This window comes from Agelaius phoeniceus, chromosome 31 (genome assembly GCF_051311805.1).
Source record: "Agelaius phoeniceus isolate bAgePho1 chromosome 31, bAgePho1.hap1, whole genome shotgun sequence".
NCBI lineage: Eukaryota > Metazoa > Chordata > Aves > Passeriformes > Icteridae > Agelaius > Agelaius phoeniceus.
Window position 1 is genome coordinate 3110954 of NC_135295.1, and position 139255 is coordinate 3250208.

General features: G+C 47.7%; 8 protein-coding genes, 1 long non-coding RNA gene and 2 other non-coding genes across 28 annotated transcripts in view; 5 read left to right on the top strand and 6 right to left on the bottom strand.

Moving 5' to 3' along the window:
- Nucleotides 1–1370, top strand: part of SYT11 (synaptotagmin 11) — a 23399-nt gene extending 22029 nt beyond the window's left edge. For all 4 annotated transcript variants that reach the window (XM_077191872.1, XM_077191871.1, XM_077191843.1 and 1 more), the window contains one exon: nt 1–1370. This exon is cut by the window's left edge. The gene's annotated coding sequence lies outside the window, so the exon portion shown is untranslated.
- A 12367-nt stretch (nt 1371–13737) lies between these two features.
- Nucleotides 13738–25264, bottom strand: RIT1 (Ras like without CAAX 1). The gene is made up of 5 exons (XM_054653241.2): nt 25071–25264; nt 24521–24577; nt 22948–23021; nt 19170–19361; nt 13738–16655 (listed from the first exon to the last, which is right to left on the bottom strand). Exons 1-5 carry the CDS (start codon nt 25165–25167, stop codon nt 16425–16427), a joined length of 651 nt encoding a protein of 216 aa, XP_054509216.1. The 5' UTR covers nt 25168–25264; the 3' UTR covers nt 13738–16424.
- A 1128-nt stretch (nt 25265–26392) lies between these two features.
- Nucleotides 26393–47737, bottom strand: KHDC4 (KH domain containing 4, pre-mRNA splicing factor). Of its 5 annotated transcripts, none has more exons than XM_054653234.2 (14): nt 47624–47737; nt 47305–47545; nt 42640–42762; nt 40614–40693; nt 40074–40126; nt 38114–38277; nt 37331–37542; nt 34960–35020; nt 33332–33389; nt 32968–33221; nt 31688–31846; nt 30461–30573; nt 28916–29007; nt 26393–27653 (listed from the first exon to the last, which is right to left on the bottom strand). In XM_054653234.2, the coding sequence occupies exons 1-14, from the start codon at nt 47668–47670 to the stop codon at nt 27454–27456; spliced, it is 1857 nt and encodes a 618-aa protein (XP_054509209.1). In that variant the 5' UTR covers nt 47671–47737; the 3' UTR covers nt 26393–27453. The 5 variants fall into 5 exon arrangements, 4 of the variants coding, with proteins under 4 accessions (XP_054509209.1, XP_054509212.1, XP_054509208.1 ...); XM_054653237.2 differs by having other exon boundaries at nt 31688–31843; nt 42640–42768; XM_054653233.2 differs by having other exon boundaries at nt 42640–42768.
- On the bottom strand, nt 37823–37951 carry LOC129133606 (small Cajal body-specific RNA 4). Its single transcript, XR_008536017.2, has one exon.
- Nucleotides 47738–50265: 2528 nt separating the features above from the next.
- Nucleotides 50266–69903, top strand: HORMAD1 (HORMA domain containing 1). Of its 10 annotated transcripts, none has more exons than XM_077192092.1 (15): nt 50266–50357; nt 50982–51074; nt 51187–51238; nt 51536–51680; nt 51963–52026; nt 53682–53718; nt 54224–54244; nt 54343–54369; nt 54937–55004; nt 57287–57438; nt 58926–59182; nt 59603–59666; nt 63882–63949; nt 64630–64713; nt 67840–69903. In XM_077192092.1, the coding sequence occupies exons 3-15, from the start codon at nt 51206–51208 to the stop codon at nt 67918–67920; spliced, it is 1101 nt and encodes a 366-aa protein (XP_077048207.1). In that variant the 5' UTR covers nt 50266–50357; nt 50982–51074; nt 51187–51205; the 3' UTR covers nt 67921–69903. The 10 variants fall into 10 exon arrangements, 9 of the variants coding, with proteins under 9 accessions (XP_077048207.1, XP_077048209.1, XP_077048208.1 ...); XM_077192093.1 differs by lacking the exon at nt 50266–50357 and adding an exon at nt 50368–50560; XM_077192097.1 differs by lacking the exon at nt 50266–50357 and having other exon boundaries at nt 50856–51074; nt 67840–67920; nt 67965–69903.
- Nucleotides 69904–70814: 911 nt separating this feature from the next.
- GOLPH3L (golgi phosphoprotein 3 like) lies at nt 70815–84776 on the top strand. The gene is made up of 5 exons (XM_077192100.1): nt 70815–70974; nt 71953–72135; nt 78581–78712; nt 79858–79972; nt 83244–84776. The coding sequence occupies exons 2-5, from the start codon at nt 71959–71961 to the stop codon at nt 83669–83671; spliced, it is 852 nt and encodes a 283-aa protein (XP_077048215.1). The 5' UTR covers nt 70815–70974; nt 71953–71958; the 3' UTR covers nt 83672–84776.
- A 437-nt stretch (nt 84777–85213) lies between these two features.
- ENSA (endosulfine alpha) lies at nt 85214–96912 on the top strand. 2 transcript variants are annotated; one of them, XM_077192101.1, is made up of 3 exons: nt 85214–85392; nt 87249–87377; nt 93075–96912. In XM_077192101.1, exons 1-3 carry the CDS (start codon nt 85336–85338, stop codon nt 93243–93245), a joined length of 357 nt encoding a protein of 118 aa, XP_077048216.1. In that variant the 5' UTR covers nt 85214–85335; the 3' UTR covers nt 93246–96912. The 2 variants fall into 2 exon arrangements, with proteins under 2 accessions (XP_077048216.1, XP_077048217.1); XM_077192102.1 differs by lacking the exon at nt 85214–85392 and adding an exon at nt 85448–85583.
- Nucleotides 96913–101094: 4182 nt separating this feature from the next.
- Nucleotides 101095–109447, top strand: MCL1 (MCL1 apoptosis regulator, BCL2 family member). Its single transcript, XM_077192042.1, has 3 exons — nt 101095–101676; nt 106725–106972; nt 108001–109447. Exons 1-3 carry the CDS (start codon nt 101136–101138, stop codon nt 108115–108117), a joined length of 906 nt encoding a protein of 301 aa, XP_077048157.1. The 5' UTR covers nt 101095–101135; the 3' UTR covers nt 108118–109447.
- A 7480-nt stretch (nt 109448–116927) lies between these two features.
- On the bottom strand, nt 116928–124461 carry GLMP (glycosylated lysosomal membrane protein). The gene is made up of 6 exons (XM_077192090.1): nt 124310–124461; nt 122764–123021; nt 122368–122550; nt 120652–120870; nt 119231–119508; nt 116928–117915 (listed from the first exon to the last, which is right to left on the bottom strand). The coding sequence occupies exons 1-6, from the start codon at nt 124376–124378 to the stop codon at nt 117747–117749; spliced, it is 1176 nt and encodes a 391-aa protein (XP_077048205.1). The 5' UTR covers nt 124379–124461; the 3' UTR covers nt 116928–117746.
- Nucleotides 124462–129924: 5463 nt separating this feature from the next.
- On the bottom strand, nt 129925–138154 carry LOC143696249 (uncharacterized). Its single transcript, XR_013185677.1, has 2 exons — nt 137639–138154; nt 129925–130623 (listed from the first exon to the last, which is right to left on the bottom strand). It is a non-coding gene; the product is annotated as an uncharacterized LOC143696249 (long non-coding RNA).
- Nucleotides 132621–132694, bottom strand: TRNAR-UCU (transfer RNA arginine (anticodon UCU)). Its single transcript has one exon. It is a non-coding gene; the product is annotated as a tRNA-Arg (tRNA).
- Nucleotides 138155–139255: the final 1101 nt, after the last annotated feature.

Below are 139255 nucleotides of genomic sequence, written 5' to 3' on the forward strand. Positions count from 1 at the left end.
GTTTGGACCCTGCAGGAATTTGGAGCAGGAGTTTGTAAAGTTTGGCTGTGCTCCCACAGCCCTGGATTTGGGAATTCTGCTCCCAGCCCAGCCAGGGCACACATCAAGGTGATACCTGGCAGCAAATCACTCATGGTAAGCAGTGTTGGTGAATTAGAAATAATTAGCATTCAAATTATACAAATAATTAGCATTGAAGTTCTTCCTGGGCTCTGGAGAAGCAGAATTGGGTTTACAGAGAGGCTCTTGACAGCCCCAGGTTTTCAGGAAAAGGAAATTCAAACATTTTCAAATCTTTGGTTGCTCCCGGGCAGCCAGACTGCTCTGAGCCCTCTGGGATGCAAATAGAAATGCACAGAACAAATTAATTGTTTAAAAATGAAGATAATTTAACTCCTTACAGGACTCAGCTGCTGAATTTGAGATCCCTGTTGGGAAAGGATCTTTTTCACCTTCTGTGCCCTGAGATGGGAATAGGTGAGCCAGGCTCACCTGTGGCAGTGCCACCACTTTGGGATCCCTCCCTCATGATTCTTTTTGGAAAGCTGATTTTCCTCATTTTGTGAGCCTCTCTCCCAGGCTGTGGCTCCATTTCCCAGCAGCCACGAGCGTGGATTTTCCCCCTTCACCATCCCCATGGCCAGGATTTCTGCCTGAGGTTGTAGTGGATTTTATCAGGGTCTTCAAATCTTCTCTGGCTCGAGCTCTGTGGCTCAGAGAACGAGTTCCCCCCTTTGGAAATTGCTGTAAATCTCTTTCCATGCTGATTTTTTTGCACTAAGCAATTGTGTTGCTGCAATTCAAGCAACTTTTCACCACTTCTCCTCATGCTTTCCAACACCACTCCAAAGATCTGACCAGGACTAAAAGCAGCAACAAAATTCCCTTCTCCCTTTGGTGTGAAAAGCATGACTAAGCCTAGATGATCTTAAGATTCCTTTAGTTGAAAGGAAAAATGAATTTCTTGTCAAGGAAACATGCTCAGGGTAAATAGACTTAGGCTGTCGGGCAGGTAGGAGTAGCTCCAACACTCTTCTGGAATAATAGGAAACTGAAAATGTGCAGATATATATTTTTTAAAACATAAAATAGACAGTAAGTGACAGCAGACTCACTGTAAAATCTCCCAGGTGTGGTTATTCTTTACCTTGTGTCTTCTATTGTAAAATGAACTTGGACAGTTACAACTTTGTGTGGAAAAAAAAAAATAAAAATAAAATAAAAAAAAAAGAATAAAAGGCAAAAAAACCTAACTCAACCTGTGTGAAACTGCATAATGCTATAAGCTAACCTACATTCTGTAATGCTACCTTGTATGTTGAATTTGTTAAGGCACATTGAGCGTGCAAATAAAAATTAAATCACTTTAATTTTGCTGCCTTTGCCTTGTGTGACCGTGGGCAACGACCAACACTGAACACTCCCAGGGGTTGCTTCTATAAATATGCATTTCTGCTGGAAAAGTGCATTTAATTCACAGGAAAAGCACACACAAAATAAACCTCAGTGGAATAAAGAAGTTCCTATTTTATTAAATATTGAATTAAAGCAGGTGTGGAAGAGAAAGGGTTCAGGGTGAGCTCACTGTGGCCATCAGCACCTGAAGGAGCCAACCAGGAGGATGGACAGCGATTATTTATAAAAAGAAATCATTTTTTAAATTTATTTATTTATTATGGAGAGGCAGGACAAAGGGGGAACAGCTTCAAAGTGACAGAGGGGAGGGCAGGGTTGGATTTTGGGCAGGAATTCCCGCCTGGAGGGTGGGGATGCCCTGGCACAGGTGCCCAGGATCCCTGGAAATGCCCAAGGCCAGGCTTGGAGCACCCTGGGATGGTGGAAGGGTCCCTGCCATGGCACTGGAGGAGATTTTGGGTCTATTCCAACCCAAACCATTCCATGGTTCCATGAGAACATTGCCCAAAAATCCCCTTGCACCTGAACTGGGGGTGAGGAGCTGCAAATGGAGCTGAAACTCCTGAGCTCACTGTGGATGAGCTGACATTGGGATTAAAGACATTAAACAGATTGCCCAGAGGAGCTGTGGCTGCTCCTGGATCCCTGGGAGTGCCCAAGGCCAGGCTGGACAGGGCTTGGATCAACCTGGGATGGTGGAAAATGTCCTTGCTTGTGGGATTGGATGAGGTTTTGGGTCTGTTTTAACCCCAACCATTCCATGGTTCATTCATTGGTCAGAATTCCCCCCACCAAAAATCCCCTTGTACTAAACTGGGGGTGAGGAGCTGAAACTCCTGAGCTCCCCAATCTTTGAACATTTGGGATTAAACACATGAAAAGAGATTGCCCAGAGCAGCTGGGGCTGCCCCTGGATCCCTGGCAGTGCCCAAGGCCAGCTTGGACAGGGCTGGGATGGTGGAAAGGGTCCCTGCCATGGCACTGGAGGAGTTTTTGGGTCTATTCCAACCCAAACCATTCCATGGTTCCATGAGAACATTGCCCAAAAATCCCCTTGCACTAAACTGGGGGGGGTGAGGATCTGAACCTCCTGAGCTCCCCAGTCTTTGGGGAGATGCTTGGATTAAACACATGAAAATTTATTGTTTATTTATTGTTTTTAATAAGATTTATTGTGTTTGATCTGTGGCTGTGGCTGCCCCTGGCAGTGCCCAGGGCCAGGCTGGGCAGGGCTGGGATGGTGGGAGGGGTCCCTGCCATGGCACTGGAGGAGTTTTGGGGTCTATTTTAACACAAAGCTTTCCATGGTTCTATGAGAACATTGCCCAAAAATCCCCTTGCACCTGAACTGGGTGGGCTGAGAATCTGAACCTCCTGAGCTCCCCAGTCTTTGGATGCTTGGATTAAACACATGAAAATTTATTGTTTATTTATTGTTTTTAATAAGATTTATTGTGTTTAATCTGTGGCTGTGGCTGCCCCTGGCAGTGCCCAGGGCCAGGTTGGACACTTGGGAGCCCCCTGGGATGGTGGAAGGGGTCCCTGCCATGGGGCTGGATGAGTTTTAAACCCAAACCATTCCATGGTTCCATGAGAACATTGCTCAGGAGAATTCTCCCCCCATAAATCCCCTTGCACCTAAACTGGGGGGAAGAGGAGCTGAAACTCCTGAGCTCCCCAATCTTTGAACATTTGGGATTAAACTCATGAAAAGAGATTGCCCAGAGCAACTGGGGCTGCCCCTGCATCCCTGGGATGCCCAAGGCCAGGCTGGACAGGGCTGGGATGGTGGAAAGGGTCCCTGCCCATGGCACTGGAGGAGTTTTTGGGTCTATTCCAACCCAAACCATTCCATGGTTCTATGAGAACATTGCCCAAAAATCCCCTTGCACCTGAACTGGGGGGATGAAGATCTGAACCTCCCGATCTCCCCAATCTTTGGATGTTTGGGATTAAACACATGAAAATTTATTGTTTATTTATTGTGTTTAAACAGATGTATTGTGTTTAATCTGTGGCTGTGGCTGCCCCTGGCAGTGCCCAAGGCCAGGCTGGACAGGGCTGGGATGGTGGGAGGTGGCACTGGAGGAGTTTTTGGGTCCATTTCAACCCAAACCATTCCATAATTCTGTGATTACACTTTTTTACTTAGGCCTTGCTTTACTTTTTACTTAAGGCTTAGCCCATCCCAAAACACTCAGCAACCCAAGCATTATAATTTGGTATCATCTGGTATAATTTGGTTTGATTTGCTATAATTTGGGTTTAATTTGGTACTGTTTGGTATAATCTGGTATCATTTGGTTTAATTTGGTACAATTTGGTATAATTTGGTTTATTTTGGTACAATCTGGTACAACCTGATATAATTTGGTCTGATTTGGTATAATGTGGTTTGATTTTGTACAATTTGGTGTGATGTGGTATAACTTGGTTTTATTTGGTACAATTTGCTCTAATTTGATTTGATTTGGTTTAATTTGCTTTGATTTGCTCTAATTTTGGTTTGATTTTCTACAGTTTGGTACAATTTGGTTTGATTTGGTACAGTTTGGTATAATCTGGTATAATTTGGTTTGATTTGCTCTAACTTGGTTTGATTTGGTTTGATTTGGTATAATTTGGTTTTATTTGGTACAATTTGGTTTGATTTGGTACAATTTGATTTGATTTGGTTTAATTTGGTTTGATTTGATTTGCTCTAATTTGGTTTGACTTGGTTTGATTTGGTAAAATTTGGTTTAATTTGGTACAATTTGGTATAATTTGGTATAATTTGGTCTGATTTGGTATAATTTGGTTTTATTTGGTACAATTTGGTTTGATTTGCTCTAATTTGATTTGATTTGCTTTAATTTGATTTGATCTGCTCTAATTTGGTTTGATTTGGTATAATTTGGTTTGATTTGGAACAATTTGGTTTGATTTGGAACAATTTGGTTTGATTTGCTCTAATTTGGTTTGATTTGGTACAATTTGGTTTGATTTGCTCTAATTTGGTTTGATTTGGAACAATTTGGTTTGAATTGCTCTAATTTGGTTTGAATTGCTCTAATTTGGTTTGATTTGGAACAATTTGGTTTGATTTGCTCTAATTTGGTTTGATTTGGTATAATTTGAATTGATTTGCTCTAATTTGGTTTGATTTGGTTTAATTTGGTTTGATTTGGAATAATTTGGTTTGATTTGCTCTAATTTGATTTTATTTGCTCTAATTTGGTTTGAATTGCTCTAATTTGGTTTGATTTGCTCTAATTTGGTTTGATTTGCTCTAATTTGGTTTGATTTGGAGCAATTTGCCATGAACAGACATCACGAAGTGAATCCCATGGGCATCAAGGTCACTCCATGGGCAGCTACAGCCGCAATTCCCCCGCAGGTTTGGAGCCCGGAGCTCCTGAATTCTCCAGGGATGTTCTCACCCAGCATTTCCCCTCCAGAGCAGAGATTTGGGCTTGGTTTTCCTGCAGCTGCCCAGAGCACCCCAGAACAGCTTTGCTGCCTCACAAAACCCCAAAGAGCCCCAGGTTGGGCTTTGCCAGCAGCGAATCCCGGCTGGAGCCGGAGCTCGAAGCTCTTCGCTCTCCTGGAGACCTCCCCGAGCTCCGACTCAGCCCCGGGGGCTCCGGGGGAGCTCCGGGCCCTTCCCAGGGAGCCGGGGGAGGTTTCAGCCCTGAGGGGGGGGGAAGAGCCGGGCTGGGAACCCGGGGAAGCTCCGGGAAGGATTTTCCGGCTGCTCCGAGGGGTCCTGGAGCTCCTCCCGTGCCTGCAGCCATGGAGGAGCTTCCAGGAGTTGGGATGGATTGGGGTCCACAAGAGTGGGAAATGAATAGAAAATAGAAAATAGGGGAGATCTTCAAGGGGTTTGCGAGTTTGGGAATTGTTTTTTTACAGTTTTGGGATTTTTTTAGGGTTTTGGGGATTTTTTTTAGAGTTTTGGGATTTTTTTTAGAGTTTTGGGATTTTTTTATTAGAGTTTTGGGATTTATTTTTTAGGGTTTTGGGAATTTTTTTAGAGTTTTGGGATTTTTTTAGAGTTTTGGGATTTATTTTTTAGGGTTTTGGGGATTTTTTTTAGAGTTTTGGGATTTTTTTAGAATGTTGGGATTTTTTTTAGGGTTTTGGAATTTTTTTAGAGTTTAGGGATTTTTTTTTAGAGTTTTGGAATTTTTTTAGGGTTTGGAATTTTTTTAGAGTTTTGGGATTTTTTTTTAGAGTTTTCGGATTTTTTTTAGAGTTTTGGGATTTTTTTTAGGGTTTTGGGAATTTTTGTAGGGTTTTGGAATTTTTTTTAGAGTTTTGGGATTTTTTTTAGAGTTTTGGAATTTTTTTAGAGTTTTGGGATTTTTTTTAGAGTTTTCGGATTTTTTTTAGAGTTTAGGGATTTTTTTTTAAAGCTTTGGGTTTTTTTTTTTGACTTTTGGGATTTTTTATTTAGGGTTTTGTAATTTTCTTTTAGAGTTTTGGAATTTTTTTTAGAGTTTTGGGATTTTTTTTTTAAAGCTCAGGGATTTTTTCTTTAATTTTGGGATTTTTTAAAAAGAATTTTGGTATTTTTTTCTTTAGAGTTTTGGGATTTATTTTTAGAGCTTTGGGATTTTTTTAGAGTTTTGGGATATTTTTTTAGAGTTTTGCGATTTTTTTTTAGGGTTTTGGAATTTTTTTTTTTTTTAGAGTTTTGATTTTTTTTAGACTTCTGGGAAATTTTTTTTTAGAGTTTTGGGATTTTTTTTTAGAGTTTGGGGGGGGTTTAATTTTGGGATTTTTTAAAAAGAATTTTGGTATTTTTTCTTTAGAGTTCAGGGATTTATTTTTAGAGTTTTGGGATTTATTTTTAGAGCTTTGGGATTTTTTTTTTTAGACTTTTGGGATATTTTTTTTTAGAGTTTTGAGATTTTTTTTAGAATTTTGGGAATTTTTTTAAAGAGTTTTGGTCTTTTTTCTTTAGAGATTTGGGATTTATTTTTAGAGTTTTGGGGTTTTTTTTGGTTTTTTTTGGAGTTTCGGGATATTTTTTTAGAGCTTTGTGATTTTGGTGTGGAAGCAGATGGGGGGCAGGATGGAGGATCCTGGGCGTTGTCCGAGCTTCTCCTGCAGGTGATGAATGAGGACCCAGAGTGACCAAAGTTCCACCTGCCAGGCCCTGAAGGAACCCACAGAAAAGATGGAGCGAGGTTTTTGTCAGGGCCCGAGTGACACAGGACAAAGGGGGGATGGCTCCAAATGCCAGGGGCGAGGCTGCGATGGGATTTGGGGCAGGAATTCCTGCCGGGCAGGGTGGGGCGGCCCTGGCACGGAGAATTCACCCCCGGGATCTCGGGAATTGCCCAAAGCCGGGTTGGACACCGGGGTTTGACCGCCTGGGACAGGGGGGGTGGCCCTGCCGTGGCCGGGATTTGAGGCCCTTCCCACCCAAACCATTCCGGGATTTTGGAGCAGATTTTCCAATTGATGCCCGGTCAAACACAGAGGTTTATTCAATGCTGGTATTTCCCCTTATATCACCAGGACTGATCAGGATTCTCCATCCCTTTCAGTGATTTATAAACACATTTAATGTGTTTATCAGGGGAATAATCAGAGTTATGGAGCAGTTGGCTGAAGCTATTCAATCGCTGATTATCTGCTGCTTCTTGTGCAGAATGTGAAAGGGAATTTCTCTTCACCCTTCTCTGCTGGACTCCTGCATGCAGCCTTTCAAAACCGGCGCGTTTCAGGTTCTTACCCCATTCAGCCTGAGGGAAACAAAAGGATTTGCATCATAAAAGGAGGGAAAAAAGAAAGAAAAAAAGCGTGAACAGAATGGGTTCCTCAAGTCATGAAAAGAGAAATGGTTTTGTGGAGAGCATGGAAGCTCAGCCCCAGCTCTCTTCCCACTGTTGGGAGGGATGAAAGTTTGACAGGAAAATCTCACAGATGCGTGTGCTTGGCAGAAAGATTTTAAATGTAGAGTCTAAAGAAGGAATAGAGATGGAAGCAAGTTCTGATACAGAAGAAAAGAATTGCAGAGCCAGTCTGACTGGATAAGCAAGGAGGCCAAGGGTATTTTATGTTAGTTAGAAGGGTTTGTATGGCTTAGAGCAAAGGATAAACCCACCCCAGACAAGAAGATGTTTTTACCAAGCACAAAGAGAGCACAGGCAAACAAGGCAGGAAAGTTGCAAATGTTTCAGTAAAAAGGTCTCAGAATTTTCCCCTGCAAGAAAACTGAAAAACAACTTCTGGCTTAAACTGTAATGTACTGACTTGGAGTGATTGGAGAGCAGTAACATGAATATGGTAATTATAGCAGTTATGATGGGCTAGAGATAAAAGTTAAGGTAGAGATTGGTTCTAATGTGTGAAGATGCTCAGCAAAGAAAAGTTTATAATGCATTGTGAGCAAAAGAAAAGTTTATAATGCAATGTAACCAAAAGGAAAGTTTATAATGCATTGTGAGCAAAAGGAAAGTTTATAAAGCATTGTAACTAAAAGGAAAGTTTATAATGCATTGTAACTAAAAGGAAAGTTTATAATGCAGTGTAACCAAAAGGAAAGTTTATAATTCAATTTAACCTAAACCAAAGGGTGTCCAGGCCTGCCTGCAGCTGGAGCTGGCAGCTGTGGGCACGGCTCTGTCACCCAGGACCCTGCACTGCTGGCACTCCTGGATCCAATAAATTTTCCAATAAATTTTCCAATAAATTCTCCAATAAATTCATTTCGAGTCTCCCATTGGGGCTCTGTCCCCGCCCTCCCCGGCTCCGGGTCCCTCCTCCTCCGGCCCCGCTCCCGCCCCGTTTCCAGGGCGGTGTCACAGCCGCGGCCCCGCCCGCGCCTCCTCCCTGCTATAAACAGCCCTGATCTGGCGGCTCTTGGCAAAGATCAGGATTCATTTTATATAGAAATAGAAATATAAACCGATAAATAAATAGATAATGTTACAGTAATAATGTGTATATATATATTAAAAAATGTGTGTGTATATAATGTATGATTATAATTTTAAACTAATGTGTATATATAATGTATGTATATAAATAAAAATAAATATATATAATGTTACAGTAATAATGTGTGTATAGATATTCAAAATGTATATATAAAATGTATACATATAATGTTAAAATACAAATGCATATTTATGTGCATATATATAAAATATTAACATGTACATATAATGCATATATAATATATGTTAAATAATGTGCGTGTATATATATAATGTGCATATATATAATATTAAAATGTATATATAAAATATATATAGTTTTAAAATAATGTATATTTATGTGCATATATATAAAATATTAACATGTACATATAATGCATATATAATGTAAAAATAATGTTTAAAAATAATGTGTGGATACATAATGTGTGTGTATACACAAAGATACAAAAATGTATATATATAATATATAATTTATATATAATATATATATAACGTTAAAATAATAAAATATATAATGTGTGTATATCTATAAAAATATTAAAATGGATATGTATATAATGTGTATGTATATAATGTGTATATGATGTTAAAATAATAATGTGTGTATATATAGTGTATATATAATGTCCATATATATATAAAGTCCATATATATAATGTGCATATATATATAATGTGCATATATATAGAGTGTATGTGTGTGTGCGTATATATATATATCTATATATATCTATATCTATCTATATATATCTATATCTATATCTATATCTATATCTATCTATCTATCTATCTATATATATATATATATCTATATATATATATATATATATATATATATATATATATAATGTGTGTATATATATAACTTTGCTTTTATTTCTGCTATTACCAAAAGCTCAGGCCCAGCAGCAGTGAGGGCTGATTTGGCTCTGATCCGAGAGAATTCCTTGGTCCCCCAGGACAACACCCACTGGCCATGAGATGAGGACCCTGCTACAGATCTGGACATTAAAAAATGTACAAAATGTACAAATGTACAAAAAGTGTATATATATAATTTATATAATTTATATATAATGTATATATAACGGGAAAATAATAAAATATATAATGTGTGTATATCTATAAACATATTAAAATGGATATGTATATAATGTGTATGTATATAATGTGTATATGATGTTAAAATAATAATGTGTGTATATATAGTGTATATATATCATGTGCATATATATAATATAATATAATGTAGTGTAGTGTAATATAATATAACATAATATAATATATAATATTATATTACACTACACTACATTATATTATATTTTTTATATATATACATATATATATATGTATAATGTGTGTATATCTATATAACTTTGCTTTTATTTCTGCTATTGCCAACACCTCATCCCCAGCAGCAGTGTGGCTGATTTGGCTCTGATCTGAGAGAATTCTTTGGTCCCCCAGGACAACACCAGTGGCCATGAGAGGAGGGCCCTGCTCCAGATCTGGACATTAAAAAATGTATATATATAATTTATACATAATGTCTATATAACATTAAAATAATAAAATATATAATGTGTGTATATCTGTAAAAATATTAAAATGGATATGTATATAATGTGTATGTATATAATGTGTATATATATATAATGTGCATATATATATAATGTCCATATATATATATATATATATATAGTGTATGTGTATATATATATAGAGTATATAGTATATAGTATATATATAGTGTATATATATAATGTGTGTGTATCTACATAACTTTGCTTTTATTTCTGCTATTACCAAAAGCTCAGGCCCAGCAGCAGTGGGGCTGATTTGGCTCTGAGAGAATTCCTTGGTCACCCAGGACAACACCCAGTGACCATGAGATGAGGACCCTGCTACAGATCTGGACATTAAAAAATGTACAAAATGCACAAATGTACAAAAAATGTATATATATAATTTATATAATTTATATATAATGTATATATAACGTGAAAATAATAAAATATATAATGTGTGTATATCTATAAACATATTAAAATGGATATGTATATAATGTGTATGTATATAATGTGTATATGATGTTAAAATAATAATGTGTGTATATATAGTGTATATATATAATGTGCATATATATAATATAATGTAGTGTAGTGTAATATAATATAATATAATATAATATAATATAATATAATATAATATAATATAATATAATATAATATAATATAATATAATATAATATAATATTATATTACATTACATTATATTATATTTTATATATATATATATATATATATATATAATGTGTATATATATATATATAACTTTGCTTTTATTTCTGCTATTGCCAACACCTCAGCCCCAGCAGCAGTGGGGACAGATTTGGCTCTGATCTGAGAGAATTCCTTGGTCCCCCAGGACAACCCCAGGGGCCATGAGAGGAGGGCCCTGCCCCAGGTCTCCGGCCCTCAGCAGCAGCTGCAGAAGGTGTGGGCAAGAAAAGAAGAAAATGTGGAGCAAGGCCCAGGCTGGAGGCCATAAAGAGGAGCCAAAAGCACAGCCCAGAAACAGGAACGCTCTAAAAGGGCTTTCCCCAAAGAGGGGCCATGTAAAACAGCTCCTGGAACATGTGAATTAGTTCATGAATATGCATAAGGGGCCATGAATATGCGAAATGATGTCATGGAGAAGGTATTTAAGGGGTATCCCTGAGGGTGATGTGTGCTCCTGGCCGAGTGCTTTATAGAAATCTCTGCTTTATTGTCTTTGTCTCCTACTGTCCTCTATTAAACTTTCCCAATTGTTTACCTGGGTTAAATTCACCTGTGTAAATGCTCACAGCTGTGTGGGGGCCGCTCACTGGCCACAAACTGCCCAGGGATTCTTCTGGAAAGGCTAAAGAAACTCAGAGAACAGGATTGGAAACAATTCTTATAAACATTCTTATTGTTCATCGTTAGAAACAATTCTTAGAATTGGAAACAATTCTTAACTCGCTGCACTTGGTGTTATGAACACGAGGAATGTGTCATGGAAATATATTCACCAAAATTATATTATATTATATTATATTATATTATATTATATTATATTATATTATATTATATTATATTATATTATATTATATTATATTATATTATATTATATTATATTATATTATATTATATTATATTATATTATATTATATTATATTATATTATATTATATTATTTCATTATAGATAATATATCTATTATATAATTCTATAATTATATATAATAATAATATACAACTGTATAATATATTATATATAACATATATAATTTTAAACATATTATATTACCTTACATTATATTATATATATTATATTATATACATTACATATATTTCATTATATATAATATATTATCATATATTATTCTATAATTAGATATTATTATAATACTGTATATGTTTAATATATTATATATCATTATATATATAATTATAAACTTATATTACATTACATTGCATTATATTATATTATTTCATGATATATATTATATTATATTGTATTATTCTATAATTAGATATAATAATAATATATAATTGTATATTATACATAATATATAGAATTATAAATGTATATTATATTATATTATAGTATAGTATATTACATTACATTATATTATATTATTTCATTATATATATATTATATTGTATTATTCTATAATTCTATAATTAGATATAATAATAATATATAATTGTATATTATACATAATATATAGAATTATAAATGTATATTATATTATAGTATAGTATAGTATATTACATTACATTATATTATATTATTTCATTATATATATTATATTGTATTATTCTATAATTAGATATAATAATAATATATAATTGTATATTATACATAATATATAGAATTATAAATGTATATTATATTATAGTATAGTATATTACATTACATTATATTATATTATCATATTACATTATATTATATTATATTACATTATATTATATTTAGCCAATGGTGATGGTGTTTTAATTAAAGCACCAATCAGGTCCACCTGTAATGAACTAGAGTATAAAAATTCGTGGGTTTTTAATAAAGTTTTTAAAATAAAATGGTTTTTTTCCTTATTAAGTCTTTTGAGAATGCAAGGAGTGTGCCACTCATTTATTTATCTGTGCCATTTCTGACTCGATGGTGACAAATGTTATTTTGGGGCTCCAAAAGATGAAAACCACAGGAACACAGTGTTTGTGTTTGTGGATGTGGTTTTCACATTCCAGAGCCCCAAAGCCTCGAGTGTCCCCTCCCTTTTCCACCCTCACCAAGCTGGATCTGGGTTCTGACCACAATTCCAGCAGGAGCCCCTGTGGACCAAAAAATTTAAGAAATAAATTTATTAGATAGAAATTCTGTCTCACCCATCACATGAGATTAAAAATAGAATAAAAGTTTTTTTTTTTAAATGCCTCTCATTAAGATTAAGCCATCTCTAGATCAGAAAAAGACCTAATCCAACAGTCAGGAATTGGGAAAAAATCCAAAAACTAAAGCCAAGAAAGACCCTCCAGAGCATGCAGGAGCTGCTTTTTTTAAAATAATTTCTGATACTTTTTGCAGAGAATATCTGTGTTTCTAAATAACTCAAACACTGTGCCCACATGAGGATTCTAGAGGAGAATTATTTCAGAGAGAGAGGATTTTTCAAGCCTGATAGAAGGTTTCTAAATTTGGGATTTCTATGTAAACTTGGAGATAAGGAATGTTGATTTAGAAATGTTATAGAATGAGACAGACATTGAGAGAGACATGGAATTAGAAATAAGTTTTAAAGGGTAGTTTTGTAAATGAGATTAAGATCATTTTGGAAAAATGGAATTAGGAAAGATGTAATTGGATTTACCAGAGGTAATTTTAGATTATTGGTTTTAAGGGATTTTTAGTATAATGTAGTTAAAGGTGATCAATTAATGAACACTTATAATGTATTCTAATTAAGAAGTAGTTGGGGTTTGATTGTGAGGGTGTAAATGATAATATTTGTATATATATTGTATAATATTTGTATTGTCTCACCTTTCACATGAAACTAAAAATGGAACCAAAGTTTTGAAAATTCCTCTCAGCTCCCAGCCCCATCTCTGGGTCAGCAAAAGGCAAAATCTGAGAAATGACCTCAGGCAGCTCCTGCTGCCCTCCCTGGACAATCACCACAGAGGAAACAAAGGTGGAAAATGTTCTTATTTCAACAAATCAGCACCAGACTCACAGAAATTTTAGGTTTTGCACCATTTGAATGCCATTTTCCCCCAAATTTACAATCCCACAATGAACTTTCCTCCTTCAGCACCCTCAGGCTGAGCAACTCCACCACAGACTGAGACATCCAAAGCAAAGGTTTGTATTAAAAATTATATATATTGTGTCAAATAAAGCCATTGTTCTGTGTACAAATTTATACATGACAAAAAATAAAACTCTTTGAATAACACTGTGTGAAAAATAAACCAAAAAAACCAAAAAGTGCTGGCTGCTGTTCTGCTCTATGAATTCTAGAAGCAACAGGCATTAATTAGTAAACACCTAAACTGCACTGCAGGACTCAGGTAAGGCACAAAATTCGATTTTTAGGGGTGAAAATAATTCTCTTTTCCTCTGCCAGGCTCCTTTAGCTGCTGGGGATTTTAAGGAAAAGCACTGGAAATGCAGCATCAGGCTCTGAACCACCTGGCAGAGCCAGAAATGCTCCAGAGCCGCTTCTCAGCTCCTTCCTCCTCCTCTTCCTCCAGTTTTTGGCCTTTGATCTGAGTTTAGACAGCTTTGAATCCAAAAATGAGAACAGCACTGATGGCTGCTCACACAGCAAGCTGGGAGAGTCTGGAATTCTGAACAATCTGAATTCTCCTCAGGCATTTTCTGGATTCAATCTCAATTCTCCAAACCATTTTTTGACTCTGTGACTGAATTCTCCTCAGCCATTTCTGGATTCAATCTCAATTCTCCATTTCTTGATTCTGTGACTGAATTCTCCTCAGGCATTTTTGGATTCAATCTCAATTCTCCAAACCATTTCTTGACTCTGTGACTGAATTCTCCTCAGTCATTTTCTGGATTCAATCTCAATTCTCCATTTCTTGACTCTGTGACTGAATTCTCCTCAGTCATTTTCTGGATTCAATCTCAATTCTCCATTTCTTGACTCTGTGACTGAATTCTCCTCAGGCATTTTTTGGATTCAATCTCAATTCTCCATTTCTTGATTCTGTGACTGAATTCTCCTCAGTCATTTTCTGGATTCAATCTCAATTCTCCATTTCTTGATTCTGTGACTGAATTCTCCTCAGGCATTTTCTGGATTCAATCTCAATTCTCCAAACCATTTTTTGACTCTGTGACTGCTGCCAGAGCACTGGGAGGAGATGAGAAATGGAAACAAATTGAAATGTTCAGCTCATCACAAAGCAAATGTAAAATGCAGCCACATTTCTCTTCTGTTTAAGTTTTCCACAAAGAAAATATTCTTCAAAGCAACAGGCACAGGATTTCTTAGGTAACAAGGAGGTTTTTTACATATAGATGTATTTTTTTAATCCTCACTTCCTTTTCCACACTTTCACACCTGGGTTTTCAGTCTGGATGGCACTGACAGTGCAGCAGAGCTGATCAGGAAGAGAGCACTGAAGTCTCATCAGCTCTTTCATTCACCCAATGAAGCATCCCAGAGAATTTTCTGGAATTTTTTCTCTGAACTTGGCTCAGAGAAACTGCTTTGAACCATGTCTGAGTGACCCAGCTGTGGCTGTGCTCTTGTTAAAATCCAGAGGAGCAGCAAGGACCTGCTCCCAAAACTGCTGTAAAATCCAGCAGCTCCAGGGCACAGGGTCCATCCACGTGCCTCACCTCAAAATTCTTCTTTGTGAGCATCAAAATCCTTCTTTAGAGCATCAAAATCCTTCTTCAGAGCATCAAATTCCTTCTTTAGAGCATCAAAATCCTTCCTTAGAGCATCCCAGAGTGCCTGGCTGCCCTGCACAGGGGAGGAGCTGCTGGGCCTCCCTGCTCTGCTCCAGCAATGCTCAGGGAGAGCCTCAGCAGGGTTAGGAAGGGCAGTTCTGGGCCCAGAGCCTCAGGATGAGCCATTTTCTCTGCAAAACACCTCCCCAAAGTCGCTGTTTCCTTTAGGATGGCACAGAACTGACCAAAGAAGGCAGTGCCCCATTGCCAGCAGGATTTGGAACAGGGAGGCAGCTCCAAGCTGTGCTTTCTCCAGCTCATCCCACTCCAGGTGCTGTTTGCAGCAGGAAAATCCCATCCCAGGTGTTCCTGCCCTGCTGCCAGGTCCCAGCTGCCTTCAGGACAAAGGGGGATGGAGTTTGGAAGGGGCTGCTCAGGAGGTGGTGCAGTCACTGTCCCTGGAGGTGTTTGAAGGACTGGATGTGGCCCTGGATGCTCTGCTCTGGGGGTGCTGGGTCTCTGATCCCAGAGATCTTTCCAGTTAAATGATCCTGTGATTCTGGCTCGTTTACATCCCTCCTACAGCACTGATCTCTTGGGTAAAGCTGCACACAAGGATTCCATGTTCATTTTCCTGGAAAGAAATCTGTCCCACGAGGGCACAAGAAATTCGGTGACCTCCAAGGCCATGACACTTTGTTCAGCCTCTCACACTGTGGGCTGTCATTGTGGAGAGCAGCAAAATCCCCTTTTCCAACTGGGAAAACCACAGATTCAGTGAGGCTGGGTCCAACTCCAGGAATGTTTTGCACAGTTCAGCTCCCAGGGCGCTGTGACCAAGGACAAACACTCCAAAGTGCAGGGCCACCAACCCATGGGCCTTGCTGGCCAACACCTGCTGGGTCCAGTACAAACAAATGACAACAAACAAAGTACAACTGTCCCTGGGTGTGAAGTTCAACACCCAGAATCAAGGCAACAGGGTTCTAAAGAAAGACAACAGGCAGGGTTAGGCATTCCCTCCCTCACAAAATCCCCTCAGGTGTCACACGTCCCCTCAGCGTCATCACCGAGCTCCTCTGCCTACAAAAGGTCACAGCTTTTGTCCTGTTCTGCAGAGGAAGTTGCTGTTCAAGTGACTGAATCCTTCTTCCTCCTAAAGGGGGACTTGAGTCTTTTCCAGACGCTGCTTTTGGGCTTGGATTTCTTCTCCATGGCCATCACGGCCTCCTTCTCCTTGCGGCGGATCTCGCGCACCAGCGCGTGGAACACGTCGTCGATGTAGTAGCGGAACGCGGCCGACGTCTCAAAGAAGGGGCAGCTGAACTCCCTGGCCAGGGCAGAGCCTTCCTCCTTGGACACCTGCAAAACAACAGCACAGCCTGCTGAGGGAGTGAAAGCCCAGGGTTTGTTCCTGTGCCTTGCCCTGGTTTGTGCTCAGAGCACAGAGCGTTTCCACCCAGCTCCAAAGGTGTCCCATGCTAAAGCAGAGCCTTCCTCCTTGGACACCTGCAAAATAACAGCACAGCCTGCTCAGGGAGTCAAACCCCAGAGTTTATTCCTGTGCCTTGCCCTGGTTTGTGCTCCAAGCTCCAAAGGTTTCCCATGCTAAGGCAGAGCCTTTCTCCTCAGACACCTGGAAAATGAGTGCACACCCTGGTCAGGGAAGCCAAACCCCAGCAATTTATTTCTTCTCCTGTCCCTGTTTTGCTCTCTGTCCCTTGCTCCAAGCCCAGATCATTTCCACGCATCTCCAAAGGTTTCCCATGCTAAGGCAGAACCTTCCTCCTCAGACACCTGGAAAATGAGTGCACAGCCTGCTCAGGGAAGCCAAACCCCAGGAGTTTATTCTTTTGTGTTTTGCTCAGTGTCCCTGTTTCTACCCAGTTCCAAAGGATTCCAAAGGATGGATTCCACCCATGCTAAGGCAGAGCCTCCCTCCTTGGACACCTGGAAATGAGTGCACATGCTGCTTAGGGAAGCCAAACCCCTCATGCCTTTGCCTTTCCCTGTTGTGCTCTCTGTCCCTCTGTATGAACACTCCAAACCCTAACACAGATCATTCCCAGCCAGCTCCAAAGGTTTCCCAGGCTAAAGCAGAGCCTTCCTCCTCAGACACCTGGAAAATGAGGGCACACCCTGCTCAGGGTTCCAACAGATTTTGTTTCTCTTAAACTTCAAGGTCTTGAGCATGTGATGTTACACACTTCTATTCAAACTCCACACCCATATTCCCAGTTCTATCCTTCATTTTTGGAAGCCTTCTCCATGGCCTCAGGTGAAGTGCAGTGCTCTCTTGCAGATATTTTTTCTCTTAAACTCTAAGTTTTCCACCATGGGATATTACACACTTCTATTACAACTACACACTCCTAATCTCAGCTTTATCATTCAATTTTGGAAGGCTTCAGGTCAAATGCAATGCTCTCTTGGGAGTCAGTGCCTGGCAGCACAGAGAGTTTAAAATTCTCAGTCACCAGGGTTATGACAGACTTTGTTTCTCTTAAACTCGGAGTTTTTACCATGTGATATGGTAAAAACTTCAAACTGCACACTCATACTAGTTCTACCATTCAATTTTGGAAGCCTTCTCCAGGGCCTCAGGTCAAATGCAGCATTCTCTTGTTCTGTCAGCACAGAAAGTCGAAAATTCTCACTAACCAGGGTTCCACCCCACTTTGTTTCTCTTAAACTCTAAGTTCTTTACCATGTGATATCACCTCCTCACCCATAATACAGCTCTATCACCCAATTTTGGAAGGCTTCAGGTCAAATGCAGTGTTCTCTTGTTCTGTCAGCACAGAAAGTTGAAAATTCTCAGTAACCAGGCTTCCACCCCACTTTGTTTCTCTTAAACTCTAAGTTCTTTACCATGTGATATCACATACTTCTCATCAACTCCTCACCCATGATACAGCTCTATCACCCAATTTTGGAAGGCTTCAGGTCAAATGCAGTGTTCTCTTGTTCTGTCAGCAAAAAAAGTCTAAAATTCTCACTAACCAGGCTTCCACCCCACTTTGTTTCTCTTAAACTCTAAGTTCCTTACCATGTGGTATCACATACTTCTAACCAACTCCTCACCCATAATACAGCTTTATCACCCAATGTTGGAAGGCTTCAGGTCAAATGCAGCATTCTCTTGTTCTGTCATCACAGAAAGTTGAAAATTCTCACTAACCAGGGTTCCACCAGACCTTGTTTCTCTTAAACTCTAAGTTCTTTACCATGTGATATCACCTCCTCACCCATGATACAGCTCTATCACCCAATTTTGGAAGGCTTCAGGTCAAATGCAGTGTTCTCTTGTTCTGTCAGCACAGAAAGTCGAAAATTCTCAGTAACCAGGCTTTGTTTCTCTTAAACTCTTAAGTTCTTTACCATGTGGTATCACATACTTCTCATCAACTCCTCCCCCATAATACAGCTCTATCACTCAAGTTTGGAAGGCTTCAGGTCAAATACAGCATTCTCTTGTTCTGTCAGCACAGAAAGTCTAAAATTCTCAGTAACCAGGCTTTGTTTCTCTTAAACTCTTAAGTTCTCTACCATGTGATATCACATACTTCTCATCAACTCCTCCCCCATAATACAGCTCTATCACTCAAGTTTGGAAGGCTTCAGGTCAAATGCAGCATTCTCTTGTTCTGTCAGCACAGAAAGTCAAAAATTCTCACTAACCAGGGTTCCAACAAGGAACATTTTGTTTCTGTGGCTGCCACAGGCACCTGTTTACCACCACACTCTGCGTAAAACCAACACCGCTCTCAGCGCTGAAACAACCCAACAAAACACCAAGGAAAGGCCAAACCCCTCTGGTTCCAGTGCCCTTCCCAGGAGCAGCAGCTGCTGAGGAGGGGCTCCCCTGGGCCTCACCTGGCGCAGCTGGGTCAGGTCAGACTTGTTGCCCACCAGCACCACGGGGGTGTCGTCGGTGCGGCGCACGCGGTAAATGAGCTGCTTGAACTCGCGCACCTCGTGGAAGCTGCGCCGGTCCGTGATGGAGTAGCAGATGATGAAACCTTCTCCTGCCCTCATGTACTGGTCCCTCATGGCTGTGAACTCTGCCTGCAAACACAAAATGGCATTTGAGCTCCACACAGATCCAGGGGTGTTTGAGCTCCATGCAGATCCAGGGGTGTTTTAGTTCGTATTTTCAAATTTTCAATGATAAATGGAATTGTGGGCATGTGCTCTCTGTTGATGGAGTGACTTCAATTCTTCTTTGTCCAGAAGCCCAGAAGTTTCTCTCCTCAATTTGGTACAAAGACACCTCTTAGGACCTTTGGAGTTATTTCAATTATTCTTTGTTTGCTTTAAAAAGGCAAAAAGCCCAGAAGTTTCTCTCTCAATTTGATACAAAGACACCTCATGGGATGTTTGGGACTTCACCTCAGACCTGGAGGTGCCTGACTGGAGGTCCCACCTGGGTAACTCAGGAGAAGAAGAAGAGAACAAAGGAAATAATCCCTTTTGGGGGGTGTTTCGTGGTGTGAACTCTGCCTACAAAATGGCATTTGAGCTCCATACAGATCCAGGGGTGTTTGAGCTCCATGCAGATCCAGGGGTATTTTAGTTCGTATTTTCAAATTTTTAATTATAAATGGAATTGTGGGCATGTGCTCTCTATTGATGGAGTGACTTCAGTTATTCTTTGTCCTTTCCCTTAAAGGGGCAAAAAGCCCAGAAATTTCTCTCCTCAATTTGATACAAAGACACCTCTTAGGACCTTTGGAATTACTTCAATTATTCTTTGTTTGCTTTAAAAAGGCAAAAAGCCCAGAAGTTTCTCTCTCAATTTGATACAAAGACACTCATGGGACATTTGGGACTTCACCTCAGACCTGGAGCTGCCTGACTGGAAGTCCCACCTGGGTAACTCACAAAAAGAAGAGAACAAAGGAAATAATCCCTTTTGGGGGGGGGGGTTGTAGTGTGAACTCTGCCTACAAACACAAAATGGCATTTTAGTTCCATACAGCTCCAGTGGCATTTTAGTTCGTATTTCCAAATTTTCAAATTTTCAAATTTTCAATTACAAATAGAATTGTAGGGATGTGCCCCCTACAATTTTACATCCCACCTACAGCACTGATCTCTTGGATGAAGTTGCACACAAGGATTCCACGTCCATTCTCCTGGAGAGAAATGGGTCCCATGAGGGCATGAGAAATTCCAGCCAAGAAATTCATTGACATCCAAGGCCATGGGACTGGGTCAGGTCACACTGGATGGAGTGACTTCAGTTATTCTGTGCTTAAAAGGGCAAAAAGCCCAGAAGTTTCTCTCCTCAATTTGATACAAAGACACCTCTTAGGACCTTTGGAATTACTTCAATTATTCTTTGTCTGCTTAAAAGGGCAAAAAGCCCAGAAGTTTCTCTCTCAGTTTGATAAAAGGACACCTCATAGGACCTTTGGGACTACACCTCAGACCTGGGGCTGCCCAACTGGGGGTCCCACCTGGGTAATTCACTCAAAAAAGAAGAGAACAAAGGAAATAATCCCTTCTGGGGGGTGTTTCAGCAGGAGCAAGGACCCCTTGCCCCCGGCTCGGTTTTTCTCTGTAAGAGCTTTTTTATTTTACCTCTTATTAAACTTTTTTCTGTTTCCAACACTACCTCAGAAGCCATCCTGGTAGTTTTAGGCCATTTGGGGTAGCTGGGATATCTCAGGTGTGAGGAGAGGAGAGGAGAGGAGAGGGGAGGGGAGGGGAGGGGAGGGAAGAGAAGAGAAGAGAAGAGAAGAGAAGAGAAGAGAAGAGAAGAGAAGAGAAGAGAAGAGAAGAGAAGAGAAGAGAAGAGAAGAGAAGAGAAGAGAAGAGAAGAGAAGAGAAGAGAAGAGAAGAGAAGAGAAGAGAAGAGAAGAGAAGAGAAGAGAAGAGAAGACCTATCACATCATGACTTCCTGGTTTTCTCACCAAAGCTGGTTTTTTCTCCAAACCCAGCTGTGTGAACACCTGGGTGTCAGTGCCCCCACCCCAAAAAGCAGGACATGTTTGGGATGGTCCCCAAATCTGCCCTGACCCAGAAACCCCACTGACACACGATTTACCAGCAGCTGGTGGTTGGCTGGTTTGGGTTTAGGTGTTTTCTCTGATTTATTAAGTGAAGAGATGTGGATGGTCAGAGAAGAAAGATAAACTTTCCTCTGTGAAGTTTTGGGAAAGTTCAGAGAAGGAATTCAAACAATTCTCAATCTTTGCAGCTGCTGCTGTTTACTTGTGAGAGGTGCAAGAAGGGGCTGCTCCTGATGAGACAATGGTGTCAGGGGTGTTGACTGAGGACTCACCAGCTCCACCTGAATCACAACTGTCTATAAAATTATCTGGTTTTTAATCAAATTGCATTTTACCCTCTGAGACCCAGGAGCCTTTGTGCCACTTTATTCATCCATCCTCAATACAACAGCAACAAAGAGAGTTACAGTACTTTGAGGTTTCACTTAATATAGGTTTTTAAATTTTGTTTGCAATAATCTGTGACTTAGATAATGAAGAGAATAAAGACTTGAATAATTTGCTAATGTATTCTGTAAATATTTTTAATTTTGTAGAGCTTTTGTAGAGCTTGACTTAAAGGTTTTACTTAGTATAGGTCTTTAAAACTTAATCTTGTTTGCAATAATTTGTGACTTAGATAATGAATAAACACTTGAATAATTTAATAAATAAAATAAATTATATATAATCATATTATTCTATATTATATATAATATAGAATATATTAATACATTTATATTAATATATTTATATTAATATGATTATATTATATATTAATATTAACGCATTACTATTAATATATTAATATCAATATAGTAATATATTATAATATATGATAATTATATTATTATGAATAATTTCATAAATAAAATAAATAATATATAATTATATTATTATATTATATATAATATATTAATATATTTATATTAATGTTATTATATTATATATTAATATTAATGCATTAATATTAGTATATTAATATCAGTATATTAATATACTGTATTGTATAATATATTATATATTATATATTATATGATATATTAATATTAATGCATTAATATTAATATATTAATATTAGTATATTAATATATTATATTATATATATGATTATATTATTATGAATAATTTCATAAATAAAATAAAGTATTCTGTAAATCTTTTGAATTTCGTAAAGCTTAATTAAGGTAATCTTTTTTAAAAGGTAAATAGATAATTCCAAAGTTTTGGTTTGTTATAGTTAGCAATCTCATTCTGGCTGTAATTATAATTTGTTATTTTGATAGTTGTAAAACTTGGTTCTTTTTTATTGATGGTTGGAACTGAAAAGGTAAATTGAGGAGTATTTTTTGAATGTTGAAAAAACCCTTTTTAAAGTTGATGATAACAAGAGTTTAGTTTCTTGGAATTACTGAAAGAGAAGGAAGTTTAGCCTGTAGATGTTTCATGTTTTTTATGATTTTGTTGATCTTCTTGAGGTCTTTAGGTGAAGCAGGTGCTGCTGGTTCAGCAGAGCCACAGCTCCAGTGCTGGGTTTGCAATAAACCCAAGCCAATAAAATACAACATAACCATTCCTCAAGCAGGATTTCTGTCCCTCCAGCTGATCACTGGAGGCTGTTTCACTGCTCTCAATGCTCCTGGCATTGCTCACATACCTGTCCTGCTGTGTCCAAAATATCCAGGTTGGCAGGCTCGTCGTCGATGCGGATCCGGATTTTATAGGCATCCTCTGCATCCCCAGGACAGCAAAAAGTTGGGATATAAGGACAACATTCATCAGAAAATGCTACCCCAGGAGCACCCAGCCTGCCAGGAGCACTGCACTACCTTTGTTTCAATTAAATCAAGTTAAATTTCTAACTGTTCTGCTGTGATTTAACATTCCACGTGCAAAACTCGTGTGCCCACAGCACAGAAATTCATTTTGGTCACCTTGGTGGAAAACACAGAGGAATAACACTTTGTTTTCCTCAAAGCCAGAAAAGATCTGTGATTCAAGGGAAGAACTTGTCACCAATGAATGCTGATTTCTTAGAATATATAATTTCTTAAAATTATAATGCATATCAGCAAAACATATGAAACATTACATATGCAAATGTTATATATTATTTATAAACACCATATAAAAATGATCTGCCTACAAATATATAAATACAAAAATATTCTGTCCCTCTCAACACTGCCACACTTTAAGAACCCATTCTCAGCAAGAATTTGGCTTTTTTCCCTCCACTTTTCCTTCCACTGGTTTGGTTCAGGTTTCTCCTGGAGAGAAACCTGAGGTTCTACAGCACCAGAGTGAGCTGTTGAGCACTTTCACCCCTCTCAATTTCTCAAACACAGAGAACAATTTGGCCTGACAAGTGAACAGCAAAGAGCTGACCACAGCACAGAGCCTGGAATTTGTGAATAGAGAACTAAAATGGCTGAGCAGCAGTTTCAGACCCTGGCTGCCAACACAGACAGACACAGGGCATGCCCTGAATGGATGGATGGAAAACGATTAAAGGGCTAAAACTCAGGATTCACACCCCACTCTCAGAACTCTCAAATCACAGAAACACAGAGAGGGCTCAGGTTGGAAGGGACCACAGCAGATCAGCTGCAGGGACACCCCAGGGCTGTTGCAGGTGGCTCTGGGACCCCCAGGCAGGGACATCCCAGGGCTGTTGCAGGTGGCTCTGGATCCCCAGGCAGGGACATCCCAGGGCTGTTGCAGGTGGCTCTGGGATCCCCAGGCACGGAGGCTCCACAGCCTCTCTGGGCTCTGCTCAGCGCTGGGCACTGCCCAGGGCAGCAGCTCTGCCTCCTGGCCAGGGGCAGCTCCTGGGCTCAGGCCCTGCCCGTGGCTCTGGGGCCATTGCTGGGCCTGGAGCAGAGCCTGGGGCTGCTCTGACCTCTGCACACAGGGACAGACTGGGACAGACAGACACACAGGGACAGACTGGGACAGACAGACAGGGACAGACAGACTGGGACAGACAGAGACACCCATGGAAACCCAGAGACACCCAGGCCCTTCAGCATCTTTGTCACCCTGCAGGAGCTCCCTGGCCCTGCTGTGCTGAGGGTGCCAGAGCTGGGCACAGCCCTGCAGAGGTTCAGAATGCTCCGGCTGATGAGTGATCAGAGATCAACCTACAGCCAGATATACAGATATCTTTGAATACTTGAAAGCAATGGACTGTTACAGCTTGGGAGTGAATGAAAAGAGATTTTCCTCACCGATGGTGGGATCATGATCCTCTGGGAAGCGGTGACTGATGAACTGCATGGTCATGGCTAGAAGCAGAAACCAGGGAACAATGAGCAGCTCGGCTCCCCTGATCGTTACCCCAGAGCCCCGGCACAGACCCAAACCGAGCACGGCCCGCACCGAGCGGGGGCTGCCCTCGGCCCGGGGATGCTCCGCCCGTGTCCGAAGGCGGGACCAGCTCCGGGACGCGGCCAGAGGCGGAAAGCGATGAGCGGGACATCTCGGGAGGGGCCGGGACAGCCCGGGATGGGCAGGGACACCTCGGGACGGAGGAGCCGTGATGTCCCAAGAGGGGTCCGGACACCTCGGGAGGGGCCGGGACAGCCCAGCGGGGATACCCCGGGATGGGCCGGGACATCTCGGGAGGGGTCAGGACAGACCGGCAGGGACACCCCGGGAGGGTCGGGACACCTCGGGAGCGGCGGCACCGCGCCCAGAACGGGGCTCCGGTCAGGGAACGCGGCTCCCCCCGGCCCTGCGGGGTCCCGGGGCCGGCGGCGGCCGCAGCCCCGCACTCACCGCTCTTGCCGACGCCTCCCGCGCCCAGCATCACCAGTTTGTACTCGCGGGACTGCCCCGGGGCGCCGCCGCCGCCCGGGCGGGCTCCGGGATCCATCGCCGCCCCCTCAGCGCTGCCCCGGCCCCGCTCACAGCGACACCGAAATGGCGGCGGCTCCTCCGCCTCAGCGCCCGCCCGGGCCCGCCCCGGCCGGGGAGCGCAGCGGGCGGGGCCCGACGGCGGCTCGGCGGGGACAGGACGGGACAGGACGGGACATAGCGGGGACAGGACGGGACGGGAACACAACGGGACGCGGCAGGGACACAACGGGACAGGACGGGACATAGCGGGGACAGGACGAGACGGGAACACAACGGGACACGGCAGGGACACAACGGGACAGGACGGGACATAGCGGGGACAGGACGAGACGGGAACACAACGGGATACGGCAGGGACACAACGGGACAGGACGGGACATAGCGGGGATAGGACGGGACGGGAACACAACGGGATACGGCGGGGACACAACGGGACAGGACGGGACATAGCGGGGACAGGACGGGACATAGCGGGGACAGGACGAGACGGGAACACAACGGGATACGGCGGGGACAGGACGGGACAGGACGGGACATAGCGGGGATAGGACGGGACGGGAACACAACGGGATACGGCGGGGACATAGCGGGATCAGGACCGGACACGGCGGGGACACAACGGGACATAGCGGGGACACGGCGGGGACCCAAGGGGGACAGGACGGGACACGGTGGGGACACGATGGGACACGACGGGACATAGCGGGACATGGCACTGCCCTCGGGACCCCCAGCCCCGGGACTCCTGTCCGGATCTCGGGGTCTCTGTCAGCTCCCGGCTCCCCTCCCAGCCTGCACTCCCTGCCCCATCCCCAGCACCCAGGGACTCGCCCCAGCTCCGAACCCCCTCTCCAGCCCCAGATCCCCCCAGCCCCTCGGTTCCCCCCAGCCCGAACCCCTCTCCCAACCCCTCCGCCTCCGGGGATCCCCCGATCCTTGGGGACCCCCAATCCCGGACCCCCTCCCATCCCTGAGGGCTCCTCCAGCCCCAGAACTTCCCCACAGCTCCTTGGCCCCAGGGCTCCCCCCAGCCCTGCATCCCCCCCACCCTTATCACAGGCTCCAAAGCTCGGGGATCCCCTGATCCTTGGGGACCCCCAATCCCGGACCCCCTCCCATCCCTGAGGGCTCCTCCAGCCCCACAATTTCCCCACAGCTCCTTGGCCCCAGGACTTCCCCAGCCCTGCATCCCTCCCACCCTTATCACAGGCTCCAAACCTCGCCCAAAGCAGCAGCAGGAAGCAGAATATTTATACATTTATTTATAATGAAAGTATGGTTCTAATTATTTACAACACATGGGGAAGCCGAGGTTTGTACAGGTGAGGCATCCCTGGCTGCAGCAGTGACACAGCCCCTTCTCAAAACCACAGCTCCTGTCCCAAAAGCTGCCCAGTGCCCTGGAGCAGTCCCTGTGTCACTGCTCAATGCAGGAGTTCTGGCTGCAGCAGCCCACCCCACTCAGCCCCCAGTGCAGTTCACGTCCAAAAACAACAGTCCAAAAACTCATTCCCAGCTTCTGCATGTGAGGCAGGAGCTGCTGCCCTTTGGGAAACCACTGTGGAACCTTCTGGCTCTGGTGGAATCCAGTGAGTGAGGGAGGAGATGGGGGTGAGCCTCTGGAAAAGGAATTCCTGCTGAGTTGGAGTCCCGGGGTGACTGGAAACAATTCAGCACTAGGGCTACAGTGCCAAGTCCACCTGGAGCAAAGTGAACCTATCCAAAAACCTGAGCATCCCCCACCCCAACATCTGGCCAGAATGAGAACTTGTGGGACTGGTAAAATCACATTTCAAAAATAAAACCAAGCTGAGTTACAGGAGATGTCTGAAATAAAACCAAGAGTTTTCCAAATGTGATGCTCAAGTTTTTCATGACTGCTGGATGTTTCTTCCCTCTGGTGAAAGTCCAAAATTGAGGCTGAGTCACCAGTAGATCACTGGGGCCGACAGCAGGAGCGCTCCAAAAATGCAAAGGCAGAGTGAAGTCAGTGTCACTGACTCTTCCCTTTATCTGGGAGGAACTGAAAATATGGCCCAAGAGGCTCCCCTGGTTCCTCTTTACAGCACTCCCTTGCACAAGGGACTAGGCCAGTCAGGATGCTACTCCAAATACTCCTTTTTAAAATTGACAAATACACTGCCAAAATGAAGATTTTAAAAAACAATGGAGCCCTTCCAAGGGGAAATTGGCTTCTGCAAATGTAAAAACAACGCCTCTTTGCCAAGTTCATTCTGGAATATACATGCATTATTGCTAGAGGGGGAAAAATCAGATGAATGAAAACTCCTGTGCAGTTTTTTTATGGTGCCATCCAGAAAGGCATCTGTTGTTTAGCTCGCTGTTGTGAGGATGGGTACTGGTACCCCAAACTCCAGCCCTGTGAAAAAGTACTTGCGTTTTTATGGCCACCGTGTTCCTCCTCTTCATCTGAAGAATCTCCAGCATAGGCCACTAATCCAAAGCCCTTCTCTGCAGTTTTCATCTTCTTGGCTTGATGATCTAGGAGGGGAAAACAAAACAAGGCCCCCAGCCCCCCCCCAAGAAGGAAAATAATAAAAACAAAACAAATAAAAAGAGATAAAATGCCCCAAAAACGAGTTAATAATAATAAAAAAAGATGTTAATTGTAAATTGTTAGTTGGACACCATTTTGAGGTCACAAGGCCAATGGTCATCCAAGGTCGAAGGCCACAGGAAACAGCACCAGCAACAGCCATGTGATCCATCAGAACCATGTAAGAGAACAGAGAAACAAGAAAGAAACACACAGAAAAGGTAAAGTTAGCAAATGGCTCTCAGGGAGGGCAATTTCACCGTTAAAGAGATCAACACGTAAAGAAAAGTAGAAATTTTGCTCAAAAGGAAGCTAACAGGAGAGCAATGTCTGGGAGCAAGACTGCAGAAGAACTAAGGTTAACCAGGCTGGGTGATGTCCCTGCAGAGCTGAGAGCACTGAGCTGTCTGCAGAGATCAACAACTGCAAGTCTGACAGGTTCAAACCTTGCTGAGTGACAGGAAAGATGAAATCCTGGCAGCACTTGTGCTGTCTGCAGCCAGAAATGTGTGGAAATGTGTGGAAATCCCCACCTGAGCAGAATTCTCCCCATGATCCTCAGTGCCTCTGAGGCAGCTGCTCACAATACAAAGCCACAAAACAACCCCACCATGTTTTGTGCTGCCTGATGGGCCAAATCTCCCTGTCTTTAGTCCCTCACTTAATCAAAATCTCCTCATTTCATACAGATATTTCTTAAAGCTTTGAGAAACAACCTGTGCATAACAATGCAAAGCCACAAAACAACCCCACCATATTCTGTGCTGCCTGATGGGTCAAAACTCCCTGTCTTTAGTCCCTCACTTGGTTAAACTCCCTTAATTTCATACAGATATTTCTTAAAGCTTTGAGAAGCAACCTGTGTGCATAACAATGCAAAGCCACAAAATAACCCCACCACATTCTGTGCTGCCTGATGGGCCAAATTTCCCTGTCTTTAGTCCCTCACTTAATCAAACTCCCTCATTTCATACAGATATTTATTAAAGCTTTGAGAAGCCACCTGTATGTATAACCACAGCAAGCACCAGTGATTTTAGAGCAGTGCAACATCACCTGCTTTGCACTTCAACACACAACAGCCAAAAAACCCCACCAGTTTAGGCAAATGTTAAAACCAGCACCATTTGGGAGAGGAAACTGGACTTAGAAGGGTGTTTGGGAAAGGAAACTGGACTTGCAGGGGTGTGGGACCCATTGCACTCACCATGGTTGCCTGGCAAAGACCCCGCACCTTTTCTTTCTTCCGATTCCGATTTCATTCCAGTGACAGGAAAAGCTGGCGGAGGCATCAACTGCCTGTTTAAAACAAGATTGTTTCTTTTGTAAACCAAGCTAAGAGTCAAAAGTAATAAACATCACATTCCTAACTCAGATCTTGGGCTGAGGAGTTGAACTTAAAACTCCTTGATTCTTCCAGTGACTGTGCTGGTGGACTGGAGTGACTGGTGACCCCAACCGGGAGCTCTGCAAGGCCTGTCCTCTCCCAACATTCTTACTGGGACAGGAATGGATTGGATGGATGATGGATGATGGATGGATGGATGATGGATGGATGATGGATGGATGGATGGATGATGGATGGATGGATGATGGATGGATGATGGATGGATGGATGGATGGATGATGGATGGATGGATGGATGGATGATGGATGGATGATGGATGGATGCATGGATGATGGATGGATGGATGATGGATGGATGGATGCATGGATGGATGGATGGATGGATGATGGATGGATGATGGATGGATGGATGGATGGATGGATGCATGGATGGATGGATGGATGGATGGATGGATGCATGGATGGATGCATGGATGGATGGATGGATGCATGGATGGATGGATGGATGGATGGATGGATGGATGCATGGATGGATGGATGGATGGATGGATGCATGGATGGATGGATGGATGGATGCATGGATGGATGCATGGATGGATGGATGGATGGATGGATGGATGGATGGATGCATGGATGATGGATGATGGATGGATGGATGGATGGATGGATGGATGGATGGATGGATGCATGGATGGATGCATGGATGGATGGATGGATGCATGGATGGATGGATGGATGGATGGATGATGGATGATGGATGGATGGATGGATGGATCCATGGATGCATGGATGGATGGATGGATGGATGCATGCATGCATGGATGGATGCATGGATGGATGGATGCATGGATGCGTGGATGGATGCATGCATGCATGGATGGATGCATGGATGGATGCATGGATGGATGGATGGATGCATGGATGATGGATGGATGCATGGATGCATGGATGGATGCATGGATGGATGATGGATGGATGCATGGATGGATGCATGGATGGATGCATGGATGGATGGATGGATGCATGGATGATCAGAGGGGTACAGAACTGGCTGGATGGCCATGTCGCAAGAGTTACAACCCCAGCTCCATGTCCAAGATGACACCAGTAACAAGCAGTAGCCCCTGAGGGTCTGTGCTGGGGCCAGTACAATGGAATGTGTGACAGAGGCAAAATACCAGAGCCACACAAAGACTTAGGTAGGAGTGGAAAAGAAGCAATTTTCATTCTGTAGCATCAAAAGGTAACCCTTGCATCCCTTCTCCTTAAAAAAACCCATCCCAAAATACAAAAAAACCCCATCCACCACCAAACAATCCCCAAATCCCAGAAGAGAACATGAAGAACACCTCAGAAATAAACTTTGCACAAGAACCAGGAGAACCTGCCATGATTCCTCACTCACCTGTCCCTCTCTCTCTCCTTTCCTGAGGAACTTGCTGCCTTCGCCGCGGCTCCCTCGATTTCACTCTGACTGGAGAAGCCTGTACCTAAATTAGTCATATGAATGGGTCCATGCTATGAGCAGAAAAACACACGGCATTAGCAAATCTACAACTACAACAAAAGCTACAGCTCCTTAATGATACTGTTAGGAAACCCAACCTTTCAGAGCCAACTAGCAGAAGGAATCCCTAAGCACCACTGCTACACAAAATGCTTTCTCCTCCAAATATCTGAGGGCAGCTTTCTCCTCCAAATATCTGAGGGCAGCTTTCTCCTCCAAATATCTGAGGGCAGCTTTCTCCTCCAAATATCTGAGGGCAGCTTTCTCCTCCAAATATCTGAGTGGTGGGAAACAGGTCTGAGCACCACTCTGGAGAACTCCTCACCACCTACTCCACCCTGTCAGCAGTTCAGGACAATAAAGAGAGCTGCTCCCTTCATGGATCACCTATCAGCTCCTCAGCCAGCTAATTCTGAACCCTGAATAGAGCTCATGCCACAGGAATCTGTTTGAGATTCTAATATTAGCTCTAACACACAGGCAGTTCCTTATTGCCTCTAGGCAAAGGTTTTATTAAGGGCTCTGCCTGTGGCAGGGGTGTAGCATCAGACAAACATTTACAGACACTCCCTTTGCTCTCAGGCAAATGAGAAGAACTCAAAATTATTTTTCTTAAAATCATCTAACTGCCTAAAAATTATTTTTCTTAAAATCATCTAACAACATAAAAATTATTTTTCTTAGTCATCTAACTACCTAAATAAATAAGCTTTTAAACTAAGCTTCTTGAAATCCTCTCAAGTGCAACCTGCAAGGTAAATGGGAAAAACTAGAAGTTATTACATTTCCCTCCCTCAAAAAACCCACCTAAAGACCCCAAAAAATTCCAATAAAGCCCCAAATAATTTCTTTTTAAGCCAAGCAGTCCCACACTCTTGTCATGTCTGTGACCTGGATGCAGCACTCATCTTTGGGAAGGGCTGAGGGTATGGAAAGCAGCTGGAATGAGTTAATCCACAGCTTTGGAGCAGTGCATCCACTCAGAGACACCAAAATGTGGGCCCTGTGCTTTGGGACAACCACTGCCCTGTGCCCAAGGCCCTGCACAACTGCTCCAACAACCTGGGCTAACAACAACCCAATCTCTGCCTGGTGAGGGAAGGAAAATTGCTGATTTTATTCCACCTGGTATCCCAGCAGTCCTGACTCTCTCTCATCAGGCAGCTCCTCGGTGAAGCGTCTCTTTTGGCCCTGGGGATGGGGCTGCACCTGGGGCTGGCTACCAGTTGGCATGCTGGTTTTTACTGGGGCAGCAGGAAGGAAAGGAGCACTCAGAGGACTCTGCTGGGCACAAGTCAGAGAGAAAACACAAGAAAATTCGATAATGTGCATGTAAAGTATTCATTCACTGCAGTAAGGAGGAGAACATACAAATAGTTTCTCTAGAGATAAGAGAATTTAGAGGAAAATTCACAACTGAAGAGGTAAAACAAGGATTTCATTTAGAGAATGCTCCCACCTCAAACTAATCCCCAGCTGTAATTTAAACTCAGGCACCTACATAGGGGCACCACAGAGTGTGATGCTCCTCAGAAATTGAATTGACCCCCTAACCCCTGAAAATATCCTTGCTGTTAAGAGGACAGGTGTAGTTTATAACATTAATATAGAATATGAATAATATGGGCAGAATGGGAAGGGCAGAATGGGAAGGGCAGAATGGGAAGGGCAGAATGGGAAGGGCAGAATATGAAAGGCAGAATGGGAAGGGCAGAATATGAAGGGCAGAATATGAGGGGCACAATGGGAAGGGCACAATGTGAAGGGCAGAATATGAAGGGCACAATATGAGGGGCAGAATATGAAGGGCACAATATGAAGGGCACAATGGGAAGGGCACAATGGGAAGGGCACAATGGGAAGGGCACAATGTGAGGGGCACAATGTGAAGGGCACAATGTGAAGGGCACAATGTGAAGGGCACAATGTGAGGGGCACAATGTGAAGGGCACAATGTGAGGGGCACAATGTGAGGGGCACAACGTGAAGGGCAGAATATGAGGGGCACAATATGAGGGGCACAATATGAGGGGCACAATGTGAGGGGCACAATGTGAGGGGCACAATGTGAAGGGCAGAATATGAAGGGCAGAATGGGAAGGGCACAACGTGAAGGGCACAACGTGAAGGGCACAACGTGAAGGGCACAATATGAAGAATGGAATGGGAAAAACAGAATGGGAAAAACAGAATATGAAGAATGTAGTAGGAAGCTGCCAACCCAACAATTTAGTTGCTTAGAAGGATGGATCAGCTAAACAATAACAAAAACCACCAACATCCTCCCAAAAAACCCCCCAAACAAACAAACCAACGGAAAAAAGCACTAAAAAAGGCTAAAATAAAGCCCTAAAGAAGAACTACAAAGCCTTTTCTCCCCAGCAAAGAGTGACCCCGGGCAGTACCTGGCCCGTGCTGGCTGGAGGCTGCACCTGAGGAATGGGGTACTGGGTGGGCACGGGGGGCACGGCCGTGGGCAGCGCTGGGAGGACGCCAGGAGCCAGGGGCACGGCAGGGGGCACCATCCCTGGCACCCCATAGGGAGGCTGGACAGGCTGCTGAGGAGGGGCAACCACGGGGTAGCCGGACTGGTAGCCATTGGAGGGGTAATAGGAGGGCTGGGACGGGACGCTGCTGATCGTGGCTGGCTGGGTGAAGCCTGGAGAGAGGCAGAGAGGACAAAAGGACATCTCAGTTCTGCCACAGACACCAAAAATGCCAATTAATTCCAAGTGGAAAAGAGGCTGGAGTCTCAAAGGTGAGTTTTACCTGCCAAGGGAACTGCAGTGGTTATCTGGTTCACAAATCGAGAGTACTCGGCGTGAACCTAGGAGGAATTTCAAAGATTAGGCAATAAAAATAAAAATATTGACATTTCTGTAACTGCCTATAACCATGTGAGGGAATGCTGATTCCAGAACACACTGGGCACCAGGACAGCAATAACCCAAACATGAAAATCCACCCACCAAAATCCCATCAACATCCCCTGATCCTACTGGCCTCTGTGGCAGATTTGAATAATAATAATAATAATAATAATAATAATAATAATAATAATAATAATAATAATAATAATAATAATAATAATAATAATAATAATAATAATAATAATAATAATAATAATAATAATAATATTATAATAATGATAATAATAAGGATAAGGATAATTAATAAGGATAATAATAATAATAATAAGGATAACAATAAGGATAATAATAAGGATAATAATAAGGATAAGGATAATTAATAAGAATAATTAGGATAATAATAAGGATAATAATAAGGATAATAATAAGGATAAGGATAATTAATAAGGATAATAATAAGGATAATAATAAGGATAACAATAAGGATAACAATAAGGATAATAATAAGGATAAGGATAATTAATAAGAATAATAAGGATAATAATAAGGATAACAATAAGGATAATAATAAGGATAATAATAAGGATAACAATAAGGATAATAATAAGGATAACAATAAGGATAACAATAAGGATAATAATAAGGATAATAATGATAAGAATAATTAATAAGAATAATAAGGATAATGAGGATAATAAGGATAATAATATATATAATATTTGGATCATATTTGGGATAATAAAATATAACAAAATAAAATATAATGTTAAAATATAATAAAAATATAATAAAACATAATAATAAAAATAGAATAGAATAATAAAATATAATAAAAATATGATAAATATATCATAAAAATAATGGATGTACTAATGAAATATAATAATAAATATAATAAAAGATATTAAAAGTATAATAATAAAATATAATGATAAAATATTAAAATGGAATGTAATATATATTTTTTATAGGAAACAGAGTGGCAAATTGATTTCTTCAATATTAATTAGTCCAATATTATTAATTACTACAACAGAGCCTCAGAGAATAAAAAAGCTTCCAAATATTTTTCAAAAGAAACTTTGTATCCCCTACTCCATTATCTTATTATTATCTTAACTGAAAGACTCTCCAGAACTTTATTTTAATTTATATAAGGAAGCTGAGAAATTGAAGATTCTCTGTGTATGGGAGAGATTTTCTAGAATTTTTTGCTACAGCAATCACCTCTGGCTATCAAAGAGGGGAAGCTGGAGCAATGAGCAAAAAGCAGATTTATGTTTGCAGATATTCCCTTCTCCTCACCCCCAGCTCTGCTCTGCAACCATTTGAATTTTTTGCCCCAAAAATTCTCAGCTCCTTCCTGAGAAATATCAAACAAGAATTCCACAGCAACCCTTGGGAGGAGAAACTTTTGAGGTTTCTCCTTGACACATGAAGAGCTTTGCTGAAAGAATTAAGAATTTTTTAATGCACATCCCAAACTACAGAAAGCTCTGAAATCTCCCATGTGTAAGAGTTACTCACTGTTTGCAAGAGGTTCTCACACAGCTTTTTAGCAGCTGCCAAACCTTCTGGCTTTGGGTGACTGAAAAAATACACAAAAAAAAAATAAAATTTATAAGAATAAACTTTTCTGTCAAATTTGGGAGCTCCTTCTTTGCCCTATCACCATATGGTTACACCTTTATCACTTTAGAGACACCTCTAAAGTCAAGCCAGGTGCAAAAATGTATTTAATTTGCATTAAATCAGTCCAAATGAAGAATTTCACACAGTGATTAAAGATTGAGCAACGTTCCTGACTGGGCATTGGGATTTTTAATGGGATTTTTTAAAATGGATTTTTAAAATGGGATTTTTTAATGGGATTTTTTTAAAATGGATTTTTTAAAATTGATTTTTAATGGGAATTTTTTAAAATGGATTTTATGGGATTTTTAAAAATTGGGTTTTTTTTAAATGAGATTTTTTAAAAATGAATTTTAAAATTGATTTTTAATGGGATTTTTAAACTTGATTTTTATGGGATTTTTTTGAAATTTTTGAACTGGATTTTTTTAAACTGATTTTTAAATGGGATTTTTTTAAATTGACTTTTATGGGATTTTTAAAAATTTAATTTTATGAGATCTTTTTAAAATTGATTTTTTTATGGGATTTTTTTTTAAATTGACTTTTATGGGATCTTTTTAAATTGACTTTTAAAGGGATTTTTTAAATGGATTTTTAAAATTTTTTTTTAATTGACTTTTATAGGATTTTTTAAAATTGATTTTTATGGGATCTTTTTAAAATTGATTTTTATGGGATCTTTTTAAAATTGATTTTTAATGGGATTTTTTTTTAAATTGACTTTAATGGGATTTTTTAAAATGATTTTTTAATGAGATGTTTTAAAATGGATTTTTATGGGATTTTTTAAAATTGATTTTTAAAGGGATTTTTTTAAATGGATTTTTAAAATTTTTTTTTAATTGACTTTTATGGGATTTTTAAAAATTTATTTTTATGGGATCTTTTTAAAATTGATTTTTATGGGATCTTTTTAAAATTATTCTTTTATGGGATTTTTTTTTTTAATTATTTTTAATGGGATTTTTTTTAAATTGATTTTTAGGGGATTTTTAAAAATTATTTTAAATGGGATTTTTAAAATTGACTCTTATGGGATTTTCTAAAATTTATTATTAAAGGGATTTTTAAATTTTTTTTAAATTGACTTTTATGGGATTTTTAAAAATTGATTTTTATGGTATTTTTTAAAATGTATTTTTATGGGATTTTTTTAAAGTGGGTTTTTTTGGGATTTTTTTAAAATGGGCTTTTTATGGGATTTTTTAAAAATGGATTTTTAAAAACAGATTTTCAATGGGATTTTTTTTAAATGGGTTTTTATGGGATTTTTTAAAAAACAGATTTTTAATGGGATTTTTTAAAGTGGGTTTTTTTGGGATTTTTTTTTTAAATGGGCTTTTTATGGGATTTTTTAAAATAATTTTTAAATTTTTATGGGATTTTTTTTAAACAGATTTTTAATGGGATTTTTAAAATGGATTTTTATGGGATTTTTTAAAAAATTGATTTTTTATAGGATTTTTTTATAAATGGAAATTTTATGGGATTTTTTTTAAGTGGATCTTTTATGGGATTTTTTTATAAATGGATTTTTTATGGGATTTTTTTATAAATGGATTTTTAATGGGATTTTTTAAAGTGGGTTTTTATGGGATTTTTTTAAATGGGCTTTTTATGGAATTTTTAAAAATAATTTTTAAATTTTTAAGGGATTTTTTTTAAAAAAACCAGATTTTTAATGGCATTATTTTTAAATGGATTTTAATGGGATTTTTTTTAATGGATTTTTAATGGGATTTTTTTATAAATGGATTTTAATGGGATTTTTTTAAAACGGATTTTTATGGGATTTTTTAAAGTGGGTTTTTATGGGATTTTTTTAAATAGGCTTTTTATGGGATTTTTTTTTAATAATTTAAAAATTTTTATGGGATTTTTTTAAACAGATTTTTAATGGGATTTTTATGGGATTTTTTTTTTAAATGTATTTTTAATGGGATTTTTTTATAAATGGATTTTTATGGGATTTTTTTATAAATGGATTTTTAATGGGATTTTTTTATAAATGGATTTTTATGGGATTTTTTTATAAATGGATTTTTATGGGATTTTTTTATAAATGGATTTCTATGGGATTTTTTAATAAATGGATTTTTATGGGATTTTTTTATAAATGGATTTTTAATGGGATTTTTTTATAAATGGATTTTTAATGGGATTTTTTTATAAATGGATTTTTAATGGGATTTTTTAAAATGGATTTTTATGGGATTTTTTTATAAATGGATTTTTATGGGATTTTTTTGGAACTCCCCCATACCTGATGTAGATGTACATGGGTTCAAAGGCTTCTCTGCCTGATGCTGGTTCTATGCAACCTGAGCCTTTCCCTCGAAGAAAGACTTTGGCACCAGTTTCAATCTGAATGTGCTGCAAGTAGGAGCAGCCAGGCCCTTCCACCTTCTCCTTCACATTAAATGTGGGCACAGCATGTTCCAGCCCAACAAACAACTTGTCCTGGACATAATGCATCTGCAAATGAACAGCAAATCTTTAATATTTCATTTTCATTTCACTGAGGGCAGACATCTCACTGCTGGGACACACAGAAGGCTTCAGGGTCAGATGCAGAAATATGAGTTCTGAAGTAAAAATTGATTTCTATTTCAATGTCAACACCTTCTGCAGGCCTTAATCAGCAGACAGCTTGTCCTGGACATAATGCATCTGGAAATGAACAGCAAAAGCTTTAATATTTCACTCTAATTTCACTGAGGACAGACATCCCTCTGCTGGGACAGACAGAAGGGTCCAGTGTCAGATGGCACAGTGAGCCCTGGGCTTTTCTGGAGGTAGGACTGCTCTCTCCATCCCTTTGCTTTTAGGAGGCCACTGTCACCTGAGCCTCACTCTCCAGACTCAGTCTTGTTAGTCCTCCAGATTTCACAGCACAAGCTGGGGGTGATTTTTTGGGGTGGTTTTTCAGCTTCTGTGCTGTGATTTTGTTGGTTTTTGGTTTTTTTTTTTAATAAATAACACGTGACACATCTGCTTTGTAAAAGGCAAATCTTGCAAGCAGTGATAGTCAATAAAATGCACTCACCCCTGACTGGAATGGAGGTTTTTGGCCAACAGCTGGAGTTATCTGAGTGATGGGGGCTGGCTGGTGATAGACAGTGACTGTGGCCCCATTGAATGTGGGGCTGGAGCCCGTGGCTGCTTTCACCACTCCATTGGTAATGATCTCCTTGATTCTGTTAACAGCTCCTGGGTGAGAGAACATAAAATCCATTCTAATTCAGCAGCCCAGAGTACTCAAACTGTGACATAACTGGGTTGTTTTGCATATTCTGTTATGGGATTGCGTCTCCCTGTGGGGCCCAGGGTTTGCACCCCTGTGTGGGACCACAGAGGATCCCCAGAGATCCTGGAGCTGTGTCAGGGAGGTTTAGGATGGATTATCAGGGAAAGGTTCTTCCCCCTGAGGCTCCCCAGGGCATGGGCACAGCCCCAGGGCTGCCAGAGCTCCAGGAGGGTTTGGGAAATGCTCCCAGGGTGGGATTTTGGGGGTCAGTGCAGGGCCTGGGGTTGGACTGGGTGATCCCTGTGGGTCCCTCCCAGCTCAGGTATTCAGTGAAGTATCAGAATTTCTTCTCCATTTCCACCCTGATAAAGCTTGGGCCATGTTTTAAGGCAAGGTCAGGGAGGAACAACCCCAGGCACCAGCACAGGCTGGGGGTGACCTGCTGGGGAGGATCTGAGGGGTGTCACCAAGCTGTCCCTGAGCCAGCACTGTGTCCTGGCAGCCAGGGGACAGAGGGGTCCTGGGCTGGGTGAGGAAGAGCATTCCCAGCAGGTCAGGGGGTGCTCCAGGCAGTGCTGAACCTCTGCAGGGCTGTGCCCAGCTCTGGCACCCTCAGCACAGCAGGGCCAGGGAGCTCCTGCAGGGTGACAAAGATGCTGAAGGGCCTGGAGGGTCCCTGCCCAGAAAGGCTGAGGGAGCTGGGGCTGCTCAGCCTGGAGAGGAGCCCCAGGGAGAGGGGCCTCAGCCCTGGGGGTGCCTGGGTGTCCCTGGGTGTCTCTCAGTGTCCCTGGGTGTCTCTCAGTGTCTCTGGCTGTTCCTATCTGTCCCTGGGTGTCCCCAGGTGTCCTTGTTTGTCTCTCAGTGTTCCTGGGTATCCCTATCTGTCCCAGGGAGTCCTTGGCTCTCCCTGACTGCCCCTGGGTGTCTCTGAGCATCCCTGGCTGTCCCCAGGTGTCCCTGTGTGTGTCCTTGGGCATCCCTGGATGTCTCTGGATGTCTCTGGGTGTCCCTCTGTGTGTCCCTGTCTGTCTCTGGGTGTTCCTATCTGTTCCTGGCTGTCCCCAGGTGTCCCTGTCTGTCCCAGTCTGTTCCTGGCTGTCCCCAGGTGTCCCTGTCTGTCCCAGTCTGTCTGTCCCAGTCTGTCTGTCCCAGTCTGTCCCTGTGTGCAGAGGTCAGAGCAGCCCCAGGCTCTGCTCCAGGCCCAGCAATGGCCCCAGAGCCACGGGCAGGGCCTGAGCCCAGGAGCTGCCCCTGGCCAGGAGGCAGAGCTGCTGCCCTGGGCAGTGCCCAGCGCTGAGCAGAGCCCAGAGAGGCTGTGGAGCCTCCGTGCCTGGGGGTCCCAGAGCCACCTGCAACAGCCCTGGGGTGTCCCTGCCTGGGGATCCAGAGCCACCTGGCCCCAGCCCTGTGCCCTCTGCTCTGGGATGGCCCTGTCTGAGCAGGGTGGTGGCACCAGATGTGACCCTCTGAGGTCCTTCTGGCAGGAGGCCTCCCTGTCACACCCCTGTTCCCATGGATCTGGGTGTGTTATCAGTGAGATAAGAGCTGTACCTGCCCACTCCCTCCCCACCTTCCTTGCAGTCTATCCAAAATTTTCATTTCCTGATGAATGCAGTCCATGGCACCTCAGGGATTTCTGAGCAGAGATCTCAGTATCAGTGCTTGAATGGAGTCTGTTATCACCACCAAGGTGTTTATAACTCAAATCCAACCCTTTATCACAAACAGGGAGAGAAAAACCAGAATATTTTGTACTCACTGTCAACCAACTCCCGTGTCTGACCCTGAACATGAAGATACAGAGGACGATCTCTGGAAAGAAAAAGTCAAATATTCAATTAAACCCACAGACAACACAATAATAATGGACCCAATCTAATTATATCACAGTCATTACATGCAGAAAGTCTTCCATAAAAATCTGAAATGCCCTCCAGATAACAGAACACAAATTCCTTGACTATCACAGTGCTCAGGCAGAAAAGCTCTGCACTGAAAATCTGATTCAGGAATTGATGATGATTCAGCAAAGTTTCAGCACTGAAAACTTGAATTAGCTTGCCCACATAAATGGGTCACAAACTAAAAGCAGCAAGAAATTGGGAAGTATTTGGGCAGTTGCAGTCTTCTGTGAGGAGAAGCTGAGCACAGTGTGATCTGTCAGGGTCATGGCTGGGCTGGTTGTTTCAGCCCAGGACCACCAGAATGGCAAATTTATAGGAGAACCAACCAAACAGAACCCCAGCACTCTGCCACCTCAGAGGAAAAAAACAGAACCTCCAAAAATAAAAATACAAACCCAGGTCCCACTTTGGCTTTCTCTTCTGCAGTCATGAACCTCCCTCGAGTGGAGACAGCTGCTCCACTCAGGCGACTGATCTGCAAAAAATGGACAAAACCCAGTGAAACACCTGCCAGCAGCAAACAAGGCACACACAGAATGCCAAAACTTCAACAATGTTCTTGTAGAAACCCCAGAAATCGTTAATGAAGTGCTAAGAGGCTGATGCTGGCTCTGAAGTCATAATACTGATGCCTTGTGAAGGCTGATTTAGAACAGAGGCTGGACAGAGTTAATTAATCAAGTAGGGATTTATTAAAAGGCCTCAACAGATTCACCTTGAGCAGCACCAGAGCCCAGCCAGGGCTACACCCAAGATGAACCAAAATGGTCCCAAAAATGGATGACTGGTCGTGGGGTCTCACACTGTTGTAAGTTTTGTCTAGTAGTATATTTGACTTAATTGTCTAATCACAGTTCCAGCCCATGCAGTCCCATTTTCTTGTTTTTCCCTCTTCAGCCCACGGTGTTTGTGCTCTTGGGGCTGAGATTTGGATCATTTGTCCTTGGTGCCCAGCTAGAGCAGGAATTGTTTTTGTCTCCCTGCTCTGTGCAGAGAGCTCACAATCCCATAATATGAACTCAGACTCACACACTAAAGCAGCACAGAACCTGAAAAATATAAAAACTAAACCCGAGGCATCAATACAACCACTTACTGAGCAAACCAACAAACCCCTTTAGAAAACACGAGTTTCCTAGAAAGAAACAACCCTGGACAGAGTTCACTGCCAGTTCATTTCACCCTGTCTCCTCAGGAACAAGGTGAAAGGTGGCCAGGGTTATGTAAGCCCAGAGCTCCCTGCCAAGGCAGCAGAGCTGCTGCAGGGAGGTATTTTAAGGTCCCCCTGATGAAGGAAGGAAATGATGAATCTGGCTCCATGCTCTTAGAAGGCTAATTTATTATCATATCATATCATATTATACTATATTATACTATACTAAATTATATTATATGATATTATATCACATTATATTGTATTATATCATATAATATCACATTGTATTATATCACATTATATCATATTATACTACACTAAATTATATTATACGATATTATATTACATTATATTGTATCATATAATATAATATCACATTATATTATACTATATTATATTATATTGTATTGTGCTATATTATATTGTGCTATATTATGCTATATCACATTATGCCTTATTATATTACATTATATTATACTATATTATGCTATACTAAATTATATTACACTATATTATATTACATTATATTATATTATATCATATAATATCACATTGTATTATATCACATTATATTACATTATGCCATATTGTATTATATTACATTATATTATATTGTGCTATATCACATTGTGCCATATATTATATTATATGAATCATATCATATTATATCATACTATATCATATCATACTATATTATATTATATTGTGCTATATTGTATTGTGCTATATTATGCTATATCACATCATGCCATATTATATTACATTATATTGTGTAATATCACATTGTATTATATCACATTATATTATATTATGCCATATTATATTATATTACATTCTATTATATTGTGCTATATTATATTATGCCATATTATATTATATTAATCATATCATATTATATCATACTATATTATATTATACTATATTATATTATACTATATTATATTGTATCATATCATAGAATGCTATACTAAAGCTATCCTAAAGACTGGAGAAAGGATACAGACAGAAAGCCAAAAGATAATAATGAAAACTCCTGACTCTCTCCTCAGAGTCCCAACACAGCCTGACCACGACTGCTCATTAAGTAAAAACAATTCACCTGTTGGATAAACAATCTCCAACCACATTCCAAAGCAGCAGAACACAGGAGAGCAAAATGAGATCAGAGTGTTTTCCTTTTTCTCTGAGGTTTCTCAGGAGAGAAATCCTGGGCAAAGAGGGTTTTCCAGCCACTGTGACAGTGCCACTGGGGGTGTGGGACATACCTCATCCTGGGTCTGGCCCCGGGTCAGCAGGTTCCTGCACGTCAGGGGGACATCATTGATCTCCACCTCTGCCACCACAAGGTCATCTTTGCTTTTACTCGTGGCTGGACCTTTTCCCAGAGCCTGCAGCTTCAAAGAGAAGCAGTTGCAAAAGTGGAAAAAAAGCACAAACAAACTCAAGGGGGGAAGGTCCTTGTTGTTCACCCCCTTCAGTTGTTGAAGGCAAAATTTACATATTGTACATTGAAAAAAATCCTTACAGATTGCACAGGAAAGTACATTGGAATTGCTGCTGGATCTGCCCAAACAAACACACTGGGTTTATCTTCAGTAATTATTAATAAAATAAATAATAAACATCCTTCTTGTGCACCCCCTTCAGTTGCTGAAGGCAAAATCTTTACACAGATTAGTGAAAAGTACATTGGAATTACTGCTGGATCTGCTCAAATAAACACACTGGGTTTATCTTCAGCATTTATTAATAAAATAAATAATAAACATCCTTCTTGTGCACCCCCTGCAGTTGTTGAAGGTAAAATCTTTACACAGATTAGTGAAAAGTACATTGGAATTGCTGCTGGATCTGCCTCCTCACAGCCCAAATAAACACAGTGGGTTTATTTTCAGCACATATTAACAGATAATTAATGTTTCTGCTCTGTACATGATGTGGAACTGAGCTGTAGAGCTGTTAGAGGTTAACATCCTTCTTGTTCACCCCTTTCAGGTTTTGAAGGCAACAGAAGTGATTTAAGGAGAATTTGGGACAATTTCCCACTCTTTTTTTCTTATTCGTGAGTAAATCCTGTGGCAAAATGAGCACCCCGAAAAGGCTGCAAGGGTATTTCACCCCCAGAAGTGATTTAAGGAGAATTTGGGACAATTTCCCACTCTTTTTTTTTTATTTGTGAGTAAATCCTGTGGCAAAATGAGCATTCCAAAAAGGCTGCAGGGGTATTCCAGCCCCAGAAGTGACAGAGAAGCAATTTAAGGAGAATTTGGGACAATTTCCCACTTTTTTTTTTCCAGTTGTGAGTAAATTCCAGATTAGTGGAAAGCAACTTGGAGTTACTGCTGGATCTGCCTCCTCACAGCCCAAATCAACACAGTGGGTTTATTTTCAGCACATATGAACACATAATTAATGTTTCTGCTCTGTACATGATGTGGAACTGGGCTGTAGAGCTCTCATAGGTTAACATCCTTCTTGTTCACCCCTTTCAGGTTTTGAAGGCAACAGAAGTGATTTAAGGAGAATTTGGGACAATTTCCCACTTTTTTTTTTTTTTCAGTTGAGAGTAAATTCCAGATTAGTGGAAAGCAACTTGGAGTTACTGCTGGATCTGCCTCCTCACAGCCCAAATAAACACACTGGGTTTATTTTCAGCACATATGAACAGGTAATTAATATTTTGCTCTGTACATGATGTGGAACTGAGCTGCAGAGTTGGTAGAACAGAAACCAAAGCATTTCCCCCTGGAGTTGGCAGCTCTGACAGAAATCTGAGAGCCCAGTGAAATGTGCACTTCATGTTTGTAGCTCCTGCTCCTCTGAACAGCCTTCAGAGGCAGAATTTAGAATTTCTGCTCAAGATCTGAACTCATCCACACTGTATTTGTCCCCATCTTTAAGACAGGGGTGCCATCTTTTGTGTCAGCCTAAGAAATAAAAAGGCACAGTGAGAGATTCAGAAGATACAGTGGAAGAGTTGGGAGTTCCCACAAAGAACTTTTCAATGTACAGAGTCAGCACAGCCTCCTAAATATCCTGAAATTCATTTGGGGGACATAAAGGTCAAACAAGACTCTATAAAAAAAGAAAACCTTCCAGGATCACCAATCCACTGTCACAAATATAACTTTGAAGGAGGCAGCTACAGAGGGACTCCAGCACAGGGCACTGTTCTGACTTTAAACTGCTCCACTCTTGCCACACTTTAAAAAAAAAAATACATTCATTAACCTGCAGCTCCTTAATTTCCATTGCCTCACAACCTGCAAGGTCATGAGAGTTAATTATTCTAGAAATGCCAGCACTGAACATGCTCTACCAAAAACAAAATATGCAGTGAAAGAACTATATATATAGTTACTATATATATATAATATATATAAACATATATAAAAATATAAATACATATTTATTAGATATTGTATATATAGAGTTATTATATTTTAAAAAGGGTGTAATAAAAACTGGCACCCCAAATGCACATGAATCCAACAGTTTGTCACAGGATGCCAGAGTGCCACCAGAGCCTGTGACACAAACAGAGCTGGGAGAATGAGACAGCACCAGCACCTGCCAATTTTGGGATGTCTCAAAATGGATTTTACTTCATGGGCTGTGACAGAAGCGTCGGGGAAGCAATTTAAGGAGAATTTGGGACAATTTCCCACTCTTTTTTTAAATTGTGAGTAAGTTCTGTGGCAAAAGGAGCATTCCAAAAAGGCTGCAGGGGTGTTTCAGCCCCAGAAGTGATTTAAGGAGAATTTGGGACAATTCCCCAACTTTTTTTTTTTAATTTGTGAGTAAGTTCTGTGGCAAAATGAGCATTCCAAAAAGGCTGCAGGGGTATTTCAGCCCTAGAAGTGACAGGGAAGCAATTTAAGGAGATTTTGGGACAATTTCCCACTCTTTTTTTTTAAATTGTGAGTAAATCCTGTGGCAAAATTAGCACTCCAAAAAGGCTGCAGGGGTATTTCACCCCCAGAAGTGATTTAAGGAGAATTTGGGACAATTTCCCACGATTTTTTTTAAATCTGTAGTAAAATTCTGTGACAAAATTAGCACTCCAAAAGGCTGCAGGGGTATTTCACCCCCAGAAGTGATTTAAGGAGATTTTGGGACAATTTTGCACTTTTTTTTTTAATTTGTGAGTAAATCCTGTGGCAAAATTAGCACTCCAAAAAGGCTGCAGGGGTATTTCACCCCCAGAAGTGATTTAAGGAGATTTTGGGACAATTTTGCACTCTTTTTTTTTTCATTTGTGAGTAAATCCTATGTTCAAAATGAGCACTCCTTTGGGTGCAGCCTCACAAGGCAAACCCTCAGAGTGGCACCAGTGTAAAAAAACACCCCAAAAACCAGTGTGAAAAAAGAAATACAACACTATAAACCCCACCCTCCTTGTTCATTTTTTATTTCAGTGAGTTTGGATGGAAATTCCTCAAAGATGGAAGGGAGGGAGTGCAGAGGAGGCCACAGAGCTGCAGGCTGAGAGTGCTCACCTGGAGAAGGATCCAGGGGGAGCTCAGAGCCCCTTGCAGGGCTTAAAGGGTTATAAAAATGAGCAAAAAGGATTTTTTACCACAGCACAAAGTAACAGGACATGGGGCAATGGTTTTGAAATGACAGATGGCAGGGTTGGGTGGGATCTTGGGAAAGAATTGTTCACTGGGAGGGTGTGAGGCCCTGGCACAGGTGCCCAGAGCAGCTGGGGCTGCCCTGGATCCCTGGCAGTGCCCAAGGCCAGGCTGGGATGGTGGAAGGTGTCCCTGCCATGGCACTGGATGAATTTTAAGGTCTCTTTTAACCCAAACCATTCCATGGTTCCATGAGAACATTGCTCAGAATTCCCCCCACCAAAAATCCCCTTGCACCTAAACTGGGAGGGGGTGAGGAGCTGAAACTCCTGAGCTCCCCAATCTTTGGACATCTGGGAATGAACACATTGAACAGATTGCCCAGAGCAGCTGGGGCTGCCCCTGCATCCCTGGCAGTGTTGGGCAGGGCTTGGAGCCCCCTGGGATGGTGGAAAGGGTCCCTGCCATGGCACTGGAGGAGTTTTTGGGTCTATTCCAACCCAAACCATTCCATGGTTCCATGAGAACATTGCTCAGAATTCCCCTCACCAAAAATCCCCTTGCACCTAAACTGGGAGGGGGTGAGGAGCTGAAACTCCTGAGCTCCCCAATCTTTGGATGCTTGGATTAAACACATGAAAAGAGATTTCCCAGAGCAGCTGGGGCTGCCCCTGGATCCCTGGGAGTGCCCAAGGAGCCACCTGAGGCAGTGGAAGGTGTCCCTGCCCATGGCAGGGGTGGGACAAGATGAGCTCTGAGGTCTCTTCCAACCCAAACCACCCTGTGGCTCCATAAAACTTGAAACAGCTTCTAAACTTGGCTCTAGCACAGGCTGAGGACAGGCAGAAGAGCAAGACAAGACTGGGACTGGAACTGGAAAAGCAGCTTGAAGTTAAACTTGCTTTAGAATAGAAAACTCAGAGATTATTCAAGAGGAACACACCAGTCCAACTGCCTGAGCTCATCAGGGTCAACCAAGCTCGGGGCAGGGCCCAGCAAAAGCTGAATAAGCTGATTAGGACTTGGATATACAGCTCATACTGGGAACTTCTTCAGGCACTAAAATCATTTGGCCCCATATTTTAAAGCAGTCGTTTCACACTGCAGTTTCTCATCAGCTCCGCTTTCTGGAAAAATCCTCGTGGCTCCCTCACAACTCAGAATATTCTACGCTTCTGAGAAAAAAAAACCCAAACTTTTTTACCTCCCTACAGGTGGCTTTGGTAAAATCTCACAGCGGACTGACCTCACAGCCATCCACTGCTTTCTGTTGCGCAGAGAAATATTTTAAAAATTATTCCCGACTGTTTTTATGGCAGCCAATTTCCTGAACCACCCCCGCGCCCACCCACCCACCTTGTCCGCCGTGCTGGGCGCCGGCTTCAGCTTCCCTTTGGCCATCAGCATCGCGTTGATCTTCGCCGCCACGGCCGCGGCCGCATCCAACGCCCCCGAGGGCGCCGCCGAGCTCTCGGACCCGGCCACGGCGGCGGCGCCATCGCCGCCCCCACCGGGGAACGGCCGCCCGGGCAGCGGCGCCGTGCCTGGGAGGAGGAAATTAGGAGCCGGGCCGGGCTGATCCCACTTGCTGCGGCGCCTGGAAAAGACAGAGGGGGCGTGAGGCGCTGCTCCGAGGGACACCGGGGCCGCCCGAGCCGCCGCGGCCGCGCCTCACCCGCCCGCGGCCCCCGCGTCCCGCTGCGCTCCGCCGCCCGCCGACATGGCCGCCACGGCTGCCGGGCGTCACTTCCGGCTCCGCGCCCGCCGCGCGCCGCCGCTTCCGCCCGTTGCCATAGAGACGGCGCGGCCACTTCCGGTCGCTGCCATGGGGACGGACGTGACACCGCGGGCCGGGGATGGTGAGGGCGGAAAGGACCCCAAAGATCACCCAGATCACCCCGCTAATGTTCCCATGTGTGTTAGCCCAAGGATTATGCCGTTTTCCCAAAATTAAATGTAAATATGTAACTTTGTTTTGGCCCAGCTGGAGTTTGGACGCACCTTGTGCCATTTTATCCCAAGGCAATACAGAAATTACAGTGTCTAAAAGGACCCCAAAATCACCCCCTCTATTATTCCTATGTGTGTTAGCCCAAGGATTGTGCCATTTTCCCAAAATTAAGTCTAAATATGTAACTGTTTTGGCCCAGCTGGAGTTTGGACACACTTTGTGCCATTTTATCCCAAGACAATACAGAATTTACAGTGTCTAATGTTACCAACAAATCATCCACACATTGCACGAAACTCAGTTCAAAGGGTGATTTCACAGCCCTTAAATCCACTGTGGGTCACTGTGTGCTGAGGGGGAAAGGACGCCAAAGATCACCCCCTCTATAATTCCTATGTGTATTTTCCCAAGGATTGTGCCATTTCCCCAAAATTAAGTGTAAATATGTAACTTTGTTTTGGCCCAGCTGGAGTTTGGACGCACCTTGTGCCATTTTATCCCAAGGCAATACAGAAATTACAGTGTCTAAAAGGACCCCAAAATCACCCCTTCTAATGTTTCCACCTGTATTATCCTAAGTATTGTGCCATTTTCCCAAAATTAAGTGTAAATATGTAACTGTTTTGGCCCAGCTGGAATTTGGATGCACGGTGTGCCATTTTATCCCAAGGCAATACAAAAATTAAAGTGTCTGAAAGGACCCCAAAGATCACCTAGTGCAATCCCCTGTGAAAACCCAGTCACTGTCCTGTGAAAATGAAAAAAGTTTCATACAGGACAATAGGAGACAAAATAAAGCAAAAGTTATTTTAGCCAGGTGCTTGGTATCCCTGTTATCTTTGGGGATAGCCTTTAAATACTTTTTTATTATATTAGCTTGTTACATATTCATAAACAATTGTGCACAGTGAATTTTTTTTCCCAAACTAGTTTACATATTCCAAGAATTTTTTAGCATGGCTCCTCCTGGGGTCCACCTTTTTAGAGCATGCATATTCCTTGGCTGTGGTTTTAGTCCATTAGTTCATTATCATGTTATCTATTATTATTATCTATTATTCTTAGTCCATTTAGTCCATATCACCTTCAGTTTTGGGCCTTGGCCTATATTTTCTTCAGACATTAAATGCTGATTGTGAAAAACACCAATCACTTGTTTTTAAAATTTTAAGTTTAATTGTAATAAAATTGTTATAAAAATAGGAATACAATTAGAGTAATAAAAAATTGGACAATTAGGATTAGGACCACACAAGATGTGAAAAACGGCAATCACTTGTTTTTAAAATGTTAAAAGTTTAATAGTAAAAAATTGTTATAAAAATAGTAATATAATTAGAGTAATAAAAATTTGGACAATTCAGATTAGGACAATACAAGACAATAAAATCAAAGAGTTACAGACATTCTGGGTACCTTTTTCTGGGTAAAATAAGCCTGAAAAAGGACCCACGTTAACAGAGGATTAACCCTTAAAAACAATAACCTGTTGCATATTCATACACCTCATCCATGATGCATAAATTCCATTCAAACACAGGATTCTGTCTGGGCAGTGTCAACTTCTTCCTCTGAATCCTGACAGTGTCTCCAGGGCTGAGCGAGGCAGGATAAAGTTCATTTCTTCTGATAATGGAGCAATAAATTCTCTTTCTCTGAAAGATTCAGGTGTCCTGTGGCTGCCACCAGTGTGAGCACCTCATTCCTTTCTTCAAAAAGTGCCTTACATAGCATAGTTTCTATTTTAACATTAGGTTATAACCTAAAACTATATTTAACACACTACTTAAGAAAATGCAGCATAACTTTCTAACAGAAAACATATAATATTCATTTTAATATTTGCAAAAGCCAGTAATAAAATACGCATTTTCACACTGATAATTAGAATGTCAATAGCAGGGTCCTCATCCTATGTTCACTGGATGTTATCCCATCCAAGCAGGCATTTTAACACAAGCATAGCTATTTTATTATTATATGTAAGCTTAATTAACAACAGAAATAAAACCCATACCTTTATAAAAAAGTTATTTTAAGATCACATATATAGAATCCATTTGAGTATTTGCGAAAAGCCAATATTATAACACGAGGGAATGGCTGGAGCTGTGTCAGCGGGTTTAAATTGGATTATCAGGAAAGGTTCTTCCCCCAGAAGGGAATGGCGCTGACCCAAAGCTGCCAGAGCCCCAAAAGCCTTTGGACAACGCCCTCAGAGTGGGGTTTTTGGGGTGTCAGAACAGGACCAGCGATTAAATATTAAAAAGAAAATCTCTGTAATTCCCTCACAGCCCAGAACGTTCCACAACCCCGACCCCTCACGGCCGGGGCGGGGCAGGGCTGCGCATGCGCGGTGCGCGCGGCGCCAGCTGAGGGCGAGCCCCGCCCCCTGCGTTTGCGCACGGCCCCGCGGCGGAGCCCGCTGAGGGCGAGGGCGGGAAAAGGCGCCCTGAGGGTGAGGGCGGGCGGTTCTTTCATCTCCTTTCCTTCAAATCCCTTCCTTCATCTCCCTTCTCTCTCCTCACATTCTCCTGTAGTTTTTCTTCGATTTCCTCTCAACTCACCCACACCTCACCTCCGAGTTTTGTTGCCCGCCGCTCCGCGCTACTCCGCAGTGTTGTTGTGTCTTCGCGCCTGCCTCAGTTTCCCTCGAATCAGGTGGTGGTTTCTGGGCTGAGGCTGAGGGGGGAGGCTCCTTCCTCACAGCCTAACTCGGCCCTATGCTGCCATGGCGGGGTTTATGGAGTCTTGCTGAGGGGATCTCGGTGCCTTTCGTGATCCAGCCCTCATTTCTAACTTGGGGAAGGTGTTTTCCTCAGGTGTGGGTGAATTTGTTATTCCTGACCTGGGGGGAAAGTTTGTGTGGAGTCAGGCTCGGGGTGGTGAGGGTTCTGTTTCTCCCGTACTCATTTAAAAAACAACTCAAGTCTGGGGGTGTTTGAAATGTGTGAAGAATTTTCATAAGGTCCTTTGAAAATCCTGTAGGTTGGGCACTAGTTAGTACTGAAGAGAACTGCCTTTGGATGTTCATATTTCATAGACTTACAGATAGAAATGTTCTAATTATTGCGTCCTGTAGGCTCAGGGGAGGCCTGTGCTGCCGTGAAAATCAAGAGTCTGATACTGGGGATGATTAGAGGAGCCATCCTGCTCTGTTTTGTGAAAAACACGGGTTTGTTTGAGCTGGTGAATTGTGCAGGAGGTGTTTGTAAATCCAGGGAATGCCCTGGAGAGCTGCAGCCCTTTTCCTTATCCAGGTGCTAATGCAGGTATTTCATTGACAGGTACAGGAATCTCTGCAGAATGGCAACTGCTCAGAAGCAAAAGAATTCTGTGGTATGGTTTTGTTTGTGGATTTCAGCACAATCATGGAGAAAATGGGGGAGTTTTGGCTGGAACAGTGCACCAGGTGCTGTGTGATATTTCTTAATGTGAAAATAGCAGGGTAATTCAGTCTTTTAATTATGAATAAAGGATAGATAGAAAAAAATTACAGAAAAATAATCTGGGCTTTGTTGTCATGCACTTGGTAGAAACCAGCTGTGTCCTACAAATCCTGTAACACCAAGTGCCAGGAATGTGCTGAACTTTCTAAATCACCAAAATGAATTGATTTCTTGCTGTGATTCTCAGAGTGCAGTTGTGTTTCCCAAGAAAATCGCCACGGAGCAGCAATCCCTGATGCTGGTGAAGAGGCTCCTGGCAGTGGCAGTGTCCTGCATCACATACCTGAGGGGGATCTTCCCTGAAAGTGCCTATGGGACCAGATACATGGATGGTAAGGGGGAATTTATAAAAACTGTTTTTAAGCTACCTGATCTTTTTAATGAATGGATGCCATTTTGGTGCATGTTATGGAAACTTCACATATGAATTAATTTAATTTTGGTAATCTTTTGTTTAAAAATTTGTTAATTTTGCTGCTACTAGCTCAGCATTAAAGCTAAGCTCATGCTTGTGAGTAATTTTAGTTTCTTCTTGATATGTGCTCTGAGGCAATGAACTTTTCATTGCACTTTCTGCTGAGTAAATCTGTGTGTATTTTTTTGGTTTTTTTGAGATGTTTGTGTCAAAATTCTGCGAGAAGACAAAAACTCTCCAGGCTCTACCCAGCTGGTGAAATGGTAGGTTGATTGCAGCACACAGGTAAGGCTTCCTCAGCAGCTCAATGCTCAAGGGTTCCTTCCTGCTTATTTGCAGATAAAGGCAAAAAGTTCTCTCCCACATTTGTGTCACAGATGTAACCATGGAGTTTTCAGCTTAGGAGAGCACAAATCTCTCTGTTTGCAGGGTGACTATACTGAATATTTACTAAAGAAATACTAAAGATCTAACACTCTGTATTTGTATACCTCATTCCTCTGGGTGCTCATGAGCACTCAAGGGTGCCCAGAAATGCAAAAATCTAAAAGCAGTTCCTCTCTAGTTGATCAGGAGACTCAAAGCCACCATTTTGCATCTTTCTATTTCAAGATCTCACTCACAGATTTTTTTAGGAGTGTTCAAAGGCAGAGCTGTGCCTGCCAGTGCCATTCTGCCTGTTTGAGCAGTGCCACACCTGGCTGGGATTGGCACCTGGCTGGGATTGGCACCTGGCACTGCAGCTGCTTCTTCTGCTTTTCTTCCTGCTCACAATAGCTCTGAATTCTGTTGCAGGTGCCCTCCTTGCTTTTTAGAAACCTCTGTAAGCCTTAGTTACATATTCCTGTATTTTGTTACCTCCACAAAGGTTCTTTTCCCTTTTCCCCACTCATCCAAAGTGTGGGAGGATGCTGCCTTCATCCCTGGCAGTGCTGAGGGGTTGGGATTTTGGGACAAGGATATTTGAGATATTCTGATATTCCATGTGGAGGGTGAAGCTTCACACCAGATTTATTTAGCTGAAGATACTGAATGTTACAGAAATTAGAGAAAATACACAAAAAAAAAAAATACACACAAGAGAAATGTAAGCTGCACTTAGCAAAGCTTGAGGGCTGAGAGTTGATGTTAGAGTGGGATCAGCCCTGTGCTGTCACACGGTGAGGGAGGGGAAAAGCTGGAATTTCCTCCTGGCTCTTGCCTGGCTGAGGAGATGGAAGGGGCAGCCCAGCTCTCCTTCCCCTGCCAGCAGCAGGACAGGTTCCCTGCTTTGGAGGGAAGGGCTGTGGGACCTCTTGGGAGTGGCCTTTTGTTCACACCAACCTGATTTTTATTTGTTGGCTGTAATTGAACATCAGGAATAAAAACAGGGTAAGTTTTGATTCCCTGCTTGAGTCCTGTACAAAAAGGAAATGGCAACACCTAAATAAAAGCCAGAACTCCTTTGTGCTTCAGCAGTGTTGCTGTTCAGCTGAATTACTGATTTATGAGAAAATCATGGAATGCTTTGGCTTGGAGGGGACCTTGAAGCTTCCTCCAACCCTGTGCCATGGACACCTGCAATTAGACCAAGCTCTCCCCTAATTAATGAATACATATGTTGGAAGGTGTTTGAAGCATTACAATATGTTCTTACTGATCAATGACTTACCTCTAGATTGTATTTTTAATTGATTTGCCTCCAGATTGTATTTTTAATTAATTTGCCTCCAGATTGTACTTTAAATTACTCTTTCAAGAGCTTGGGCTGATTTGGTGTTACACAGCTTGTATCACTGCTAAGAAGGTAGAATGATGGCTAAGTGTTATTTATTGCTCTAATACAGTCAAATGTCACAAAAATTTCATTTTTTGGTGCTATTAGTGAGAAACAAATGAAAATTAGCAGTAGCTGGCCAATGTTGTTTGGTTTTTGCAGGATGTTAGGATGCTATGATGCCTTGCAGAAGAAATACGTAAGTGCTCCAGTCTCATTTCAGTTGCATTGAGGTGTTGATTTCAGTCTGCCCAGGGGTAGCTGAGCTCAGTCAGCTGCAGTGTGGGATGCACAAACATTGCTGCACCAAATTCTTGTAAACAGCAGCACAGAAAGCCAGAGAGGGATCTGTGGGTGTTTTTTTCTGCAGCTGAATCCTCTCCTCCACAGGAGATTCTTGTAAACAGCAGCACAGAAAGCCAGAGAGATCTGTGGGTGTTTTCTTCTGCAGCTGAATCCTCTCCTCCACAGGAGATTCTTGTAAACAGCAGCACAGAAAGCCAGAGAGATCTGTGGGTGTTTTCTTCTGCAGCTGAATCCTCTCCTCCACAGGAGAGGAGTGAAGAGGAAGAAGTTTTTCTTCCTTAGCTGCCTGTGTTGGATTCCAGAGCTAGAGAAAAGCACTTTGGGCAGCACAAATGGGCAATGAAATATATTTAATGTTCTTTGTTTTTTTTTGTTTTCTCTTTTTATGTTCCTGGCAGCTGAGACAGATTGTCCTAGCAGTGAGTATCTCTGAAAGGCAGGGACATGTTTTTAGGGATATTCTTTGAGGAATGTGTAGTTCTCATTGGGATTCCTCTGTTTTTCTTCCAAACCCCAGGTTTATACCCAGACAGAAGATCCTCAGGTAAATCTGCTGGAATATCTCACTGGTGATAATATGGATCCAGTGAAATGTGGCTACAAGCAGGAATATTGAACATGCACAGCTATAAAAAAGAGCATTTTGAAATAGCAGGGGTAAAAATGACTGGGGTCACTGGGAATTGCCATGTGTGGAATTGCTTTTGGGTATTCTCAGGCTGTGCATGAAACCAAAAAATCACTGCAGAGTGAAATGTCCCATCCTGACTCTGCCTGACAAATTTGTGGACTCTGTGGAAAACCCAAACCCACTGGGTGTCACCACCAATGCTCCGTTTCCATAGCCATTGAAACTGAAATATTTTATGCTAAAAACTTCAGCTGATTTTCAAAATACTTTATCATGGTGATTGCTGGAAAGGAATCATCACTTTTATTAAGTTTGAAACAGTTTTGTGCATTTGTACTGTCAATTATTGGAGGATTAGGAAGCTGTGTTCAGCACATGGGAGCTGGGCTGTAGTTATTCCTTCAGAGGTGGATAGATCAGTGAGCAGAGCTGCAGCAGGATGTTCAGGATGCATTTGATAATTCCTGGCTTTGTTTGCAGGCAGTCACAGAGTGTTACCACTTCAAGTTCAAGTACACCCACAATGGGCCACTCCTGGATTTTGGCAGGTACAGCCCTGGGACTGCTCCATGTCCCTTGGACACCCCTGAATGTCACAGCTCTGCATTTGATCTGTTTGCTTTTGAAATCCTGCATCTTGAGACTTAATTTTATCAACATACTTACTAAAATACTATGAATAATTTTGTTGAATTATGCTCCTCATTTTAATATCCACCCAGCAGATGATGCTCAGTGTCAGAGTCTGATACTCTGAGGATATTTGAGATTTTCATGTGTGGGGGGTGAAGCTTCACACCAGATTGAATTATCTGAAGACACTGAATGTTACTGGAATTCCTCATTTAGCAGAAATTATAGAAAATACACCCAAAACCCAACAGAAATGTAATTTGTGATGCACAACTCAGTCATGGTGGAATTTCCAGTGCTGAGATAAGAACATTGGGCATCCCCAGCCATGGGGAGGGGATTCCTGGGTTGAAAGAGGAAAAGGGCAGGTTTGGGCTGCATGTCCAGGGCAGATTCCTCCTGGCAGGGTGGGCAGGCCCTGGCACAGGTGCCCAGAGCAGCTGGGGCTGCCCTGGATCCCTGGCAGTGCCCAAGGCCAGGCTGGAGCCACCTGGGATGGTGGCAGGGGTGGGATGGGATGGGATTTATATTTCCACCCTAATAACTGGTGATTCTATGAAGCTGCTCCAGTCAATTCCTCTCTTCTTCAGAATTCCTTTGTTTGTTTTTAGTTTTTACACTTTTTGGGCCAAACCCTTGCTTCACTTCCCTTGTATCAATCTGGCAAACTCAAGGAGACATTCAGGAGTTTTTAATGACCTGGGGGAGAAGCACTGGCCCCAGCAGTTCCCATTCAACCCCAGCAGTTCCCATTCAACCCCAGCAGTTCCCATTCAACCCCAGCAGTTCCCATTCAACCCCAGCAGTTTGTCTAAAGTGGGGACACAGCCCTGCTCCCCACATCTTCTCCAGACCCTTTTCCATGCTGGAAAGACCCCAACCCTAAAATAAACCCCCCCAAAAACATCCTAAAAACCCCCAATGTTTTGCTCAGTCATAGCTACAGAGAAATGGCTTATTTTAAGAGAAGTAATTGAAATAAGTTAGTTCAAACTCCTCCCAGCCTCCCTCCTGCATAAAATGCTCCTTAAAATAGAAAAGGAATACCAGGGCATACTTGCCCTGCTCTGCAGGTGCTCAGGTGTGAGGAGCTGGGAAACAGAGGGAGAGGTTTTGGCACTGAGCTGGGATTTGGGTCAACTTCTGGTGGATTGGGAGCGTGGAAATGCCAAGAATCACTTGAGCACCAGGTTTGTTATCATTACCAATTGTGGGAAATAGATCTGTTGAAAATTTCCAGTGTTGAGGAGACATTTAGAGTGCCTAAATGTTTCTAAATTTGCAGTGTTGAGGAAATATTTAGAGAGCCTAAATGTGCTCAATGTTGAGGAAACTTCAAGAGTGCCTTTATTTAAGGGAAAGCACATAGGTAGGGCTTCCCAGAAGTGGGGCTTTCACAAGTTCCTCCTTTTCTCTTTCAGTATTTCCTTTGGGTATTTAGGCACTGTGTGATGTAGGATGGAGCAGCTGGTGCCAGCTGCTGATCCCTGAACTCTCCTGATGTCCCTGGCTCAGGCTTTGATCTCCCAAGGGGCAGAGAAGGTGCAGGGTTAGGAACTGCAGTGCTCAATCTCAGACCTCAGGCAATAAAATGTTTGTGAACAAACAGAGAGTGAAAGTGCTCACTCTGTATCAAAATTGACTGGAATCTACCAATATAGCCTGAGCTTGTGCTGAACCAAGCAGTGGCAAGTGTGGTGTCTCACCCCAGAGACACTTTTGGCCAGCTGGGAGCTGCAGCCCAGGCCTGCAGGAGCTCTGGTGCTCCTCAGGTTTCCCTCTGTGGAGAAGCTTTAAGGGGATGGTGAAGGAAAGGAGTCGGTTCTGATGGAGGGTTTGGATCCAGAGCTTTATTCTGGCCCAGAAGCCTCTGAATGCAGCACCAGCTCCAACAGAACTCCCTGAGCCCGGGGTTGCTGCTCCTTTAACCCCGGGGAGAGGGGCAGGGAAGGGGCAGGGAGGCACCAAGCAGGGACAGGAGGGGAGGGACAAAGGGACAAAGGACACCTGGATGGCCCAATGCCCCCAGGGGTTTGAGTCTGGATTCCTTCTGGAGTTCCAGGAGTGACAGACAGCGCTGGGAGGGGGAAGGAGAGGTGACTGACACACCTGGCAGGGAATTATCAGGGGAGGGACCTGAGCTAAACCCTGAATTCACAACCCAACAAAACCTCCCATGGCTGCTGTGTGCTTTCAGCAAGGACAAGAAGTCCGAGTGCCCCATCAGCTGTGCCGACACCAAGAAGGCCAGCATCCTCCTGATCCGCAAGATCTACATCCTGATGCAGAACCTGAGCCCCCTGCCCAGCGACGTCTGCCTCACCATGAAACTGCTCTACTACGATGAGGGTATGCCCAAAAACCCCTTGGCCAGGAGCTCTTCCCCTGGCAGGATGAGAGGCCTCAGCTTCTCCATGTTTGCTCTTCTGGGATGTGGGCTGGAGATTGTTTATCCAAAGATGTGAATTGTTTTTAATGAATGACCAATCACAGCCAGCTGTGTCAGACTCTCTGAGTCAGGGGTTTTTATTATTAATTCTTTTCTAGACTTCTGATGTGTCCTTTCTCTTTCTTTAGTATAGTTTTAGAATGTAATATAATGCATGGTATATAATGCATGGTATATAATGCATGGTATATAATGCATGGTATATAATGCATGGTATATAATGCATGGTATATAATGCATGGTATATAATGCATGGTATATAATGCATGGTATATAATGCATGGTATATAATGCATGGTATATAATGCATGGTATATAATGCATGGTATATAATGCATGGTATATAATGCATGGTATATAATGCATGGTATATAATGCATGGTATATAATGCATGGTATATAATGCATGGTATATAATGCATGGTATATAATGCATGGTATATAATGCATGGTATATAATGCATGGTATATAATGCATGGTATATAATGCATACTATATAATGCATACTATATAATGCATACTATATAATGCATACTATATAATGCATACTATATAATGACGATAATATAAGATGATAATATAATATAAGATGATAATATAATATAAGATGATAATATAATATAAGATGATAATATAATATATAATATATACAATATAATATATTATATAATGTGTAACATAATACATTATATATTATATTGTATATAATATAATATATATTTTATTATATACAATGTATTATATAATTTATAATATAATAATAATAATCAGCCTTCTGAGAACAGGGAGTCAAATTCTCACTCTCACCTGGTCCTGGGGACCTCCCAACACCCCAAGGGGACACTGCCATGTCACCCTGATTGATCAGGCTGTGCAAAGCAAGCCAAACAAGGGCATTTTCCAGTTTTTAGTGGATAATATTTGTGGTTGCTGGGACTTGCTCAGTGAGGCTGTTTCATGTGGGGCTGTTCCTCAGGACAGGTTGAATCCCAAGGGGAGGGGATGTGATCTCACTGCAGGAACACAGTCCTGGCACTGACTGCATTTGGCTGGGGTTTAAAACACTTGGAGTTTCCCAGAGTATGTCAGGCTATAGCATCATTTCCCAGCCTGGAGACTCTCCAAATACCTGGCTCTGCTTTCTGAGTGTGTTACTGCCTTACAATGGCAAATCAGAGCTTCTGTTTTCCCTCTCTGTATCTACAACCTCTTCCAAAGAGCTTTACCAGGGCTTTGCCTGTTGTGCTTCATTTATCCAAAATGAATATTGAATACTTCCCTCCCCACACACAATTTTTTGCAGTAACTCTGTATTTAAAGGAGAAAAGAGTTAAAATCAGTTTTGCAAGAGCATCTTTCATTGTCCCCCATTTCATTTCTCTGCAGTTACCCCCCCTGATTACCAACCCCCAGGGTTCAAGGAGGCCAAGGACGAGGGGCTGCTGTTTAAGGAGGAGCCCATGTACCTCAACGTGGGGGAGGTGCCAACGCCTTTTCACCTGCTCAAACTGAAAATCACAACCGAGAAACAGCGCATGGAGAATGTTGATAAGAGCATCCTAAAGCAGGGAGAGACTGCTGAGCCTCTCCAGGTGTGTGGGCTGAGCAGGGGTGACCCACAGGAGGAGAGCCAGCTCATGAATGTAAGAGCACAGCCTTGCTTTTGGGGGGCTTTTTGAATTTTTTGTGGTGTATCATCTAGGAAAAGTCCATTATTGTTTCACTGTGTGTAAGCCATGACCCCCTCTATTTTCAGACATGCTTAAGGAAGACAATATGTCTTAAATTCATTTTTTTCCCTCATTTTACTGCTCCACTTTGCAGCCTGGCACTGGTGAAGCAATGCTGTGCACAAGGAGCAGCAGAGGCACAGCTCATGCCATGGGGACCCTGCCATGTGTCCCAGCACAGGGCACAGGTGGAACCTCACCCTGCCATGTCACAATCAGTTATTTCAGTTTATTCCACCTCAAATCCATCTCAAAAGTGTGTCCTAAATCATCTGAGTGGAAACTTCTTCCTTGTGTGGCTGCAGCCAGTGACACACCTGTTTCTTAATCTAGGAGGATCCTGTCTTGGATAATCAAGTGGAAGATGAGAATCATGGGAATATTTCAGAAGCTCGAGGTAATGTTTGATGTATTACATTTTATTTTTTCACGATATTATTTTTACATTATATTATTTTTACATTATATTATTTTTACACTATGTTATTTTACACTATGTTATTTTACACTATATTTTTTACACTATATTTTTTTTACACTATATTTTTTACACTATATTATTTTACACTATATTTTTTTTACACTATATTTTTTTTACACTATATTTTTTTACACTATATTTTTTTACACTATATTTTTTTACACTATATTTTTTTACACTATATTTTTTTACACTATATTTTTTTTACACTATATTTTTTTTACACTATATTTTTTTTACACTATATTTTTTTACACTATATTTTTTACACTATATTTTTTTTACATTATATTTTTTTTGCACTATATTTTTTTTGCACTATATTTTTTTTACACTATATTTTTTTTACACTATATTTTTTTTACACTATATTTTTTTACACTATATTTTTTTACACTATATTTTTTTACACTATATTTTTTTACACTATATTATTTTTTCACTATATTTTTTTTCACTATTTTTTTCACTATATTATTTTTTCACTATATTATTTTTTCACTATATTATTTTTTCACTATATTTTTTTTTCACTATATTTTTTTTTCACTATATTATTTTTTCACTATATTATTTTTTCACTATATTTTTTTTTCACTATATTTTTTTTCACTATATTTTATTTTTTTTCACTATTTTTTTTTTACTATATTTTTTTTTCACTGTATTTTTTTCACTATATTTTTTTCACTATATTTTTTCACTATATTATTTTTATTATTATTATTTTTTTATATTATTTTTATTATTTTTATATTATTTCTGTATTTATTATATAATAATATTATATTAAACTTTTGTATAAGAATTTTCATTAGAATATATTTTTATAAGATATTTTTGTTAAATTATACAATAATTTTGATATTTTTCAAACCCCTCAATTGTCTATATTCAATTTTTCATTATTTCCTTCACATATATGACTGTGCCTTCATTTGCTATCAGGAATTTATTCTGTAAAGCACTTGGTGAACAGATGTTAACATGTTAACACATGACTAACATGTTTTCATGTTACTGTTCAAAATTCTGATCTTCTGTTCCAGTTTATCAGCTAAGCTAAATTGAATGGGCTTTATATTTAGAAATAAATTTTATTTGCTTTTTCGACTCTTTTTTTACTAATAATTACCGAGTTATTTAGTTTTTAATAACATTTAGTTTGCACATTAAGCTCCAAGAGGTTTTGTACTGTTGAGCTCATTACTGCAGACTTGGGAAGCAGAATTCTCTGTGCAAAAAACAGTGCTCTGCGTCTGTTTATTTGTTGTGGGGTTTTTTTTTGTTTAATTTCAGCTTTTTGAGCTTCAATTCCTCACCAATCCCACTTTTAGCCACCATTTTCCCTGCACTAGCCCGGGGCTGAGGAGGAGTTGAGAGCATCTTTGTGCTGTGCTGGTCCCGGTGCAGCACCTGCAGAGGGAGCTGCTCGTGCCTCTCTCTGCTGTTCCTGCAGCAGAAACCTCACCAGAGTTTTGTTTTATGGACAGCAGCCTCACCAGAGTTTTGTTTTATGAACAGAGGCCTCACCAGAGTTTTGTTTTATGGACAGCAGCCTCACCAGAGTTTTGGTTTATGAACAGAGGCCTCACCAGAGTTTTGTTTTATGAACAGAGGCCTCACCAGAGTTTTAGTTTATGGACAGCAGCCTCACCAGAGTGTGTTTTGTTATATGAACAGCAGCCTCACCAGAGTGTGTTTTGTTTCATGAACAGAGATCTCACCAGAGTGTGTTTTGGTTCATGAACAGAGGCCTCACCAGAGTGTGTTTTGGTTCATGAACAGAAGCTCACCAGAGTGTGTTTTGGTTCATGAACAGAAGCTCACCAGAGTGTGTTTTGTTATATGAACAGAGGCCTCACCAGAGTGTGTTTTGTTTATGAACAGAGGCCTCACCAGAGTGTGTTTTGGTTCATGAACAGAAGCTCACCAGAGTGTGTTTTGGTTCATGAACAGAAGCTCACCAGAGTGTGTTTTGGTTCATGAACAGAAGCTCACCAGAGTGTGTTTTGGTTCATGAACAGAAGCTCACCAGAGTGTGTTTTGGTTCATGAACAGAAGCTCACCAGAGTGTGTTTTGGTTCATGAACAGCAGCCTCACCAGAGTGTGTTTTGGTTCATGAACAGAAGCTCACCAGAGTGTGTTTTGTTATATGAACAGCAGCCTCACCAGAGTGTGTTTTGGTTCATGAACAGAAGCTCACCAGAGTGTGTTTTGGTTCATGAACAGAAGCTCACCAGAGTGTGTTTTGTTATATGAACAGAGGCCTCACCAGTGTTTTGGTTCATGAACAGCAGCCTCACCAGAGTGTGTTTTGTTATATGAACAGAGGCATCACCAGAGTGTGTTTTGTTTCATGAACAGAGGCCTCACCAGAGTGTGTTTTGTTATATGAACAGCAGCCTCACCAGAGTGTGTTTTGTTATATGAACAGAGGCATCACCAGAGTGTGTTTTGGTTTCTGAACCATTCTGTGTTTGGCTCTGCTGTTTCCAGCTGGTTCCTGTGCTGCCCTTTCCCCGTGTGCTGCAGCACTTGGAGAATTGAAGGTGAATGGTTTTGGCATCACAGAATCCCAGAGTGGCTTGGGAGCACCTTCAAGCTCACCCAGTGCCACCCCTGCCATGGCAGGGCCACCTTCCATGACCCCAGTGGCTCCTGGGCACTGCCAGGGGTCCAGGGGCACCCACAGCTTCTCCTCACAGCCTGCCAGGGAACAATTCCCAATTCCCAGTGTCCCACCCATCAGGGTAGAGCCATTCCCTGTGTCCTGCCCCTCCAGGCCTTGTCCAAAGTCCCTCTCTGAGCTCTCCTGGAGCCTTTTCTGCAGCCTGAACAACCCCAACTCTCTCAGCCTTTCCTTGCAGAGGAACTTGAACAGCTACAAGTATTTTTGTTAGGATGAATCACACAAAAATGAATTTCCTCAAGTGTTTTTTTTCCTATCACTGTAAATAAAATCTGGCAGTAAATAACTGTCCTGGCTCCTCCAGCCCTGGAAGCTCCCCACTGCTGGCTTTTAATCACAGCTCCAAAATGTGCACCCAATCTGTCTCCAGCTCAAAACATGAGACACCAAATTGTCCTCAGGCATCTCAGGAGCTTCCTTTTCTGATTTGAGATGAACCATCCTCTGCTTTTCCTCCTGCTTTGTGCTCACATTGCCCAGTTTAGCCCAGGGGCCTGAGGACTCAACTTTGCTGCCAAACAAACTGAAGAAGGAATTGCTGCTTGTTGATCTGCTCCTCTTGGAGAGGCTGGATAGAAGCATCCAGACAATCTGGAACCCATTTGCTGTACAGAAATGTTGGGTTTGGGTTTGTTTTTTTTTTTTTGAGAAGAAACATGTGCAGCTTTGCCAAACCAGCTGCCATTTCCATGCTGTTGAAAAATAATGGTGCAAATGTGTAGCAAACAGCACATGTGGATCAGAATTTTGGTCTTGACAATTCTAGTAGGCTGCAGAACTGGAATAACCACATGAAGCTGTGCCTGATTCTTCTAAAGAGTCACAAAATTTCCAAAACCATGCAGAAATCCAGAAAATTTCTTGTCCTGGGGAGTTGGCAAATGCTTCATTTACAGGAACTACGAGGCACAGGGAAAATCCATTTGTCAGCCTGGAATTCTTGTGTTGTTCCACAGCTGATGTCACCCATTCACCATTCCCTGCTCCTGCCTGTGTCCTAGAAAAACAGCATGAATTAGGAACAGCAAAAACCTGCCTGGAGCTGCCTGTTCCCCCTGAGGATCTGTTCCTGCAGCTGCAGGCACTGAGGGGGCTCTGGGATTGCTCCTGGCTGGGGCTGGGAGGGCAGGGCTGGCCCAGAGTGGCTTTTTCCCTGTCCTGCAGCACAAAACAGGCTCGGGTTTGAATCAGATCCCCTGAGCAGGGCAGTGTGTGAGGGAGCTGGGGATCAAAGCCACTCCTGCAGAGATCCTGCAGTGAGCTGGAGGTTGGCAGAGTAAAGAATAAATTCAGAGCTTGGTGGAGTTCAGGGTGTGCTCTGTAAGGAGCTGTTCCCAGCAGTTGTAAAGTGTTCTTGGAGCAGAGCTGGTGGTGTTTGCTCTGGATTGTTGGTGTGTTAACAGCTGCATTGAACTCTCCAATTCTTTCCTTCTTGCAGAAAAGGATTCAGCTCATGAAGAGGAAGCTGGAGGGATCCAGACTCCCTCCCATGTTTCTAATCCTCAGGTAGGAACACTCTGCTCTGTCATCTTCAGCTGTTTCTGGAGCTTCTGTGCAGCTCCTTCCCTCCTCTGAGTGATTCATGGGTAACCTGCTGGAGCCTCATTTCCCACAGTCACTGTTTCCAGCAGCAAAATTCCTTTCCATTTCACTTCCTGGTGTTTTCCCAAACTATTCTAAAGCACTGACAAAAGGCTCTGAACTACAGCTCTCAAAACAAACAGGTGCTGGGACTGTTGCTGAGTGAAAAGGGGAATGTAATTTCCATGGTAATAAACTGCCTAATGGGAATTCCACTGCTAATTCTGACAAACCAAAGCTTGTTTAAAAGTCGATTAAAACTTACAAATTCAAGTTTATAACTCAGGTTATATTCCCTGCATGTAGAAATTGGTGGCATTTATACATGGAGGACTGCTTCACACAGGTCCTTAAGATTCCTTAAAAGAGGAGAGCTGTGGGTAAGTGTCAGTGATTGCCTGGGTGAAACCAGCACATGCTTCTCTCTGCCAGGGCCCTGTAAAAGCTGTGATTTCCAGGGCTTATCACAATTTCAATGCCCCCTATTTCAGTCTGAAGGCAGGCACTGTGCAGAGCAGTGAATGCCCCACACTGAGCACTGCTGGGTGTCTCCAGGGTTTGTTTTTTGCTGCTGTAACAAGGCAAAATCAATTTTCTGATTCCAGGTTGATCATTTGACCCGTAAAACATCTGAGCTGATTGTGTCAGAGAGCAGGACAAGAAGTGGAAAGATATTCCAAAGCTGCATTGTTAGTATCAATTTTTCTTTAATTCTCATAATTTCTGTTGCAAACAGTGAATAAAACTCAGAGCTTGAATGCATTTGCCATTGACAGAATGAAACTCTCATCACTTCCTAAATTCCCATTCAATTCCAACACTGTCAAAAAGAATTCCATCCCAAGGACTTGGCAGCTGATTTGATGCAGGTAACACAGGTTGAGATAAATTCCTTTAAATTCCTTCGTTTTAGTTGATCTTTAGCCAAATTTCCTGCTGCTTTGACCCATCTGTGCCAGCAGAGCTCACCCAGTGCTTCCTTGTGCTTCTCCTTGGGAAACACTGGGCCAAAATGATAACCTCACCCATGTGACTGCTTCATTCCAAGAAAAATCCCTTTTTTTAACTTAAATCAGGTCAGTCTGGCAGGCAGTGCTGCTTGTGGGGACCCAAACCTTCCCACCTGGCACAGCTGGAGCAGATGTTGTGTCCAGGCTGGAATTTGACCTTTGGGCCCCATGTCTGTGCTGCTCCTTCACTGCCTGAGCCTGGCAGCTGCAGCTCTGGGAGCTTTTGGGGGCCTTCACCTGATATTTGGAATATTGGGAATGCTGAGAGAGGGGTAGATCCTTCTCCAAAACCTGTGGGGTGAATTTTTCTCTCTTTTTACACAGGAAACTGTTCCCTGTGAGGGTGGGGAATTCTCTGGAATTTCCAGAAAAGCTGTGGCTGCCCCTGCATCCCTGAAGTGTCCCAGGCCAGCTTGGGGCACCCTGGGACAGTGGAAGGTGTCCCTGCCATGGCAGGGGTGGCACTGGATGAGCTCTAAGGTCCCTTCCTGCTTCCAACCAGTCACATTCAGTGCTTTTTGTCACTCAGTGATGTAACAAAAAAAAGAGAAGGTTGTTCTGTTTGCTCACCATCCCTGGGTACTTTTCAAAGAGATTTTACTGAATTAGTAATAAATTTATTAAACAAAACACAATTGCTTTAAATAACCAAAAGGACAGTGGAGCTAAAGGTTCATTGTCATCTTGGAATGGAAGCTAAAGGTTCATGGTCATCATTGAATGGAAGCTAAAGGTTCATTGATGGAAGCTAAAGGTTCATGGTTCATCTTGGAATGGAAGCTAAAGGTTCATTGATGGAAGCTAAAGGTTCATGATCATCTTGGAATGGAAGTTAAAGGTTCATTGATGGAAGCTAAAGGTTCATGGTCATCTTGGAATGGAAGCTAAAGGTTCATGGTCACCTTGGAATGGAAGCTAAAGGTTCATTGACATTTGAATGGAAGCTAAAGGTTCATTGATGGAAGCTAAAGGTTCATGGTCATCTTGGAATGGAAGCTAAAGGTTCATTGACATATTTGAATGGAAGCTAAAGGTTCATGGTCATCTTCGGATGGAAGCTAAAGGTTCATGGTCATCTTGGGATGGAAGCTAAAGGTTCATTGATGGAAGCTAAAGGTTCATGGTCATCATTGAATGGAAGCTAAAGGTTCATTGATGGAAGCCAAAGGTTCATTGACATCTTGGAATGGAAGCTAAAGGTTCATTGTCACCTTGGAATGGAAGCTAAAGGTTCATTGACATTTGAATGGAAGCTAAAGGTTCATTGATGGAAGCTAAAGGTTCATGGTCACCTTGGAATGGAAGCTAAAGGTTCATGGTCATCATTGAATGGAAGCTAAAGGTTCATTGTCATCATTGAATGGAAGCTAAAGGTTCATTGACATCTTGGAATGGAAGTTAAAGGTTCATGGTCACCTTGGAATGGAAGCTAAAGGTTCATGTTCATCTTTGAATGGAAGCTAAAGGTTCATTGATGGAAGCTAAAGGTTCATGGTCATCATTGAATGGAAGCTAAAGGTTCACTGACATCTTGGAATGGAAGCTAAAGGTTCATTGATGGAAGCCAAAGGTTCATGGTCACCTTGGAGTGGAAGCTAAAGGTTCATGGTCATCATTGAATGGAAGCTAAAGGTTCATGGTCATCTTGGGATGGAAGCTAAAGGTTCATTGATGGAAGCCAAAGGTTCATTGACATCTTGGAATGGAAGCTAAAGGTTCATTGATGGAAGCTAAAGGTTCATGGTCATCTTGGAATGGAAGCTAAAGGTTCATTGACATCTTGGAATGGAAGCTAAAGGTTCATTGATGGAAGCTAAAGGTTCATGGTCATCTTGGAATGGAAGCTAAAGGTTCATTGACATTTGAATGGAAGCTAAAGGTTCATTGATGGAAGCTAAAGGTTCATGGTCATCTTGGAATGGAAGCTAAAGGTTCATGGTCATCTTGGAATGGAAGCTAAAGGTTCATGGTCATCTTGGAATGGAAGCTAAAGGTTCATTGTCATCTTTTCCTGAAGGTTCATGGTCATCTTGGAATGGAAGCTAAAGGTTCATTGATGGAAGCTAAAGGTTCATTGTCATCTTTTCCTGAAGGTTCATGGTCATCTTGGGATGGAAGCTAAAGGTTCATTGTCATCTTGGAATGGAAGCTAAAGGTTCATTGTCATCTTTTCCTGAAGGTTCATGGTCATCTTTTCCTGGGACAGTCAGAAGCAGCAGCACTGAGCTCTCAGGGGGTTGTTGGTGCTGGGCAGCCTCTGCAGGGTGCAGAGCTGGAGTCATGGAATGGTTTGGAGGAAGGGACCTTAAAGCCTGGCCAGGGTCACCTTCCACCATCCCAGGGTGCTCCCAGCCTGGCCTTGGACACTTCCAGGGATGGGGCATCCATGGAATCATCTGTGCCAGGGCCTCCCCCCCTGACAGGGAAGGATTTCTGTCTTATCTCCAACCTCAATTTCCCTCTTTCAGTCTGAACCTCCCCACCTGACAGGGAAGGATTTCTCCCTTATCTCCAACCTCAATTTCCCTCTTCCAGTCTGAACCCACCACTCCTTGTCCTGTGCTGCAGTTCCTGCTGGCCACAGCTCCTTGCTGCAGCTGTGGCAGCAGGAAAACATCTCAGCCTTCCCCAGTGGGTCAGATCTGCCAGGAAATAGCATCCAGATGTTCCTGCAGGCCCAGCACATCTGGGCAGGCACTGGAGGGAGGCTCTGGCTGTGTCCCAGCTCTGTCCTGCTGAGGGTGGCTGTGCCCTGTGCTGGCCCCACAGAGCTCCTGTAATTCCATTCTTGGTTTTCCTTGGCAGGTGCACCAGGCTGAGCCCCCCTCCAGCCAGGAGGTGCTGCCCAAAAGGAGGAAGCTCAGCGAGCCCAAGGAGCAGATTTAGGTGCCCAAAGGAGGAAGCTCAGCAAGTCCAAGGAGCAGTTTTAGTTGCCCAAAGGAGGAAGTTCAACAATTCCAAGGAGCAGTTTTAGTTGCCCAAAAGGAGGAAGCTCAGCAATTCCAAGGAGCAGATTTAGTTGCCCAAAGGATGAAGTTCAACAATTCCAAGGAGCAGTTTTAGTTTCCCAAAAGGAGGAAGCCCAAGGAGCAGATTTAGTTGCCCAAAGGATGAAGCTCAAGGAGCAGTTTTAGTTGCCCAAAGGATGAAGCTCAGCAATCCCAAGGAGCAGTTTTGGTTTCCCAAAAGGATGAAGCCCAAGGAGCAGATTTAGTTGCCCAAAAGGAGGAAGCCCAAGGAGCAGTTTTGGTTTCCCAAAAGGATGAAGCCCAAGGAGCAGTTTTAGTTGCCCAAAGGATGAAGTTCAGCAATTCCAAGGAGCAATTTTAGTTGCCCAAAAGGAGGAAGCTCAGCAAACCCAAGGAGCAAATTTAGTTTCCCAAAAGGAGGAAGCCCAAGGAGCAGATTTAGTTGCCCAAAAGGAGGAAGCCCAAGGAGCAGTTTTAGTTGCCTAAAGGATGAAGCTCAGCAATTCCAAGGAGCAGTTTTAGTTGCCCAAAGGATGAAGCCCAAGGACAGTTTTAGTTGCCCAAAGGATGAAGCCCAAGGACAGTTTTAGTTGCCCAAAGGAGGAAGCTCAGTAATTCCAAGGAGCAGTTTTAGTTGCCCAAAAGGAGGAAGCTCAGCAATTCCAAGGAGCAGCTTTAGTTGCCCAAAGGATGAAGCCCAAGGACAGTTTTAGTTGCCCAAAGGAGGAAGCTCAGCAATTCCAAGGAGCAGTTTTAGTTGCCCAAAGGAAGAAGCTCAGCAATTCCAAGGAGCAGCTTTAGTTGCCCAAAGGATGAAGCCCAAGGAGCAGATTTAGTTGCCCAAAGGATGAAGCCCAAGGACAGTTTTAGTTGCCCAAAGGAGGAAGCTCAGCAATCCCAAGGAGCAGTTTTGGTTGCCCAAAAGGAGGAAGCCCAAGGAGCAGTTTTAGTTTCCCAAAAGGATGAAGCCCAAGGAGCAGTTTTAGTTTCCCAAAGGAGGAAGCTCAGCAATTCCAAGGAACAGTTTTAGTTGCCCAAAGGATGAAGCTCAGCAATTCCAAGGAGCAGTTTTAGTTGCCCAAAGGATGAAGCTCAGCAGTTCCAAGGAACAGTTTTTGTAGCCCATCTCCTGCTGTCCCAAGTTCTCCACTCCTGTTTGTTTGGTTGTTCACTGTTGGTTTGAAGGATCTGTTCTGCTCCATTAGCAATCTCATGGGGATGTTTTTTTAAGGAAGGAAAATGTCAGGAAGCCCAGCTTAAGAATTCCAGACTCCTTTTGTACAGGACCAGAAATCCTTGGATTTTGGGGGTTTGTGGGTTGGCTCCAGGTCCTGATGGTGATGGAGGGAATTCATCCCTCAGCACAAGGTTTCCCCCGTGCCTCTGGGCTCTGGTTCTGAGCTGAGGACCTGCCTGCCCCAGAACCTCTCCAGTTTTGGGGTGATTTCCAGAGCTTTCCACAGGGCTGGGCTGTCAGTTACAGACTGTTACAGTTTTTGGGGTTACGGTTTTTGCTTTTCCTACCGGGACAGTTGGAGGAGTCGGATGCTTTGCATTTCTTCCAGAGCAGAAGCACCATCCTCAGGTGAAGAACGAGCCTTCTTCATGCCTTGAATTCCAGGCTCTCTGCCAGCATGCAGGAATTTCGGTATCCGCGGCTCCTCTGCTCCGTTCCAAGGAGCACCGGCAGAGCCCGGCTGTGCTCAGGACGGTTTGAGGCAGGGGCGGGACACGGTACCGAGCCCCCCTGCACCCCCGAGCCGTTCGTTCTCAGGGAACGGGAGTGAAGCCGCTCCCGCCGGCAGGGCGGGGACAGCTGAACGTTCCTTGGCGGGTTTGGCTTTCAAATGAGCAATGTCCGTTCGTCATCGCTCCTCCATTAAACGGCGTTCAGCTTTGAGCGGCGTGCTCCGTTACCGGCGGCACGGGACGCGAGCGGGGAGAGGACGGGAACGCGAGGGGAGAGGGAGACGGGAACGGGAACGGGACAGAGGATGGGAGAGGGAGACGGGATGGGAACGGGACACCGGGATGAGAGAGGGAGAGGGAGACGGGATGGGAGAGGGAGACGGGACACGGGACACGGGATGGGAGAGGGAGATGGGAACGGGACACGGGATGGGAGAGGGAGACGGGACGGGAACGGGATGGGAGAGGGAGACGGAACGGGAACGGGACACGGGATGGGAGAGGGACACGGGATGGGAACGGGATGGGAGAGGGAGACAGGATGGGAACGGGACACGGGACAGGACGGGAACGGGATGGGAGAGGGAGACGGGACACGGGATGGGAGAGGGAGACGGGAACGGGACACGGGACACGGGATGGGAACGGGACACGGGATGGGAACGGGACACGGGACAGGACGGGAATGGGATGGGACACGGGAATGGGACACGGGACAGGGATGGCAGAAGGAGACGGGACTGGGGCGGGGACGGGACGGGAATGGGATGGGAGAGGGAGACGGGACTGGAGCGGGGAAGGGACACGGGACAGGACATGGAATGGGACAGGAAACGGGACTGGAGCGGGAACGGGATTGGGATGCGACACGGGACAGGACTGGAGCGGGGATGTGACAAGGGACAGAACACAAAATGGGACACAGGACGGGACACGGAATGGTACATAGGAGGGGACACGGAATGGGACACAGGAGGGGACACGGGACGGGACACGGAATGGGACACAGGAGGGGACACGGGACGGGACAAGAACTGAACCGGGACCGGGACAGGACACGCGGGCGGGGGCGGAGCCACCCCTTGACTGACATGAGGAAGTCCCGCCCCTCGACCCAGCCCGGCCGCACTCATTGGCTGCTCCGACCCGCACGGGCTCCCATTGGTCGGAGTCGCGTTGTGGGCGGGACCAGCGCAGGCCAGGAAGCGGCGGCGGCCCCGCGGAGGCTTTTCCTGCCCGCGGCCCCGGAACCCAGCGGGGCGGGCGGACCCGCCGGGCTGCGGTGAGGCCGGGCAGCGGGCGGGGGGCTTCGGCAGCCCCCACCCCCGTGGCGGGGGGGGGGCGGATCTTCACCGGCAGGGCGCTGCGGCGGCGGGCGGGATGGAGCGGGGCTGGGCCGGGGGCTGGGATGGAGCCGGGCCGGGGCCGTGAGGGGTGGGACAGAGCCCGGGGGGTGAGGCAGGGCCGGGCAGGGGCCGTGAGGGGTGGGACGGAGCCCGGGGGGTGAGGCAGAGCCGGACCGGGGTTGGGAGCCCGGTGGGACAGGGACGGTGGGACGGGGCCGTGCCCGGACGCTGCCGGGGGTGCGGGACCCGCCCTCAGGGGCTCGGGGGCTCCGCTGCTCCTCCCCTCAGAACCTGGGCTGCGACCGGCTCAGCGATGAGGGGGGACGGGGATCCCCGACACCCGACACCCCCGGGAATGGGGAGCTGGGAGTCCGGGGGGGAAGGGACGAGAGCCCCTTGGGCTGGGGGTTTGGGTCTGGGGGAGCTGGGCCTGGGGGAGCTGGAAATCTTGGGGTAGGAGCGTCCCTTGGTCTGGGTGAGGGGGTTTGGGTCTGGGGTCTGGGAATGGTTGTTTGGGTCTGAGGGAAGGGATTTGGGTCTGGGGGAACTGGAAATCCTGGGGTAGAAGGGACAAGCACCTCTTAGTCTGGGAATGGGGGTTTGGATCTGGGGAAGCTGGAAATCCTGGGGTAGGAGCATGCCTTGGTCTGGGGGAGGGGGTTTGGGGGTCTGGGTCTGGGGGAGCTGGAAATCCTGGGGTAGAAGGGACAAGCACCTCTTAGTCCAGGAATGGGGGTTTGGGTCTGGGGGAGCTGGAAATCCTGGGGTGGAAGGGACGAGTTTCCCTTGGTCTGGGGAAGGGGGTTTGGGTCTGGGAATGGGGGTTTGGGTCTGGGGTCTGGGAATGGGGTTTGGGTGTGAGGGAGGGGCTCTGGGTTTGGCTCTGGGGTCTCAGCCCCGTGCCCTCCGTGCAGCCGGAGATGACGACGCTGACGCACCGGGGCCGGCGGGCCGAGGGCCGGGGCTCCGAGAAGAAAGGGGAGGGTGAGGAGGAGGCTGCGGAGCGGGAGCTGAACGAGGACGAGCCCGATGACTCCAAAGACATCCGCCTGACCCTCATGGAGGAGGTGCTGCTCCTGGGGCTGAAGGACAAGGAGGTGAGGCTGGTGGGGCTCGTGCTGTGGTCAAGCTGGGCTCGAGGCTCTCAGGGAGCAGCAGAAGGGATTGGATGGGTTCTTCTCAGTGTTCTCCCTTAGCACCTGCTTGGAATCACACAATCGTGGGATGGGTCAGGTTCAGAATTCACAGAATCACTGGGTTGGAAGAGACCTTAAAGATCATGGAGTCCAACCCAGCCCCAACACCTCAACTGAGGCAGGAGTGTTGGAAGGGACTGGAAAGTTCATCAAGTTCCAAACCCTCGCCATGGGCAGGAACACCTTCCACCATCCCAGCCTGCTCCAAGGCCTGTCCAGCCTGGCCTTGGACACTTCCAGAGATGGGCCAGCTGCTCTGGGCTCCCTGTGCCAGGAGATGGCAACCTGAGCTGTGCCTGTGGCTGATAAGTGCTGTCCCAGCAGCTCTGCCTTGGGGACAGTGGCAGGAGGTGTGGGTGTACAAAACAAAGAGGGGTTTTTCTTTCCAGGGCTGAAGCCATGGGTAGATGGAGGCTCAGCTGCTTTATCAAAGGGTCAACATCCTTTCATCCTTCTCTGCAGCTCCAAAGCAGCAGCTGGCACACAGGGACACCATGGGCACTGCTCTGCTCTGCTCTTTAAAAAGCAGAGGGAAGAGGCAGAGGGCAGCAGAGTCAGCTGGGCTGGGAGCTGGGAGCAGGCACAGGCTGAGTCTGGAGCCACAGTGGCCAGGGAACAGGAGCTGCATCTCTGCTGCCTCCCTGGGCCAGGCAGGGCTGGGGATGGGCAGCTCTGGCAGGGAATGGCACTGGGGGAGCTCCTCCTGTGTGCCTGTCACGCTGGGGGAAGGGGATCCTGGTCTAACAGAATGGGTTTGTGCTTATCAGCTGCTAGGAACTCGTTTGTCAGCTCTGCCTGGAAGGGGAGGATTCCTGGTGTGGGCTTCTCTGAGCTGTCTGTGCTGTCCCTGGGCCTTGTTTTCAGCCCTGCACCCATCTCCTGCATCAGCTTGGGCAGATCTTTGGCTGGGAGGGTGATGAGGTCCTGGCACAGGTTGTTCCATGGCTGCCCCATCCTGGGAGTGGCCCAGGCCAGCCTGGTGTGGTGGAACCTGTCCCTGCCATGAAGGGAATGGGATCAGTTGATCTTTAAGGTCTCTTCCAACCCAAACCATTCCACAGTTCTAAAATCTGCTATTCCTGACGAGTGGGTGGGGAATTGCAGAGCAGGGGAAGCCAACCAGGTGCCCAAGGTGCTTTTTGGGGTGGCAGTGGCAGAGCAGAAGCTTCTAGAGAGGCTTTCCAGCTCCAGGAGCCCACTTTGGTCAAGATTGAACTCAAGATTGAGCTCAATGATCCTGGAGATCTTTTCCAGCTGTAACTATTCCATGATTCCTGTGTGATCCTCTCCCACCCTGAGGAGCTGGGCTGGATGTCCTCCTCCTCTTCCTCCCTCAGGGCTGAGTTCAACCTTTGTGAGGTGCCAGAACCTTCTTTGCAGCAGGGCTCTGCAGTTGTGGGCTGCTCCCAGCTGGTGCTGAGCTGTGCCACGGATCCAGCCCAGGCTGTGACAGTGACAAGGGCTGGGGCTGTCCTGTTCCAGAGCCCCAGATAAGATCTAGGAGCCAACTAGGAAGTGGCAGGAGCTCAGGGCTGTAAAGGGAACACAATGCAAATAATCCTGGAGCAAATATTTGAGAGCAGCCTGGGAGTGGGGTGCCATGGGCTGCTTTTCTCCTGGGCTGTGTTTGGTGTTCTTGGTTAATGCATCCTGGGAATGGCCCTTCAGCCACCAGGAACCTGGGAGAGCACAACAAACAGGGAAAAAACACACAAAAAAACCTTGTCACACTTTTCTTTTTTTTTTTTGTTTGTTTTTATTCCATCCTGTCCTTCCACATTCCTGTAGCTCACAACCAGAGGCAGCAGCAGCCTGGCCTTGAGCTGGGCTCTGTTTTCACAGCTCAGGTGTTCACTCATGCTTTGATGACTGGGGAAAAACAAGATGATTTTTGCCAAATTCAATGAGCTCACGGTGTCATTTCATTATTTAAAGTACCAGCCTGTCCATGTAGGAGGACCTGGCTGCAAACCAGCCTGGCTTTTATAACCAGTCTGATTCCAGAAGCTGGAAATAACCCAGGAGCTTTGGAATTTCAAATTTCCTGGGGGTAACGTGCCCTTGAGGCCAGGAAATTGAAACCTTTGCTCATCTTCACACCCTTTCCTGGAGGACTTGTTTGTAAAAGCCAGGAGCAAAATCCAGGAAAGGAAACCAGGAGGGCAGGGATGAAAGGTTGCTTTGTGTTCCTGCACAAGGAAGTGGAGAAAGCAAATAAAAAAATCTTCATTTCTTTTATGGTTCCCTGTACAGGGCAAGCCCAGTGAGCACACGTCCTGCTCAAACAGAGCCACAGGGGATGGGAATTCACCCCTGGGGAGGGAAAACCTTCCCTGGGGAGGGCTGGGGCTTCCCAGCCTGTTTGCCTTGGGAAGGGCTTCACTTTTTCTGCAGGCTCCTGGTGGCAGGAGACTGGAGAAAGGGGCTCCTTTCAGGTCCTTCCCTCCTTGTTTTCCATGCAGAGAAAGAGCAGAAAGGGAGGAAAGAAAGCAGCAGAAAGAGCAGCAGAAGGGGAGGGGAAAAAGGGCAGAAAAGGAGGGAAAAAAGCAGCAGAAAAGGAGGAAAAAAAGAGCAGAAAGGGAAGAAAGCAAGCAGCAGAAAGGGAGTAAAAAAGAGCAAAAAGGGCAGCAGAAAGAGAGGGAAAAAGAGCAGAAAGGGCAGCAGAAAGGGAGGCAAGAAAGCAGTAGAAAGGGAGGGAAAAAAGCAGAAAAAGGAGCAGAAAAGTAGGGGAAAAGAGCAAAAAGAGCAGCAAAAGGGGAGAAAAAAAAAGCTGAAAAGGAGGAAAAAAAGAGCAGAAAGGGAGGAAAAAAAGCAGCAAAAGGGGAGGAAAAAAGGGCAGAAAAGGAGGAAAAAAAGAGCAGAAAGGGAGGAAAAAAAGAGCAGAAAGGGAGGAAAAAAAGCAGCAGAAAAGGAGGGAAAAAAGGGCAGAAAAGGAGGAAAAAAAGCAGAAAGGGAGGGAAAAAAGAGCAGAAAGGGAGGAAAAAAAGCAGCAGAAAAGGAGGAGAAAAAGGGCAGAAAGGGAGGAAAAAAAGCAGCAGAAAAGGAGGGAAAAAGGGCAGAAAAGGAGGAAAAAAAGCAGAAAGGGAGGGAAAAAAGAGCAGAAAGGGAGGAAAAAAAGCAGCAGAAAAGGAGGAGAAAAAGGGCAGAAAGGGAGGAAAAAAAGCAGCAGAAAATGAGGGGGAAAAGGGCAGAAAAGGAGGAAAAAAAGCAGCAGAAAAGGAGGAAAAAAAGAGCAGAAAGGGAGGAAAAAAAGCAGCAGAAAAGGAGGAAAAAAAGCAGCAGAAAAGGAGGGAAAAAAGGGCAGAAAAGGAGGAAAAAAAGCAGCAGAAAAGGAGGAAAAAAAGGGCAGAAAAGGAGGAAAAAAAGCAGCAGAAAAGGAGGGGAAAAAGGGCAGAAAAGGAGGAAAAAAAGCAGCAGAAAAGGAGGGGAAAAAGGGCAGAAAAGGAGGAAAAAAAGCAGCAGAAAAGGAGGAAAAAAGAGCAGAAAGGGCAGCAGAAAGGGAGGGAAGAAAGCAGTAGAAAGGGAGGGAAAAAAGCAGAAAAAGGAGCAGAAAAGGAGGGGAAAAGAGCAGCAAAAGGGGAGGAAAAAAAAAAGCAGAACTGGAGGGAAAAAAGAGCAGAAATGGAGGAAAGAAAGCAAGCAGCAGAAAGGGAGGAACAAAGCCAAAAGGGCAGCAAAAGGGGAGGAAAAAAAGCAGAAAGGGAGGGAAGAAAAGAGCAGAAAGGTGGAAATTGCCACCAGGAACCCATTGCAGGTGTGTTGGGGTCTCCCTGCAAACCAGCCCTGGGTGGCTGTGATCCCACTGGGGTCACCTTCCCTTGGGCACCCCCAGGTGCCACTGCAGCCCCCCAGGCTCTCCCTGAGCCCTGGCTGCTCCTGGCTTGCCTGAAATCCTGGAACAGAAGGAAACAATTCTGGGGCTTTGTTCTCATCAGGGAAGGGAAGGGAAGGGAAGGGAAGGGAAGGGAAGGGAAGGGAAGGGAAGGGAAGGGAAGGGAAGGGAAGGGAAGGGAAGGGAAGGGAAGGGAAGGGAAGGGAAGGGGATGGGAAGGGAAGGGAAGGGGAAGGGATGGGATGGGAAGGGAAGGGGAAAGGGAAGGGAAAGGGAAGGGAAAGGGAAGAGGGAAGGGGAAGGGGAAAGGGAAAGGGAAGAGGGAAGGGAAGGGGAAAGGGAAGGGAAAGGGAAGGGAGGGAAAGGAAAGGAAAGGAAAGGGAAGGGAGGGAAAGGAAAGGAAAGGAAAGGAAAGGAAAGGAAAGGAAAGGAAAGGAAAGGAAAGGAAAGGAAAGGAAAGGAAAGGAAAGGAAAGGAAAGGAAAGGAAAGGAAAGGAAAGGAAAGGAAAGGAAAGGAAAGGAAAGGAAAGGAAAGGGAAGGGAAGGGAAGGGAAGGGAAGGGAAGGGGAAGGGTCACCTGGGCTGCCCCATTGCTCCAAAGCAGAGCCCCAGCTCTCTTGGAAAGCATCACTCGAGTGTTGTTGAAGCTCAGGGAACAGCAAATTCCCTCCCTGCAAATTCCCTCTGCAAATTCCCAGGGCAAATTCCCTCCCTGCAAATTCCCTCCCTGCAAATTCCCTCCCTGCAAATTCCCAGGGCAAATTCCCTCCCTGCCCTTCCTTGGCTTTCTTGTCCAGGTGTTTTTTTTTTTTTCTCTCCCTGGCTGCAATTGCAGCCCAGAACTGTCCTGTGCATTCTGGAACTTGGAATTCTCTTCCTTTTTGCTGCTCCTTTTTATGATCAGGCAGGAGCAGGGAAATCTGGGAGGGTTTGGAGAGACAGGAGCAGGGAAATGTGGAAATCTGTGAAGGTTTGGAGAGACAGGAGCAGAGACAGGAGCAGGGAAATGTGGACATCTGGGAAGGTTTGGAGAGAAAGGAGCAGAGACAGGAGCAGGGAAATGTGGAAATCTGGGAAGGTTTGGAGAGAAAGGAGCAGAGACAGGAGCAGGGAAATGTGGAAATCTGGGAAGCTTTAGAGACAGAACAGGGAAATGTGGGAATCTGGGAAGGTTTAGAGAAAGGAGCAGGGAAATGTGGAAATCTGGGAAGGTTTAGAGAAAGGAGCAGGGAAATGTGGAAATCTGGGAAGGTTTAGAGAAAGGAACAGAGAAATGTGGAAATCTGGGAAGCTTTGGAGAGACAGGAGCAGAGACAAGAGCAGGGAAATTTGGGAAGGTTTAGAGAGATGGGAGAAGGGAACTATGGGAATCTGGGAAGGTTTAGAGAAAGGAGCAGGGAAATGTGGAAATCTGGGAAGGTTTGGAGAGAAAGGAGCAGGGAAATGTGGGAAGGTTTAGAGAAAGGAGCAGGGAAATGTGGGAATCTGGGAAGGTTTAGAGAGACAGGAGCAGAGACAGGAGCAGGGAAATGTGGGAAGGTTTAGAGAGACAGGAGCAGGGAACTGTGGAAATCTGGGAAGGTTTAGAGAAAGGAGCAGGGAAATGTGGGAATCTGGGAAGGTTTGGAGAGACAGGAACAGAGAAAGGTGGGAATCTGGGAAGGTTTGGAGTGACAGGAGCAGGGAAATGTGGGAAGGTTTACAGAAAGGAGCAGGGAAATGTGGGAATCTGGGAAGCTTTGGAGAGAAAAGAGCAGGGAAATGTGGGAATCTGGGAAGGTTTGGAGTGACAGGAGCAGGGAAATGTGGGAAGGTTTACAGAAAGGAGCAGGGAAATGTGGGAATCTGTGAATGGAGAGAAAGGAGCAGGGAAATGTGGAAATCTGGGAAGGTTTAGAGAGACAGGAGCAGGGAAATGTGGGAATCTGGGAAGGTTTAGAGAAACAGAACAGGGAAATGTGGAAATCTGGGAAGGTTTAGAGAAAGGAACAGAGAAATATGGAAATCTGGGAAGCTTTGGAGAGACAGGAGCAGCGACATTTGGGAAGGTTTAGAGAAAGGAGCAGGGAAATGTGGAAATCTGGGAAGCTTTGGAGAGATAGGAACAGAGAAATGTGGAAATCTGGGAATGTTTGGAGAGACAGGAGCAGAGAAATGTGGGAATCTGGGAAGGTTTGGAGAGACAGGAGCAGGGAAACGTGGGAAGGTTTAGAGAGACAGAACAGGGAACTGTGGAAATCTGGGAAGGTTTGGAGAGATAGGAACAGAGAAATGTGGGAATCTGGGAAGGTTTAGAGAAAGGAGCAGGGAAATGTGGGAATCTGGGAAGGTTTGGAGAGATAGGAACAGAGAAATGTGGGAATCTGGGAAGGTTTAGAGACAGAACAGGGAAATGTGGGAAGGTTTAGAGAAGGGAACTGTGGGAATCCGGGGAGCTTTGGGGAGACTCCGGGGCACGATCCCAGCAGGACCAGAAGCAGCAGAGAGGACAAATCCCTGCCGTGTTCTCGCCAGGGCTACACCTCCTTCTGGAACGACTGCATCTCCTCGGGGCTGCGGGGCGGGATCCTGATCGAGCTCGCGCTGCGCGGCCGCATCCGCCTGGAGCCGCTGGCCCTGAGGAAGAAGAGGCTGCTGGAGAGGAAGGTCAGGCTGCTGCAGGGCAGGGGCGGGGCTCTGCCCACCCATCCTGCCTGGGGGATGTGAGAAAATACATGCTCAGTCTCTTGTGCAAATGGAGAAATAATAACAGAAATTTAAAATAAAATTTATAATAAATAATAAATAATAATAATTATAAATTATAATAAATAATAAAAATTATAAATCAATAAATAATAATATAAAATTTTAAATGAATAGATAATAAAGTAAATAATATAAACAAATAAGAAAGAAATTAATAAAGTAAGTAATAGAAATAAATAAAAATAAAAATAGAATAAGTAAATAATTAAAATAAAAGAAATAATAAAAAATAAAATAAATAGTAATAAAAAACCAATTAAAATTTAAATAAATAAATAATAAAGAAAATAGCTATTAAAAATTAAATAATAAAAAATTTAAAATGAAATTTAAATTAATAAATAATAAAATGTAAAAATAATTTAATAATGAATTTATAATTAATTTAATTTTATGAAGGACAATAGGAGGTACATACCATAAAGCAGAAATAAAAACTGCATCTTTATAACAAAGTTAGTTCAACATCACACGTGTAAAATCCATTTTAATATTTGCAAAAAGCCAATTTTATAGTATTATATAATTATATCATTATATGTTATAATGTTATACTTATATAATATATAATATAATATATTAATATTAATATAGAATATTATATAGCAATACTATAAAACCCAATATTATAATATGATATAATTATAATTTTATATTATTACACGTTATAATATTATATTAATGTTAATATGATTTATAGATACAATATAATGCATCAATAAATTATAATAGTATATGATAATATTATATTATATATATATAGTGATTATCCAATAATATAATTTTTATAGAATATTATATTATTATATAATTACAATATTATATAAGATTGATATAAAATGACAATATTACAATATATTAATAGATTATATTAATATATAACTCTAATAGCATACTATTCTATAACATTTCTACAGAATTACAAAGTTATAGTATTATATAATAATATTGTAACATTATTATATCATTATAGTAGTTTAATATTCTAGAATAATGACACAGATTTACAATATGCAAACATTCTAGAATATTGCTCCTCCCAGGTGCTGCTGAAGTCAGATGCTCCCACTGGGGATGTGCTGCTGGATGAGACCCTCAGGCACATCAAGGCCACGGAGACAGCAGAGACAGTGCAGACCTGGATAGAGCTGCTCACTGGTAGGGCCAGGTGGAAATTCCACCATCCCAGCTCCCTCCAGGCTCTCCAAACATCCCTGAGACCCAGCCAAAGCCACCCAAATCCATCCAGAGTCACCCTCTGCATCCCTCTCTGCATCCAGAGCTCCAGGACCCAGACCCAGCCACCCAAATCCATCCAGGGGCACCCTCTGCATCCCTCTCTGCATCCAGAGCTCCAGGACCCAGACCCAGCCACCCAAATCCATCCAGGGTCACCCTCTGCATCCAGAGGTCCAGGATCTGGTGGTGAAGGAACCCCGAAAAGAGGGGAAAGCCCCAAAACTGCCATGGACCCTCAGATCCCTCTAAAACCCCTCTCCAGACCTGTCCAAACATCCCTCAGCCAAAGCCACCAAAATCCATCAGGGATCACCCTCTGCATCCAGAGCTCCAGGACCCAGACCCAGCCAAAGCCACCCAAATCCACCCAGGGGCACCCTCTGCATCCAGAGCTCCAGGACCCAGACCCAGCCAAAGCCACCCAAATCCATCCAGGGTCACCCTCTGCATCCAGAGCTCCGGGATCTGGTGGTGAGGGAACCCCAAAAAGAGGGGAAAGCCCCAAAACTGCCATGGACCCTCAGATCCCTCTAAAACCCCTCTCCAGGCCTGTCCAAACATCCCTCAGCCAAAGCCACCAAAATCCATCAGGGATCACCCTCTGCATCCAGAGCTCCAGGATCTGGTGGTGAGGGAAACCCAAAACCAGCCTGGCCTCTCCAAAACCCCTCTCCAGGGCTGTCCAAACATCCCTCAGACCCAGCCAAAGCCACCAAAATCCATCAGGGATCCCAGGTCCAGCATCACCTTCTGCATCCAGAGCTCCAGGATCTGGTGGTGAGGGAACCCCAAAAAGAGGAGAAAGCCCCAAAACTGCCATGGACCCTCAGATCCCTCTAAAACCCCTCTCCAGACCTGTCCAAACACCCTCTGCCTCCAGATCTCCAGGGTCTGGTGGTGAGGGAACTGCCAGAAACCAGCCTGGACCCTCAAATCCCTCCAAAACCCCTCTCAGGCCTGTCCAAACATCCCTCAGCCAAAGCCACCAAAATCCATCAGGGATCACCCTCTGCATCCAGAGGTCCAGGATCTTTTGGTGAGGGAGCCTCAAAAAGAGGAGAGAGCCCCAAAACCAGCCTGGACCCTCCAATCCCTCCAGAACCCTTCTCCAAAATCCCTCTCCAGGCCTGTCCATGATTCCCTGATTTCCCTTCCCAGATCACCCTGGGGGATATTTAGGTGTTCTGGTAGAATTTGAAGGTTCTACTGGAGGATTCTGGGGGTCCCAGGTAGGATTTGGGGCTCCTAGGAAGGATTTTGAGGGTCCCAGGTAGGATTTGGGGCTCCTAGGAAGGATTTTGGAGGATCACAGATAAGATTTGGGGATCCTGGGGAGGATTTTCAGGTCCTCAATGGGATTTTGGTCTCCTGGGAAGCATTTTGCAGGATCCAAATGCTGAGGCCTCACCAAGCCTGAGGTGACCCATGGGTGGAAGAGGCTTTGGGAAGGGATTTGCCCTGGGGTCTCCTGGGATTTCTCTTCAAGCTCCACTGGGAGCTTTGCCAGGAGGATCTGAGTCTGGCCAAGGGATCAGAGCCAGGTGTCCATGCAGGACATCATGGAAGGATGGAAGAACGTTGGCATTGGGAAGTAAACCTTGACCAGAGTCTCCATGGTCTGGCTCTGGATCCCTGGAGATCCCTGGAGATCCCTGAAGGTCCCTGGAGATGAGGAGAGCAGGAGAAGGCTGAATGTGGGGGCAGAGAAGGAATTTGTGGGTTGGGAGCTTGGTGGAAATCTTGGAACTCCGAGCTCCTTTGGCAGAGCCCAGTGTCCATGCAGGACATCATGGAAGGGTGGAAGGACGTTGGGATTGGGAATCAAAAGTTGACCAGAGTCTCCCTGACTTGGATCTGGATCCCTGGAGATCCCTGAAGGTCCCTGGAGATGAGGAGAGCAGGAGAAGGCTGAATGTGGGGGCAGAGAAGGATTTTCTGGACTGGGAGCTTGGTGGAAATCTTGAACCTCAGAGCTCCTTTGGCAGAGCCCAGTGTCCATGCAGGACATCATGGAAGGGTGGAAGGACGTTGGGATTGGGAAACAAAGCTTGAGCAGAGCCTCCCTGGCCTGGCTCTGGATCCCTGGAGATCCCTGGAGATCCCTGGAGATCCCTGAAGGTCCCTGGAAATGAGGAGAGCAGGGGAAGGCTGAATGTGGGGCAGAGAAGGAATTTGTGGGTTGGGAGCTTGGTGGAAATCTTGGAACTCAGAGCTCCTGTGGCAGAGCCCAGTGTCCATGCAGGACATCATAGAAGGGTGGAAGGACGTTGGGATTGGGAAGCAAAGCTTGAGCAGAGCCTCCCTGGCCTGGCTCTGGATCCCTGGAGATCCCTGGAGATCCCTGGAGATGAGGAGAGCAGGGGAAGGCTGAATGTGGGGGCAGAGAAGGAATTTGTGGGTTGGGAGCTTGGTGGAAATCTTGGAACTCAGAGCTCCTGTGGCAGAGCCCAGTGTCCATGCAGGACATCATGGAAGGGTGGAAGGACGTTGGGATTGGGAATCAAAAGTTGACCAGAGTCTCCCTGACTTGGATCTGGATCTCTGGAGATCCCTGGAGATCCCTGGAGATGAGGAGAGCAGGGGAAGGCTGAATGTGGGGCAGAGAAGGATTTTCTGGCTTGGAAGATTGGTGGAAATCTTGAACCTCAGAGCTCCTGTGGCAGAGCCCAGTGTCCATGCAGGACATCATGGAAGGGTGCAAGGACGTTGGGGTTGGGAAACAAAAGCTGATCAGAGCCTCCCTGGCCTGGCTCTGGATCCCTGGAGATCCCTGAAGGTCCCTGGAGATGAGGAGAGCAGGGGAAGGCTGAATGTGGGGGCAGAGAAGGATTTTCTGGGTTGGGAGCTTGGTGGAAATCTTGGAACTCAGAGCTCCTGTGGCAGAGCCCAGTGTCCATGCAGGACATCATGGAAGGGTGGAAGGACGTTGGGGTTGGGAAACAAAAGCTGATCAGAGCCTCCCTAACTTGGATCTGGATCCCTGGAGATCCCTGAAGGTCCCTGGAAATGAGGAGAGCAGGGGAAGGCTGAATGTGGGGTAGAGAAGGAATTTGTGGGTTGGGAGCTTGGTGGAAATCTTGGAACTCAGAGCTCCTGTGGCAGAGCCCAGTGTCCATGCAGGACATCATGGAAGGGTGGAAGGACGTTGGGATTGGGAAGCCAAGCTTGACCAGAGCCTCCTGTCCCTCAGGAGAGACCTGGAACCCCTTCAAGCTGCAGTACCAGCTGCGCAACGTGCGGGAGCGCCTGGCCAAGGCCCTGGTGGAGAAGGGCATCCTGACCACGGAGAAGCAGAACTTCCTCCTCTTCGACATGACCACCCACCCCGTGTGCAACGCCTCCGAGAAGCAGCGCCTGCTCAAGAGGCTCCAGGAGAGCGTCCTGGAGCGTTGGGTCAATGAGCCCCAGCGCATGGAGCGCAGGACCCTGGCCCTGCTGGTGCTGGCCCACGCCTCGGATGTGCTGGAGAACGTTTTCGCCAGCCTGGCCGACGACAAGTACGACGTGGCCATGAACAGGACCAAGGACCTGCTGGATATGGACCCTGAGGTGGAGGCTGCCAAGGGCAAGGGCATGGAGATGATCTGGGCCGTGCTGGCGGCCTTCAATAAGTCCTAAAACGTCTCCTTGGTGGGTCCCATCTTGGGGTTCCACCCTGGGGTCTCCCCATGGGGACTTGGAAGGTGCCAAAGGCAGGAACACACAGAGATGATCTGGGCCATGCTGGTGGCCTTCAATAAGTCCTGAACCCCCCACACATGGGGTGGGAGAGATCATTGATGGGTCCCATCAAGGGGAACCCTCTCCCCAGAGGAGCCTGGACCTGGAAGGTCCCAAAGGCAGGAACACAGAGATGATCTGGGCCGTGCTGGTGGCCTTCAATAAGTCCTAAACACTCCTTACATTGGGTGGGGGAGACCCTTGATGGGTCCCATCCTGAGGTGCCACCTGGGGTCCCACAGGGGTCTCCCCAGAGGAGCCTGGACCTGGAAGCTGCCAAGGGCAGGGGCATGGAGATGATCTGGGCCATGCTGGCAGCCTTCAATAAGTCCTAAACCCTGCCCCACATGGGGTGGGGGAGATCATTGATGGGTCCCATCAAGGGGACTGCACACCCCACATGGGGTCCTATCGAGGGGACCCCTCTCCCCAGAGGAACCTGGAGCTGGAAGGTGCCAAAGGCAGAGGCACAGAGATGATCTGGGCCATGCTGGTGGCCTTCAATAAGTCCTAACCACTCCTCCCATGGGGTGGGAGAGATCATTGATGGGGCCCATCAGGGGGAACCCTCTCCCCACGGGGACCTGGAGCTGGGGCACTGGGTGGGCTCAGCCTGGGGAGGGACCAGGGGATTTTTGCTTTTCCCCTCCCCAAGTAGGGCTGGGAGGTGAGAACCCCCCACCACAGCCCCGTGGTGCCTCCAGGGAGAGGTGGCAGCAGCTCTTCACTCCTTGCCCTTGGGCATTTCCTTCTGAGGCCAGTGCAGAGGCTCCTGCCTGGCAGCTCTGGGGGTGCTCCTGAGGAGCTCACACCCTCCTGGGGTGACATTTGGGGGTGTTGGGCACCCAAAGCCCCCCCGGGCTGTGCCCCCATGGTTCAGCTGCTCTTTCTAGTAAGAAAAACCAAGTGAAACTGTGATTATTTTTGTTCACAACCCCCTTCCTTCCTTCCTCCCCCACTTTATTCTCCTGTAGTTCACTTAAAACTGAAATATTTCTCTGCAGCCCGGGCTGTGTCCGTGTTTCAGTGGGTGCAGCTGCCAGCGTTGGCATTTCCAGGGGTACCGGCCGTGCCCGCGAGGGGCGCGATGTCCCCCGGGGGACATGAGCTGCGGGTGGTCTCAGTTGATGGGTACGGGTGAGCTCCCTCCTCCCCCAGGCCCGTTTCCCTTTCCGGGGGCGCTTTCGGGGCTTTTCCGTGTCCCCCCATCCCCGCGGTGTCCCCGCGTCCTCCCGGTCCCGGTCTCGAACCGGCGGCGCTGAGGAACATGGGAAGCCCCGCCTCTTACCCCGTCCACTCGTTGTTTCTCGCTTTCCATTGGCCGCTGTTAATGCCAGTCATTATTGCACCGCCCTTTTATTTGCACCGCCTCTTCGTAATGCTCCGCCCCCCGCGCGCACTGATTGGTCATGTGTGATGTCACTGCGACCGCTTCTCTGCGCTCATTGGGTAGAACTGCTGTCCGTCACACAGCTGAGGCGGTGGAGGCGGTGGCGGCCATTTTGGAGCAGGGCGCGGGGCCGGACGCAGCGGAGGGAGCGCAGAGCCCCCCCCTCGCCGCCATGGCAGCCCCGCTCGGTACCGGCGCCTTCACGGAGGAGACCGGGCAGGAGAAACAGGTGGGGGAACCCCCGGGGGACGGAGGGGGTGTCGGGCGGACTCCCACTGGCTCGGCTGCACGTCCCTCTTTCCAGTCCTAAGCGGAGATTGGTGATTTCTATTGTCTGTCTGGCGAAATCCGGACTCTGATTGGCTACGATGTTGGGCTGTGGGCGGGACTTCCGGATTAGGATAGATGGCGGCGTGGGGGGTGCGTGGGGTTGGTGAGGTGGGATTGGGGGGGGCCGGGATGGGCTCGGGATGGACCCAGGGTGGGCCCGGGAAGGGGTAACGGGGGTGGGAGGAGGCTGGGATTACCCTGGGGTGGGGTAACTGGGATGGGATGGGGGAATTGGGATGGGATGTGGGTAACTGGGATGGAATGGGGGTAACTGGAATGGGGGAACTGGGATAGGGGAGCTGGGATGGGATGGGGGAACTGGGATGGGGAAACTGGGATTGGATTTGGGTTACTGGGATGGGAGGGGGCAACTGGGATGGGATAGGGGTAACTGGGATGGGATGGGGGAATTGGGATGGGATGGGGGTAACTGGGATGGAATGGGGGTAACTGGAATGGGGTAACTGGGATAGGGGAACTGGGATGGGATAAGGGGAACTGGGATGGGGGAACTGGGATTGGGTTGGGGTTACTGGGATGGGAGGGGGCAACTGGGATTGGGGTAACTGGAATGGGAGAAGATAACTGGGATGGGATGGGGGAACTCGGATGGGATTGGGGGAACTGGGATGGGATGACTGGGATGGATGTGGGTAACTGGGAAGGGGTGACTGGGATGAGGGAACTGGGATTGGGGTAACTGGGATGGGATGGGGGTAACTGGGATGGGATAACTGGGATAGGGTAACTGGGATGGGATAACTGGGATGGGATGGGGGAACTCGGATGGGATTGGGGGAACTGGGATGGGAGGGGTAACTGGGATTGGGGTAACTGGGAGGGGGGAACTGGGACTGGGGTAACTGGGATTGGGGTAACTGGGAGCTGAGGGCAGCAGTCACAGACCCTGCGGTGGTTTCAGGGCACAAAGCTTTGGGTGCTGCTCTCAGACCTCCCTGACCCCAAAGTCCTGTCCAGGAACCCTAAAAGCTCTCTAGGAGCCCCAAAATCCTGCTTGGCACTCCTGAAATCCTCCCCGGGATCCCCAAATCCTACCTGGGACCCCCAAAATCCTTCCCAGCAGACCCAAATCCAGGAATTCTTTCCTAAAATCCTGGAATTCCTACCTAATATTCAGCCTAAAATCCAGGAATTCCTTCCCAATAGAAATAATGTAAATTTTATTTAATAAATAAATTTTTATTTCATAAATAATTGTAAATGTAAAATAATAGTGTAATAACTAATGTCAATTTCATTTATTAAATAAATGTTAATGTAATAAATAAATGTAAATTAATAGCGAAATAAATAATGTGAATTTTCTTTAATAAATAAATTTTAATGTAATAAATAAATGTGAATGTAAATTGATAATATAATCAGTAATGTACATTTTATTTAATAAATACATCTTAAATAATAAATATAAATAAATTTATATATTACCATATTAATATAATATATAATATTATATATTATATGATTATTTAAATATTAATATAATAATGCTATTAATATTAATATTATAGTAATGTTATTATTACTATATCCTATTAATATATAATATTAATATATGAATTTATGTATTATATTAATAAAATATAATTTTAATTAATAAATATAAAATAATAATTGAACAAAGTAAATTTTATTAAATACATTTTGATTTAATGAATAAATCTAAATTAATGATGTAACAAACAATGTAAATGTTATTTAATCAATAATTTTTGATTTCTCTCTGTGTTTTAGGACTCTCAGGAGAAGGACAAAGCCATTTCCCCCGAGAGGGCAGAGGAGGCCAAGCTCAAGGCCAAATATCCCAACCTGGGCCAGAAGCCTGGGGGCTCTGATTTCCTCATGAAGAGGCTGCAGAAAGGGGTGAGTGAGGGGCACAGGGCTCAGCCCCAGGAGATCCCACTCTGGCCAAAAAATTGGGAAAAAATTGGGGGAAAATGGGAAAAAAAATGGGGGAAAAAAAGGAAAAAAAACCCAGGAAGTTGGGGGAAAAATGGGGAAAAAATGAGAAATCTGGGGGGAAAAAAAGGAAAAATAATGGGAAAAATAAATGGGAAACCTGGAGAAAAATGGGGGAAAAATGGGAAAAGAAAGGGAAAACCAGGAAAAAAAAAAACTGGGGAAAAACCCAGGAAATCAGGGAAAAAATGGGAAAAATAAAGAAAACTGGAGAAAAAATGGGAAAAATAATGGGAAAACTGGGGGGAAAAAGGGAAAAATAATGGGAAAACTGGGGGGGAAAATGGGAAAAATGATGGGAAAACTGGGGGAAAAAATTGGGAAAAAAATGGAAAAGTGGGCAAAAATAGGAAAAATAAATGGGAAAGCTGGGAAAAGACTGAGGGAAAAAAAAAACTGGGACACCTGGGGAAAAAAAAAACTTGGGGAAAAAAAGGAAAGAAAAAAACTGGGGAAAACCCAGGAAATTGGGGGAAAATGTGGGAAGAAAAGAAGGGAAAACTGGGGGAAAAAAAGGAAAACTAATGGGAAAAATAAATGGGAAACCTGGGGAAAAATATGGGGAAAACAGGAAAAAATGTGGGGAAAAAAGGGAAAACTGGAGAAAACACCTGGGGGAAAAAAAAGGGAAAAAACCCAGGAAATTGGGGAAAAAATGGGAAAACTGGAGAAAAAATGGGAAAAATAAATGGGAAACAAATTGGGAAACCTGGGAAAAAAACTAGGAAAAAATACCTAGGACACCTGGGTAAAAAAATGGAAAAATAATGGGAAAAATAAATGGGAAATCTGGAGAAAAATGGGGGCAAAATGGGAAAAGAAAGGGAAAAGTGGAAAAAAAGGAGGAAAGGGGGGAAAAACTAGGAAACCTGGGGAAAAAATAGGAAACAAAATGGGAAACCTGAGGGAAAAAATGGGGAAATAAAAGGGAAATCTGGGGGGGAAACAGGGAAAATAATAGGAAAAATAAATGGGAAACAAACTGGGAAAAATCTGGGGAAAATCCCTGGGAAAACTGGGGAAAAAATGGAGAAAAAACTGGTGAGGAAACCTGGGGGGAAAATGGGGGAAAATTGGGAAATCTGGGGAAAAAACTGGGAAAAATGGGGAAAAAATGAGGAAAATCTCTCAGGAATGGGATTAAATCCCTCAGAAATGGATCAAAAGGTTCCTGGGCTGGGAAGGGAGGGATCAGGGCCTTGACTTTGGGAAATTAATTGAGTTTATTATTCTATTAAAAAATAATAAATAAATGTATTATTTATATATAAAAATTAAAGTTAATTGAGTCTATATCCCATTAAGAAATAACAAATTTATTTATTACTTATATATAAAATCTAAAATTTAATTGAATTTATTATCCTATTAAGAACTCATAAATAAATTTATTGTTTATATAGAAAGCTAAAATTTTTAATTAAAATTAAAAACGAAAAATAAAACTTCAAATTTTAATTTTACACCCAAAAAATCAATTTAGAATTAAAAAAAAAAATTCAATTAAAATTTTATTTGAACTTTAAATTCTTTGGGTATTAAAATGAAAATTTTCATTTTAGTTGAAGGAGTTTTAAATTAATTTGAAATGACATTTTAATTAAATGCTGGGGTGATGGGTGTGATGAGGCACTGGGATGCCCTTTGAGCTGGGAGGTGCCCCCAGCCATGGGATGGTGCAGGGAGGGCCTTGGCAGCAGCCAGGGTTTGTTCTCTGGGGCAAAAGTCCTGGCTCTGTCACTGATTTATCATTCCTAAAGTCCTGGCTTTGTCACTGGTTTATCATCCCCAAAGTCCTGGCTTTGTCACTGGTTTATCATCCCCAAAGTCCTGGCTTTGTCACTGGTTTATCATCCCCAAAGTCCTGGCTCTGTCACTGGTTTATCATCCCCAAAGTCCTGGCTTTGTCACTGGTTTATCACCCCCAAAGTCCTGGCTTTGTCACTGGTTTATCCTCCCCAAAGTCCTGGCTTTGTCACTGGTTTATCATCCCCAAAGTCCTGGCTCTGTCACTGGTTTATCATCCCCAAAGTCCTGGCTTTGTCACTGGTTTATCACCCCCAAAGTCCTGGCTCTGTCACTGATTTATCCTCCCCAAAGTCCTGGCTTTGTCACTGGTTTATCCTCCCCAAAGTCCTGCCTATGTCAGCCTGGCTCACCATCCCAAAAGTCCTGGTTCACCAGCCCAAAAATCAAAAATCCTGTTTCTCTAGGCCTGGCTCATCCCAAAAATCCTGGCTCTGTAGGCCTGACTTATCATCCCAAAAGTCCTGGTTCACCACCCCTAAAGTTCTGGCTCTGTAGGCCTGGCTCATCTCAAAAGTCCTGGCTCATCATCCCAAAAGTCCTGGCTCTGTCACCCCTGGCTCCTCATCCCAAAAGTCCTGGTTCACCAGCCCAAAAATCAAAAATCCTGTTTCTCTAGGCCTGGCTCATCCCAAAAATCCTGGCTCTGTAGGCCTGACTTATCATCCCAAGAGTCTTGGCTGTGTCAGCCTGGCTCACCCCAAAAGTCCTGTCTCTAGGCCTGGTTTATCATCCCAAAAGTCCTGGCTCTGTAGGCCTGGCTCATCATCCCAGTGCAGAGCATCTTGTGAGGCTCAGGCTCGGCAGCTGTGATCCCAAACCTGGCAGTGTGATCCCAAATTTCACAGCTGTGATCCCAAACCTGGCAGTGTGATCCCAAATTTCACAGCTGTGATCCCAAACCTGGCACTGTGATCCCAAATTTCACAGCTGTGATCCCAAATTTCACAGCTGTGATCCCAAACCTGGCAGTTTGATCCCAAATCTCACAGAGGTGATCCCAAACCTGGCAGTGTGATCCCAAATCTCTCAGGTGTGATCCCAGCCTGGGCAATGTGATCCCAAATCTCACAGAGGTGATGCCAGCCCTGGCACTGTGATCCCAGCTCTCTCAGGTGTGATCCCAGCTCTCCCAGGTGTGATCCCAGCTCTCTCAGGTGTGATCCCAGCTCTCTCAGGTGTGATCCCAGCTCTCTCAGGTGTGATCCCAGCTCTCCCAGGTGTGATCCCAGCTCTCTCAGGTGTGATCCCAGCTCTCCCAGGTGTGATCCCAGCTCTCTCATGTGTGATCCCAAATCTCCCAGGTGTGATCCCAGCCCTCCCAGGTGTGATCCCAGCTCTCCCAGGTGTGATCCCAGCTCTCCCAGGTGTGATCCCAAATCTCCCAGGTGTGATCCCAAATTTCACAGAGGTGATCCCAAATCTCTCAGGTGTGATCCCAGCTCTCTCAGGTGTGATCCCAAATCTCCCAGGTGTGATCCCAAATCTCCCAGGTGTGATCCCAAATTTCACAGAGGTGATCCCAAATCTCCCAGGTGTGATCCCAGCTCTCTCAGGTGTGATCCCAGCTCTCCCAGGTGTGATCCCAGCATTCCAGAAGTTTCTCACTCCCTGCCCTCAGTCCCTGCCGTGCCAGGGCTCAGTAGGTCAGGGCTGGCCCCGCCATCCAAAGGTCCCAGCTCTGTGTCAGAGGTGCCCGAGTCTGAGTCACTGGCTGGGGACTAAAGGCCTTTAAACCTGGCCTAAGTCCCTGCCTGGATTTCCCCTTGTGTCATCTTCCCATGGCCTGGTTCAGAGCAATCCCAACACTCCCTAAGGGATCCTTGTTCCCCTGCTCCTGCACAGCCAATCCCAAATCCTCACACCCAATCCCAAATCCTGCACTCCCAATCCCAATCCCAAATCCTCACACCCAATCCCAAATCCTGCACAGCCAACCCCAATCCCAGCACTCCCTAAAGGATCCTTGTTCCCCTGCTCCTGCACACCCAATCCCAATCCCAAATCCTCACACCCAATCCCAAATCCTGCACAGCCAATCCAAATCCCAGCACTCCCTAAAGGGTCCTTGTTCCCCTGCTCCTGCACATCCAACCCCAATCCCAATCCCAATTTAACCCTCCCCAAAGGATCCTGGTGGCTCTGCTGTTCCCCTGCTCCTGCACACCCAATCCCAATCCCAAATCCTCGCACTCAATCCCAAATTCTGCACACCCAGTCCCAATCCCAGATCCTGCACTCCCAATCCCAATCCCAGCACTCCCTAAAGGATCCTTGTTCCCCTGTTCCTGCACATCCAACCCCAACCCCAACCCCAATCCCAATCCCAATTTAGCCCTCCCCAAAGGATCCTTGTGGTACTGCTGTTCCCCTGCTCTTGCACACCCAATCCCAACTCCTGCACACCCAACCCCATTCCCAAATCCTCACACCCAACCCCAATCCCAAATCCTCACACCCAATCCCAAATCCTCACACCCAATCCCAATCCCAGCTCCTGCACTCCCAATCCCAGTTTAGCCCTCCCCAAAGGGAAAAAGGGATAAAAAGGGATAAAAAGGGATAAAAAGGGGAAAGGGAAAGGGATAAAGGGATAAAAAGCACCAGAGACAAGGTGGAATTTGAAGGCTGTTGAGGCAAACCTTTGAAAGAGTTGGGCATCCCAAGCTTGGATTTCATTTTTTCTCCATGGCTCTGCTGTTCCCCTGCTCCTGCACGCCCAGTCCCAAATCCTGCACTCCCAATCCCAATCCAAATTTAGCACTCCCTAAAGGATCCTCATGGTTCTGCTCTTGCCCTGATCCTGCACTCCCAATCCCAATCCCAACCCTGCACACCCAATCCCAAATCCTGCACTCCCAATCCCAACCCTGCACACCCAATTCCAATCCCAATTTAGCACTCCCTAAAGGATCCTCATGGCTCTGCTGTCCCCCTGATCCTACACTCCCAGTCCCAAATCCTGCACACCCAATCCCAATCCCTGCTCCTGCACACCCAATCTCAATCCCAACTCCTGCACTCCTTAATCCCAATCCCAATTTAACCCTCCCCAAAGGCTCCTCATGGCTCTGCTGTTCCCTTGCTCCTGCACTCCCAATCCCAATTTAGCCCTTCCTAAAGGATCCTTGTGGTACTGCTCTTCCTCTGCTCCACACCCAATCCCAATCCCAATTTAACCCTCCCCAAAGGCTCCCATGGCTCTGCTCTTCCCCTGCTCCACACCCAATCTCAACTCCTGCACACCCAATCCCAATCCCAATCCCAATTTAGCTCTCCCCAAAGGCTCCCATGGCTCTGCTTCCCCCCTGCTCCTGCACACCCAATCTCAATCCCAATCCCAATCCCAATCCCAATCCCAATTTAGCCCTCCCCAGAGGCTCCCTAGGCTCTGCTGCCCCCCTGCTCCTGCACACTCAATCCCAATCCCAATCCCAATCCCAATTTAGCCCTTCCTAAAGGATCCTTGTGGTATTGCTCTTCCCCTGCTCCTGCACACCCAATCCCAACTCCTGCACACCCAATCCCAATCCCAATCCCAATCCCAATTTAGCCCTTCCTAAAGGATCCTTGTGGTATTGCTCTTCCCCTGCTCCTGCACACCCAATCCCAACTCCTGCACACCCAATCCCAATCCCAATTTAGCTCTCCCCAAAGGCTCCCATGGCTCTGCTTCCCCCCTGCTCCTGCACACCCAATCCCAATCCCAATCCCAATTTAGCTCTCCCCAAAGGCTCCCATGGCTCTGCTGTCCCCCTGCACTCCCAATAACCCAAACATTTCTCCCTCTTGCAGCAAAAATACTTCGATTCTGGCGACTACAACATGGCCAAGGCCAAGATGAAGAACAAGCAGCTGCCAAGTGCAGGGCCTGACAAGAACCTGGTGACAGGAGACCACATCCCCACGCCCCAGGACCTGCCCCAGAGGAAATCCTCCCTGGTCACCAGCAAGCTGGCAGGGTAGCTGCACTCCCAGCTGGGGGCTGCCCTCTTTTGTCTCTTTTTTTTGGCTAAATGGATTGAACTTCACTGTACCATAGGGATGGGAGCACCAGAATCCACGTAGTTGTTTGAGTCTTTCCAGCAAGCACAGCCCAAAGCTGACTGGGGGCAGGGTTGGGCTGGCCCTTCCTCTCAGAGAGGCTTTGCCTTAATTTTGCTGCTGTTTGGAACCATCCTGGCTCACAGAGGCACTGGAGCTCTGCCTCCTTCCTGGCTGGGAGAGCCCCAGAAGAGCAGAGGGGGCACCTGGAGGAGGGGAGAGGGCAGGGCTGAGGTGTGGGAAGGGATTTCAGGGCTTGGGGTCCCAGAGACTGAGCCAGCTGGGCAGGAGAGTGATCCCAGATCTGCAAGGTGTGATCCCAGATATGGAAATTGTGATCCCAGATAGGAAATTGTGATCCCAGATATGGAAAGTGGGATCCTAGGTCTGCAATGAGTGATCCCAGATCTGGAAATTGTTATCCCAGATCTGCAAAGAGTGATCTCAGATAGGGAAAGTGGGATCCCAAATCTAGAAAGTGTGATCCCAGATCTGAAAAGTGATCCCAAATCTCACAGGTGTGATCCCAGGTGTGAAAATGTGATCCCTGATCTGGCAGGTGTGATCCCAGATTTGAAAAGAGCAATCCCAGATTTGGAAAGCGTTGATCCCAAATCTGGAAAGTGGTCCCAGATCTCACAGGTGTCATCCCGGATTTGGAAATTGTGATGCCAGATTTGGAAACTGTGATTCCAGATTTGGAAATTGTGGTCCCAGATCTCACAGGTGTGATCCCAGGTGTGATCCCAGTCAGGTGTGAGCTTTAGAGCTTCAAAGTGATGAAATGAAGAAAATTCCAGGGGTTGTTGTTGGGCTGAGCTGGGATCTCTCCCCTGCTCAGCCCCAGGGGACAGCGTGTCCAGAGGGGCTGGGCCAGGGGCTGGGCAGTGCTTGAAACATCTTGGGGTCTGTGGGAGCAGAGCCCCACCTCAGCTGGAGGAGCTTGGCTGAATTTGGCCAGAGGAACAAAACCAGAGGGGCTTGGCTGGATTTGACCTCAGGGGCTTGGCTGAGCTTGACCAGAAGGATAAAACCAGAGGGGCTTGGATGAATTTGGTCAAAAAGATAAAAACAGAGGGGTTTGACTGAATTTGGTCAGAAGGATAAAACCAGAGGGGCTTGGCTGAATTTGGTCAGAAGGATAAAACCAGAGGGGTTTGACTGAATTTGGTCAGAAGGATAAAACCAGAGGGGCTTGGCTGAATTTGGTCAGAGGGACACAACCAGGGGGGCTTGACCAGAGGGATACAACCAGAGGGGTTTGACTGAATTTGGTCAGAAGGATAAAACTAGAAGGGCTTGGCTGAATTTGGCTAAAAGGACAAAACCAGAGGGACTTGGCTGAATTTGGCCAGGGGGGCTTGGCTGAGCTTGACCAGAGGGATAAAACCAGAGGGGCTTGGATGAATTTGGTGAGAGAGATAAAACCAGAGGGGTTTGACTGAGCTTGGCCAGAGGTGTTTGGCTGAATTTGGAGGGACAGAGGGACACAACCAGAGGGGCTTGGCTGAATTTGGTCAGAAGAATAAAACCAGAGGGGCTTGGCTGGATTTGGTCAGAAAGATAAAAACAGAGGGGTTTGACTGAATTTGGTCAGAGAGACAAAACCAGAGGGGTTTGGCTGAATTTGGTCAGAAGGATAAAACCAGAGGGGTTTGACTGAATTTGGTCAGAAGGATAAAACCAGAGGGGTTTGACTGAATTTGGTCAGAAGGATAAAACCAGAGGGGTTTGGCTGGATTTGGTCAGAAGGATAAAACCAGAGGGGTTTGGCTGGATTTGGTCAGAAATAAAACCAGAGGGGTTTGGCTGAATTTGGTCAGAAGGATAAAGCCAGAGGGGCTTGGCTGGATTTGGTCAGAAATAAAACCAGAGGGGCTTGGCTGAATTTGGTCAGAAGGATAAAACCAGAGGGGCTTGGCTGAATTTGGTCAGAAGGATAAAACCAGAGGGGCTTGGCTGAATTTGGTCAGAGGGACACAACCAGGGGGGCTTGACCAGAGGGACACAACCAGAGGGGTTTGACTGAATTTGGTCAGAAGAATAAAACCAGAGGGGTTTGGCTGGATTTGGTCAGAAGGATAAAACCAGAGGGGCTTGCCCAGAGGGGCACAAGCAGAAGGACTTGGCTGAATTTGGCCAGAGTGTCTCAGCTGCCTCACGGCCATGGCACAGTTTCTCTGTCCCTGGTCACTCGTGGCCAAGGGGGAGGGGGCACAGCTCTTGTCCCCCCAGCAGCAGGAGGAGCTCAGGACACAGCAGGGCCCTGCCCTGGCCCTCAGCCCCAGCCCTGGGTGCTCCCACAGCAGGACCAGAGCAGCCAGGGAGGGATTTGTGCTGCTGGGACTGATCAGGGAGGGAGGGAGAGAGGCAGGACTGGCAGGAGCCACCCAGAAAGGGATCAAAAGCACAGAGACAGGGTGGAATTTGAAGGGTGCTGAGGCAAACCTGTGCTTTGAAAGTGTTGGGCATCCCAAGCTTGGATTTCATTTTTCCCCCCATTTTTTTCCCTTCTTGTGTTTTGTTTTCTTTGTCTCAAGCCTGGGGAAAAAAATAACAAAACCCCCAAACTAACACCAACATCACAACAAAAAACCCCAAACTTAACAACCTTTTGCTTAAGTGCTGCAGAGCCAGGGCTGGGGTGGCACTGTCCCCTCCTGCTGCCCTGGGTGTCCCTTCTCCATGCAGTGGGGAGGGTGGGCACTGCTGTGTCAGGGCATCCCAAACTTTGATTTCTTTTATTCCCTATTTTTTTTTCCCTATGTTTTCTGTGTCTCAAGCCTGGGAAAAAAAAATGAAACCAAAAGCCCCAAATGAACACAAACATCACAACAAAAAACCCCAAATTTAACAACCCATAGCTGCAGCTCTGCAGAGCCAGGGCTGGGGTGGCACTGTCCCCTCCTGCTGCCCTGGGTGTCCCTTCTCCATGCAGTGGGGAGGGTGGGCACAGCTGTGCCAGGGCATCCCAAACTTTGATTTTTTTTCCCCATTTTTTTCCTTCCTGTGTTTTCTATGTCTCAAGCCTGGGGAAAAAAACCCCAAAACCACGAAACCAAAACCCCCAAATGAACACCAACACTTTTCCATGCAGGGACAGGTGTGGGCACAGCTGTGCCCCAAAAGCTGCCCCAATTTCAGCCCCAAGGACCAAAGGAAGGGGGGCAGGAGTGAAGGATGCCCAGGCAGGGTTTTCCTGCTGTGTGTTCCTGCTGCCCTGGGTGTTGCTGTGTGTGTCACCTGTGTCACCTGGGTCACTTCCCTGCTGCTGCTGGCCCGGAGTGTTTGCCCAGGGTGTGCTGGAATGTGGCTCTGCCTTCAGGTGTTTCCTGGATCCTCCTGTGAGAAACAGCCCTGGGGCTGCTCCTGGCCCCTCTCTGGGGCAGGCACAAGGAGTGTGGTGGCACTGGGACCTGTCCCTTGTCCCCACAGGGTCCTGCTCTGGCCTCCAGCCCCTGTGGGACCTGGTTGGGGCAGTGGCTGCACACCCTCCTTGGATGTCCTGCTGTCTGTCCCAGCCATGTTGTAAATAGATAACAAATATATATAAATATATATATATATATATAATTTTTTTACATGTTCACCTCTTCTGGACTGCTGTGCTTGCTTTTTATTCAACTCCAAAAGGGGGAAATAAAACCTAAAAGAGGAAATAAAGGGAAAGATGCAAAGGGGCATTGCTGCTCTGGGGGTGTCCCTGTGCTGGGGGGGGGCAGAGGGAGGGGACAGCCCCCCAAAACATGTGGGGACAGCCCCAAAACGTGTGGGGACAGCCCTCAAAATGTGTGGGGACAGCCCCCCAAAACATGTGGGGACAGCCCTCAAAATGTGGGGACAGCCCTCAAAACGTGTGGGGACAGACCCAGAACATGTGGGGACAGCCCTCAAAATGTGTGGGTACACCTCCAAATGTGTGGGGACAGCCCTAAAAACGTGTGGGGACAGCCCCAAAACGTGTGGGGACAGTCCTCAAAATGTGTGGGGACACCTCCAAACGTGCGGGGACAGCTCCAAACGTGCAGGGACAGCTCCAAACGTGTGGGGACACCCCCAGCCTTGTCCCTCCCTGCTTTTCCAGGTGTGTTTGCAGGAGGGGGAAGGGATTGGGCAGCGCAGGCTGAGCCCCAGCAGGAGCAGCTCTGAGCAGGGTTTGGGGCCGTGGCAGGGGCTCCTTCCCACCCCAGCCCAGCCCAGAGCTGGGTGGGCACTGAAGGGGGCACGGGGGTGATGCTGGCACCCCCTGCCCACCTCTCTCAGTGCTGGCTGGGTTTGGGGGCTCCCATTTTTCCACAGCAGGGATTGCTGGGCACTGGGGAGGGGTTTTACCAACACAAATCTTTGCTCCAGCTGCAGATCCTTCCACCCTGTCCCACTGTGTCCCTTGGTCCCCGGTGCCACCCCTCGGGCTCTGTCCAGGTTCATTTTGGGGTGCAGGAGCAGGACCACTCCTGCCTTTCTCCTGGAGGCTTCACCTGTGGGATTTCAGCGCTGACCTTTCCCCAGCCCCACCTTTCCCCTGCAGCTCTCTGGGTGTGTCCCTGGCCTGCATTCCCCAGACCTGGGAATTCCCAAGCCCCGGAGGCCACGCAGGGACCCTCAGGGGACAGGCAGGGACACGTTGTTCCAGCTCGTGTTTGTGCTGAAGCTTGGCACCACCTCCCAAAAATGTGCTGGGTGCTGCCAGAGCTCCCTGCTCTCGCTCCTGCTGCCAAGAATGCTTTTCCAGACAAGGACACATTCCTTGGGGCCACGGGAAGGATTTTGAGAGGGACGAATTTCACCCTCCTGGACCTGGTTTTGGGGGGTGGCAGGGGGACAGGAGTTGGGGACCCTCAGGGGGATGCACAGCCCCGGTTTTGCTGAGCTGGGACATCTCCAGGGTGCGGGGACTGCTCCAAACACAGCACACTGGGCTTGGATTGGTCACACTTTGTCCCCAAAAATGGTGACAGGGAGGTGGCAGCTCCAAACAGAGCACAGTGATGGTGACAGAGCCTTGGGTTTGTCCCACTTTGTCCCCAAAAATGCTGCCCAGGGAGGTGGCAGCTCCCAGTGCCTCCCTGGAGCGGGAGGAGCTGAGCGCTCCCAGCATTTGGCTTTTCATCCCTGAGGCACTGGGACCTCCTGTCCCCAAACCCGCTGGGACCTCCTGTCCCCAAACCCCCCTGGGACCTCCTGTCCCCATCTCCTGTCCCCAAACCCTCCTGTCCCCATCTCCTGTCCCCAAACCCCCTGGGACCTCCTGTCCCCAAACCCCCTGGGACCTCCTGTCCCCATCTCCTGTCCCCAAACCCCCCCGGGACCTCCTGTCCCCATCTCCTGTCCCCAAACCCCCCTGGGATCTCCTGTCCCCAAACACCTCTGCGATCTCCTGTCCCCATCTCCTGTCCCCAGACCCCTCTGGGACCTCCTGTCCCCATCTCCTGTCTCCATCTCCTGTCCCCAAACACCTCTGGGACCTCCTGTCCCCATTTCCTGTCCCCGAACCCCCTGGGATCTCCTGTCCCCAAACCCCCCTGGGATCTCCTGTCCCCATCTCCTGTCCCCAAACCCCCCTGGGATCTCCTGTCCCCAAACCCCTCTGGGACCTCCTGTCCCCAAATCCCCCCGTGCTGGGTAGGACAGGACTTCCCTGGGTCCCTTTGTGTTCTGGGGGTCCCAGAGCCCACCCTGCCTGTGGGGGGGGGGAGGGCAGCCCCTGTCCCCTGTGTCACTCTCATCACATCCCAGTTTGGTGATGCCACCTGCTCATGGTGGCACGTCCCAGGTGAGGGCCACAGCTCCACTTTGGTGGCACAGAGAGGCCCCAGCACCCCCTGGGAACCCTTTTGGGGGGGGTCACTGTGGTTTCAGGGGTTCCAACCCCAATTTCCATTCCCTGGAGGGATCCCAGGGCTCTGAGGGTCCTGCCCTGCTCTGGGGGGGTCTCAGTGCTGGGGACAGGGCTGGGAGATCCCACCAAGGTCAGAATGGGCTCGAAGCAGACGGATCCAGGTGGGATTCCTTGGATAAAGGGAATATTTTGGGTTGGAAGCTTCTTTTAAAGGCCATCAACTCCAACCTCCAGCATGAGCAGGGACATCTCCACCGGATCAGAGCTCTGGCCTTCCTCACCTGGGATATTTCGAGGGCTGGGGCATCTAATTCCTCTCTGGGCAACCTCTCCCTGTGCCTTATCACCCACAAAACACAAAATTCCTTCCCTAGATCTCTTCTATCTATTTCTATATAAAAGAAATAGATAGAAGAGATAGAGGGAAGAAATATTTTTTTATATTTCTATAGAAAAAATATAGAAATATAGAATATCTGTTTCTTCTTCAAAATAAAAATATAGATCTATTTTTTCTATATAAAAATTATTCTATATAAAAATATAGTAATATAGAATATCTATTTCTTCTTCTATATAAAATATAAAATATCTATTTCTTCCATATAAAAATATAGATCTATTTTTTCTTCTATATAAAAATATAGAATATCTATTTATTCTTCTATATAGAAATATAGAATATCTATTTTTTCTTCTATATAAAAATATAGAATATCTATTTATTCTTCTTTATAATAATATAGAATATCTATTTTTTCTTCTATATAAAAATATAGAATATCTAATTCTTCTATATAAAAATATAGAATATCTATTTCCTCTTCTATATAAAAAGATAGAATTTTTATATCTTCTTCTATATAAAAATATAAAATATCTATTTCTTCTATATAAAAATATAGAATATTTATTTCTTCCCTATTTTTCTTCCACTTTCATACTCTAAATCTGCCTCCTTTTAGTTTAAATCCACCACCCCTCATCCTGCTGCGATCTCACTCCCTTCTTTCAAACCCCATTTTGGCCACAGCAGCGGGGCCGTGCTGGCTCCAGCCCCGCACCCGGGGGATGCTCGGTGCTGCGGGACCGGGAATGGAGCGGGAATGGACCGGGAATGGTCCGGGAATGGACCAGGGATGGGCCAGGGATGGTCCAGGAATGGACTGGGAGTGGACCGGGAATGAACAGGGAATGGTCCGGGAATGGACTGGGAATGGACCGGGAATGAACAGGGAATGGACCGGGAATGGTCCAGGAATGGACAGGGAATGAACCCGGAATGGACCGGGAGTGGACCGGGAGTGGACCGGGAATGGACCGGGAATGAACAGGGAATGGTCCAGGAATGGACCGGGGATGGACCGGGAATGAACAGGGAATGGACCGGGAGTGGTCCGGGGATGGTCCGGGAGTGGACCGGGAATGGTCCGGGAGTGGACCGGGAATGGTCCGGGAGTGGACCGGGAATGGACCGGGAATGGTCCGGGAATGGACCGGGAATGGACCGGGAATGGTCCGGGAATGGACCGGGGATGGTCCGGGAATGGACCGGGAGTGGACCGGGGATGGACCGGGGATGGACCGGGGATGGACCGGGCGGCTCCGGCCCGGCACGGGACACACGTGGCCGGTGCCACGAGGATGCTCCGTGCTGTGGCTGGGGGGCTCTGCCCCGGGGATCCCGTTCCCCGCTGTGCTCGGAGGGATGCGGGACCAGCACGGCACTACCGGGGAGCTGCTGCCCGGTACCGGCAAGAACCGGGGACACCGGGAGTGGGGTACCGCGGCCGGGGGACGGAGGGGATGGCTGCTCCTTTTCGCTCTTTTTTCAGCCTAAAGAACGGAAGCGGAGGTGGAAAAAGCCGCTCGTGTCCCGCCCTCGCTCCGCCTCTAGGCGTTACCGCCTCCGGTTATATAACCCGGCCGCGCCGGTCCCGCCCGCACCCCGCCGGCCGCTCGCACCGGGCGCCATGTTCGCCGTGAAACCGAAAGCCGTCATCGGCTTCAACCTCTACTGCGGCGGCTCCCCGGCGCTGGGGCCCGGCGGGCCGGGGGAGCGCCCGGAGCCCGCGGCCGCCGCCGCCGCCGCCTCGGAGCCGCCCCGCGACCGCTCCGGGGCCGCCGCCGGCCGCGCCGACTCCCCCCGCGCGCTGATTGGCCGAGGCGCGGCGCCCCGCTCGCTGATTGGCTGCGGCGCGACTCTATGGCGCCCCGAAGAGGAGCTGGACGGATGCGACCCCGAGCCCGAGCGCGGCCCCGCCGCGGATTCGCTGCCCGGGACCCCCCCGGGGCCTCCGGACGGGCTCCGGCAGGACTCGCTGGAGCTCATCAGCCGCTACCTGCGGGAGGTGGCCGGAGAGGCGCAGCCCAGCGCTAAGAAGCTTTTTCTCGGTCTCCTGGGTGGTCCCGGCCGGCCGGGCTCGGCGGGAGATGCGGTGATGGAGAAGGCGCTGGAGACGCTGCGGAGGGTCGGCGACGGCGTTATGAGGAAACACGAGCTCGCCTTTCAAGGTGTGTGTCCGTCGAATGCTCCGGGAGGAGGTCGAGACCCCCGTGCTCTCCGTTGGGCCTGTCCCGGTGCCCGGAGCGGGTTTGGGGCCGGCGGTGATGCCCTCGTGGCCGGGGTCTCGGCCGGGTCATCGATGGCTTTGGTTCGGAAGGGGTTAAATAAAAGCGGTTGGGAAGCGCTCAAAAACGAAACTGAACTTTGTTCCGTGGGGACGAGGAAAAGCCGCTGTTGGTGTGTGCAGAGGAGATAATCTGGTTACAGATTAGCCCCGGGTCCTCCTCGCGTCCCCCTCGGCTCGGGCTGACTCTGCAAATAACCCCGAGGCCAAAGATTGGGGAGATCGGGAGGTTCAGATCCTCAGCCCCCCAGTTCGGGTGCAAGGGGATTTTTGGGCAGTGTTCTCATAGAACCATGGAATGGTTTGGGTTGAAATAGACCCAAAAACTCCTCCAGTGCCATGGCAGGGACCCTTTCCACCATCCCAGCCCTGTCCAACCTGGCCCTGGGCACTGCCAGGGATCCAGGGGCAGCCCCAGCTGCTCTGGGCAATCTCTTTTCATGTGTTTAATCCCAAACGTCCAAAGATTGGGGAGCTCAGGATTTTCAGCTCCTCATCCCCCCAAGTGTAGGTGCAAGGGGATTTTTGGTGGGGGGAATTCTGCTGGGTGATGAGCTCATAGAACCGTGGAATGGTTTGGGTTGGAATAGACCTTAAAATTCATCCAGTGCCATGGGCACCCTTTCCACCATCCCAGCCCTGTCCAGCCTGGCCCTGGGCACTGCCAGGGATCCAGGGGCAGCCCCAGCTGCTCTGGGAAATCGGTTTTCATGTATTTAAAGTGTCCAAAAATTAATGAGCTCCGGATTTTCAGCCTGCCCAGTTTAGGTGCAAGGGGATTTTTGGTAGGGGGAATTCTTTTGGGCAGTGTGCTCATACAACCATGGGATGATTTGGGTTGAAATAGACCCAAAAACTCATCCAGTGCCATGGCAGGGACACCTTCCACCATCCCAGCCCTGTCCAGCCTGGCCCTGGACACTTCCAGGGATCCCAGATTTCTCTGGGAAATCCATTTTTGTGCATTTCCCGGCCTTCTGCAGGGTCCTGAAGCAGCTGTAAGGATTTGACCCCCAGTGCCTGGCCTGGGGATGAACTGGAAAGGAGAAGTGACCGGTTTGTGTCACTGGTTTTGTGTCACTCAGGCTGGTTTGGGGCTGGTGCTGGCATTTGGATCCCAGGTCAGGATGGAGCCCAGCAAAGCAGGGCGGTGTCTGCATTTCCTGCAGCACTTTTGGGGTTCCTGCAGCAGTTTTGGGGTTCCTGTAGGGTGTTAGGGTGCAGCTTCCTGCAGCAGTTTTGGGATTTTAGGATGCAGGTTCCTGTAGCACTTTTAGGGTTCCTGGGGGGGTGTCAGGGTGCAGGTTCCTGTAGCAGTTTTGGGGTTCCTGTAGCAGTTTTGGGGTTCCTGTAGCAGCTTTGAGGTCCCTGCAGCAGTTTTGGGGTTCCTGGGGTTATTAGGGTGCTGTCTGGTGAAACACCTTCCTCCTTGCAGGATGTGCCATTTTCTCAGCTCATCCCTTTTTTGGTTCCTTTCTTTTTTGTTTTATGACACAAAGAGCTTCGGTTTCATTCTTAGCTGTGCTGTGGGAAAGGCCGTGGGATCAGTTCCTGTGCCCCAGTTCCTGGTGGGAAAGGCAGGGGGATCAGTTCCTTTGGGATCAGTTCCTGACCCCAGTTCCCAGTGGGATCAGTTCCTGTGCCCCATTCCCTGTGGGATCAGCTCCTGTGGGATCAGTTCCTGGCCCAAATTCCCTGTGGGATCAGTGGGATCAGTTCCTGTGGGGTCAGTTCCTGTGGGATCAGTTCCGGCCCCCAATTCCCTGTGGGATCAATGGGATCAGTTCCTGTGGGATGAGTTCCTGGCCCCAGTTCCCAGTGGGATCAGTTCCTGCCCCCAATTCCTTGTGGGATCAATGGGATCAGTTCCTGTGCCCCAGTTCCCTGTTGGAGCAGTGGGATCAGTTCTGACCCCAATTCCTGTGGGATCAGTGGGATCAGTTCCTGTGCCCCAGTTCCCAATGGGATCAGCTCCTGTGGGATCAGTTTCTGCCCCCAGTTCCCAGTGGGATCAGTTCCTGCCCCCAATTCCCTGTGGGATCAATGGGATCAGTTCCTGCCCCCAATTCCCTGTGGGATCAATGGGGTCAGTTCCTGGCCCCAGTTCCCAATGGGATCGGTTCCTGTGGGGTCAGTCCCTGGCCCCAATTCCCAGTGGGATCAATGGGATCAGCTCCTGGCCCCAGTTCCCAGTGGGATCAATGGGATCGGTTCCTGTGGGGTCAGTTCCTGCCCCCAATTCCCTGTGGGATCAATGGGATCAGTTCCTGGCCCCAGTTTCCAATGGGATCGGTTCCTGTGGGGTCAGTTCCTGCCCCCAATTCCCGGACATTCCTGGGGGATGACTCTGGGCAGGAATGTCCGGCCTGACTGGGCCCGGGTGGTTTCCTGAGTGAGGAGGAACTGCCCGGGGCGGTTTCCTGCGCGTTGAGCAAGAGCCCAGCGGGGACGGGGACGGGGACGCCTTTGGCCTTTGGGCCTTTGGCCTTTGGCTCTCGCAAAGCCTCGCCCCGGTGGCTCCTGCCTGGCCGGGCACTGCAGGGCGAGCTGGGCACTCTGCTCTGCCAGGCACAGCTAAAATGAATTAAATAACTTAAAATTAACTTAAAATTTAATTTAAAATTAAAATTAATTTAATTATTTTAATTTATTTTAAATTTTCTTTTTATATATATTGATTTTTATAGAAATTAAATTTTAAATTATTTTATTCATTGAAATTATTCTTATTTTATTTTAATGTAAATTATTAAAATTATCTTTTTATATATATATTTATATTTTTATAGAAATTAAATTTTAAATTATTTTATTCATTAAAATTATTTTTATTTCATTTTAATGTAAACTATTTTAAATGATCTTTAAATAATTTAAATTATTTGAAATTTAAATTACTTTATTTTATGATTTAATTTAAATTATTTTATTAATTGAAATTAGTTTTATTTTATTTTAAAGTAAAATTTCACCATCCCAGGGTGCTCCAAGCCCTGTCCAACACTCCCAGGGATCCAGGGGCAGCCCCAGCTTCTCTGGGAAATCTGTTTTAATGTATTTAATTTTAAGCATATTAGCTCAGGAGTTTCAGATCCTCACCCCCCCAGTTTAGGGGAAGTTTGAGGCTGAAATGGGGCTGGGGAAACACACAGGATGTTTTAGGCTGAATTATTTTAAAATAATTTAAATTATTTTAAATTTAATTTAAATTATTTTATGATTTATTTTAAATTATTTTATTAATTGAAATTAGTTCTATTTTATTTTAATTTAAAATAAAATTTCACTATCCCACAGTGCTCCAAGCCCTGTCCAACACTTCCAGGGATCCAGGGGCAGCCACAGCTTCTCTGGGAATCTGTTTTAATGTATTTAATTTCAAGCATCCAAAGATTATTTAGCTCAGGAGTTTCAAATCCTAACCCCCTTCAGGTTTAGGGGGTGTTTGAGGCTGAAATGGGGCTGGGAGAACACAGGGGACGTTTAAGGCTGAATTATTTTAAAATAATTTAAATTATTTTTAATTTAATTTAAATAATGTTATAATTTAATTTAAATTATTTTATTATTTTTAATTTTTACAATTTAAATTATTTTGAAATTATTTTATTTATTTAAATTATTTTTATTTCATTTTAATTGAAAATATTTTAAATTATTTTATTCATCAAAATTATTTTGGTTTAAATTATTTTAATTTATTGAAATTATTTTAAAATTATTTTATTTATTTAATTTATTCTATTTATTTAAATTATTCTATTTATTCTTATTATTTTACTATTTGAATTATTTTTTTAAGAATTATTTTAATGAAAATGAAATTTCAATTATTAAAATCTAAAACTGGGGGTACATCTGCCTGGCTTTGGGCGCTGCCCTTGCTCCCTGCCCTCCCCAGGCTGAGGTTTTGCTGTGGAAACCTTGACACACGGGGGAGTGTGACGTGCTCAGACACCACAGCTGCCCCTGAGGCAGGAAAAGGAACTGAAATGTGCCAGGGGCTGGATTTTATCTGGCCCAGGTGCGGGAGGGCAGCAGAGCCCATTCCCCATCCAGTCCTGGGGGGTCCCACCCTCCCCCTGCCCCTCTGGGGGTGTTTGGCTGCCCCCAACCTCGGGTGCTGGGAGGGATGAGAGTTTGACAGGAAAACCTCACAGATGTGTGTGCTTGGCTGAAAGGTTTTAAATGTGGAGTCTGATGAAGGTGTAGAAATGAAAGCAAGTTTTGATACAGAAAAAAAGAATTGCAGAGCCAGTCTGACTGGATAAGCAAGGAGGCCAAGGGTATTTTATGTTAGTTAGAAGGGTTTTTATGGCTTAGAGCAAAGGATAAACCCACCCCAGACAAGAAGATGTTTTTACCAAGCACAAAGAGAGCACAGGCAAACAAGGCAGCAAAGCTGCAAATGTTTCAGTAAAAAGGTCTCAGAATTTTCCCCTGCAAGAAAACTGAAAAACAACTTCTGGCTTAAACTGTAATGTACTGACTTGGAGTGATTGGAGAGCAGTAACATGAATATGGTAATTATAGCAGTTATGATGGGCTAGAGATAAAAGTTAAGGTAGAGATTGGTTCTACTGTATGAAGATGCTCAGCAGAGAAAAATTTATAATGCATTGTAACCAAAAGAAAAGTTTATAATGCAATGTAAGCAAAAGAAAAGTTTATAATGCATTGTAACCAAAACCAAAGTATAGAATGCATTGTAACCAAAAGAAAAGTTTATAATGCAATGTAAGCAAAAGAAAAGTTTATAATGCATTTTTAACCAAAGCCAAAGGGTCTCCAGGCCTGCCTGCAGCTGGAGCTGACAGCTGTGGGCACGGCTCTGTCACCCAGGACATGTTGGAGGTTATAAACTGCAATTTTGGAGAGCTGCCTGGGGTCCTGCATCCCTCATTCAGGCTCTTACACTCGGGGCTCTTTCAGGGATGCTGAGGAAGCTGCAGATCCAGCAGGAGGAGGACCTGCAGTGCGTGGTGGAGGTGGCAGCCCAGATGTTCAGCGATGGTGTCACCAACTGGGGACGCGTGGTCACCCTCATCGCCTTCGGCGCCTTCGTGGCCAAGCACCTGAAGAGCATCCAGCAGGAGCAGAGCATCAGCAGCCTGGCTGGCATCATCACAGACGCCCTGGTCTCCTCCAAGAGGGAGTGGCTGGAGAGCCAGAGGGGCTGGGTGAGTCACAGTTCCTGGGAATTCCTGAGCTTTCCCAACATCCCGGCCTTTTCCTGGCTCTGGGGTGTGTGGCAGTGCTGGCTCACTGTCACCACGGGGGTTGTGGGGCTTTAGGATCCACTCAGCATGAGCTGCCTGAAGTGGTTTGAGATAAAAAAGCACTTTGTGGAGTGTTCCTGCCCAGCCTGGGGGCAGCATTCCCAAAATCAGGGCAGCCCTGGGAGGGCTGGGCTGGCCCTTGGCTGCTGGGGTGGCTGAAATGGGGCTGGGGGAGCACAGGAGGTGTTTGAGGCTGAAATGGGGCTGGGGGTGTTTGAGGATTAAATGGGTCTGGGGGAGCACAGAGGATGAGCAGGATGCAATGGGGCTGGGGGTGCACAAGGGGTATTTGAGGCTGAAATGGGGCTGGGGGAGCACAGGGGGTGTTTGAGGCTGAAATGGGTCTGGGGATGTTTTAGGATGAAATGGGGCTGGGAGAGCACAGGGAGAGCACTGGGGGGTGTTTTAGAATGAAATAGGGCTGGGGATGAGCAGGATGCAATGGGGCTGGGGGTGCACAAGGGATGTTTGAGGCTGAAATGGGGCTGGGGGAGCACAGGGCATGTGCAGGATGCAATGGGGCTGGGAATGTTTGAGGCTGGAATGGGTCTGGGGATGTTTTATGATGAAATGGGGCCGGGGGAGCACAGGGAGAGCATTGGGGGGTGTTTTAGAATGAAATGGGGCTGGGAATGTTTGAGGCTGAAATGGGTCTGGGGGTGCACAGGGGCTGTTTGAGGCTGAAATGGGTCTGGGGGAGCACAGGGGATGTGCAGGATGCAGTGGGGCTGTTTGAGGCTGGAATGGGGCTGGGGGAGCACAATGGAATGTGCAGGATGCAGTGGGGCTGTTTGAGGCTGGAATGGGGCTGGGGGAGCACAGGGGGATGTGCAGGATGCAGTGGGGCTGTTGTTTGAGGCTGAAATGGGGCTGGGGGCTGTGCCAGGCAGGCTGTCCCCCCATCTGACCATCCCTCCTCTCTCTCCCAGGAGGGCTTTGTGGACTTTTTCCGCGTGGAGGACCTGGAGGGCACCATCCGGAACGTTCTGGTGGCCTTCGCGGGCATGGCCGGCCTGGGGGCCAGCCTGGCCTACATGATCCGGTGAGCCTGGAGCTGCCCAGGACAGATTTGGGGAGGATTTTGGGAGGACTTGGACTCCCTGGGGCTGCACAGCTCCCCTGCTCCCTCTGAAGCTGGACTTGAGTGACCCCAGGAGGACGTGGAGCTGTCCCCGGAGCCCAGCTCGTTGCTGAGGAAGAGGAAGGTGTGATCCCAGCTGATGGATGGAGGATTTGTGGCTTTTGGAAGAGTTTTTCCTCTCTGCTTCCCTCACCAGGATGGTGCTGGGGGAGCTCAAGTGGACTTGGCTTCACTTGGATCCCAGAGGAAACCATCTCCAGCAGCTCCTCCTGGGCTGGGCGAGGCAGCTGAGCCTGGAGCAGATGTTTTGAGGCTTGTGGTTGTGGGTTTGGTTTTTTTTTTTGAATTTTTTTTTTTTTTTCTGGAAATAGCACCTTCTGCTGCCTCTGCCCTGCCTAAACTCGCAGCTCTGTTGCTCTGGAGCAGAAGCACTGCATGCTGGAAATGTTGTGCCAGCCTGCACCTGCAGCCAGGTGCTGCCAGGGAGTGCCAGAGCTGTGCCAGACCCGGTGCCACGGAGCTGGAGCCCTGCCCAGCCCCTGCCCTCCCCTGGGACGGGGGTTTGGAGGGGCTGGGGGACACCCCCAGCTCTGTCCTGGCCCCAGACAGCCTTGGCTGCACACAGCCAGTTCAGAAATAGCAACTGCATTTTGTAATTATGTAAAAAAAACCCCAGTGGGCTGGGGAGGATGTAGAAAACCTGTAAATGTCTATAAATCTGTAGAATATATACATTTTTACAGAGCTGACGATACAAAAAGGAGGAATTCATTCTGAATGTGGCTTCATTCCTGATGGGAAGCAGCATTTTGGTGGCAAAGCCTGCTCTCCACTCCAGCCTTCCCCTGGGAGGGTGACAGAGGGTGACGAGCAGCAGTGGCCTGGCTGTGACCACGGCTGGCTGGCAGCAGCTGATGGTTCTGTTTTGCTTTTAAATCTCTTTTTTTTTGTTGGTCCCTCTGGGTGGGGGTGGGGGAGCTGTGGAAGTTCATTCTGGCCACTTCCTTCTCTCCCCTTCCTCCTCCTCCTCCTCCTCCGAGCCATGAGCTGGGCAGAGCTGATGGTTGAATGTAGAATGTTCTGGGCTGCCCACGAGGGGATTTTGATGCCCAAGGGGCTCCTTGCCCACCCCTGGCTCTGGGGGCTGCACTGGTGGGGCCCATGGGGACCCTCCTTGTCCCCAGGTGTCCCCTGGGGCCTGGGCCAGGCCCAGCTCAGCCCTGGTGCTACAGCCAGGCCCTGCTTGTGTGCAGAACAAGCTGTAGTTTGGTCAATAAATGTCTTTTTTTTTCTCATTCCTCTCCTACCAAGCTCGTTTCCCCCCAGCCAGGGGCTCTCGTGCTGCCCCAGGATTGCTGGAAAAGCCTCTGGGAGCTGTGGGGAAGGGCTGGGGGTGTCTGGGGTCACCTCTGGTGTCACCTCTGGTGTGGGCGTGGGTGGGGAGAGCCCCTGAGGCTCCTCCTGCACAATTTGGGCTGTGCCACCCCCCCAAAGGGGACCTGCAGCCTTGGGGACGGGGACACTGGGACATGGCCACCCTCATTCCCATCTCTGTGGGGTTTTAGTCCCGGAATTCCAGGTTGGGTTGGGTTGGGAGGGACCTTCAAGCTCATTTTTTTTCCACCTTCTGACCATGGAGATCTTCCAGGTTCCTCCAAGCTCCTGTCCAAACAATTCCAGGGCTGGGGAATTCAGGAATTCTCTGGAAAATCGTTGCCAGGGCCTCACCCAGCACTGCTGCAGTTTCCTCCCCTTTTTAGATGTAATTTTCCTCCCTCTTTACAGGTCCTGTACCCCCAGACCTCCCCTGCACCCCAAATTCCCATCCCTGCAGCTTTGGGGTGGGTGACAGAGGCAGAAATCTGCCCCAAAATCCTCTGGAAATGCAAAATCCTGCCCCAGAATCCTGGAAATGCAAAATCCTGCCCAAAATCCTCTGGAAATGCAAAATCCTGCCTCAAAATCCTCTGGACATGCAAAATCCTGCCCCAAAATCCTGGAAATGCAAAATCCTGCCCCAAAATCCTCTGGAAATGCAAAATCCTGCCTCAAAATCCCCTGGAGAGGCAAAATCCTGCCCCAAAGTCGCAGAAATGCAAAATCCTGCCCCAAAATCCTCTGGAAATGCAAAATCCTGCCTCAAAATCCTCTGGAAATGCAAAATCCTGCCCCAAAATCCTCTGGAAATGCAAAATCCTGCCCCAAAATCCCCTGGAGAGGCAGAATCCTGCCCCAAAATCCCCGGGAAATGCAAAATCCTGCCCCAAAATCCCCTGGAAAGGCAAAATCCTGCCCCAAAATCCTCTGGAAATGCAAAATCCTGCCCCAGAATCCTCTGGAAAGGCAAAATCCTGTCCCCAAATCCTCTGGAAATGCAAAATCCTGCCCCAAAATCCCCTGGAAATGCAAAATCCTGCCCCAAAATCCCCTGGAGGGGTAAAATCCTGCCCCAAAATGATCTGGAAAGGTGAATTCCTGCCCCAAAATCCTCTGGAAATGCAAAATCCTGCCCCAAAATCCACACCTGGGCCACCAAACCAGGCCCTGGTTCCCAAACCAACCCCGAGTGACTCAGCCCAGAGTGCAGAACGCTGCTGGGTGTGGGTTTTCTGCTTGCTTTGGGGTGGTTTTTGTTTTGTTTCGTTTTGTTTTTCCGGTTTTTGGGGGGTTTTTGGTGTTTTTTGGGTGTTTTTTTCAGTGCTGCGTCTGTGGGGATATTTTGGGCCTGTTTGGGTGCAGCGGGGCCTTCATGCAAAAGTTGCCATGGAAACATGCAAAGGGAGGATGGGGGGGTTTGGGGGGGCTCAGGGGGTTTTGGGGTGCAGGGGATGGAAGTTGGGGTGCAGGTGGCTCCTAAATTTCAATGTGGGTGCCTGGGAGGGGTTTGGGGTGCAGGGGAAAATTGGGGTGTTGGTGCCTTACAGGGTTTTAGGGTGCTGGTGGCTCCTAAATTTCGATGTGGGTGTCTGGGAGGAGTTGGGGTACAAGTGGAAGTGGGGGTGCAGGTGGCTCCCAGAGGCTGGGGTGCAGGTGGAGCTCAGGGTGTTGGTGCCTTCTAAATTTGGGTGTGGGTGCCTGGGACAAGTTGGGGTGCAGGTGAAAGTTGGGGTGCAGGTGGCTCAGAGAGTTCGGGGTGCAGGTGGAGCTCAGGGTGCTGGTGGCTCTCAGGGTTTTGGGGTGCTGGTGGCTCCTAAATTTCGATGTGGGTGCCTGGGAGAAGTTGGGGTGCAGCTGAAAGTTGGGGTGCAGGTGGAGGTCAGGGTGAGGGCAAATTCCAGGGTTTTGGGGGTGCTGGTGGCTCCTAAATTTGGGTGTGGGTGCCTGGGAGGGGTTTGGGGTGTTGGTAGAAGCTGGGGTGCAGGTGGAAATCAGGGTTTTAGGGTGCTGGTGGCTCCTAAATTTCGGTGGGGATGCCTGGGAGAAGTTGGGGTACAAGTGGAGGTGGGGGTGCAGGTGGCTCCCAGAGGCTGGGGTGCAGGTGGAGCTCAGGATGTCGGCGAATTCCAGGATTTGGGGTGCAGGTGGCCCCTAAATTTGGGTGTGGGTGCCTGGGAGGGGTTTGGGGTGTTGGTAGAAGTTGGGGTGCAGGTGGAAATTGGCGTGCAGGTGCCTGGGAGAAGTTGGGGTGCAGGTGGAGCTCAGGGTGTTGGTGCCTCACAGGGTTTTGGGGTGCTGGTGGCTCCTAAATTTGGGTGCAGGTGCCTGGGAGGAGTTGGGGTGCAGGTGAAAGTTGGGGTACAGGTGGCTCAGAGAGTTTGGGGTGCAGATGGAAGTTGGGGTGCAGGCGGCTCAGAGAGTTTGGGGTGCAGGTGGAGCTCAGGGTGTTGGTGCCTCACAGGGATTTGGGGTGTTGGTGCCTCCTAAATTTGGGTGTGGGTGCCTGGGAGGAGTTGGGGTGCAGGTGAAAGTTGGGGTGCAGGTGGAGCTCAGGGTGTTGGTGCCTTACAGGGTTTTGGGGTGTTGGTGCCTCCTAAATTTGGGTGCGGGTGCCTGGGAGGAGTTGGGGTGCAGGTGAAAGTTGGGGTGCAGATGGCTCAGAGAAGTTGGGGTGCAGGTGAAAGTTGGGGTGCAGGTGGAGCTCAGGGTGTTGGTGCCTCTCAGGGTTTTGGGCGTTGGTGGCTCCCAGGTTTGGGTGTGGCTGCCCGGGGGGTTTGGGGTGCAGGTGGGGCTCTGGGTGCTGGTGGCTCTCGGGGTTTTGGGGTGCACGTGGCTCCCAGGTTTGGGTGTGGGTGCCCGGGGGGTTTGGGGTGTTGGAGGTGGCTCCCAGGGGATGGGGTGGGGCAAGTTGGGGTGCAGGGGGGGTTGAGTGTGGGTGCTGGGTGGGGAGGAACTGGGGTGATGGGGCCTGGAGAAGTTTTGGGGCACCTGCAGCAGTTTTGGGGTTCCTGGGGGTTATTAGGATGGGGGTTCCTGCAGCAGTTTTGGGATTTCTGCAGTAGCAGTTTTTGGGTTTCTGTAGCAGTTTGGGGGTGCAGGTGCCTGTCACTTTTGGGGTTTCTGCAGCAGTTTTGGGGTGCAGGTTCCTGTCAGTTTTGGGGTTTCTGTAGCAGTTTTGGGGTGCCTTTAGGAGCAGTTCTGGGGTGCCAGCAGAGCAGTTTTGGGGTCTCTGCAGCAGCAATTTTGGGGTGCCTTTAGCAGTAGTTTTGAGGTTCCTGAAGCAGTTTTGGGGTGCTTTTAGCACCAGTTTTGGGGTTTCTGTAGCAGCAGTTTTGGGGCTCCTGTAGCAGTTTCGGGGTGCCTTAAGCAGCAGTTTTGGGGTGCAGGTACTTGTAGCAGTTTTGGGGTTTCTGCAGCAGCAGTTTTGGGGTGCTTTTAGCAGCAGTTTTGGGGTGCTTTTAGCAGCAGTTTTGGGGTTTCTGGAGCAGCAGTTTTGGGGTGCCTTTAGGAGCAGTTTGGGGTGCTTTTAGCAGTTTTGGGGTGCGGATACTTGTAGCAGATTTGGGGTTTCTGGAGCAGTTTCGGGGTGCCTTTAGCAGCAGTTTTGGGGTTTCTGCAGCAGCAGTTTTGGGGTTTCTGCAGCAGCAGCTTTGGGGTGTTTTTAGCAGTTTTGGGTGCCTTTAGCAGCAGTTTTGGGGTTTCTGCAGTAGCAGTTTTGGGGTGCAGGTACTTGTAGCAGATTTGGGGTTTCTGGAGCAGTTTTGGGGTGCCTTTAGCAGCAGTTTTGGGCTTTCTGCAGTAGCAGTTTTGGGGTGTTTTTAGCAGTTTTGGGGTGCCTTTAGGAGCAGTTTTGGGGTGTTTTTAGCAGTTTTGGGGTGCCTTTAGCAGCAGTTTCGGGCTGTGTTTCCTGGAAGCCGCCTGGCCCCGCCGATAACCCGGAGCTTTCCGGTTCCGCACCCACCGGGGCTTTTCTCAGAAGCCGCCGCCGCTTCCCCGAACTGGGCTGTAAATAAGAGCTGGGGGAGGGGAAGGGGGAGGATTCACCACCAAAAATTCAAAATTCAACTGCTGCAGAAAGGGGGGGCGGGGGTGCTGCAGCTTGCGACACCCCAACACCTGGCCCGGCTGCTCGAGGGCTTTTGGGGTGGGGGAATTTTGGGGAAGCAGCTCCGAGCCCGGCCCCGAAATCTCTGAGGAGGGGTTCATGCAAATGCACAAAAATCCCCCAAAATACCCAAATCTGTGCTCATTTTTGGGGTTTCTGTCATGCTCCAGGTGTGGGGTTTTCCCCCGGGGCTCTGGGATGTGGGGGGGGGGCTCAGAGATTTCATTTTTGGGGGGGGTCGCTGCCCTTTCCCCCCTTTTATGGGGATCCTGGGGATCCTTTGACAGGGGATCCTTTTAGGAGGGGTCCTTGGGGAGATCCTGGAATTTGGGGGGACCCCGCCCCAGGACAGAGATGCTTTTTGGGGAGAGGGGCTGCCCGGAGCCCCCTCCATGGCAGAGAAGTGACCCTGGCGTTTTTGGGGTGCGGGGACCCCCCCAGCTCGCCAGGATTGTCCCTGCGGGGAGAGGAAGCGGGGGTGGGGGGGGTGACTCATTTGGGCTGAGATGACGAAGATTTGGGGTATTTCGGGCTGGGTTTTGAGGAGTGGGCGGGTGTCACTGCGCTGGGGGGGCTGGGGGCCCATCCTGACCCCCCCCCGCAGTGGGGTTTTGTCCCCCAGTTCCTTTTCCAGGAATTCGGGTGCTCCTGGCACCCCAAATCCCCTTCCCTGCCTGCCGAGCCTGGCGTTGGGCACTGGGCTGCTCCATGAAGGCTCCTCCTCCTCTTCCTCCTCTTCCTCCTCTTCCTCCTCTCCCGGGCTCCCAGCCCCCCCTGGCATGAGGGTCATGGGGGGTGTTTGGGCGTGTTTGGGGGGATTTTGGGGTTATGTGGGGCACAGGGGATGTTTGGGGGGGATTTGGGGGCTATGAGGGGCACAGAGGGTGTTTATTGGACGCGGTTTGGGGGGATTTAGGGGTTATGGGGGACATAGGGGGTGTTTGGGGGGGATTTAGGTTTCTGGGGGTACGGAGGGTATTGAGTGATGCGGTTTGGGGGGATTTAGGGTTATGGGGGCACAGGGGGAGTTGAGTGGATGCGGTTTGGGGGTGTTTGGGGGGGTTTAGGGGCTGTGGGGGGCACAGGGGTGTGGGGCAGGGCCCGGGGCAGTGGGTGCGGGGCAGGGCCCGGGCAGTACCGGGCAGTACCGGGCAGTGGGTGCGGGGCAGTGCCGGGCAGAGGCAGCGGTGACTCAGGCAGGAATGTGCTGGCAGCACACGGCGTTCCTGTGCCGGTGCCACCGCCCGGGCACGGCCCCGCAGTCACTGACGCCGCACTCACTGCCCCGGTACTGACCCGGTACTGCCCGGGCCCTGCCCCGCACCCACTGCTCCGGTACTGACCCGGTACTGCCCCGCACCCACTGCTCCGGTACTGACCCGGTACTGCCCCGCACCCACTGCTCCGGTACTGACCCGGTACTGCCCCGCACCCACTGCTACCAGGGAGCTCCCAGTGCACCCCAGGGAGCTCCAGTGCACCAGAGGCGGTGCCGGGGTCTCGGACCAAAGGCGGTACCGGGGGGTCCCGGAGCAGAGGCGGTACCAGAGGTTGTATCGGGGTCCCGGGCCAGAGGCGGTACCAGAGGCAGTACCGGGGGGTCCCGGACCAAAGGCGGTACCAGAGGCGGTACCGGGGAGTCTCGGACCAAAGGCGGTACCAGAGGCGGTATCGGGGTCCCGGACCAAAGGCGGTACCAGAGGCGGTACCGGGGGGTCCCGGAGCAGAGGCGGTATCGGGGTCCCGGACCAAAGGCGGTACCAGAGGCGGTACCGGGGGGGGTCTCGGACCGGGCCGGCCCCGCCCCGCACACGGACCGCCGGAGGGCGCTGCCGCCGCCTGGTGGCCAAAGGCCGGTACTGCACCTCGGGCTCCGCACATGCGCAGTGGCGCTGTCACACCCGCCGGTACCGGCCCCGCGGGGTTGAGGGGCCCCGGTACCGGCACCGCGGGGTTGAGGGGCTCCGGGGGCTGCCGCCGGTACCGCCGGTGCCTCCCGGTGAGGAACGGCCGCCGGTGCTGCCCCGCCCGGGCCGCCCGGAGCCCAAAGCGCGGAGCGGCAGCGCCGGTGCCGCCCTCGGGCCGGCGCCGCTGCTGCCGCCTCGTGGTGAGAGCGCGGTACTGCAGGGGCCGCACGGGGTGTGAGGAACGCGGCGGGGACCCCCGGGATGGGGAGGGGGCGCCCCCAGACCCCTCATCCTGCTCCAGACCCCTCATCCTGCCCCAGACCGCTCATCCTGCCCCAGACCCCTCATCCTGCCCCCGGGATCGGGAGGGGGCGCCCCCAGACCCCTCATCCTGCCCTAGACCCCTCACCCTGCCCCAAACCGCTCACCCTGTCCCAGACCCCTCATCCTGCCCCCGGGATCGGGAGGGGGCGCCCCCAGACCCCTCATCCTGCCCCAGACCCCTCACCCTGCCCCAAACTGCTCATCCTGCCCCAGACCCCTCATCCTGCCCCAGACCCCTCATCCTGCCCCAGACCGCTCATCCTGCTCCCGGGATGGGGAGAGCAGCGCCCCCAGACCCCTCATTCTGCCCCAGACCCCTCATCCTGCCCCCGGGATGGGGAGAACCGCACCTCCAGACCCCTCATTCTGCCCCCCCAGGGACAGCAGCGCCCCCAGACCCTTCAGTTCCCTGCTCAAAAACCACAACGAGGTTTCCCATGGAACCTCCCCCGCTTTCCCTTCCTGCCCTCCTGTGGCTTTGGCTGCAGTGGACCAGGGGGTTCCTGTTCCTGCTCTGGAGGGCTGAAAAGGAAGTTTGGAACTTTCTGCTGGGTTTTTGTTTTTGCTTGTTCCTCTTTCAGGATGCAGACCTCAAACAGTTCCCTCAGCAGGGGCAGCTCCCTGTGAGCAGGGACAGCAGCCAAGGGATCCTGGAGCTGGGTCAGGGAGGTTTAGGATGGATTATCAGGGAAAGGTTCTTCCCCCTGAGGCTCCCCAGGGAATGGGCACAGCCCCAGGGCTGCCAGAGCTCCAGGAGGGTTTGGGAAATGCTCCCAGGGTGGGATTTTGGGGGTCAGTGCAGGGCCTGGGGTTGGACTGGCTGATCCCTGTGGGTCCCTTCCAGCTGAGATTCCAGGATTCTGGGACTCTCCCAAGTGACAGCCCAGCCCCTGGACCCTCAGTGACCCCACAGCTCAAGGGAACCCCCTCCCCAAATTCCACACCTCAGTTCTGGGCCAGAGGCTCCCTTGGCTCCTGCTGAGCTCCAGCACCCTGCCCACCCTGCCAGGAGCTGCCCTCCTCCTCCTCACCCCCAGGACAGCATTCCCACAGGAACCTGTGTCTAGAAATCCACTTTATTTGGTTGAAGACAAAGTCAGTGATGGAGAACTCGGAGCCAGCAGGGCCCCAGATCCCCGTGAGAGTCCCGAGGAGCCCCAGGCCATGGGCAGCAGCTGGGATCCAGCACCTGGGCTGCAGTTGCCCTCCAGGGCCCCACAGGACACACCTGAGCTTGAGCAGTGCTGGGACTGGCACTGGGTGTCCCTTGTGTCCCAGCAGGAAGGGGGAGCAGGGAGGAGCTGGGACGTGCTGGGAGCAGGAGAGGGCCTGGAGCCAGCCCTGGGTGTGGCACTGGAGCCAGGCCTTGGCCAGCAGTGGTTGTATCCCTTGGGAGAGGAGGAGGAAGAGGAGGAGAGGAGGAAGAGAAGGAGAAAAGGAGGAGAAGAAGGAAGAGGAGGAGGAAAAGAAGGAGAAAAGAAGGAGGAGGAGGAGAATAAGAAGAGGAAGAGAAGGAGAAAAGGAGGAGGAGAAGAAGAGGAGAAAAGGAGGAGAAGAAGAAGAAGAGGAGGAGGAAGAGAAGGAGAAAAGGAGGGAGAGAAAGAGGAGGAGAAGGATTTTCCTGACCAAACTCCCCCCCCCATCGCTTCCCTTTGCTGCGTGGATCAGGAAAAATCCGGGCAGGGAGTGCAGGAGTGGCAGTGGGGAGGGGGACACGGGTGAGGTGGGCACCTGCAAGTGTCCCCTGGTCCCCTCGGGGGGCAGAGGGGACGCAGAGGGGGCGGCAGCAGCCACGGCCACTCCCGGGAAGGGCATCCGGGCATGCCGGGAATGGGAGGAGCCCGGCATGGGAGGGGAGGATCCCGGGGCTCTCCCGGCCCCTCAGTTGATGGGCTCGTACTCCGAGTAGCGCCGCCTCTGCGCCAGCAGCACCAGGCAGCTGCCCAGCAGCAGCATGGCCAGCGGGGTGCCCAGCGCCACGGCCGTGATGGAGATCACCAGCGGCGAGAAGGTGTCCCTGGGGGGCTCCCCAAAGCCCAGCAGCACCGCCCTGCGGGGGTGGCACGGATCAGGACAGGGGTGGGCTCTGTCCCATGGCTGGGAGCCCCAAAGCTTCCCCAGCCCAGAGGGTCAGGCCAGGCTCCTCAAGGAACTGCGGAGCCTTTGCTGCAGGATTAGAGGGGAACTCTGACTTTGGGATGGAGATTGCTACTGAATAGAGAAACCCTGTGACCCGCCAGTCCCCAAACTGCACATCCTTAGTGACCAGCAGCATCCTTGCAGACCCCTCTGCACAAACAGCATCCCCTCAAACCCCTCAGCACATCATTATTGACCAGCAGCATCCCCTCAGACCCCTCTGCCCATCCTTAGTGACCAGGAACATCCTTTCAGACCCCTCTGCACATCCTTAGTGATCAGCAGCATCCCCACTCAGACCCTCTGCACATCTTTGGTGACCAGGAACATCCTTTCTGACTCCTCTGCACATCATTAGTGACCAGGAGCACCTCCTCAGACCCCTCTGCACATTGTTAGTGATCAGGAACATCCCCTCACAGCCCTCTGCACCAGCAGCACCTCCTCAGACCCCCCTCACTCACCAGCTGAGGTACCCAGACCCCCTGACTCACCAGCTGAGGCACCCCAGACCCCTCAGACCCCCCTCACTCACCAGCTGGGGTACCCAGACCCCCTGACTCACCAGCTGAGGCACCCCAGACCCCTCAGACCCCCCTCACTCACCAGCTGGGGTACCCAGAGCCCCTCACTCACCAGCTGAGGCACCCAGAGCCCTCACTCACCAGCTGAGGTACCCAGACCCCCTCACTCACCAGCTGAGGTACCCAGACCCCCTCACTCACCAGCTGAGGTACCCAGACCCCCTCACTCACCAGCTGGGGTACCCAGACGGCTCAGACCCCCCTCACTCACCAGCTGAGGTACCCAGACCCCTCAGACCCCCTCACTCACCAGCTGGGGTACCCAGATCCCTCAGACCCCCCTCACTCACCAGCTGGGGTACCCCAGACCCCCTCACTCACCAGCTGAGGTACCCAGACCCCTCAGATCCCCTGACTCACCAGCTGAGGTACCCCAGACCCCTCAGACCCCCTGACTCACCAGCTGAGGTACCCCAGACCCCTCAGACCCCCTGACTCACCAGCTGAGGTACCCCAGACCCCTCAGACCCCCTCACTCACCAGCTGGGGTACCCCAGACCCCTCAGACCCCCCTGACTCACCAGCTGGGGTACCCCAGACCCCTCAGACCCCCCTCACTCACCAGCTGAGGTACCCAGACCCCTCAGACCCCCCTCACTCACCAGCTGGGGTACCCCAGACCCCTCAGACCCCCTGACTCACCAGCTGAGGTACCTCCTCTCCTGGTACACGTGTCCCTCCTCTCCCCCAAAGGACACGTTGAGGACGCTGACGGTGCAGGTGCTGCCCAGGCTGTCCCCAAAGAAGGCCTGGAGCAGGCTGGCCCCGGGCAGGCTCCCGTTGGCCACCTGCAGCCCCCCTGCCCTGCACTGGATGCCGTCCTCGCGCCGAGGGCTGGGCGAGCCGTAGGCGGCCGCCTTCCACTGCAGGAAGGACAGGGGGCAGCTGCTGTTCGGGGCCTCGGCCACCAGCGACAGCTCCTGCGGGACAGACACACGGACAGGGGTCACCCCGGGGCAGGAGCACAGGATTCCTGTCCATCCTGTTAATGGGTATTGAGCTGGCTAATGGACTGATAGTAGATTAATATCAATTCTATTAATGGATATTGATCTATCTAATAGATTGATAGTAGATAAATATCAATTCTATTAATGGATATTAATCAATCTAATAGATTGATATTAGAACGATTAATATAAATTCTATTAATTGATATTAATAAAACTAATAGATTGATATTAGATATTATCAATTAATAGAATTTATATTAATCGATCTAATAGATTGATATTAGATTAATATAAATTCTATTAATGAATATTAATCGAATAGATTAGACAGATTAATATATATTAATATAATATTAGACAGATTAACATAAATTCTATTAATGCATAATAATCTAATAGATTGATATTAGATTAATATCCATTAATAGAATTGATTATCTAATAGATAGATATTAGCTAGATTAATGTTAATTAATAGAATTTATATTAATCTATCTAATAGGTTGATAATAGATTAATATAAATTCGATTAATTGATGTTAATCTATCTAATAGATTGATATTAGCTAGATTACTATAAATTCGATTAATTGATATTAATCTATCTAATAGATTGATATTAGCTAGATTAATATCAATTCTATTAATTGATATTAATCTAACAGATTGATATTAGACAGATTAATATAAATTTTATTAATGCATAATGATCTAATAGACTGATATTAGATAAATATCCATTAATAGAATTTATAATCTATCTAATAGATTGATATTAGCTAGATTAATGTTAATTAATAGAATTTATATTAATCTATCTAATAGGTTGATATTAGCTAGATTAATATAAATTCTATTAATTGATATTGATCTATCTAATAGATTGATATTAGATTAATATAAATTCTATTAATTGATATTAATCTAATAGATTGATATTAGATTAATATCATTTAATGGGATTGATATTAACCTATCTAATAGATTGATATTAGCTAGATTCATATCAATTCTATTAATTTCTATCAATCTATCTGATATCAATCTATTGGACAGATGATATCATTGATGAATTGATCCGTCAGCCGCCCCAGGGCCATCCCGGCTCACCTGGAAGACGCTGGGCGTGTACTCATCGTCGATGGAGCTCCGGGCCCGCAGGCGCCGCGCCGCCCCCGCGGGCTCCACCGCCGCCAGCTGGAGCAGGAACCGGGAGCCGTTCCCGCGGGGCAGCACCCCGGCCAGGATGAACTCCAGCTGCGAGCTGTCTGCCGTGTGCAGCAGGCTGGGCAGCGGCCCGGCACGGCCACCAGCCTCGTAGGCTGTCACCTGAGGGGACACGGGGACAGCCAGGGACAGGGGGCGACAGCCAGGGACGTGGGGCAGAGGGACAGTGAGGGACAGTGAGGGACAGAGGGACAGCGAGGGACATGGGGCAAAGGGACAGCGAGGGACAGAGGGACAGCAAGGGACATGGGGCAAAGGGACAGCAAGGGACATGGGGCAGAGGAACAGTGAGGGACAGCGAGGGACAGAGGGACAGTGAGGGTCAGGGGGACAGTGAGGGACAGCGGGACAGTGAGGGACAGGATGACAGGGACAGTGAGGGACATGGGGCATAGGGACAGTGAAGGACAGTGAGGGACCGGGAAACAGTGAGGGACAGGGGGACAGTGAGGGACACGGGGCAGAGGGACAGTGAGGGACAGTGAGGAACACGGTGCAGAGGGACAGTGAGGGACAGTGAGACAGTGAGGGACATGGGGACAGTGAGGGACAGTGAGACAGTGAGGGACATGGGGCACAGGGACAGGGGGACAGTGAGGAACACGGTGCAGAGGGACAGTGAGGGACAGTGAGACAGTGAGGGACATGGGGCACAGGGACAGGGGGACAGTGAGGAACACGGCGCAGAGGGACAGTGAGGGACAGTGAGACAGTGAGGGACATGGGGCACAGGGACAGGGGGACAGTGAGGAACACGGTGCAGAGGGACAGTGAGGGACAGTGAGACAGTGAGGGACATGGGGACAGTGAGGGACAGTGAGACAGTGAGGGACATGGGGCACAGGGACATGGGGACAGTGAGGAACACGGCGCAGAGGGACAGCGCCTGCCACCTGGGCAAGCTCTCTGCCCCCAGGATGTGTCCTCTGCCCTCTGAACAAGTTCTCTGCCCCCTGGACCAATTCTCTGCCCCCTGGACATGCCCCCTGCTCCCCGGACATGTTCCCTGCCCCCTGGATGTGCCCTCTGCCTCCTGGACATGTCCCCTACCTCCTGGACTGCTCTTTGCCCTCTGCACAAGTTCTCTTCCCCCGGACGTGTCCCCTGACCCCTGGATGTGCCCCCTGTCCCCTGGATGTGCCCCCTGCCCCCTGGATGTGCCCCCCTGCCCCCTGGACGTGCCCCCTGCCCCCTGGATGTGTCCCCTGCCCCCTGGATGTGCCCCCTGCACCCTGGATGTGCCCCCTGCACCCTGGATGTGTTCGCTGTCCCCTGGATGTGCCCCCTGCACCCTGGATGTGCCCCCTGCACCCTGGATGTGTTCGCTGTCCCCTGGATGTGCCCCCTGCACCCTGGATGTGTCCTCTGCACGCTGGATGTGCCCCCTGCCCCCTTGATGTGTTCTCTGCCCCCTGGATGTGCCCCCTGCCCCCTCGATGTGTTCCCTGTCCCCTGTCCCCTGGATGTGTCCCCTGCCCCCTGGATGTGCCCCCTGCACCCTGGATGTGCCCCCGGATGTGTCCCCTGCCCCCTGGACGTGTCCCCTGTCCCCTGGACGTGTCCCCTGTCCCTGCCCGTGTCCCCAGCCCCCGGCCATACCCGGAATGCCAGGCTGCCGTTGGCGAAGGCACCGCCGGGGTCGGTGGCCGGGACCCCCCTGAGCTCGGCCGTCAGGGCCGTGTGGTTCAGGGTGTGGTTGAGGCTGTCCCAGGAGAACTCGGACAGGTCATAGGTGGGGTAGAAGAGCTCTCCCAAAGGTTTGGCCTCGCTGAACTCGAAGAGCTGCAGGGAAGGGAGGGGAGAGGGGCTGGGAGCACCGGCAGGATGGGAGATTGTGCTGTGATCCAGGGAACGGGGCACAGCTGCCTCAGCCCAGCAGCTCAGACACTTCCCTGGATGGGGATGGGAATGGAGGGGATTTCCCTGGAGCTGGGAAGCTGCCCAGGGACCCTCTGCACCCCCAGCTGTCCCAGAGCAGCCCCTTGCCAGCAGTACCTTGGTGAAGACCACAGCTGAGGAATAGACCACGCTGTCAGGAGGGTCGATCCAGACGGCCCCAGCAGGACTGGGTGACAGCAGCTGGGTCCAGTTGACCCTCAGGGCACTGCTGGGGCTCCGCGTGGCCACCAGGAGCACAGAAGGGGCCCCGATGCTGCTCCACACGTAGTGCAGGCTGTCCTCAGGCCCCACCGCCCGCACGTGCAGCAGGTTCACAGAGGAGCTGTTCCAGCCAGGGTTGTACTCCATGGACACCTGTGGGGCAGGGACAGGGCTGGGGGTGGCTCCGAGCCCGGCAGGACAACCCCAGCATGCCGGGAGGTTGGGACATTGCAGCTGCCTCTGCTCCCGTGACTCTGCAGCCCTGGTGTTGCTCAACACGCTCGGTCAGCATTTCACAGCTTTGAGCTGCTTCCCATCCTAATGGCCCTTCCCTTCCACAGTCCCTTCCCTTCCACAGCCCCTTCCCATCCTAATGGCCCTTCCCTTCCACAGTCCCTTCCCTTCCACAGCCCCTTCCCATCCTAATGGCCCTTCCCTTCCACAGCCCCTTCCCTTCCACAGCCCCTTCCCATCCTAATGGCCCTTCCCTTGCACAGACTCTTCCCATCCTAATGGCCCTTCTGTTCCCCAGCCCCTTCCCATCCCACAGCCCCTTCCTTTCCCATCTCACAGCCCCTTCCCATCCTAATGGCCCTTCTGTTCCATAGCCCCTTCCCATCCTAATGGCCCTTCTGTTCCCCAGCTCCTTCCTATCCCACAGCCCCTTCCCATCCCACAGCCCCTTCCTTTCCCATCTCACAGCTCCTTCCCATCCCAATGGACCTTCCCTTCCACAGCCCCTTCCTTTCCCACCCCATAGCCCCTTCCTATATCCCACAGCCCCTTCCTTTCCTATCCCACAGCCCCTTCCCATCCCATCCCACAGCCTTTTCCCATCCCAATCGCCTTTCCCCCCCCACGGCCAGGCTGGTCCCACTGGATTAGGACAAAGGGACAGAGATGGGTGGCCCTGGGAGCTGTCGCTGCAGGACAGGGGTGGCAGGGCGGGGTCACCCAGGACAGAGGGAGGGCTGGGTCAGCTCCAGCCCCACGTGGGAGCCCCTTTTCCCCCCAAACCCCTCAAGGCTGGGGCTCAGAGGGTCCAGCCCAGCCCCTGCTCCGGACAGGATCCCCCGAGAACACAAACTATCCCAGAAGTTTCTATCCCACAAACTATCCCAAAACTTTCTATCCCACAAACTATCCCAGAAGTTTCTATCCCACAAACTATCCCAGAAGGTTCCCTTCAGCACGAGCAAGAACTTCTTAACGCTGAGGGTGCCAGAGCTGCCCTGGGCGAGCACAGTGTCCCACCCGCAGCCACCTGGATGTCCCTGAGTGCGTGACCCCGGTGTCTCATCGAGATCCCAGGAGGGGACACGGGGGGGTCTCAGCCACCGCCGCAACGCGGGACGAGCTCCGAGCTCCGCGCCCGGCCCCCCCAGCCCCGGTACCCCCAGCCCCGGTAGCCCCGGTCGCGGTAGCCCCGAGCCCCGCTCACCTTCCGGCCCCGCTCGGCCCCGGCCGCCGCCAGCAGCGCCAGCAGCGCCAGCCCCGCAGCGGCGGCCATGGCGCCACCGGCCCCGGCCACGGCTCCGCCCCGGAACCGCCTCGGAACGGCCCGGGAACCGCCCCGGTACTGCCCCAGGACCGCCCCGGGAACCGCCCCGGTACCGCCCGGGAACCGCCTCGGAACGGCCCGGGAACCGCCCAGGGACCGCCTGGGGAACGCTGGGAACCGCCCCGGTACTGCCCCAGGACCGCCCCGGGAACCGCCCCGGTACCGCCCGGGAACCGCCTCGGAACGGCCCGGGAACCGCCCAAGGACCGCCTGGGGAACGCTGGGAACCGCCCCAGGACCGCCCCGGTACCGCCGCGCGGTAAAGGAGCCCTTGTGAGCGCCGCTGGGTGCGGGATGCGGATGGAGACAGGAACCGCTCGGGGTTTGCCGCTCTGCTTCTGCCCCGTGTGCGCTGAGCCCCTTCCGAGCCCCAGGGCGGCAGAGACCCCCCCATGTGCATCCTGCTGGGGAGTGGAGACCCCCCCTCCTTCATCATCCCATCCCGCAGAGACCCCCCCATGTCCACCATCCCGTGGAGACCCCCCCTTCAATGTCAGGGCAGTGGAGACCCCCCCTCCATCCGCCCATCCAGCAGAGACCCCCAGCTCAATCCAGCAGGACAAGGCAGACCCCACTTCATTCACCTCGTGGAGCTTCTGGACCCTTGGGGTCTCTGAAGCCTCTGGAGCACCCCACACTCCCCTCACTGTCACCGTCCCATACTCTGGAGACCCTCAGAGACCCCCACCCCCCATTTCCATCCCCCAGGAGGGCAGTGGAGACCCCCCGTCCTTCACAGTCCCATACAGGGGAAACTCCCCCCCATTCCCCAGGGCTCCAGAGACCCCCCATGACCAACATCCAGAGACCCCCAACCTTCACTGCCCCATTCTATGGAGACCCCCAAATCCCAGAGAGACCCCACCTCCATCCCCCAGGACACCAAAGACCCCCACCCTGCCCATATTTTTGTTGCCCCCAGAAGTGCAGCCCCCGTCCTTGGGCTCCCCAAAGCTCCTGGTGTTGGCACAGACCCCTCAGAGCCCCCAAACCCGGGAGGTTTTGTACCCCCACCATGAACAATCAGCCAAAAATGGTAAATTTATTTAGGGATAAACCTGAACCCCAAACCCTTTAGAGATAAACCTGAACCCCAAGCCCTGGGAGCTCCTGGGGGAACTCAACACCTCCCTCCATCCTGATCCCTGCTGCATCCTTGGGTGCTCAGAGCCCTCAGCCCGGGCAGTTTTGTCACCCCCACCATGAACAATCAGCCAGAAATGATGAATTTATTTAGGGATAAACCTGAACCCCAAACCCTTTAAGATAAACCTGAACCCCAAACCCTGGGAGCTCCTGAGGGAATCCAACACTTCCCTCCAACCTCATCTCTGCTGGATCTGGGGTGCTCAGAGCCCCCAAACCCGGGAGGTTTTGTACCCCCCACCATGAACAATCAGCCAAAAATGGTAAATTTATTTAGGGATAAACCTGAACCCCAAACCCTTTAAGATAAACCTGAACCCCAAACCCTGGAGGAGCCTGACATCTTCTCCACCTGATCCCTGCTGGATCTGGGGTGTTCAGAACCCCCAAACCTGGGAGGTTTTGTCACCCCCACCATGAACAATCAGCCAGAAATGATGAATTTATTTAGGGATAAACCGGAACCCCAAACCCTTTAGAGATAAAAATGAACCCCAAGCCCTGGGAGCTCCTGGGGGAACTCAACACCTCCCTACATCCTGATCCCTGCTGCATCCTTGGGTGCTCAGAGCCCTCAAACCCAGGGGGTTTTGTATCCCCCACCATGAACAATCAGCCAAAAATGGTAAATTTATTTAGGGATAAACCTGAACCCCAAACCCTTTAAGATAAACCTGAACCCCAAACCCTGGGAGCTCCTGGAGGAGCCCAACACCTCCTCCAACCTGATCCCTGCTGGATCTGGGGTGCTCAGAGCCCCCAAACCCAGGGGGTTTTGTACCCCCACCATGAACAATCAGCCAGAAATCCCTAAATAAATTTATTTAGGGATCCTCCACCCTGATCCCTGCTGGATCCAGGGTGGCTCTGGGAAGCCACAAGGTGAAAAATCCGAGGATCAGGGGCACAAAGTGTCCCCTCATGTCACAGCCCCTGTTTGGGGTTGGTGGTGAACGAGGGGGGAGCAGAGGTGTCCAAGCTGCAATAAATAAATAAAATAAAACCCAGGTTTTACTGCCTGTGGGGCAGGAGGAGCAGAACTCCTGGGAAAGGAGGTTCCATGGGAGAATTCCACCATTTTGTCTTCATTTTAGGGATGGCAGGGGAACATTCCAGAGTTTTTCTTGGATCTAGGGTGGTCAAACAAGCATCCCATTATTTTTGTTGGGTTTAGGATTGCCAGGGGAACGTTCCACCATTTTTGTCAATTCTAGGGTTGCCATGGGATCCATTCCACTGCTTCTGTTGGTTCTGGGGGTCCCAGGGGAGCATTTCACCATTAAAAAAAATAAAAATCTAGGGTTGCTAGGGGAGCATTTCACCATTTTTGTGAGTTCTAGGATTTCCAGAAGAGCATTCCACCATTTCTGTAGGTTCTAGGGTCACCATAGGAACATTCCACCATTTTTGGAGGCTCTAGGGTTGCCTGAGGAACATTCCACCCTTTTTGCCATTTCTAGGGTTGCCATGGGATCATTCCATTGTTCCTGTTGGTTCCAGGGTTGCCAGGGGAACATTTAATAATTTTTGTCCGTTCTAGGATTTCCAGAAGAGCATTCCACCATTTCTGTGGCTTCTAGGGTCACCATAGGATCATTCCACCATTTTTGTTGGCTCTAGGGTTGCCTGAGGAACATTCCACCATTTTTGCCAATTGCAGGGTTGCCATGGGATCATCCCACTGGTTTTATTTGTTTCCAGGGTTGCCAGGGGGGAATTCCAGCCTTTTGCCAGTTCTGGAGTTGCCAGAGGGGCGTTCCACCCTTTTTGTTGGTTCCAGGATTTCCAGTGGAGGATTCCACTTTTTCTGTTGGTTCTAGAGATACCAGAGGAGAATTCAATCTTTTTGGTTTTTTTTTTAATTCACTTTTTGGGTTCCAGAGGAGCATTCCACCATTTCTGTAGGTTCTAGGGTTACCTGAGGAACATTCCACCCTTTTTGCCAATTCTAGGGTTGCCATGGGATCACTCCATTGTTTCTGTTGGTTCTGGGGTTGCCATGGGATCATTCCACTGTTTCTGTTGGTTCCAGGGTTCCCAGGGGAACATTTATATATATATATTTTTTTTAATTCTAGGGTTGCCATGGGATCGTCCCACTGGTTTTATTTGTTTCTAGGGTTGCCATGGGAGAATCCCACCCTTTTTTCCCAGTTCTGGAGTTGCCAGAGGGGCATTCCACCATTTTGTTGGCTCTAGGATTTCCAGTGGAGGATTCCACTTTTTTTTTTTGGCTCTAGAGATATCAGAGAGAATTCCACCTTTTTTTATTCAGTTCTTGGGTTCCAGAGGATCATTCCACCATTTCTGTGGGTTCTAGGGTCACCACAGGATCATTCTACCATTTCTGTTGGCTCTAGGGTTGCCTGAGGAACATTCCAAAATTTTCCCAGTTCTGGAGTTGCCAGAGGGGCATTCCACCCTTTTTGCTGGTTCTAGGATTTCCAGTGGAGGATTCCACTTTTTCTGTTGGTTCTAGAGATACCAGAGGAGAATTCACAATTATTTGTCAGTTCTAGGATTTCCAGAAGAGCATTCCACCATTTCTGTGGCTTCTAGGGTCACCACAGGATCATTCCACCATTTTTGGAGGCTCTAGGGTTACCTGAGGAACATGCCACAATTTTTGCCAATTGTAGGGTTGCTATGGGATCGTCCCACTGGTTTTATTTGTTTCCAGGGTTGCCAGGGGGGAATTCCACCCTTTTGCCAGTTCTGGAGTTGCCAGAGGGGCATTCCACCCTTTTTGTTGGTTCCAGGACTTCCATGGAGGATTTCACTTTTTTTGTTGGTTCTAGAGATACCAGAGGAGAATTCAATCTTTTTGTTTTTTTTTTTTTTAATTCACTTCTTGGGTTCCAGAGGATCATTCCACCATTTCTGTGGGTTCTAGGGTTACCTGAGGAACATTCCACCCTTTTTGCCAATTCTAGGGTTGCCATGGGATCATTCCATTGTTTCTGTTGGTTCCAGGGTTCCCAGGGGAACATTTAATTTTTTTTTTTTAATTCTAGGGTTGCCATGGGATCATCCCACTGGTTTTATTTGTTTCTAGGGTTGCCATGGTAGAATTCCACCATTTTTTCCCAGTTCTGGAGTTGCCAGAGGGGCGTTCCACCCTTTTTGTTGGTTCCAGGATTTCCAGTGGAGGATTCCACTTTTTCTGTTGGTTCTAGAGATACCAGAAGAGAATTCACAATTTTTTGTCAGTTCTAGGATTTCCAGAGGAGAATTCCACCATTTCTGTGGGTTCTAGGGTCACCACAGGATCATTCCACAATTTTTGGAGGTTCTAGGGTTACCTGAGGATCATTCCACCCTTTTTGCCATTTCTAGGGTTTTGCCATGGGATCATTCCATTGTTCCTGTTGGTTCCGGGGTTGCCAGGGGAACATTTCACCATTTTTGTCAGTTCTAGGATTTCCAGAAGAGCATTCCACCATTTCTGTAGGTTCTAGGGTCACCATAGGATCATTCCACCATTTCTGTAGGTTCTAGGGTTACCTGAGGAACATTTCACTATTTTTGCCAATTGTAGGGTTGCTATGGGATCATCCCACTGGTTTTATTTGTTTCCAGGGTTGCCAGGGGGGCATTCCACCCTTTTTGTTGGTTCCAGGATTTCCATGGATGATTTCACTTTTTTTGTTGGTTCTAGAGATACCAGAGGAGAATTCAATCTTTTTGTTTTTTTTTAATTCACTTCTTGGGTTCCAGAGGAGCATTCCACCATTTCTGTAGGTTCAAGGTTTACCTGAGGAACATTCCACCATTTTTGCCAGTTCTAGGGTTGCCATGGGATCACTCCATTGTTTCTGTTGGTTCTGGGGTTGCCATGGGATCATTCCATTGTTTCTGTTGGTTCCAGGGTTCCCAGGGGAACATTTAAATTTTTTTTTTTTTTTAATTCTAGGGTTGCCATGGGATCGTCCCACTGGTTTTATTTGTTTCTAGGGTTGCCATGGGAGAATTCCACCATTTTTTCCCAGTTCTGGAGTTGCCAGAGGGACATTCCACCCTTTTTGCTGGTTCTAGGATTTCCAGTGGAGGATTCCACTTTTTCTGTTAGTTCTAGAGATACCAGAGGAGAATTCACAATTTTTTGTCAGTTCTAGGATTTCCAGAAGAGCATTCCACCATTTCTGTAGGTTCTAGGGTCACCACAGGATCATTCCACCATTTTTGTTGGCTCTAGGCTTACCTGAAGAACATTCCACCATTTTTTCCAGTTCTGGAGTTGCCAGAGGGGCATTCCACCCTTTTTGTTGGTTCTAGGATTTCCAGAGGAACATTCCACCATTTTTGCCAGTTCTAGGGTTGCCATGGGATCATTCCATTGTTCCTGTTGGTTCTGGGGTTGCCATGGGATCATCCCACTGGTTTTATTTGTTTCTAGGGTTGCCATGGTAGAATTCCACCTTTTTCCCCAGTTCTGGAGTTGCCAGAGGGGCATTCCACCCTTTTTGTTGGTTCTGGGATTTCCAGAGGAACATTCCACCATTTTTGCCAGTTCTAGGGTTGCCATGGGATCATTCCAGAGTTTTGGTTGGCCCCACAGGGTCGGGTTTGGGGATTTCAGAGACAAATTCCCTGCCCCTCCAGATGGGGATTCATTCCTGGGACATGATGCTACCTGAGGTCTGGAGGGATAAAGATGAGATTCCATGCAAGCTCCCTCTTCAGTGTAGGGCATCCCAAACATCTTTTTTGTTGGAAATCTGGAACGTTCTGGGGTGGAAAGCAAAATCTTCCTGATTCTGAGTGGGCATAATTAGCATGGAACTGCTTTTGGACTGTGTTTGCACACGTGGCCATTGCCAAAACCCCAGGAGGAGCTCCCTCACTGGGAACAGCATCCTGCAGCAGTGACAGCACAGGTGGAACTCAGGTGTAGCTCAGAGTCTGTGTCCTAATTCCTCAATTTTCCTCATCTTCCTCAGCAGGTTTGGCTGATTCTTATTCCTGTCCAAATGAGAATTTCTGTTCTTGCAGCGAGGACAGGAATCCTCACACCTCCTCACCTTGTGGGCAGCACACCTGAGGGTGACCTGGTGAGACAAAAGGGGAGCTGAAGGTTTGGGAAGATTAAGGAACCCATGGAAGTTCTGGAAAAGCCAAAAAGGATCTGCAAAAGAAGCCAAGGGTGACCAAAAGTGCAGCTGAGAGAGATTGGGAGTTCTGTGTCCTCCTCACACAGGTGAGGTGATGCACGGAACACAAGCAGCGTTCTGCTCATCAGAACTGGTGAACATCACTTGGTGCCTGAATTTGGGGGGTCACAGGGGTCTCCTGCCCTGGCACAAGGTGTCCCTGAACCCAAAGGGACACTCTGGGGTTCCCAGACACAGCAGGAGAACACAGCTGGTAACACCAAGGATCTGCTCCTGAGCTCTCCCACACTCATCCTCAGAGAAGAGGAGCCCCAGTCCCTCCCCAGGGAACCACAGCTGAGCTGCAATCAGAGTTTTATTGCTGCCCCTGTCCCAAAATGCAAATGAAGAGATTTCATTCTCCATTTGCTGATGGCAGGAGTGATCTCTGCAGAATTTGCCCTTTCTCCCCCCATTCCTACCAAATTTTCCTTTGGGTGTGTCCCACTCACTGCCCACATATTTTTTTCTTTTTCAGGATAATCTGGCCTTTCCCCCCTGGATGTGTTGGAAATGACAATTTTGCCATGATGAACATGAGGGCAGAACTTTCAGCACCACCAGGACCTGGTTTTCCAATCAGGCTGAGCTCCAGCATTTGCACAGATACCACAAGGAGAAAAACAAACAAGCCAAGCCCAGAGATGGGGATGGACTGGTTTTCCACTGGAGACCAGAAATCCAGTCAAGGGGAGAGCATCCTGGGATTGCAGAGAGCATGGAGTCATGGAATGCTTTGGGTTGGGAGGGACCTTCAAACTTGTCCAGTCCCACCCCTACCATGGCAGGGTCACCCTCCACCATCCCAGGGTGCTCCCAGCCCCATCCAGCCTGGCTGTGGACACTTCCAGGGATGGGGCATCCATGGAATCATCTGTGCCAGGGCCTCCTCACCCTCACAAGGAACAATTTCTTCCCAATATCCCATCTGACCCTGCCCTCTGGCAGTTTAAAACCATTTCAGAGTACAAAGATCCAGGTGGGGAGCATTGAGTTATCCAAATTTACCAAGGTGGACCTTCAGATCAGAGACCTACATTTCTTTGGCCACACATGTGAAAAAATGACCCCATTTATCACAGGAAATGCCACCAGAAGGTTCTGACCTGCTTCCTTCCAGCTGGGCCCTACTGGAAAGCACAGAACATCCCTTGGGAAGAGGTTATCAAAAAATGGGACATTACTGGGGGGACATGTGGGGTTAAAACACCTGCTTGGAGGAGAAACCAAAGGGAATGGGGGAATGGGGAGATGATGGAGGAGAAATGCCTGGAGAAAGGAGCACAGGGATGTGACATCCATCAACTATCCCAGGAAAAGTGATTCCCTCCCCATGCAAACCCTCAGGGGTGTTATAAATGTAAGGGATCAGGACCTGGGAGGGAAATGGCCCTAAAAGAAAAGAGACACATGCCTGGAGATCATCTGTGAGGGGAAATGGCCCTAAAAAAGAAGACACACCTGCCTGGAGATCATGTCTGAGGGAAATGGCCTCAAAAGAAAAGAGACACCTGCCTGGAGATCATCTGTGAGGGGAAATGGCCCTAAAAGAAAAGACACACCTGCCTGGAGATTCTGCAGATCATCTCTGAGGGGAAATGGCACTAAAAGAAAAGAGACAACTGCCTGGAGATTCTGCAGATCATCTCTGAGGGGAAATGGCACTAAAAGAAAAGAGACACCTGCCTGGAGATGATCTCTGAGGGGAAATGGCACTAAAAAAGAAGACACACCTGCCTGAAGATCATGTCTGAGGGAGATGGCCCTAAAAGAAAAGAGACACCTGCCTGGAGATGATCTCTGAGGGGAAATGGCCCTAAAATAAAGACACACCTGCCTGGAGATCACGTCTGAGGGAAATGGCCCTAAAAGAAAAGAGACACCTGCCTGGAGATCATCTCTGCCGGGACTCGAACCCGGAACCTCTGGATTAGAAGTCCAGCGCGCTCGTCCATTGCGCCACAGAGACCTCACCGTGAGGGGAGCGTCGGCTCCAGAACTGAAAAATCCACAGCGCCCGCAGGGTCCGGTGCCCATCGACACCTCCCTGGCACAGCAGCACCTCCAGAGTGCCCTCCCTGCACAGGGACAGGCAGGAATAATCCCAGGAATGCTCCGTATCTCGCTCGGCAGCAGGGATGCAGCAAAAAGCTGGATGCAGGCTGGTATCCGCCTCTCTGGCAACCTTTCCGCAGCATCCCCGGCGCTCTGGGCAGAGCTAAATCCTGGAGCAGAGTTCCTCGCTGCATCTCAGCGGCATCACAGCATCCTCCTCGCTGCAGAAGCCGAGGGATAAAGATGAAAGAGGATTTAGCTCAATGGTGAGGGGAGCTCGGCTTGTCGGGGTGAAAAAACGGTGAGAACCTGAGGTTTGAGCAGAGGAATGAAAGGGAAAGCAGCCACCGTGGGTTTCCTTTCAGCAAGCTGTCAATCAGGGCTTTAATGAAGAAACATTTGTGCTTCTTCTGTAGGGGAAAAAATGAAGACAGATGTCAAAACAACAGGAAAGGTCCATTTACAGCCACTGACCTATTAACAATGGATCAAACTCTGGCACGGAGTCGTCGCTGGGAATTCGGAATCGCCGAAAGGAACAAATTCCAGGCTGGGAACGGCACATTTGGAATGCTTGAATGGAACAAATTTCAGGCTGTTATTCTCTCCCAAACACGCCCTGGATTCCTGTGAAAGGGGAGATTGTTAAGTGCAATCCCAGAAGAGGAATTCCCTGACACAAGGCACTTTTGCCTCGAGGTCAGTGTGGTCAGGCAGCTCTTCCTGGGGGAGAACAGCCCAGAGCAGGAATAAAAAGGAGATTCAGCCCCCCCGGAATTGAGGATAAATCCCTCCAATTCCCATAAAAGGGGAGATGTTAAGTGCAATCCCAGAGGAGGAATTCTCTGACACAGGGAGCTTTTGCCTCGAGGTCAGTGTGACCTGAACCTCAGGCAGCTCTTCCTGGGGGAGAACAGCCCAGAGCAGGAATAAAAAGGAGATTCAGCCCCCAGTGGAACCAGAACCTCAAACTGAGGATAAACCCCCCCAATTCCCATTAAAAGGGGAGATGTTAAGTGCAGTCCCAGAGGAGGAATTCCCTGACACAGGGAGCTTTTGCCTTGATGGTCAGTGTGGTCTGAAGCTTTTTGCCTTTTGGTCAGCATGGTCTGAAGCTCAGGCAGCTCTTCCTGGGGGAGAACAGCCCAGAGCAGGAATAAAAGGGAGATTCAGCCCCTCAGAACTGAGGATAAACCTCCACCAATTCTCAAGAAAGAGGAGATGTTAAGTGCAATCCCAGAGGAGAATTCCCTGTCACAGGGAGCTTTTGCCTCGAGGTTAATGTGACCTGAAGCTCAGGCAGCTCTTCCCGGCAGAGAACAACCCAGAGCAGGAATAAAGAGGAGATTCCCTCCCAGTGGAACCAGGACCTCAAAATTGAGGATAGCCCCCCCAAACACCCATGTTTAGATGGTGAAGATGACACCAGGTGTGTTCCACCTGCACAGGACAAGCTCCTGCTGAATCCCTGCTCTCCTCAGTGCCTCAGGCTGGGGCACCTCTGTGCTCATGGCTAAAATCCCATTCTGTGCCAAATCCCTGCCTCCCTCAAGAGCTGGGAAGGACCTGACTTCTGCCCAAAGTGAGCTGTGAATTTGTGTGGTGCTGAAGAGAAGAGGCACAGCACTGAAAACCTCAGCACACCTAATGCAAACCCAAAGGATTTGGTGATCCTTTTACTCATGGAAAGCTTTATGGTGGTCTTGACAAGTAAAATCCACCTTGGAGTGGTGGGAAAGAAGGCAGGGGTTGAACTTCTATCAGAAAAACCCTTCCTGCTGCAAAAGATAACCCAGTGAATTGATAATCCTTGAAATAAATCCCTCTGTGAACCAATTGTGATCACACTGGGACCTGGAGAAAACTCAAAGTCTAGAAAACACCCATCTGCAGGGTGACCAAAGACTGTGTTTAAAAATGTTATAGAAAAAAAAATAAATCTTAAAGGTAAAAAGCTCTAAAGGATGAGCAAAATCTCCCACAGCCTGTGACTGTCTGCTCCTCCTGGGGGATGAAGACAGCAGCTTTCAATATCATTTGGGGAGGCTGCACCTCAAGAGTGCACCTGCTTTGAAGTCAGCAGCAAGCAGAAAATCTGGAGATGACAAATGAAATAGCAGAAACTCTCAGAAGAATGGCTGTGCCTCTCTGGGCAGCCACATCCCTGCAATCAGAGCTTTGAAGGAATTCCTCCTGCCTGGAGCTCCCTCAGCCCTAACTGCACCAAACTCAGGAAAGAAGCAGAGTTTGAGCTGATGAAAACGCCACATTTCTGTCAGGGGAAGTGTGGGGAGAAGCAGGGGCTGCAGAGGAGCAGCAGCAGAGCCTCATCCTCATCTTCATCCCAACAGGCAGCTCTGGGGGCACCTGCCAGGTGTTTCAGTACCTTCAACATCCCTTCAGTCTTCCCCGAGCTCCCAAGTGTCCCTCTGCTCCTGAAGATGTGACAAATTTGGGAAGCAGAGACTGGAGGGAGCAGCACAGGTGCCACCAGGTTGGTTTTGGTGCATCCCATTCTGTGGGAAGAGCATGTCCTGAGGCAGGAGAACATCTCTGTGAAATGTGTCAGGAGTTAAAAAATGTGTCAGGACTTCAAAAGCTGTGAAATGTCCCCCAGCCGATGCTCCCAGCCTCAAATCATCTCCCACAGACAGCAGGAACATGAGCCACGAGCAAGGAGCAGCGGCCCAGGGTGAACCCAGAGAATTTAGCACCTCATAAACAGCTGGGAAAGGCCTTTGGCAAGACAAAACTCTGAGCAATTTGGTGACTGATGGAGCTTTCAGATCCACCACACCTAAAGCTGCTCCAGGGCAGCATCACCAGTGCTGGGAGATCCCGAAATTCTGTGTACACTGAAAGAAACAGCAACAGAAAAACCCTACAGAAAGTCCCTCCAGAAATCCCAACAGAAACACCCTCCAGAAATCCCAACAGAAACACCCTACAAAAAGTCCCTACAGAAAGTCCTGACAGAAATTCCTACAGAAAGTCCCTACAGAGCTGGCACTGCTCTGTGCTTTCCAAAGAAAAGTTTTATAGTAAATATAAATATATAAATATAAGTATAGACAGTAAATATATATTTCTATATGATAAATATAATATATAATTATATATATTATATTATATAAACTATAAATGCAACCACCCAATTCCTCAATAAAACCTTCCCCAAGAGCCACCAAGCTGTGTGGCTTGAGGCCAAAAATCCACTTACACCTGTGTGATGGTGCAGGCTCTTTCAAAAATCCTTACAATAGTTATATTCTTATTTTTTTTTCCTAAATTTCTAATGCCTTTTTCTTCCTTTGCAAGCCATTTCAGCAGCTCCCAAAAGGCAGCCAGGTGTCTTGTTCTGGGGTTTATCACATTTATTTTCAAACCCTCCAGTGCCTGAGCCTTGCTTGGTCTGTGGGATTGGGCTCATCTAAAAAAAAACCCAGTTATTAGGAAATCCTAAATTTTGCTCCCCTAAAATGATCACACAGACACAGTTTTGGGAGGTTGTGCCATGAGCTGGCACAGGTGGCTGTGCCAAAACTTGCTGGGTAAGTGGCTGATTTTCCTGATTTTTACTTTGCTGAGCTTTCAGTTAAAATACAGCGTGTGGTCTTTTGAAAAGCAGCTCAAGTACCACAGAAAAATGATTTTTTTGCTGGCCATCAATCCCCAGAGGGGATATTTTTGCATCCCAGGCTGAAGCAAAAACCATCAGGGAGAAAAGGAGTGGAGAGAGGCTGTGATGTTCCTGGGGAGAACGCTGAATAAACTGGAAAATTATAAATGGGCACTGGCCTTGATTATAGAATTGAGGGATGGTTTGGGAAGGGATCCAGGATCATCCTTTGGGTGGGAAAGGATCCAGGGTGATCCTTTGGGTGGGAAGGGATCCAGGATCATCCTTTGGGTGGGAAGGGATCCAGGATCATCCTTTGGGTGGGAAGGGATCCAGGGTGATCCTTTGGCTGGGAAGGGATCCAGGGTGATCCTTTGGGTGGGAAAGGATCCAGGGTGATCCTTTGGGTGGGAAGGGATCCAGGGTGATCCTTTGTGTGGGAAGGGATCCAGGATCAGCCTTTGGGTGGGAAAGGATCCAGGGTGATCGTCTGTGTGGGGAAAGTTTCAGGCTGATCCTTTGGGTCAGAAGGGATCCAGGATCATCCTCTGAGTGGGAAAAGATTCAGGGTGATCCTTTGGCTGGGAAGGGATCCAGGATCACCCTTTGGCAGGGAAGGGATCCAGGATCACCCTTTGGCTGGGAAGGGATCCAGGGTCATCCTTTGGGTGGGAAGGGATCCAGGATCATCCTTTGGCTGGGAAGGGATCCAGGATCACCCTTTGGCTGGGAAGGGATCCAGGGTCATCCTTTGGGTGGGAAGGGATCCAGGGCGATCCTTTGGGTGGGAAGGGATCCAGGATCACCCTGTGGCTGGGAAGGGATCCAGGGTGATCCTTTGGCTGGGAAGGGATCCCCCATGCCAGGGACACTTTCCACCATCCCAGGTTGCTCCAAGCCCTGTCCAGGCTGCCCCTGGACCCTTCCAGAAATGAGGCACCCCTGGAATAATCCTTTCCAAGCCCTCTCCGCCCTCACAGCGAGGAATCCCTTCCCAAAACCCCAAAACCTCCCCTCCAGTTTAAACCCATCCCCTTTGTCCCACACCCCACGCCTTTTCCAAACTCCCTCTCCAGCGCTCTTGGAGCCCCTTTAAGCACTGGAAAAAAATTCCCTTCCATCCTCCACCACCTCCTCCCCTCAGCATTTCAGCTTCGCAATGTTTTCCTCACAAAATTCCCCTCACGCGGGCGCTTTTCCCGTCCCCTCACGGCCCGTCCCGCGCAGGCCGCGCCTCACCCTCAGGGCTCGCTGCTGGGCCGGCGCCGCTCCGCCCGCTGCTCCCGGGGCTGCTTCTCGGTGTTCCCGGTGCTTCTCGGTGTTCCCGGTGCTTCTCGGTGTTCCCGGTGTTTCCCGGGCTTAGTTCACGGTGTCGCCGGTGTTCCCCCCCGGTGTTCCCCGGGGCTGCTTCTCGGTGCTCACGGTGTTCCCGGTGCTTCCCGGGGTTGGTTCACGGTGTTCCCGGTGTTGTTCTCGGGTCTCCCCCTGGGTTGTTTCCCGGTGTTGTTCCCCAGTGTCCCCATGGGTTGTTTCCCGGTGTTCCCGGTGCTTCCTGGAGTTGTTTCCCGGTGTTTCCCCATGTTCCCCTCGGTTGTTCCCGGTGCAGTTCCCCGGAGTTGTTCCCCGGTGTTCCCTGGAGTTATTCCCCGGTGCAAGTTCCCGGTGCAGTTCCCGGAGCAGGACGCGGCCCACGGGCTCGCAGCAGCTCCAGGCCCGGCCGTGCCCCGTCCCCGTCCCGGTCCCGCCCCGCTCCTTTGTGCCTCCGTCCGGCCCTTTCCGCCGGGCCCGGCCGGGTTTCCATGGGGACGGGGCCGGCCCGGACAAAGGGCCGGGGGAGCGGGGCCGGCCCGGGGAACGCGGGCCCTGTCCCGGGGAAGAGCGGCGGGGACCCGCTGGGGGATACTGGGGGATACTAGGACCCGCTGGGGGATACTGGGATCCATTGGGAGATACTGGGATCCACTGGGGATACTGGGATCCACTGGGGGTTACTGGGATCTGAGAGGAGCTGTTAGATCTGCTGGGATTCACTGGGTGATACTGGGATCCATTGGGAGACACTGGGATCCATTGGGAGATACTGGGATCAACTGGGGGATACTGGGATCCACTGAGAGGAGCGGTTAGATCTGCTGGGATTCACTGGGTGATACTGGGATCCATTGAGGGATACTGGGATCCGCTGGGGGATACTGGGATCTGAGAGGAGCTGTTAGATCTGCTGGGATTCACTGGGTGATACTGGGATCTGCTGGGGGATACTGGGATCCACGGGGATCTGAGAGGAGCTCTTGGGACCCACTGGGATCAACTGGGATAGAATAGGAGTTGTTGGGATCTGCTGGGATCCACTGGGGGATACTGGGATCAACTGGGATCTGCGAGGAGCTCTTGGGATCTCTTGGGAACGACTGGGGGATACTGGGATCCACTGGGAGAATTGGTGATCCACCAGGGGATACTGGGATCCACTGGGGGATGCTGGGACCCACTGGGATGTGACAGGAGCTCTTGGGATCTGCTGAGACCCACTGGGACCTGAAAGGAGCCTTTGGGATCTGCTGGGATCTACTGGGGGATGCCGGGATCCACTGGGGGACACTGGGATCCATTGGGATCTGATAGGAGCTGCTGGGATACGCTGGGATCCACTAGGATCTGTTGGGATCTGAGAGGAGCTCTTGGGACCTGCTGGCCTCCACTGGGAGGGGGTTTTCCCCTCCAATTCCCATTAAAAAATGGAGGTTTGGGGTTTTTTCCCCTTTGTTTTCTGGAAAAACACAAGATTCTCCAATTCCCAGGAAAAAAACAGGGATTTGGGGGATTTATTCCAAGTCTAAAACTCCCACCTGGCTG

Bases quoted from the DNA above. Each gene is read 5' to 3' on its own strand.
- RIT1 (XM_054653241.2), bottom strand. From the start codon at position 25,167: ATGGATCCCGGAGCCCGCCCGGGCGGCGGCGGCGCCCCGGGGCAGTCC. The intron at 23,022-24,520 runs GTGAGGAAAATC...CTGGGGATGCAG, and splicing joins GGATCATGATCCCACCATCG to AGGATGCCTATAAAATCCGG. The intron at 16,656-19,169 runs GTGAGGCCCAGG...GTTGTTTTGCAG, and splicing joins ACCTGACCCAGCTGCGCCAG to GTGTCCAAGGAGGAAGGCTC.
- KHDC4 (XM_054653233.2), bottom strand. From the start codon at position 47,670: ATGTCGGCGGGCGGCGGAGCGCAGCGGGACGCGGGGGCCGCGGGCGG. The intron at 35,021-37,330 runs GTATGGGGGAGT...GTATTTTTTCAG, and splicing joins CCCATGTACATCTACATCAG to TCACCCAAAGCCAGAAGGTT. The intron at 27,654-28,915 runs GTGAGTGCAATG...TTCCCCTCCTAG, and splicing joins GTCTTTGCCAGGCAACCATG to ATCATCAAGCCAAGAAGATG.
- HORMAD1 (XM_077192092.1), top strand. From the start codon at position 51,206: ATGGCAACTGCTCAGAAGCAAAAGAATTCTGTG. The intron at 52,027-53,681 runs GTAGGTTGATTG...TGGTTTTTGCAG, and splicing joins TCTACCCAGCTGGTGAAATG to GATGTTAGGATGCTATGATG. The intron at 55,005-57,286 runs GTACAGCCCTGG...GTGTGCTTTCAG, and splicing joins CCACTCCTGGATTTTGGCAG to CAAGGACAAGAAGTCCGAGT.
- GOLPH3L (XM_077192100.1), top strand. From the start codon at position 71,959: ATGACGACGCTGACGCACCGGGGCCGGCGGGCCGAGGGCCGGGGCTCC. The intron at 72,136-78,580 runs GTGAGGCTGGTG...TGTTCTCGCCAG, and splicing joins TGGGGCTGAAGGACAAGGAG to GGCTACACCTCCTTCTGGAA. The intron at 78,713-79,857 runs GTCAGGCTGCTG...TGCTCCTCCCAG, and splicing joins AGAGGCTGCTGGAGAGGAAG to GTGCTGCTGAAGTCAGATGC.
- ENSA (XM_077192101.1), top strand. From the start codon at position 85,336: ATGGCAGCCCCGCTCGGTACCGGCGCCTTCACGGAGGAGACCGGGCAG. The intron at 85,393-87,248 runs GTGGGGGAACCC...TCTGTGTTTTAG, and splicing joins AGACCGGGCAGGAGAAACAG to GACTCTCAGGAGAAGGACAA. The intron at 87,378-93,074 runs GTGAGTGAGGGG...TCCCTCTTGCAG, and splicing joins TGAAGAGGCTGCAGAAAGGG to CAAAAATACTTCGATTCTGG.
- MCL1 (XM_077192042.1), top strand. From the start codon at position 101,136: ATGTTCGCCGTGAAACCGAAAGCCGTCATCGGCTTCAACCTCTACTGC. The intron at 101,677-106,724 runs GTGTGTGTCCGT...GGGCTCTTTCAG, and splicing joins ACACGAGCTCGCCTTTCAAG to GGATGCTGAGGAAGCTGCAG. The intron at 106,973-108,000 runs GTGAGTCACAGT...TCTCTCTCCCAG, and splicing joins TGGAGAGCCAGAGGGGCTGG to GAGGGCTTTGTGGACTTTTT.
- GLMP (XM_077192090.1), bottom strand. From the start codon at position 124,378: ATGGCCGCCGCTGCGGGGCTGGCGCTGCTGGCGCTGCTGGCGGCGGCC. The intron at 119,509-120,651 runs GTGAGCCGGGAT...TCTGTCCCGCAG, and splicing joins ACACGCCCAGCGTCTTCCAG to GAGCTGTCGCTGGTGGCCGA. The intron at 117,916-119,230 runs GTGAGTCAGGGG...CCACCCCCGCAG, and splicing joins GAGAGGAGGTACCTCAGCTG to GGCGGTGCTGCTGGGCTTTG.